The sequence below is a fragment of the Podarcis cretensis genome (genome assembly GCF_951804945.1).
Source record: "Podarcis cretensis genome assembly, chromosome: 6".
Lineage (NCBI taxonomy): Eukaryota > Metazoa > Chordata > Lepidosauria > Squamata > Lacertidae > Podarcis > Podarcis cretensis.
Genome location: NC_137175.1, coordinates 92814966 through 92936861, shown reverse-complemented (window position 1 = coordinate 92936861; position 121896 = coordinate 92814966). Strand labels below are relative to the sequence as shown.

At 45.6% G+C, this 121896-nt stretch overlaps 1 protein-coding gene and 1 long non-coding RNA gene across 5 annotated transcripts; both read right to left on the bottom strand.

The window, feature by feature from the left end:
* Nucleotides 1-21264: 21264 nt before the first annotated feature.
* PRRX1 (paired related homeobox 1) lies at nt 21265-106001 on the bottom strand. 4 transcript variants are annotated; one of them, XM_079981736.1, is made up of 5 exons: nt 105203-105913; nt 51480-51655; nt 35352-35533; nt 27976-28047; nt 22363-22501 (listed from the first exon to the last, which is right to left on the bottom strand). In XM_079981736.1, exons 1-4 carry the CDS (start codon nt 105444-105446, stop codon nt 27993-27995), a joined length of 657 nt encoding a protein of 218 aa, XP_079837862.1. In that variant the 5' UTR covers nt 105447-105913; the 3' UTR covers nt 22363-22501; nt 27976-27992. The 4 variants fall into 4 exon arrangements, with proteins under 4 accessions (XP_079837861.1, XP_079837860.1, XP_079837862.1 ...); XM_079981737.1 differs by having other exon boundaries at nt 22363-22498; XM_079981735.1 differs by lacking the exon at nt 27976-28047 and having other exon boundaries at nt 21265-22501; nt 105203-106001.
* Nucleotides 29490-31881, bottom strand: LOC307219009. Its single transcript, XR_013840251.1, has 2 exons — nt 30415-31881; nt 29490-29901 (listed from the first exon to the last, which is right to left on the bottom strand). It is a non-coding gene; the product is annotated as an uncharacterized lncRNA (long non-coding RNA).
* Nucleotides 106002-121896: the final 15895 nt, after the last annotated feature.

Genomic DNA, 121896 nt, shown 5'->3' with positions numbered 1-121896 from the left:
CCTCCCATTGGGCTGATTGTGTACCTTCAAACATTTCCCAGAATTCTCTGCAGCACACTGTGGTTCTGTGGCAACTGTATAGGGGTTTCTTGACAGATAATTTGACATTGAGTCTTTGGGGGCAGGATGTGGGTGGCACTTTACCGCTCCGGCGGGAAGGTAAACGGTGTTTCCGTCTGCTGCTCTGGTTCGCCAGAAGCGGCTTAGTCATGCTGGCCACATGACCTGGAAGCTCTACGCCGGCTGCCAAAATCCACATCTATAGCCCCACCTTTCATGGCAGCCAGAGCAGAAAGGTTACAGGGGGAGCGGAACAAGGAAAAAATCCCCTTTGCTGCACTAGCTTCCCAACTGGCACAATAGACAATGGCATAAGGGCTGGCTCAGGATCCTTAAGTTCCCTGATCCCAACCCACCTCAAAATGTCCCATTTTGGCAGTTTCTGGTGGCTACTGCTGTTTGTTGAGGCGCATTGAGGCGCTCCTCACCAGTGTTTTCCACCAAAACTGAAGAAATGGCTCTCTCAAAGCAGGTCATGTGGCCTCCTCATAGCACGACCACTTTCGCATCACAAAAAGAAGAGAAGAAAGGATGCTGATTTTTTATAAACCTTTGCATATTCTCAGTTATATGCATAGGTGCAATTAGAAGCCATTGCTATTGTTTAAACAGAAATGCAATAAATCTCATCATAGTGGGGAAGTTAACCTGTGTACTTTTTCAATCTTGTTCAGTCTTTTCTTTTGTCCAGGTGCTAAATATTGATGAGAACTTCAAGGCTACGGCTTTCAGTTTGAAAAAGCAAACTGTGCAATATAGAAAGAAGCACGTTGCCAGCAGGGGGGAATGCAGGAATCTCTGTTCATACACAAATATTGGGGGGGGTGTCAAAGAACTATAACTCTATGTGTAATTAAGGTAAAGGTAAAGGGACCCCTGACTGTTAGGTCCAGTCATGACCAGCTCTGGGGTTGCGGCGCTCATCTCGCTTTATTGGCCGAGGGAGCCTGCGTACAGCTTTCCGGGTCATGTGGCCAGCATGACTAAGCCGCTTCTGGCGAACCAGAGCAGCGCACGGAAACACTGTTTACCTTCCCACCGGAGTGGTACCTATTTATCTACTTGCACTTTGACGTGCTTTTGAACTGCTAGGTTGGCAGAAGCAGGGACCGAGCAACAGGAACTCACCCCGTCACAGGGATTTGAACCACCGACCTTCTGATCGGCAAGCCTTAGGCTCTAAAACAAGGCTTTGTGGGATAAACAGCCTCATATAACTAACATGCTTAAGTCTACTTAATGCATGAAGGGGTTAATGCCATAGAGTAAGCTGTCCTGAGACCGCATGGCTTTTAAAAGCCATTATTGTGTTCCTATACCAGGCTGGCCAGGCTCCCCCCCCACACACACACACATTTGGGGTGCCCAGTGTGTGTGTGTATGACATCGCACACATCGCACGCATGACATCACACAGTGTGGTGCAGCCAGACGTGTCACGCGCATGATGTCTCATGATGCGACGGACCCCGTAAGACCCTCTCATGGTTGCAATGAGCCCCATCAGGCCCCAGTGCATCATGTGAGCTCATACACACGATGTGTTGTGTTGCCTAGCCAGGAACCCTCAATGAAAAATTTGTGGGTGCCTTGGTACCCAGGGCACCCCGTAGATGGCACCTATGTCCTAAACCAATAATTTAGGAACCTTCACCACTGCAACCAAGCCAAGTTTTTCTGCTTGCACAACTTTTTCTGAATGCAGTATGGAAAAGCACATGCATCTGACCTTTGGAGAGTTTGTAAGTCAACCATTTTTAACTTGATCTTTTTCTATGCTAGGGGAAGAGGGTAATTTTCGAACTCACAATGGCATGTTTTAAAGGTCTAGCAGACTGTATTTCCACACTTTACTTTGCGCATGTTTTGTGATTTTAAATCTCTGCTGGGGTTCTCTCATCCAAGTGTACCTGCCCCAAGCTTGGATCTTGGCATCCAAGGAATTTCCTTTTAATACCTACCGTATTTTTCACTTCATAGGATGCACTTTTTCCCTCTTAAAAACTAAGGGGGGAAGTCTGTGCGTTCTATGGAGTGAATGCAGGGGGGAGGCAAGCAGGAAAAGCCCCCAAGAGCTGCACACAAGCTTCGCCCGGCTCTTGAGGGCTTTTCCCCAGGAGGGAGAAGGGACTGATACAGCCAGTCAGTCCCTTCTGCCTCCTTGTAGAAAAGCCCACAGGAGCCGCGCGCTCCTTAAAGTGTGCGTGGCTCCTGTAGGCTTTTGCGGGAGGTGGGTGAATTGCTATAGCCACACGCAGCCTCTCAAGCCGGGGGAGGCTGCACAAGGCTAAAGAAGCCAAGGCAGCGAGCACAATCCATCCCGCTCGCTGCCTTGGCTTCTGTAGCCACGCTTCTGTAGCCACGCTGGAGAGGTTTAGCTCCCGGCTGGAGAGGTTGCGCGGCTATGCCAGAAGGCAAGACAGCCAACGGGATGGATCCTGCTCACTGTCTTGGCTTCTTTGCTCTTTGGGGCTGGGGGGGGGGGAATATTATTATTTTTCTTGATTTCCCCCTCTAAAAACTAAGCTGTCTTGTAGTCCGGTGCGTCCTATAGAGCAAAAAATACGGTATTTATCCCCTTCGCACCAACCGACTTGCCATGAAGCTCTCATTCCGTCGATTCCAGGCGATTGTACTGCGTTTCATCTGTTACATATTTAAGTGTACACTTAAAAACCATAAATATACGCCCCAGAAACATAATGTATAAAGCGATGCTCTTGTGTTCTGAGAACACTGGTCCATTTCCTAACGCTGGTGTTAATGTCTTCATATTGTGATGGGAAGCATGTAGTTGCACTGTGGAGCCAATATAAACCAACATATTTTCACTAATACGAAAGTTCCTATTTTAATAACCTTTTCACATTTGTGGTGTTTGGAGAAGGTCCTTGGGGAAATGGCCTGCCGGTTGAAGCACAGTTACAGCTTCATGTTACACTTTACTTTTGGGCTCATAGAAGGTTAGGGAACTGCGTGTGAGCTGCAGGGCCAGTCCTTGCCATTTTCGCAAGTGTCATCTCCTCAGTTTGTTCTTCCTTGTTTCCACATTAACATGCATTTTTTTTAAAATCCACATGAAATTTTGTATTTAAATGAGGGTCCTCAGCAGTGCCGCCTGCCAAGAACCAACAGCCAGTAGAGAAAACATGCATCCCAGACTACAATTCATCTGGTGTGTTTCATTTTCGTTGGCTCATTAACATTCTGTGTCCTTTTAAATGTGTTGGGAGGGGGGCAGCTACAGTGGTACCTCAGGTTACAGATGCTTCAGGTTACGGACGCTTCAGGTTACAGGCTCTGCTAACCCAGAAATAGTACTTCAGGTTGAGAACTTTGCCCCAGGATGAGAACGGAAATTGTATGCCGGCAGCGCAGCCACAGCGGGAGGCCCCATTAGCTAAAGTGGTACCTCAGGTTAGGAACAGTTTCAGGTTAAGAACAGACCTCCGGAACGAATTAAGTTCTTAACCTGAGGTACCACTGCATTGGCTTGTTTTTGCTTTTGTTCTTGTTTTTAGGGGGGAGGGTGAACCATCCTGTGATCTTCAGATGAAGGGTGGTATACAACATAAATAAATAAATAAATAAATAAATAAATAAATAAATAAATAAATAAATAATCCCATAATGCGCTGAGTGCAGGGGCAACAGACCCTGTATCGCTGCTTGAGGCAAAACAGGGAATGTGTTGCGCTAGATGACTAATAATAATATATCATTTTATATCCCGCTCATCTGGCTGGGTTTCCCTAGCCAGATGGGCGGCTCCCAACCGAATATTAAAAACACGATAAAACATCAAGCATTAAAAACTTCCCTAAACAGGGCTGCCTTCAGAAGTCTTTTCAAAGTCAGATAGTTGTTTATTTCCTTGACATCTGACCGGAGGGCGTTCCACAGGGCGGGCGCTACTACTGAGAAGGCCCTCTGCCTGGTTTCCTGTAACCTCACTTCTTGCAGTGAGGGAACCACCAGAAGGCCCTCGGAGCTGGACCTCAGTGTCTGGGCTGAACGATGGGGGTGGAGATGCTCCTTCAGGTGTACTGGGCCGAGGCCGTTTAAGGCTTTAGGTCCATTAAAACTCGATTCTATGATTCAATGACTATATGAATCTTTCCCCTGATCCAGCAGGGATCTTCTTGTGTTCTTTAAAATGTCGCATCTGGGTAACATCAGTGCTTTCTGTTTTCCAGAATGGGGATCTGCCATTGCTTCTTGGTGCAACCTGATACCTGCAAGGGGCTAATCCAGTCCGCAGTCTCCATCCTCATACTTAGGCCACTTTTAGATTGTTGCTCTTTTGCAGGTAGGGTTCAGTCTCATGCCGGCAAGTTCAGATTGTGCCATCAAAGTGGATTTGATACTGTTCCAACCAAGGTTTTCTATCCCCTGCTCCACTACACTTGAGCATGATACTCTTTTGAACTCCTTTGAGAGACTCTTGGTGCTCTAAAGAGGGATGTCAAGTGTGTGTGTGTGTGTGTGTGTGTGTGTGTGTGTTGGGAATTGGGTAGCAGTGAGATCACAAGAGGAGAAACTAAATACCGTATTTTTTGCTCTATAAGACTCACTTTTTCCCTCCTAAAAAGTAAGGGGAAATGTGTGTGCGTCTTATGGAGCGAATGCAGGCTGCGCAGCTTTCCCAGAAGCCAGAACAGTGAGAGGGATCGCTGCTTTCACTGTGCAGCGATCCCTCTTGCTGTTCTGGCTTCTAGGATTCAGAATATTTTTTTCTTGTTTTCCTCCTTCAAAAACTAGGTGTGTCTTATGGTCTGGTGCATCTTATACAGCGAAAAATATGGTATGTTATATTTCAGAATGTCCTGAAGTCTAGAATATCTTATTATATTTCAAACCTTCTGGTTAGCTGGAATACTAAAAGGGCAGGAGAAAAATCACCACGATTCTCTAATTGTTACTTGGCATCCAGTCTTCATCCCATGTCATTATATGAAGAAAAATACACGGTCCTCTGATTCTGGGTAGGTTTCTGTTTCCCCGCTCCATATTATTTATATGGCTAGTTTTATATAAAATATAAATGCACTTACTGAAACGTGAAGGCTCTTTTTCTCATATTCTGCCTGGGAACTTCTAGCTTTCAGAAGCTTTAGGGTATCATACCAATTCATTGGCTTTGGAAATTTCCCTCTATCACTGCATCAGGGGAATGATGATTAAAATAGAAAGAGACAACCCTGTCGCAAGTCTGCAGTCCATTTAAGTATTCAGAAGGTAATGGAAGAAGCTTCTGGAAACTTAAGATTAGGATTTTGCCTTGGGCAAAGGATCTCAGGTTACATAGAAACATAATGGGACACATAAGCAAACGGAAAATCCCCTTCTGGAAACAAAACAAAACAAAATATCCATTATGTCGCCAAGCCAGCCTCCAGTAATCTTGGCTACCTGCTGGAGTTTGTATTTCCAAAAGAAGATACAGGAGAGGTAGGCAGGACCAAGGTAAAAGATAAAGGTACCTCAGGTTACAAACACTTTGGGTTGCAAACACTTTGAGTTACAGGCTCTGCTAACCCAGAAGTAGTACCTCGGGTTAAGAACTTTACTTCAGGGTGAGAACAGAAAGCACACACCGGCAGAGTGGCAGCAGCAGGAGACCCCATTAGCTAAAGTGGTACCTCAGGTTAAGAAAGGTTTCAGGTTAAGAACAGACCTCTGGAATGAATTAGGTACTTAACCCGAGGTACCACTGTAAAGGTAAAGGACCCCTGGACGGTTAAGTCCAGTCAAAGGCGACTATGGGGTGAGGCGTTCATCTCGCTTTTCAGGCCAAGAAAGCCAACTTAAATGAAAGGGGGTGTGTGTGAAGGTTTTATAGTCATATTTGCAGGGCTGGACTCGATGACCTTTGGAGTCCCTTCCAACTCTACTTTTCTATGATTGTATGGTATTTTGGGAGGAGGGGATACTCCTGATGTATATTTTGCTCTAGGGGTTTGGTCAGAATTGAGCATACACATGGCAGCTGCCATAGTTTTCAGTTGTTGTCATCATGTTGTTGATTCAAAATGCTTTGGAACCCTGCTGCATCCAGTCCTTTTGGAGTGAAGGAAGGAAGAAAGAAAGAAAAAAAGAAAGAAAGAAAAAAAGAAAGAAGCCACCCCAGCCACTTGTGCAAAACATAAGGGGTAAATTTTCAGCCCTCTGCCTCAGATAAATAGCCCCCCATTTTGGAGCCTGCAAAACAGGGATGCAATATACCGTATTTTTCGCCATATAGGACGCACTTTTTCCCCTCCAAAAATGAAGGGGAAATGTATGTGCGTCCTATGGGGCGAATGCAGGCTTTCGGTGAAGCCTGGAGAGCGAGAGGGATCGGTGCACACCGACCCCTCTCACTCTCCAGGCTTCGCGGACCTCTCCGCAAGCAGCAGGAGCGCTCCCGCTGCTTGCGGAGAGTTGCCTGCATGCTGAAGCCTGCGCGCACTGAGCTCAGCGCGTCCAAGCTTCGCGGACCTCTCAGCAAGCAGCAGGAGCCAGCGCTGGGATCCCACGGCTTGCAGAGAGCTGCCTGTTTGGGGGCTGGGGTCAGGGGAAGCTCGGGCGGGCCTCCCCCGCCCCAGCCCCACGCCTGGGGGGAAAATAATTTTTCCCCTTTATTTCCCCCCCAAAAAACTAGGTGCGCCTTATGGGACGGTGCGTCCTATAGGGCGAAAAATACGGTATGTTGGCAATTGTAGCACAACCGTAATATTACAAAGACATTCTGTTCTTGCACCATTGTGATCCCAAGCCAGCAAAACCAGGGGAGGGGCTGAAATTCATATTTATGTTAATTAACCGTCCAGTTTGTTTGCTGCTGGCTTCTCAATTTGGGGTGTGTGTGGTTTTTAGGGTGTGTGTGTTTGTTTGTTTTTGGCATGGGCCATTCCCAACATATGTGATAAAAGTTTCTATAAAACTTTAACATCATGACTGTGCCCAGGATTCTGGAAATTTCTCCCAGGTCAAACTTATCCATGCCTTGTGGCTAGGCACTGGGAGCGAAAGTGTGCAGTACACCGCTGCAGCAGCTGTGTACAAGAAAGGCCCAAATGGTTTTTTCTCTGTTCCAAAGCAGGTTGGAGAGGAAGCACTTTGCACTGGGGAAGGGGTGAGGAAGATGTTAACCCTTCCCTTGTCCACTCGAAGTGTTTTTCACACACACTTACACACCCACCAGTGTCCTGGACTCTCTCACCTCTCCCCCCCCTCGCTCCAATGCAAATCACGCTCTCCCATGGGCTGCATTCCAGGTATGGGATGTAATAATTTTAAAATGCATGGCTTTTCCTTCTTCTGGAATGTTTTCCCTCTTGTATTCCAAACAAAGTACTCTTCCAGTTCATTCCAGCAATAGATTTGATGAAGGATGTAGAGGCTGCAGCCCCGCCTATTCCTTCTTCCTTGTCAAACAATTGCCTTTCACACTCCGCTTTTCTCTCTGGTGAGAAGAAACGGAGCCTTTTGCAAATTCCTTCATGAAAGTGTTAGCTGAAAGCTTCTGCAGTCGCAGCAGCGAAAGGGAAATAGCTCAGGCTTTGATGTAAATGTCTGAAATGTCTGATGACAGAACAGATGGACCAAAAGTATTTCTTTCAACAATAAACTGTAGGAGCTTAGAAGAAACTATACATTTTAGAAGTATACCATCGCAACCTTTGGACACAAGGAACCTGTTGCAGATGTTGCCTGAATAATTCCAAATGACTTCCACTTGGAGCACTAGAAACTAGAAGTCACGTGCCACAAATGCCTATGATTTTCCATTCCCAAACTAAAAATGAGTGCTGTGGACGAGTGTCCCAAACAAACTACAAATCTGTGAATAGTTTGCACAGATCACAGGGCAGGGAAAGGATTGGTGAGAGAGATGCTGAGCAGTGAAGGTAGGCCTGTGGTTTTTAAAATAGGGAATAATGTACAAGCGAGACAACCATGCCTTCGATGTACAACACATATTCATAAGAAATTAGGAAATGACTTCACAATTTAATTCATATGTATTTATTTCATAAAAATTCCACACCACTTGACTGTAAAACAACTCAAAGCAGTTTACAAAAGACAAAACAGTAAAATCAAGGGGGGAAATCACAAGCCTACTTTAAAGCATACAGAAGTTAAAATACTAAAATGGATTAAAATTACCTCAACTATCTAAGCATCTTAGCGGGCTTGTCTGAAAAGGAATGTTTTTGGCAGGTGCTGAAAGAGTACCATGAAGAGGCCCGCTGGATCTCCACAGACAGGGAGTTCCAAAGTGCAGGCGCTGCCACACCAAACCATCGAGTTATGACAATGTGGAACAGGTCTTATGTGGCACCTGTAGCAGTGCCAATTTTGACAATCAAAGCTGTCAAAAGTGTGGGATGTGACCCATCAGAGGCAGTCAAGTACAACATTCCTTGTAATGCTAGAAAAGACATGCGAGGGAATGTTTGGTCCAGCCAGTCAAAAACTTCCTGTTCCTCCTCGCTGGAGCATCTTTCCTTTTGCATGTGGGCGTGACCTAACCTGTTCAGGTAACAAAAGGACGAGTCACGCAGCTCACCTCTGGTGGCCCGCTGGAATGCGGAATTAACCAGGGCTATTGACTGTTTGGCTCCGAAGCGCCCTCTCCGATTGCATGGAGCCCGGAGAGCCCCGTGGTTTTCCACGGATCTGAGGGCAATGAAACAATCGTTGAGACGGCTAGAGCGCCGGTGGCGGATAACCCATTCTGAATCTGACCGGACACAGGTTAGAGCTCAACGTCGAGCCTACCAAGTGGCGATAGCGACGGCGAAGAAGACTTTCTTCACCGCCTCTATTGCATCTGCAGAAAACAGCAGCAGGAGACTCTTTCAGGTGGTTCACAATTTAGCGGAACCACCTGTAACATCGGGGCCCAGTACGGGCCACATGTTCTCCTGCAATGATTTTGCAAAGTTTTTTGCAGATAAAATCGCTCAGATTCGGGAAGAAGTAGACTCCACCGTGGGAGCAGGGCCGGGGCGGGAGAGTGCTAGAGTCCTGTCTGGTCAAGTTGTGTGGGATCAATTCCAAGCTGTTACCTCCGAGGATGTGGACAGGCTGCTCGGACGAGTGAAGTCAACCACCTGTCTCCTGGATCCTTGCCCATCCTGGCTTATAAAAGCTAGCCGGGAAGGACTGGGCGATGGGCTTCGTGGGGTGGTGAATGCTTCCCTCCGTGAGGGAGCCTTCCCAGACCCGCTGAAAGAGGCGGTTATTAAACCGCTTCTTAAAAAACCATCTCTAGATGCGGCCACGATGGCCAATTATCGCCCAGTCTCAAACCTTCCATTCTTGGGCAAGGTGATTGAGCGAGTGGTTGCTGAACAACTCCAGGCATGCCTGGAAGAAGCGGACCATTTGGATCCCTTCCAGTCGGGATTCAGGCCTCATCATGGGACTGAAACTGCCTTGGTCGCACTGGTTGATGACCTCCGGCGGGCTAGGGACAAAGGTGAGAGCTGTTTCCTAGTTCTGCTGGATCTCTCAGCGGCGTTTGATACCATCGACCATGACATCCTTCTGGACCGTCTTGAGGGGCTGGGAGCTGGGGGCACTGTCATACAGTGGTTCCGCTCCTTCCTCCTGGGCCGTGTTCAGAAAGTGGTGGTGGGGGATGAGTGTTCAGACCCCTGGGCTCTCACTTGTGGGGTGCCTCAGGGTTCTGTCCTCTCCCCCATGCTTTTCAACATCTACATGCAGCCGCTGGGAGGGATCATCAGGAGGTTTGGGCTGGGTGTTCATCAGTATGCAGATGATACCCAGCTCTACCTCTCTTTTAAATCAGAACCAGTGAAGGCGGTGAAGGTCCTGTGTGAGTGCCTGGAGGCGGTTGGAGGATGGATGGCGGCTAACAGATTGAGGTTGAATCCTGACAAGACAGAAGTACTGTTTTTGGGGGACAGGAGGCGGGCAGGTGTGGAGGATTCCCTGGTCCTGAATGGGGTAACTGTGCCCCTGAAGGACCAGGTGCGCAGCCTGGGAGTCATTTTGGACTCACAGCTGTCCATGGAGACACAGGTCAAATCTGTATCCAGGGCAGCTGTTTACCAGCTCCATCTGGTACGTAGGCTGAGACCCTATCTGCCTGCAGACTGTCTCGCCAGAGTGGTACATGCTCTGGTTATCTCCCGCTTGGACTACTGCAATGCGCTCTACGTGGGGCTACCTTTGAAGGTGACCCGGAAACTACAACTAATCCAGAATGCGGCAGCTAGACTGGTGACTGGGAGCAGTCGCCGAGACCATATAACACCGGTCTTGAAAGACCTACATTGGCTCCCAGTACGTTTCCGAGCACAATTCAAAGTGTTGGTGCTGACCTTTAAAGCCCTAAATGGCCTCGGTCCAGTATATCTGAAGGAGCGTCTCCTCCCCCATCGGTCTGCCCGGACACTGAGGTCCAGCTCCGAGGGCCTTCTGGCGGTTCCCTCCCTGCGAGAAGCAAAGCTACAGGGAACCAGGCAGAGGGCCTTCTCGGTGGTGGCGCCCGCCCTGTGGAATGCCCTCCCATCGGATGTCAAGGCGATGGACAACTACCTGACATTCAGAAAACATCTGAAGGCAGCCCTGTTCAGGGAAGTTTTTAATATGTGATATTTTAGTGTATTTTTCATCTCTGTTGGAAGCCGCCCAGAGTGGCTGGGGAAACCCAGCCAGATGGGCGGGGTACAAATAATAAATTATTATTATTATTATTATTATTATTTTTGACTTCCTTCTTCGTTTGACCAGCTTTTAGCTAGGAATGCTCTGCTAGCTCTTGGCTAGCAGAAGCACTGGGATTATTTCCTCATATGGGGTAGATCCACATGTACATATTTGTAACTAAGTCTGCCTTCAGGAATTCAATTGTGAACTGATGTGAGTAAACTTCTTTTATTGACTTTGAATAAGATTGTTGGGTCAGATTGAATTGTATAATAGTGAGAGGCTCACACGAGCCTGCAACCAGCTATCTGCTGTGCATATAAAAAGGGGGAATGTCGCTCTGCTACATAAAGGAACTTGCTAGCACAAGTTAGGAAGGATATTAATAAACAGTATATGCTCTCCTGTCTCCCTGAACATTCCCACAAAGAGGGTACAAGTTGGGTGAGACGATCTTGCAGGCAAACTGGACCCAAGTTGTTAATGGCTTTGTACAAATAGTAATACCTTGAGCCTGGTCTGGTAGCAAATCAGTGCAGATCTCTGAACCCAGGGATGGACCTACTGTACCCACATGTTTTTTAACATTAAGGAAGGGTATGGAATGGTTTTCATAACACAGATGGACACATGACGTCCTAAATCTAAAAACATTGGAGCAGTCCCTACACAGGTCAATTTATAATGTTATAAATGCGTTATAAAAATGTGACACCAGATAGCACTGTAGAGCAGCAATCTGAAGTCAATGAAAATTTCTATTGGGAGCTGTATTTTTATAGCGTTTTCTTTCATGGTGTTTTTTTATATCTGTGTAGATCCTTGTGGAAACTGATGTGACAACACTGGAAAACCAAACACCACAGGCAAAAATATAATAAAGGCAGAGAGTTATGGTGGAGCAGTCCATGGACATAAACGGAAGCGTTCCACACATTTCTACCGGAAATGTTCTGTAAAAGACAAGCTAAGATTCTTGAGATGCTTTGTTCCATATCAGGGGGGGAATGCACTTGGTTCACATTAAGCCAGCCAACTGCCCTGAGGATAGAGGATCATCCTCTAAATGTGTTGTAAAATAAAAGCCGATAAAATGCTTTTGTGCAGTAAGAGGACAGGACTCGATATGGCAGTCAAAGTTTCTTTTCATATTATGGCTTAGAGCTCTCCTGATGTGCTCCAGAGAGCAGCACTACTTCAGCCTAGCAGAGAATGTGCTCAGGAACTCAGCCAAGGTGGTAATTGGCAGTTTGGCAACATCTCAACATCTCCAGAACATGCTGAAGCAACGCTAGAGCCACATTTTGTTTCCTAATCTCCATTTGTATAAATGTTCTACACTTTTCCATTGGCCCCAGAGGTGAGGACAGATATACAGGCCCAGAGACCGGGGTTAGTTAAAAAATACACCCACCCCAGAGTCTCAAGTAGATGCCAAACCATGGCGCCTGGAATGGTTTCAGCCTCCTCCTTCCATTTCCCCCCAAAGCTTCTTCTCTTCTTCATTTCAACTGAGAGGCAACAAAGCCAACAGGAGAACAAACAAGTCTCTTTGTCACACTAGGCTGTGCCTATTATGTCCTGTGATTTTGGGTCCTGAACATAATTGATCCCCAACTAAGAGGGGGTTCACACATCTGATCTCTGAGCACCCTCCTCTTCATGCTTTGTAAAGTCACAGTTTGGAGTCATTTTTTAGAGTCAAGATTTTAGAAGGAATGTACATACAGTGGTACCTCGGGTTAAGAACTTAATTCGTTCCGGAGCTCCGTTCTTAACCTGAAACTGTTCTTAACCTGAAGCACCACTTTAGCTAATGGGGCCTCCTGCAGCCGCTGCGCCGCCAGAGCATGATTTCTGTTCTCAACCTGAAGCAAAGTTCTTAACCCGAGATACTATTTCTGGGTTATTTCTGAAGCGTCTGTAACCTGAGGTACTACTGTATATGATTCCCATTAAGTTTATACTCTGCCTATTTGAATGATACTAATCAGATTGCTCTCTCCTGCAGCCCCAGAAGACATTTAGGATACATACTGAACACTAGTTTTATACTGATTCATCACCCTTTGGCTTAGCCCCATATTTTTTTTTTTATTTTAATATAAAAAAGGGAAGGGAAAGAAAGTAGGTGGGGAGATTTTACAACAAGCAAACTCCAAATCTGCACTCAAGATAAATTAAAACAAATAACCATTCAAGGACTGATCGTGTGTCACAAACTATGCCAGAATGAGTGATACTTGATGGTGGAATCTGCTCTCCAGAGAGGGAGCTTTTAATTACTGGGACTTGTAATTTAACAGGCGTGGGAAAGTTATGCTGCAGCCTGGTCTGCCCCAAGGGGGTGGGGTGTCCCATTTTGCCGCTTGAGGTGAAACGGGAAGTTCCACCATACCCCACCACCAGAGATGTGGTGTGGACGCCGGTGCTGATTTCTGGTAAGAAGGCTGGGGTCTTCAGTCCTCGCAACTGCTTCACTGGGGCAAGATCAACTGGGAAGAGGTGCTGGAGCTACAAGGCCTGCACTGGTTTGGTTGTTTTGAATGAAGAGTTAACTTCACTGGCACCATGTTTTTATCGCTGATCTACACTTGACTCCGGCTCCTGACCCTCCAACCAAATGAAAATCCATTTTCAATTTAGGACAGAGGAGAAGTAATCTCCTGGTGTGGAGAAAATGAGGCGTTCGCTGTGTGCTCACTCAGCGTTTATCTCCACTTTCCAAACTTCATATTTCCATGCCAGGGCTTGGATTTTTAGGACAATTTACAGGAGGCTCCTCTCCAACAGCAACAGGAAGGCAAGAAGAATTTGGCATCTTCCCTCGCTTATCTTGGAGGCTGTCTGTGCTCACACAATGCGGTCACCTCGCTCCAGTTCACACATGCAGGGGGTTGAAAATGGGGTTGTGCCCTAGAGTCAGATCCAGCTCAAATCCTGCCTTGGTGCTTCACAAAGCAGGTCAGTTCAGTTTGGACTGCTTTGGAAAACATCCACTTTTAGACTCAGCTCTACAGTAGAACTGTGCTCTGGAAAATCTGAGGCTTTGTACATCTCCTGTTAACGTACATGGGAAAACGGAGAAATGGCTCTATGACTTATAAATTTCCAGAAGGAATTACATGTGTCAGGGGCTCAGGAGCAGAGGCACAGGGAAGAGAGGAGATGGAGAGCGAAGGGGAAGAATCCGAGGGGAGCGTAGGAGAAGAGGACAGTGGACCGAGGGATTCCATGAGCCTCTCCAGTGAATCGGAAGATTCACAGAAGGGGGCGCCAGTGGCCAGGAGTAGGGGGTTCCCAAGGGGAACGCCCCAGGAGCAAGGGGGCAGCAGGGACTCCCAGAGCAGTAGTTGGAAATCAGGACCAGCTTCCCCACCAGAGCAGAGTGGGGGGGGGGGAAGAGTCCCAAGGATCGGGACCAGGGCATTCCCCACCAGGGAGAGAAGATGAGGCAGGGCTGACCACACCTCCATCAGAAAGTCGGACAACGGAGGGGAGGTCAGATCCGGCCAGTATCCCGGAAGAGGGAAGCAGTGACTGAAGTAGTGTAACGGTTAGGAGAAAAGTCACTGGGTTGGCGCGAGAGGCAAGTTCAAATGTACAGGAGCGCGGGACAGCAGAGAATGAGGATTGGGAACCGGGTCCTAAAGCCCGCAGGAGGCAGGGGGAGGAGCTAAGTGACTCAGCGTCGGAAGAGTCCAGAAAGGGCAATGCCCCAGTGGGCAGGAGGACCCAGAAGAGGAGAGAGCAGCGGAAAAGGTGGAGCAGGGCTAGGATCTTAAACTGGTGTCAGAGAGGAGGAGACTCAGACGGGACTTCGCCGATCTAGGGTTTAAGATGTAGGGCTGCGCGCTGCGGCTTTGAAATGGAAATTGAACTTCAATAAAGACTTTTGTACATTACGACAGCCTAGCGTTGGTCCTCTGTGAGCTGGGACCTAGAGGCAGCTCTGACAACATGGAATCTGCAGGCATCATGTGCCCCTGTGGGTGAATGGAGGCTGCCAAATTTCAGAGAGACAGGTGCAAGGAAGGCTGTTAATATTGTTTGTGTGGGAGAAGAGATATTGTTTAATAATATCCTTCCTAACATGCATTAGCAAGTCCCTTTACTTAGCAGAGTGCATTCCCCTTTTAAACACACAGCAGTTAGCTTGTTGCAAGCTCGTTTAAGCTTCTCAATATAGGATTCCTGGTAATCCCCTTTTCTCCCCCTTAAAAAGATTAGACACTGCACCATCTTGTGTAAAGTATTATAAAAGACGTTTACTCACACATTCAGTTCACGGATGGATCCCTGAAGACAGACTTAAGTTACAAAGTATATACACATGGAACTGCCCCATATGGAGGTTAGTCCCAGTGACTGCAGACAGGCAGTCACTGCTGCTCACACGGCGAAAGCAAAATGGAGAAGAGAGAGAGAGTGGTGCCTGCCTTGCCCCTTTTGCCACCTGGGCAGGTAAGGTCACACCCACCTCTAGTCACATGCAGAGGAAGTTTGTCCCAGCTCAGGAGGAAACAGGAAGTTTTCTACTGACTGGAGCAAACATCCCCTTTCATGTCCACTCTAGGAATGTTGTACTTGACTGCTATCTATGTGTCACATCCCACAGTTTGTTTGTTCACTTATTTGCCTCATAAACTTTATGTATCACTTGAGTGTAGCCCTTTGGTCACCTGAACAGTCCAAGTTAGAGCTTAGTAAACAGAACACATTGCTGTGCCTTGAACAGCCATTTGATCTGCAAGAATTACCATATTTTTTGCTCTATAAGACTCACTTTTTCCCTCCTAAAAGGTAAGGGGAAATGTGTGTGCGTCTTATGGAGTGAATGCAGGCTGCGCAGCTATCCCAGAAGCCAGAACAGCAAGAGGGATTGCTGCTTTCACTGCGCAGCGATCCCTCTTGCTGTTCTGGCTTCTGAGATTCAGAATATATTTTTTCTTGTTTTCCTCCTCCAAAAACTAGGTGCGTCTTGTGGTCTGGTGTGTCTTATAGAGCGAAAAATACGGTAACAGCTGATGTGATGTTTGCCTTGATTTTATGGAAAGCTTCGCCGATTGATTTGTGCATCTCATGTGGCTACTAAGAGTGGACCATGCAGGGTTTATTTTCCTGGTCAGCTGGCAATTCTGCTGCCAAGTAATGTTGACCATGGGTTGACAGGTCTCCAGAGGCTCAAACACTGAGAGGGTGGAGACTGGCAAGACAGGAGTGATGCCGAGAGATACTTGATGAGGGCAGAAGATGGTACAGGACCAATCAGAGGAATAGCTTAGCTTTGCCTGCTGCCTTGGAGGCTGAGCCTGATGGTCATAGGCTGGTAGGAAATCAAATAGCAGGAAGCCAAGCAGAAAATACCCTGCGCCCTACATTCTGACCTTGAGCTGTTACTTCTTCCTCTGGAAATCCCAAAAACAATGATGCTGAAACCCTGAACGCCTAGTCATTAGTCACCTTTTGACACCAACTGCAGGCACTTTTTATTCAGGCTTATGGGGAGTAGTAATGGGAGCCATCGCTGTGAAGTTTTTACGCCGTTCATTGCATATAATGTTTTGATTCTGCTCTAGATTTTATTGCTGTAGATTTTAAGAGTCCCTCCACATTGGTGTTTTTTTTATTGTGGGTGTATTCTTCAACATTCCTGAAAGTTGACACAATAACAGGGCATCAATGGTGGATTTATTTTGATTTGATTTGTTCTGCAATGCTTCCCCCAACACAACCCCATCATGACTGCCTAGAGGGGCTATGGCACCACAAAGGCAGGAGAAAACAGGACAAAACAGAACATTAGTGATATAAAAAGTTACAGGATTTCAGGAGATATGAACTGATTAGAAATTTGTGATGGTCCCAAAACCTTTGTAGGCACATGCGTTATTAAAAGTGGGATGGCATCATGAACAAAAATCATCATGTGCATAAAAAAGGAGGGACCTTGTGCTATATTTTATGAAATGCATCTGAGGGATTGGTACTGTAAGCCTCAATGTGGTCTGGTGAAGCATAGCATAGAAATAATACTGATGCCTCTGGCCCAGGTTGACACACATTTCCTGTCCTGCCCCCACCTTTGACTCCCAGGACACGTCACCCAATAACCCATTAAACTTTATGACATACATATTGGACCAGTTCCTCCACCCACCAGTACCAGATAGCTGTCCATGAAAGGTGAGTCTTCTTCACTTGTTGATCCTCATGCTGCTCATTCACCAACCTCTTGGTACACTGGGCCAATCATCTGGGGTTGCTGATTTTTTAATTATTATTATTTATTTTTGATATCCCGCTTTATCACTACCGTAAGGAGTCTCAAAGCGGCTAACAATCTCCTTTCCCTTCCTCCCCCACAACAAACACTCTGTGAGGTGAGTGAGGCTGAGAGACTTCAGAGAAGTGTGACTGGCCCAAGGTCACCCAGCAGCTGCATGTGGAGGAGCGGGGAAGCGAACTCGGTTCACCAGATTACGAGTCCATTGCTCCTAACCACTACACCACACTGGCTCTCCTTTTTGATGGCATAAATATTTCCTTGCCCAGACAGGACACAAATCAGAGCCTGAGGGTCCAAGGCATAGCCATAATAGTACTTGGTGGTCTGTAGGTATCTCAAAACGTGACTCAGCAGTCTCTAGTAATGCAAGGGAACCAATAAAGGGAACCCTATAAATCCTCAGGGATGTGGGTGGTGCTGTGGTCTAAACCATTGAGCCCAGGGCTTGCCGATCAGAAGGTCGGTGGTTCAAATCACCGCGACGAAGTGAGCTCCCGTTGCTGTGTCCCACCTCCTGCCAACCTAGCAGTTCAAAAGCACGTCAAGGTGCAAGTAGATAAATAGGTACTGCTCCGGCGGGAAGATAAATGGTGTTTCCATGTGCTGCTCTGGTTTTGCCAGAAGCAGCTTAGTCATAATGGCCACATGACCCGGAAAACTGTCTGCAGACAAACATCAGCTCCCTCAGCCAGTAAAGCAAGATGAGCGCCGCAACCCCAGAGTTGTTCACGACTGGACTTAACTGTCAGGGGTCCTTTACCTTTACCTTTTTATAAATCCTCAACTTCTGGCCTGTTCTGGGCAATTCAGCTTTATTGACAAGAGCATGTTGCTGGCAGAACATATTTCCCGCTTACCTGTCAGAGATTAATCTACAGTTCTTTGACTACTAAGTGAAACCTTAATGGGTCCTCTAGATACATGATAAATGTGGGGTCAAGGCTGATGATATCTGGCTTGTCATGCCTGAATCCTTGGGGATCTGAGGATGGGCTCAAGAGCAAACAAACAACTTTGCTGAACCAGCTCTCAACTTTTGTGGGTTCTAAACTTGACCCCTATACTACATGTATTTGCTGCACACAACTTACTAAAATAATAGATAGCTCGCAGTCTTGCCATCTGTTTGCTTAATGCATATATTCTATATATACACCCTCATGTTATCTATTCCTGTTGTTTCTGAGCATCAGGTGCTTGTGTGCTAAAAGCTTGGCTGGAAGAGTCTCTTACATAATGCCATGCAGGAATAACCTAATGGCAAAACTGGTCATGGGCTTATCGATACCTCTGTATCGCTAGCATTCTCAAGCTCTGGTAAAATTCTCAAGCTCTGGTAAAATACTACAAATACTACAAGGTACTTAGTATTTTATGAGGTGGGAGAATCAGGTGATTACTGGGGAACTATGGTGTAAGCTTTTTTATCTTCCTAGATTAATAATAATAATAATAATAATTTTATCACTTATACCCCGCCCATCTGGCTGGGTTTCCCCAGCCACTCTGGGCGGCTTACAACACATAAAAAATTGTAAAACATTAGACATAAAAAATTTCCCGATATAGGGTTGCCTTCAGATTTCTTATAAAATTCAGATAATTGTTTATTTCCTTGACATCTGGTGGGAGGGTATTCCACAGGGCGGGTGCCAATACTAAGAAGGCCCTCTGTCTGATTCCGTGTAACCTCACTTTTCACAGTGAGGGAACTGCCAGAAGACTCTCGGAGCTGGCCCTTCAGGTATACTGGGCTGAGGCCGTTTCCCTTGAGTGGTCAAAATGACTGTCTTAGAATTTTAGAATCATAGAATTGTAAAGTTGGAGGGATTTTCTTGCCCAACATGCATTCTAACCCACAACCCGGAAATTAGAGTCTCACGGTCTACTGACTGAGCATCCTTAGTGCTAGACTGGCATGTAGCTTAGTGCAGTGTTTCCCAACCTTGTGCCTCCAGCTGTTTTTGGACTACAATTCCCATCATCCCTTGCCACTGGTCTTGCTAGTCAGGGATGATGGGAGTTGTAGTTCAAAAACAGCTGGAGGCACAAGGTTGGGAAACACTGGCTTAGTGCTCCTGTACGCATGCTCTGCCATAAGGAAATACCATGCTGGGGACATTGTGAACATCACAAACATGGGATGACCTCTACCAGGAAATCAAGTAAAGAGTAAACCAGCAGCCCTATATGTTAATAAATGTGCTAACTGAAAGTGTAAGTGGAAAAGGAAGGCATTTCTTCCCTGGGACTTCTGATGTGACCTTCAATAATAAGGAACGTGCAGTGTGACAGTGAAGATCTCTCAGGCAAGCTCCATTATAGTTGGAGTGAACTGAATGGCCCCAAAGGGGAGAGCATTTGTTTTGTCACCTTACACAGAGGGAAATTTGAGGTCCACAGAGGGACTGCAGGTGAGCAGGTGAGGCCTGGTAGGAAAAGCCAGGAGATGCAGAAAGACAGGCAGAGTTACAGAACTGAGTAAGGTAGGGAGTCAGGGAGCAAAACCTTCTAAGAATGGGAGGGCTGATGAACACAGAGAAATCAGAGAACACAGAGCCAGTGTGGTGTAGTGGTTAAGAGCGGTAGTCTCGTAATCTGGGGAACCGGGTTCGCGTCTCCGCTCCTCCACATGCAGCTGCTGGGTGACCTTGGGCCAGTCACGCTTCTGTGAAGTCTCTCAGCCCCACTCACCTCAGAGAGTGTTTGTTGTGGGGGAGGAAGGGAAAGGAGAATGTTAGCCGCTTTGAGACTCCTTAAAGGGAGTGAAAGGCGGGATATCAAATCCAAACTCTTCTTCTTCATCATCAAAACATAATCTGAGCCACTGGCTCCTTCATCAACATATGAAACTGAGTTAGACCATCTGGTCTGGATTGTGCCGTGTGCTAATATGGGTTGAACTAGTGGCATTGATTTAAAACAAACAAACAAACCAGCTGCAGAGCAACAGAAGGAGTGGGAGAGATTGGGTGCAATGGAAGGCAATGTTCCTTTATATAACTAAAGAAGAACAGCTGATAGCTGCACCTGCCAAAATTCCCCCTTTGGAGAACCAATAGAGGTGAAAGGTGGTTGGCTGCTCTTCTCGCTTGCAGCTCATCACCCTGGAGCAGCAAATTCATTCACACCTCTTCATTCCCAAGAAGCCTGTCTTTCCACCAGCAGAGGTGGAAAGGTAAGGGAGCTCCAGAAAGTTCACTATTTGCTCTGGCCCTGCCCATCCCCAGCACATGGCCCCTAGCAGATCACCCTGGAGGGAATGCAGCCACCCATAGAAAAAGGTTGCCCATAGCAAAGGATGGACTTAACCTGGAAGGTGGGTGGAATAAAAGTGGGTCTCATGTTACAAGGTGGAGTGGAGGTTGGATCTGAGAAGGCTGAAGGCCTTGCACAAATGTGTCTTCCTTCCTGGTCCTTAAGAAGATTCTTCCTTGAAACAGATGCAAAAAAGGGACTCAGCCTGGGGGTTCCTAAAGCATGTTCTCGTCCACTGAACTACAGCCCTTTCACGGTGTGGAGCGATGCACTCTCAGGTAGGTGGTGAGAGCGCAGGTGACCATCTCTCCTTTCTTCTTGAGGAGGGGAATCCCCAACTCTTCAGCAATGTCCTGAAGCCATGTTCAAATATATAATATAATATAATATAATATAATATAATATAATATAATATAATATATATAGAGGAGGGAGAAAGGTTGTTTTCTGCTGCTCCAGAGAAGCGGACACGGAGCAATGGTTCCAAACTACAAGAAAGAAGATTCCACCTAAACATTAGGAAGAACTTCCTGACAGTAAGAGCTGTTCGACAGTGGAATTTGCTGCCAAGGAGTGTGGTGGAGTCTCCTTCTTTGGAGGTCTTTAAGCAGAGGCTTGACAACCATATGTCAGGAGTGCTCTGATGGTGTTTCCTGCTTGGCAGGGGGTTGGACGCGATGGCCCTTGTGGTCTCTTCCAACTCTATGATTCTATGATTCTATGATTCTATGATTCTATGATTCCTCACCTCCATCCAGGGCGAATATTCTTCCAAAACAGGCCTAAAAGGATGGGAGTCCCAATGGTCAGGATCCTTGGGTAGAAGAAAAGTATCTGTTGATAGGAGCATGAGGGGTTCTTGGGGAGAGAGGGGCAGCCTGCAGAACGCCCTGCTATGTTTTACAGTTTGCTGCATGACCACTTACAACCAGAATGCTCTCTCATTTCATTTTATTTTGTTTAATAAAAAAAAAGAAAACTCACAAAGCTTGCATGTATATTTTATATATATAAATATATACAGTATATATAAATCAAATGATTCTGGACAACACTGTTGAATGTGGCAAGAAACAGAAGTAGCAAGAAAGTTACGTCGGGCCACAATCCAACAGAGGTGCACACATTTAAGCCCACTGAAATCCAGGGATGCAAGCATGTGTAACTCTGTGCCAGATTAGGCCTCCAATTTTAAAACAGAAAACTAATTCCCATGGACAGCACCTGCAAATCTGGACTCTGCTCTTCTTTGAGTTTTCCAAGAAGCTGGAAGCATACACAGGCTTTTGAGTGCCTCAAGTGCACACACTTACATTCTCATAAAATGAGTTCTGTGTGACTTGAAAACTTGCATATTCCTACATCTGTAAAAATTGGTTCAAAATAACATACTTTCATATCTGGCGTTTTTAAATCTCCTGCAACCAACATAACAGTATCAAAGAGACTGTGGCAGAACAAACAGTGACTCACACAGAGAGACACAGACACACACTTCTAAATCAAGGTTGGCCTCAAATTACTAACAAGAAGAAGTAAAGAAGAAAAATAATTTCCAGGCAATGGATATAAAGACTTGAACACGAAGGCACCCAGGTGCATGCTGGCAGTCACAACTTTAAATGGTGATCCACTATTGCTTTTGAGTGATGGAAGTAATGATGAAGAGTGGGGTTCCAGAAATCCATATTTGGTTCCAGAAATCCATATTTTTTTTTCCATAAGGCCTATGAACAGAAGGGGTGAGTGGCTGGCACAGAAACTAATGGTCCATGGGGCAGGTGGGGGAGGAAATGGATAAGTTTAAGTGCAGTCATAAGCCTTGCATCCTTCACTGAAGAAGCTCGTGTTATATTGAGCTACAACAGACTTGCTGGTACTTTAAGTGGCAATATTTTCCAGGAGAGAGAAGAGTCACATTTGAAGCTATTTCCTTTGAATTTGGATCCTGCTGTTATTCCCAATACTGAGTCCTAGTTTGGGCTGCCTGGCTTTCTGGGCATGGACGAATTGCCAAGCAAGATGGCGGCCCTTTGACCTGTTGCTTTCCTTTCGGCAACGGAGGCCACACTCCACTGCTGTCTCTAATTCACTGTTGGCACCTGGTTCCTCTGTAAACTGTATTCCTTTGCCTTCAGTCTCAGGTTAGCAATGCTGTTGGCCATATTCATGCCCTGAGCAGGGCTGGCATTGGTACAGGAGGCAGAATAAGAAGCCATGGCACTGCTGGAAGAAGAAAATAAGGGAGAAAAAGAGAAAAAAAAGGACATCAGAATATGGCCTTTGTTAGCCACCAGGTTGTATTAGATGTCTTCAGGTAAAGGAAAATGCACAGCTAGCCTGATTTTGTAACTTTTAACTGCAGTTCGATTTTCAGCAGGCCCGGCTTTGCAATGCAAATAGTCATAGATTAAGCGTATTTTTCGCTCCATAAGACGCACTTTTCCCATCTTAAAATCTAAGGGGAAATGTCTGTGCGTCTTATGGAGCGAATGTGTGGTCCCTGGGGCTTGGGGGGGGGGAACCCGGGCTTCCCCCGCCAGCTCCACAAGCCCTGGGGAGGCTTCGCACGGCTTTTGCGGGAGGTGGGGGAAGGGACAGAGCGAGGCTCTCTCACTTCCCCCACCTCCCGCAAAAGCCCCCAAGAGCCGCGCTCCCTTTAAAGAGCAGCGCGGAGTGTGTGTGTGACTCTTGGGGGCTTTTCCTCCTCGGGGAAAAGCCTGCAAGCGCCGCACACACGCTCCATGCAGCTCATGAACGGGAGCGCTGAGCAGAGCCTGGGATGCATACAGGCTCTGCTCAGCGCTCCCTTTAAATAGTATTTTTTTTCTTGAATCCCCCCCCCCAAAAAAAAGTAGGTGCGCCTTATGGTCAGGTGCGCCTTATGGAGTAAATGTGAAAGGCTAAAGACCAGGGGCAGGTGGAAACGTTTGCAGATACTTGGCGATTGTATCTGCCAATATTTGCAAAGTTCGGAGCGAGCTCATGATTTGAAGCATGGAAAGCAACTGGAAAAAAGTAAATATGGTTTCTGGGACACCTTACACACACACCACTTTTCACCATGTCTGGGTCTCAAGGCAACCTGAGAGCAGGAATAACCAAAGTGGTCCTCTACAGGTGGACTATAGCTTCTATCATCCCTGGACCCTGGACCATTGGCCCTGTTGTCTGGGGCTGAAGGGAGTTGGGGTTCAAAGCATTTGGAGGGTGGGTGCCACATTGACAACCTCTGTTTGAGAAGGTGGGGATTTCAGGAAGCGGGCTTCATATACTGGGCCTCTATCTTTCTGTGTTGGATAGTCAGACCAGTGTGGGTTAGAATGGGACTGGTCACTTACAGGTGTGAGGCTGAGATTTGGGAGCACGGAGGAGTACACTACCTGTGCACACCTGGAATGAAAGCTGTCAAACAGCTTCTGTCTTCACTTGCTGAAGATAAGGGCAGCGAAGCTGATTAATCTCTTTTAAGGGCTCTCTGATGCCATTGCTAGGGCAACAGTAGGAACAGCACAACTCCTGAACAGGTAGGATCTAATTTAAATAACTACTGGGGGGAGGGGGGAGATATCACTGAGCCTAAACAACTGCCACTTCTTAGACTCAGTGACAGCCTTCTTCTCCCACAACACACTTCCATGTGGTAAGGAAATGCATATTGTTATAAGAGTTGAGATGTTCCTACTGCACATTCAGAAGAATAACATGGCGTCATCTCTTTTGGGTCTGCCTGATTTGGGAATACACAATACAGGTGGTAGATTCTTCCTTGAAAGCTTTTAAGCTGAGGTTTGATGGCTATCTGACAGGGATGCTCTAGTTGAGATTCCTGAGTTGCAAGGAGCTAGACTATGTGACTCTTGTGTCGGGATTCACAGAATGCTGTGTGAGATAGTAAGTCTGCAGGCTTGAGTTTGCTAGCTGATGCAACGGGCTGATGCAATCAGCCTGCAATACTTTCTATGGAAGTGCTGGGTCAGAAAGACTCAGCAGTAATGTACTGTCAGTTGATTGGCTGTCATCGGTTTAAAGGGGAAACCTGTCCAGCAGTAAGTGGGTGGTATAGAGGAGTGTAGTCAGAGAGATAGAAAAGTCTTCCTGTTTGCCTTAAGGTGCAGCCAGGTACTCTGTTTGACTGTATGAACTGCTTGTGCCTGTAGATTATTGTATATATTAGTATATATATATATAAAGGTAAAGGTAAAGGTACCCCTGCCCGTACGGGCCAGTCTTGACAGACTCTGGGGTTGTGCGCCCATCTCACTTAAGAGGCCAGGGGCCAGCACTGTCCGGAGACACTTCCGGGTCACGTGGCCAGCGTGACATCGCTGCTCTGGCGAGCCAGAGCCGCACACGGAAACACCGTTTACCTTCCCGCTGGTAAGCGGTCCCTATTTATCTACTTGCACCCGGGGGTGCTTTCGAACTGCTAGGTTGGCAGGCGCTGGGACCGAGCAGCGGGAGCGCACCCCGCCGCGGGGATTCGAACCGCCGACCTTCCGATCGGCAAGCCCTAGGCGCTGAGGCTTTTACCCACAGCGCCACCCGCGTCCCCATATATATATATAGCTCACAACAAATATACTGCACTGCACTGAAGAACCTGGAGCTCTGAGCATTTCTGCTAAAGTGCCGCGGAGAATTCACGACAGGGTTATGGGGTCCCTTTTAACTGTACAGTTCTATGACTCTATGTTCCACTGTTGTGTATTGACATTGAAAATCAAGTTCTAAAGCAAAGATTTGGTAGAGGTAATCTATCAATCAAAGAGAATAAAAGTTGCAAGTAAGTCACTGCAGAGTCCATGGATACTTATGGACTGCATTGTTTAATTCCCCCTCCCTTGCTGATTCTGTTGCTATTATTTACTTTCTTTATTAAATTCAAAGTATGTCATGGAATCTTTCAAAACAACACTTTTAAAAATGAAAGGATCAAGCCACTAACAACAACAACAAAATTAAACCAAGCACTAAGTATCACCTTTAACCATGGGCACCGATTATAGTCATATCCTGGAAGTCGAACGGACTCCATTCCAGAATGTTCAAAATGTTCCAAAATTTTCCAAAACCAAAGTGTTTTCCAAAATGTTCAAAAACCAAAGTGTGGCTTCTGATTGGCTGCAGGAAGGTCCTGCAGCCAATCGGAAGCTGCGGAAGCCCCATTGGACGTTCGGCTTCCAAAAATAGTTCGCAAACTGGAACAGTCACTTCTGGGTTTGCGACTTTCGGAGGCCCAAACATTCGGGAACTAAGCTGTTCAACTTCCAAGGTACGACTGTACTAGGAAAATCGCTTCTTTCAGTTTGTACATGGAGTTTGGCTAAGTATTCTTCAAAATAGCCCTATTATTCAAATTTTATAGATCAGATAAGCTGAGAAATGGTGACTTGCACCTGGCTATTATAAGACAGGAAGACAGATATCACATATTAGTAATATTCAGAGTTTCACTCAAGCACCTGCATGTTAATGCATAGTTCTTTAGAGCACCCCCACCTGCTTGAAAAAAAAGGAAAGAAGGTGGGAATTACATTATTGGCTCTAGATCAGGCATCTCCAACCTGCAGCCCTCCAGATGTTTTGGCCTACAACTCCCATGATCCCTAGCTAACAGGACCGGTGGTCAGAGATGATGGGAATTGTAGTCCAAAACATCTGGAGGGCCAAAGCAGCTTGGAGATGCCTGCTCTAGGTCTTTCCCAATAAATTTATATCTACAGTGCATTTAGCCAGGGTAGCCCAAAGGAACAGGTGAGAGTTGATGAATTTGGGGTGGCATCAAAGACAGTTGATGAGGATATAGAGAGATTGTCCACATGGCAACAATCTGCAGTTTGGATTAATGATGTAATAAAACATTTAGAAATAAATTGGAAGGTATTGGAAAAAGCAGGTGTCTTCCTTTTCTCCTAGAGCAGCCTTCATCAATGTTCTGCAAAGTGTACAGACCCATAATTGCTGTCTTCAAATGTGTGGATTGGTATGTGTTACAAATCAATACTCGCTGCAAAGTTGGAGATGAACTAGGTGTGCACATCAGCTCTGTGCAGGTGTTGGAAGATAATTGTCTTATAACTGGATATCTGGTGGTGTTTCTAGAGTCCTCTATATTTTAGACCAGGAATGAGGAATCTGTGCTCCCCCCCCCCAATGTTTTTGGACTCTGGTTCCCATCATCCCTGACCATTGTCCATGATGACTGGGGCTGATGGGAGCTGGAATCAAACAATTTCAGAAGCAGTGCTTTTTTCTGAGGGGGACGCATGCCTCTAAACATTTTGTGAATCTTTGTACTTTTGTCCACTTACTGTATTTATTTTTCCCAATTTGAACTATAAAATGGTGATTTTCTTGAGTGAAAATGAGAGCACCCCTAAACATTTTTTTTTAAGAAAAAAGCACTGATCAGAAGGGTCTAAGGTTTGCCACCCCTGCTTTGGATGGTAGAAGGTTCCAATGATATCTATGAACCAGAACTCAATCAGAAGTCCCTTCTCCTTGCTCATTGCAAAACTGTTTTTGGAATACACAACCTCTTTGGGTAAGAGTGGCCATTAAGCTGTGATGCTTTCTGAAGCCAATATATATGGAGCTGGGCTACACATTCATCTGGGCTACACATTCATCTGGGCTACACAGCCAATATATATGGAGCTGGGCTACACATTCATCTGGGCTACACAGCCAATATATATGGAGCTGGGCTACACAATCACTCAGTTGCTCTCCTCTGAATTCCACAATGACTGGCAAGTTGAACATGTCAGCTGTCTCCATTTTGAAAAGCACAGAGTCTTGAACTAATATAAAACTTCTATTGCCTGTTTGTTCTGTGATGACTCAAACACATGGAAAAGAATCTTAACTCCACAAGTGACTTAAAATATTCTGGGAAGGCTTCAGTAACTGACTAGCATTTTGCAAGGCTGAATTTAGGCAGCCATCATTGGAGGGAAGGGTTTTGACCAGGGTGTGGATAGAGAACGCTTTGACTGCCACCGCTGCCATAATCTTTTCATATTCCACAAAGCAGGGGAATCAAAGTACGAAGAGGTGAAGGCTGCTTCTACAAAGTTCTCAGAAAACTGAGCTAAGCCTACTGCCATTGGATCTAGATAGGAACTTTGACGCAGTCTAAGGACTCAGCTAGATTGGTTTTATATGCATTGTATATGCATATACACCACCAGATGGTGCTGTGGAGTCCTGTCTTTCCCTACTGGATTTCCCTGTATGAGTTTGCAACGCTTTTAACTGAATCACTTCTTTGACATGTCTAGATCCAGCCTAAGAGACTAGCAATTTGTAAGGTCAACTGGAGTTAATGTCTTCACATACATGCATGAAGGACCTAACTAGTGAGTGAGGAGCTTGCTGGTGGTCTGGGCAGGGCAAGGGGGCAATCGTTCACTAAACCCACCCTCAGGGGTCATTTTATTAGGCTTTTTCCTGCTTTTATCATTATTGTGCGTTCTGCTGCGGTGACTTCATTGGAGGCTAAGGCAAAGAGAAGGTAAGCTTGAGGCTTCTGTTACACATGCCTCTTTTGCATCTCCTCATCCTGTCTAGCACCTGACAGAGTCGAGAGACCCTACAAAATTGGCCTGGGAGTGGAGTTGGCACCCTTCTCCCAGAAGAACTCCAGGCGACTATGGACAGCCCCACAACCATGACACTTCTGCCCAGAAAGTTACCTTTGTAGAGTCTTCGCTTAGAATCCATTAGGGACCCCCTCGTGCAAACAACATCTTAGGAGGGATGAGGAGCTATTTTAGAAAGTGTGAAAGGAGGGAGAAATAATAAGGCAAGTGAGTTCATCAGATACCTTGTACTTGAGGGCTCACCCACCGTGACATTAAGGTGCCCTTGCAAGATGGTGGCACAGTCCAATGGCATTAAAGTATGATGATGTCACCCACCACTTCTCAGTAGGACTTGGGAGCAGCCAACATGGCGCTCTTTAGATGTTGTTTCCCATCATCCTTGACTATTGACCATGCTGGCTGGGGAGGGTGGGAGTTTGGTATCCAGGAACTTCTGGGGGGGGGGGCACCAAGTTGGCTATTCCTGGCCTAGCAAGAGAGTGTTGGAACTATATGTGTTATGTACTGAGTTGAATAGGATCCAAAATGCAGCAGTCTAGAACAATAGGATTCAGAATGCAGCAGTCTGATTGGTCCTAGAACAATAGGATCCAGAATGCAGCAGTCTGATTGGTCCTAGAACAATAGGATTCAGAATGCAGCAATCTGATTGGTCCACAGGAGCCACCCAATCCAGCTCCAGGTGGAAGTGAATCCGCAACCTGGTTGGCCTACAGGAGAATCCCGGAATTAGCCAATCACGTGGGGCCCATTGTATAAATAATGTATATAAAGCAGACATTCTGGGGGAACTTCCATTCCTCCTCACCACTATGAGCTGAATAAAGAGCATGAAATCCACTCTCGACTCCGAGTATATTTCAATATGGGAGGGAGGTACTGAACTGGGGCTCTGCAGAGGGCAGACTTTAAATGAATTGGCTGTGCTTCTCTCTTGGCCCAAAGTAAGGCCAGGGCCGTTTCACACCAGCTTGCTATCAAGGGCTTCAAATATGGCATGTAGCTTGTTGAAAATAAGCAAAAGTGAGCGAAATCAACATAGCACACAGGAGCCTTTTGCTAGCAGAAGCAATGGGGAGAGCTGACAACAATTTAAATGAAATCAGATGAGTCTGTTTGAGCTGAATGACTGTTGAGTCATTCTGTCACTCCGTAATGCTAAGCAGGTCCCCAAGGCTTCTTCACTAGGAGCAAATGAGGCCCTACAGCCCAGGGCCTCCTTTTGTTACTGACCCTGTTCACTTTTTCCTACATCAGCCCAAAGGTGGATGGAGGGCTCCTGTAACTGCCATTGAACATCAACAGAAACTCTACGAAGATCCACTGATCTTTCCAACACACAAGCTAAGCCACTAGCAAGTGGAAGTGAGAAGCTGAGAGGCACAAAGGGAGAGCTTCTCTGAAGTCTCTTGTGGTTCTCACTTAGATGATGGAGGTTATTTCACCATCTTGGCTCATACTGAAGTGAGGGGATGGAGCCAATATTGATGGCTTTTCGGTCATTGCTCAGCTCTAATTATGGCCTCTCTCAGATATGAGTTGCTCACCAGGATGGTGTCTCTTTTGTAAAACGGCTATTCACTATCTTACTATATAATATACAACATTATAAAGATCCTTGTGAAACATCCTGCCTGAATTTAGCTGTGGGGAAAATATTGTTACATCAAATGAGTGTATCTTTTTGCTCTTGGACCAGGAAAATTAGGTTACCTTGTGTCTTTCTCTATTCGTGTTGGCTGCCAGGAAATTAAAGGCCAAATTTGAGGCTCAACTCTGGATGTTTTTTATCTTTGCTATGGCTTACAGCTAAACAAATGAAATAATTACTACTATTGATGGTAACACTTCCTAAACTGCCCAACTCCAGCCACTCTCGCAGACCAGATTCTGATCTATGTGGACCATTGTTTGACTCATTAGAAAATCCTTACATCCTAAGTCAAAAGCTACTATTCATATATTGAAGATATCCCCATCCTCTTTGACCTCAGTACCCTAAATTGTACAACACTCCTGATCACAGCCTAGGACCCTCGTACCTACGGGACCGCCTCTCCCGGTATGCCCCACAGAGGACCTTAAGGTCCATAAATAGCAACACCCTAATGGCCCCGGGCCCTAAAGAAGTTAGATTAGCTTCAACCAGAGCCCAGGGCCTTTTCAACACTGGCTCCAGCCTGGTAGAACGCTCTGTCTCATGAGACCACGGCCCTGCAGGATCTGATTTCTTTCCGCAGGGCCTGTAGGACAGAGTTGTTCCGCCTGGCCTTTGGCTTGGAGCCAATTTGATTCCCTCCCCCTCTTTCTTTTTTCCTTTCTCCTCCTGTGAGGAGGCTGCATTTTAATATTTTAATGTTTGAATATTTTAATGTTGTATTTTAATCTTGTTTTAAGTTGTATTCATTCAATTTGTTTTTATTATTGCTTGTTAGCCGCCCTGAGCCCGGCCTTGGCTGGGGAGGGCGGGGTATAAATAAAAATTATTATTATTATTATTATTATTATTATTATTATTATTAACATCACAGGGCTATTGTAAGGATGACTTGTGTTGGGGTATTGTTTAAGGGTTTTGGTTGTGGGGCAGTTGTTGCTGCTGTTGATGTCAATTTTTTGCAGCTTTGTTTTGGATCTTATTATTTATATGAAAATTGTTTTATTTGGTTGTGTACTTTTTGATGTTTTGTTTATGAATACTTTGGTTATGCTTGTAGTTATGTAATTTTTTTATACATTGCAAGCTGCCTTGGGTTTTACTTTGGAAAGGCAGCAACAACAACAACAACAAAAATTGATTGGTTGGCTTGCAAAGTCCTTTGTATACTAAAAATGTTATAGAAGTGAAAATGTAGTTTTACATCAAGTAGATGGTGGACTAATTGCCTCGTTTTCTAATGGAATTGCAAGAAGCCAGATTGGATAGAGAGCCTCAGTCTGCTTAGTTCCACAGAGCTTTGCTCCTATGCTTGAGACATCTGTAAATGGCTAGGGGGAAAGTTTCATATCTTGCAGCACAACTTGTGTCTCCTTCCCTCTCCCTCTTGCCTATGTTGTGAGGTCCCTAGGAGTCCATCATGTTGGTTTAGATCAGGCATAGGCAAACTCTGGCCCTCCAGATGTTTGGGACTACAATTCCCATCATCCCTGACCGCTGGTCCTGTTAGCTAGGGATGATGGGAATTGTAGTCCCAAGCATCTGGAGGGCCGGAGTGTGCCTATGCCTGGTTTAGATCAAGCTTATACATGTGATGTCTATGCATACGAAATATCTCTGGGAACTGGTGTACTGAACTTGAGTTTCAATGGTTCAGGGTACTTCTTTGAAGAGGAGTAGCCATTAAGTTTACAATGCCCTCAAAATAAACCATGTATTTCAAAGAGGCTGGTACAGGAGAACTGGTTTCTTTTTCTTTTTAAACATTTGGATCCTGTCATTCTCCAGTATAGAATACAAGAATAAATCTATGTGGTCCTTTAGCCAGTCACCCATTCCGGCACTGACAACAGCCCTGCTTCGCTTCTGCAAGACAGTGGAACCCAATGAATTTAGCCCTCTGTTTGATTGGCCCAGCCAGTGCAACTTTGGGAACACATGTCTTGTCTTTCCCCATTCTTGCTGTAAATAATAAAAAAAAGGTAATTACGTACCAAGCAAAAGCTTTTGATTTCCCACACGGTCCACATTTGTTATGTTTCACTCAATTGTACAGGGTTTTGCCAAGAGAGTTTCCCACAAGTTTTGCGCAATTTTCCCATTGACTTTTTTTTGTGTTGTTTTTTTGGAAGAAATCAGAAAAAGTATTTCAAAGGATGACCTACAATGGTGGCTGCCAGTGATGTGGGAGGAAAAAACAACAATGCTTAAGCCTGGGAACAATCTTCCTTTTGGCATGGGTTGCCCATTGCAGTGGACATAGGGAATTTGCTTATAATTTGGCAGTAATTAAAGGAGATTGTCAGATACAAATATGATACTGATGCTGGGACCAAAAGGAAGAAAATATGTTGATGTGAAATGAAAGATTGTGCTCCCCATCTTTGCAATTTGCCAAGGGTTGTTGTAAAAGGACTGAGAAACCGATTCTTAGAGTGTGCTCCAACTGGCTAAACTCTAAAAGGCTTCATTTACCCTCAGCAATGTCGGCACATAGCTAAATATTTTTAAGTGATTTATTGGTTTATCTTTTTTTGTAAACCACTTTGAGGTATTCTACAATCAAGTGGCATATAAATTTTATGAAATCAATAAATCAATCTGATTGGTGGTGTTTGATTCAAGTTTTGAACTTCCATTCCCACTCTCTACAAGCTGCTTTTCCCACACTGAGTTAACCTCTACACGGCCATTATCACCAGTTACCCCTCCTCTGGTTCCCTCATCACATCTACCACCGATTGCTCGCTAGCTCAGTGCAGCCAGATGATCATGAACTACAACTCCCATAAACCCTCACCAGTGGCCATGCTCACTAGGGAGGAAGGGAGTTGTAGTCCAACAACATCTAGGACTCAAAACATTTAGAAAGGCTGAGCTAGAGAGTCAACAGCCAGCCAGACCGTGATGTGATCCCCTGCTTCTGCTTCTCACCACCACTGTCGTCTGGGCCAGAGCAAATGGCAGGTGAACAAGCAAGCAAGCTCCAAAGGTCCAGGAAGCTCCTGCCTGTGGCCCCCAGCAGATACTCAACCATGCCACACTTTGACAGCAGCTCTGCTGATCGTCTACAGGGCAATGTGGTCTAGTCTTGCCCAGGATGAAATTCCTAACTGGCTGGGATGAATTGAGGACGGATAAAATTGTGGGAATGTTCAGGGAGGCAAGAGAGGGTATATTGTTTATTAATATCCTTCCTAACTTGGCACTAGGAAGTTCCTTTACTTAGCCGAGTTTCACATTCCCCTTTTAAACACACAGCGGGTAGCTGGTTGCAGGCTTGTGTAAGCCTCTCACTATTAGGTCCCTGGTAAGTTCCTTTATATCCCTCTTAAAAGAATAAATATGCCACCATCTTGTGTAAAGTATATAAAAGTAGTTTACTCACATTCTCTTCACAGTTGGATCCCTGAAGGCAGACTTAGTTACAAAGTATATACATGTGGAGCTATCCCATATGGGGATAATTCCAGTGTCCTCTATTGGCTGAAACCCAATAGAGAGCATCTCTAGATAAGAGCTGCTTCAACGACAGAGGAAGTCATAAAGAGAGAGGGTGCTGCGTACCTTGTCCCCTTTGTTACCTGGACAGGTAAGGTCACATGCAAAGGAAGTATGTCCCAGCCAGGAGGAAACAGAAAGTTTTCAACTGGCTGCACCAAACATTTTCCCGCATGTCCATGCAAAGGAAGTCTGTCCCAGCCAGGAGGAAACAGAAAGTTTTCAACTGGCTAGACCAATCATTTTCCTGCATGTCCACTCTAGGAAAACAAGGAATGTTGTACTTGACTGCTGCTTACGTATCACATCCCACAAAAACAGGGAAATGGCTGCCAAAGCAGCGATGGGGAAATGAGTGACTATGAACAGCATTCCAAATTCTCTCCCCCCCCCCCAAAAAAAAAGTAGGGCCAGGTGTTTTTCAGAAGATGGCCCCCCATTTCCCCCAAACCACTACTTCTAGAGGGGCCAGAAATAAAATATGGAGAATGTATCTTAGTATATGGCAAAGTGACACTCATAGGAGGTTATATATGTGAATAAATGTTTTTCAGCCCCTGTTATTCATCTCTAGCAGCTTCACCCTCCTCCCCTTGGTGGCTCCAATGTCTGAGGTGAAAGGTGGGATTAGCCACCTTTCCACTCTCTCCTGGATGGTAGACGCTTGACTTTGTCTCAGATGGGATTCACTGAAAACATACCTGTCCATTTTGGCTTCCCTCCATTTCTCATTTTTCCAACATTACATTTCTGCACTGATTTGTGATATACGTTTTTAACAAGTCCTCACAAACCATCGGCATTTTAGCACACATTTCTCCCAATATTCACAATTCGTTCCTAGTATTTCCCAATATAATGTGTTTTTGTTCATTCTTTTCCCAAATACATGCATTTTTAAGCATAAAGGGAAAGGAACCCCTGACCATTAGGTCCAGTTGTGGCCGACTCTGGGGTTGCGGTGCTCATCTCGCTTTATTGGCCGAGGGAGCCGGCGTACAGCTTCCGGGTCATGTGGCCAGCATGACTAAGACGCTTCTGGCAAACCAGAGCAGCACACGGAAACGCCGTTTACCTTCCCGCCGGAGTGGTACCTATTTATCTACTTGCACTGCATGCTTTTGAACTGCTAGGTTGGCAGGAGCTGGGACCGAGCAATGGGAGCCCACCCCGTTGCGGGGATTCGAACCGCCAGCCTTCTGATCGACAAGTCCTAGGCTCTGTGGTTTAACCCACAGCGCCACCTATTTTGTATACTTTTTTCTAGAATTGCATTTCAAAATTCAGATAAGTACAAATTTTGAAGGATAGCTGTGATTTCGGTTCAGATGTTAGTTTGGGAAGTGTGAATTAGATTGCACTGAAGTGTGGACTGAACCTGCATGACCTTGTTCTTTGTTTGTTCTCTCTCTGTTTCTGTGTGAGAGAGACAGAGTGAGTCATGATGAAGTATGATCCCTTCTGAAGAAAAAGTCTCATCATCAGGAATGTGTTTATTTCATCCACAAGTAGTAAGAATGGATTAAAACAAAGTAATTTACTTAAGCAAATGCACATCATGTCAAGTATTCCGCCTGAAGCTCCCGCTCTGCCACCATCTTGTCTCTGCCTTCTTGGTTTTCCAGAAAAGGCTACCAAGACCTGTAAGGACCACATTTCTTCAGGGGTGATTCTTTCACATGCACAGAACAGATTTGGTATCTAGGATACCATCTTTTTCTAGCTGCCCCAGCTGTATTAGGTTACTTTGTTTTGAAGAAGTGCATTTCCTGCTGCTTTAACCACCACCAACCCAGCCCTCTGGAAATAACTAATCTACAAACATATGCTGCGTTGAAGCTAGTTTGTTAGCAATGGCTTTCTCCAAAGAATCCTGGGAATTGTAGTTTGGCGAGGGTGCCGAGAAGTCTGTCAAAGATCCACCTTCCCCCTTCCCCATGCACATACAGAGAACAACGTCCCAGGGCTCCCTGGAGAGAGAAGGAATGGTTTGTACACCAGGTTGACAATGCAGTCCTATTCACACTTCTAGAAGTAAGTCCAACTGCCTTAAATAGGGCTTACTCCTGTGAGCAAGCATGGATAGGATTGCAACTTTGGTGTGTCCCTGTGTCTGCATTGCCTACTTGCTCACAAGAGTAAAGGAGATCAGATCTAAATCGTTCCGAATAGTTTTCTTCTGAATAGATGAGAGGCAGTGGAGAGTCTTGGCTCAGGCCTTTGTTCCATTCCCTTTCCTCCCCAGAGGAAACCGGCCGGACACGGCAAGAGAAAAACTGGCAGTGTAATATGGATGTGTTAGGGTCACCTGTAAGGAGAGGCTGTCCCCCAGGAGAGATAGTCGGTGGGCCTTGGAGCGGGTCGAGGTACAATCGGCTGCTCCACTGCGGTCACATCCCCAGAGTAGGACTTGAGGAGGGATGCGTTCTTGTTGGCCAGCATGGCTCTCTCATTCCTGCGAAACTTTGCCCGTCTGTTTTGAAACCACACCTAAGGCAGGAGGACAAACAGAGCAGTGTCAGCACGGCAGTCAGTGTCAAGCGGCAGAGGGACCCGACCCCCAAGGCAGGTTGCCAGGAACGGAGAAGACAAGGAAAAGTCCTTACTGTTAAGTACTGAAGTTCTCACCCTGGGCCAGCAGGGGGATACTGTAGATAGTTATGCAAATAAGGGATCGAAAGTGACGTTCAGTGATTGGATGGTTTTAGAAAATTGTTACAGTTACGTTGTACTGGAGCTCTATATAAGCAGGCTGACTGAACCCTTCGGTTCAGTTCTGTTCTGGCCTGTGAATAAACAAGAGCTGTTTGAGGAATCGCTGTGTCGTCTGATATGTTCACCCACAACCTAACACTTACCATCTGCTTTTTATTCAATATCTACAGAGCGAGAGGCTTGAGAATGCAGTTGCTTGGATTAATGACGTTGTCCCAAGTAAATCTCCACCCCCCTTTTCTCCCGCTTCCTCATTCATCAGCAGCACCCCCACCCCTACAGTTGCCTCTTATAGTCATCTGTCTCCGAGCTCTTTGCTCTCCTACTTTTATTTTTATATATATATTATTATTATTTTCTTTTTTAAACATAAAATATACGAACATTGCAATAACAATTCATACACTTTTTGCTCCGCCGAGCTTGTGACTTCCCTCCATCCCTTCAACTGGTTTTTTATTTCCACATAGATTATATGCGCACTTTGACTGTAAGTTCCTGACCTTCTTTACACTTGAAGATACTATTTTCACATTTCGTTCCAAGGTTTATTTCAATCCTGCTAGTGTCTTCACGTTTTTACAGTGATCATTCAAATACCAAATAAATCTACTCCAGTCTCTTTGGAATTTCTGGTCACTTTGGTTCCAGATCCTACCAGTCCGCTTGGCCAACTCCACATAGACCATCATCTTCGTCTGCCACTCCTGCTCTCCTACTTTCAAGGCACGCCAGGTTCTGGGAGATGGAGGGTCTGGAAGGCTTTCTAGTGATAATGTGTCAGCCAGCTGCCCTGGTTCTGCCTCCTCCTCCTCTCCCATTATTTCCCAACTTTCCCCCTCATCTTCCCCTGAGCTGTGACCTCCCTCAAACCCCTGTTGTAATTCTGAACTGTCTTCCTCTTCTCTGGAAGGGTCAGGCCGGGGAGGCCGTCTCCACCATTCCTCCTCTGTCCAGTCCCTGACATTCTGGTTCTATGACATGAGAGGGGCTTCTTGAACAGCCAGTTATTTTAATTATTTCACCCATCAGTCACAAGCAAGAGATAACAGACCAAGGCAACAATTAAAAGGCAAATAATGGCAGAACAAGAACGAATTACAGTGGTACCTCGGGTTAAGTACTTAATTCGTTCCGGAGGTCCGTTCTTAACCTGAAAGTGTTCTTAACCTGAAGCACCACTTTAGCTAATGGGGCCTCCCACTGCTGCCGCGCCGCCGGAGCACAATTTCTGTTCTCATCCTGAAGCAAAGTTTTTAACCCGAGGAACTATGTCTGGGTTAGTGGAGTCTGTAACCTGAAGCGTATGTAACCTGAAGCATAGGTAACCCGAGGTACCACTGTATAACAAAAACCCTGCCTAGAGACAGCGGCGTAGCTAGCCACTCAGGTGCCTGGCGTGGGGGCGTGTCCTGCAGCCAGGGGCGGGGCTAGCTGTCTGTGGGGGCGGGGCAAGACTTTCTGGTGCTTCAAGCCTCTCCACCGTCTCCCCCTCAAGCTGCAGGGTGGTGGAGGGAGAGGCAGTAGGCAGACGCAAGTCCCACTTTGCCGTTTCAGGCACCTAAGCTACCGCATCACTCCTAAAAAGTTTTGTGAGCCCAATTTTATAAAAATAAAAATAAAAATCATTTTGTCACCCCCTTCAGTGATGACACCCAGGGCGGTCCGCACCCCCCCCCTTCCTCCGCCACTGCCCAGAGAAGCACATCCTGCAGCTGTAACTCAACCTGAATTCAGTTAGCATCTAGCCACAAATGCCCAGATTGCTCTCTGCTACACACAAATCAAAACGGATCTGTTATCGCTTTGAAAGTCAGCAAGGCAAAGGTAGCTTTGGTTCAAGTGACCTCTTTGTTTTCACTGGCCACAAGAAAATGCTTTATGTCGTACAGTGGTACCTCGCAAGACGAATGCCTCAAAAGATGAAAAACTCGCAAAACGAAAGAGTTTTTCGTTTTTTGAGTTGCTTCGCAAGACAGGTTTCCCTATGGGCTTGCTTCACAAGACGGAAACGTCTTGCAAGTTTGTTTCCTTTGTCTTGCAAGTTTGTTTCCTTTTTCTTAAAACCATTCATTCACTTCGAGGAGCAACTCATAGCACACGGTGTGGTAGCCTTTTTTGAGGTTTTTGAAGACTTTGGTGATTTTTGAAGCTTTTCCAAAGTCCGTGCTTCGCAAGACGAAAAAATTGCAAGACGAAAAAACTCGCGGAACGAATTAATTTCGTCTTGCGAGGCACCACTGTATGTTGTACCTACAAGCATGCAGATTACTCAAAACATGCACTTTTGCCTACATGTGTGGATAAATCAGCATATGTTTTAAAGACAGTCTGAAATCTCTTGACTCATATGCGAGGCACCACTGTATCTGACTGTGATGATCTTTAACGATGAGTAAAGGGATCCTGTACATTCATTGGGCCAAATTAGATGTGCATGTGCTAGTCAATGCGGCTATAAAGCAGAGATGTGGCTGTGCTTCTTCTATTGCACTGAGCACGCAAGGGAAGGGAGCGAAACCCACCTCCTCCCATCCTCTTCAGCAGGTCTACTCTGAATAGGGCTAGAACTGAATACAACCTAGAATCATAGAATCATAGAGTTGGAAGAGACCACAAGGGCCATCGAGTCCAACCCCCTGCCAAGCAGGAAACACAATCAGAGCACTCCTGACATATGGTTGTCAAGCCTCTGCTTAAAGACCTCCAAAGAAGGAGACTCCACCACACTCCTTGGCAGCAAATTCCACTGTCGAACAGCTCTTACTGTCAGGAAGTTCTTCCTAATGTTTAGGTGGAATCTTCTTTCTTGTAGTTTGGAACCATTGCTCCGTGTCCGCTTCTCTGGAGCAGCAGAACCTAACATGGACAAATATACCAGAGGGCATGTCTTGTTTATTATGCAGGTATGCTTCTTGTCAGGGAGTTGAGAATTCGCAACACCACGCTGTTGAATAATAATAATAATAATAATAATAATAATAATAATAATAATTTATTTATACCCCACCCATCTGGCTGCCCCCTTCATGGATCACTGCCTTGCCGTGGCGAAGGGGCTTGAAGAACTCAGAGAAGCTATGAACTATGCCGAGCAGGGCACCCAAGATGAACAGGTCATAGTGGAGAGTTTTGACCAAACGTGATCCACCTGGAGGAGGAACCGGCAAGCCACTCCAGTATCCCTGCCAAGAAAACTCCATGGACAAAGACAACAGGCATATAAAAGTTATGACGCTGGAAGATGAGCCCCTCAGGTCGGAAGGCGTCCAACATGCTACTGGGGAAGAGCGGAGGGCAAGTACAAGTAGATCCAGAGCTGATGAAGCGGCTGGGCCAAAGCCGAAAGGACGCTCAGTTGCGGATATGCCTGGAAGCGAAAGGAAAGTCCAATGCTGTAAAGAAAAATATTGCATAGGAACCTGGAATGTAAGAACCATGAACATGGGTAAGTTGGAGGTGGTCAAAAATGAGATGGCAAGAATAAATATTGACATCCTGGGCATCAGTGAACTAAAATGGACGGGAATGGGTGAATTCAGTTCGGATGACCATCATATCTACTACTGTGGGCAAGAAACCCGTAAAAGAAATGGAGTGGCCCTCATAGTCAACAAAAGAGTGGCAAAAGCTGTACTGGGATGCAATCTCAAAAATGATAGAATGATCTCGATACGAATCCAAGGCAGACCTTTTAACATCACAGTAATCCAAGTTTATGCACCAACTACTGGTGCTGAAGAAACTGAAATTGACCAATTCTATGAAGACTTACAACACCTTATAGAAGTGACACCAAAGAAGGATGTTCTTCTCATTATAGGGGATTGGAATGCTAAAGTAGGGAGTCAAGAGATAAAAGGAACAACTGGCAAGTTTGGCCTTGGAGATCAAAACGAAGCAGGGCAAAGGCTAATAGAGTTCTGTCAAGAGAACAAGCTGGTCATCACAAACACGCTTTTCCAACAACACAAGAGACGACTCTACACATGGACATCACCAGATGGGCAGCATCGAAATCAGATTGATTATATTCTCTGCAGCCAAAGATGGAGAAGCTCTATACAGTCAGCAAAAACAAGACCTGGAGCTGACTGTGGCTCAGATCATCAGCTTCTTATAGCAAAATTCAAGCTTAAACTGAAGAAAGTAGGAAAAACCACTGGGCCGGTAAGATACAATCTAAGTCAAATCCCTTATGAATACACAGTGGAAGTGAGGAACAGGTTTAAGGATTTAGATTTGGTGGACAGAGTGCCTGAAGAACTATGGATGGAGGCTCGTAACATTATACAGGAGGCAGCAACGAAAACCATCCCAATGAAAAGGAAATGCAAGAAAGCAAAGTGGCTGTCCAATGAGGCTTTACAAATAGCGGGGGAGAGAAGGCAAGCAAAATGCGAGGGAGATCGTGAAACATACAGGAAATTGAATGCAGATTTCCAAAGAATAGCAAGGAGAGACAAGAAGACCTTCTTAAACAAGCAATGCAAAGAAATAGAGGAAAGCAATAGAATGGGAAGAACCAGAGATCTGTTCAAGAAAATTGGAGATATGAAAGGAACATTTCGTACAAAGATTTACATGATAAAGGACAAAAGTGGAAAGGACCTAACAGAAGCAGAAGACATCAAGAAGAGGTGGCAAGAATACACAGAGGAATTATACCAGAAAGAAACGGATGTCTCATATACCCCAGGTAGTGTGGTTGCTGACCTTGAGCCAGACATCCTGGAGAGTGAAGTCAAATGGGCCTTAGAAAGCACTGCAAATAACAAGGCCAGTGGAAGTGATGGTATTCCAGCTGAACTATTTAAAATTTTAAAAGATGATGCTGTCAAGGTGCTACACTCAATATGCCAGCAAGTTTGGAAAACTCAGCAGTGGCCAGAAGATTGGAGAAGATCAGTCTACATCCCAATCCCAAAGAAGGGCAGTGCCAAAGAATGCTCCAACTATCGCACAATTGCACTAATTTCTCACGCTAGCAAGGTTATGCTTAAAATTCTACAAGGAAGGCTCAAGCAGTATGTGGACCGAGAACTCCCAGAAGTGCAAGCTGGATTTAGAAGAGGCAGAGGAACCAGAGACCAAATTGCAAACATGCGCTGGATTATGGAGAAAGCTAGAGAGTTCCAGAAAGACATTTACTTCTGCTTCATTGACTATGCAAAAGCCTTTGACTGTGTCGACCATGGCAAACTATGGCAAGTTCTTAAAGAAATGGGAGTGCCTGATCACCTCATCTGTCTCCTGAGAAATCTCTATGTGGGACAAGAAGCTACAGTTAGAACTGGATATGGAACAACTGACTGGTTCAAAATTGGGAAAGGAGTACGACAAGGCTGCATTTTGTCTCCCTGCTTATTTAACTTATATGCAGAATTCATCATGCGAAAGGCTGGGCTGGATGAATCCCTAGCCGGAATTAAGATTGCCGGAAGAAATATCAACAACCTTAGATATGCAGATGACACAACCTTGATGGCAGAAAGTGAGGAGGAATTAAAGAACCTTTTATTGAGGGTGAAAGAGGAGAGTGCAAAATATGGTCTGAAGCTCAACATCAAAAAAACGAAGATCATGGCTACTGGTCCCATCACCTCCTGGCAAATAGAAGGGGAAGAAATGGAGGCAGTGAGAGATTTTACTTTCTTGGGCTCCATGATCACTGCAGATGGTGACAGCAGCCACGAAATTAAAAGACGCCTGCTTCTTGGGAGAAGGGCAATGACAGGCCTAGACAGCATCTTGAGAAGTGGAGACATCACCTTGCCAACAAAGGTCCGTATAGTTAAAGCTATGGTTTTCCCAGTAGTGATGTATGGAAGTGAGAGCTGGACCATAAAGAAGGCTGATCGCCGAAGAATTGATGCTTTTGAATTATGGTGCTGGAGGAGACTCTTGAGAGTCCCATGGACTGCAAGAAGATCAAACCTCTCCATTCTGAAGGAAATCAGCCCTGAGTGCTCACTGGAAGGACAGATTGTGAAGCTGAGGCTCCAGTACTTTGGCCACCTCATGAGAAGAGAAGACTCCCTGGAGAAGACCCTGATGTTGGGAAAGATGGAGGGCACAAGGAGAAGGGGGCGACAGAGGACGAGATGGTTGGATAGTGTTTTCGAGGTTACCAGCATGAGTCTGACCAAGCTGCGGGGGGCAGTGGAGGACAGGAGTGCCTGGCGTTCTCTGGTCCATGGGGTCACGAAGAGTCGGACACGACTAAACGACTAAACAACAACAACAACAACATCTGGCTGGGCCTCCCCAGCCACTCTGGGCAGCTTCCAACAAAATATTAAAATTCAATGTTTGTCCATCAAGCATTAAAAGCTTCCCTAAACAGGGCTGCCTTCAGATGTCTTCTAAAAGTCTGGTAGTTGTTGTGCTCTTTGGCATCTGATGGGAGGACATTCCACAGGGTAGGTGCCACTACTGAGAAGGCCCTCTGCCTGGTTCCCTGTAACTTGGCTTCTGGCAGTGAGGGAAGTGCCAGAAGGCCCTCAGCGCTGGACCTCAGCATCCGGGCAGAACAATGGGGGTAGAGACGTTCCTTCAGATATACTTGAAGTGTGTGCTAAGAGCTTAGCTACACATTGCATACAGCTGGACTCACATACAGCTCCTTATACAAAGGTCTGCCTCGTACAACTACCCCAAAAAGGGGGCTCATCCAGACTTCCTTTTGTGCTGCGTTTCTAGGCACAGGTCCGGATTTTAAAGCTCCGTGCCTAAGCAGCTTCGTTTTTTGTTTTTGTCTGGGAAAACTCACATTTTGCTGCTCAACTGGGGCAAATGGCAATCAAGTTTCCTGCAGATTGCTGTTTGCTCCAATTCAGTAATAAAATGTGGATTTTCCCAGGGAAAGCGCCAGGACAAAAGAAAAAACTTCTCGAGCAGAGAGCTTGTCCATGCTTTTCCGCAGGGCAGGTCTTGTTGGGTTTTCTGCTTCTCTCGTGTTGTCTAGAGACAAGTCCAAGCCTTTGCCCTGGAAACCCTGCTTTGTGGCCGCTAAATCAGAACCAGCAGCAATCTGCAGAAAACCCAATTGCCTTCTTTACCCTGATTCAGCGCTTAGACTGCAAGTTTTCCCTGGGAGAAAGTGTTGGGACAAGAGGAAGTGTAGATGAGCACACAGCTTTAAAGTGTGGACCTGGAAGAGGTAAAGGGACCCCTGACCGTTAGGTCCAGTCGTGATCGACTCTGGGGTTGCGGCACTCATCTCACTTTATTGGCCGAGGGAGCCAGTGTACAGCTTCCAGGTCATGTTGCCAGCATGACTAAGCTGCTTCTGGCGAACCAGAGCAGCGCACGGAAACGCCGTTTTGCTTCCCGCCGGAGTGGTACCTATTTATCTACTTGCACTTTGACATGCTTTCGAACTGCTAGGTTGGCAGCAGCAGGGACTGAGCAATGGGAGCTCACCTCGTTGCAGGGATTCGAACTGCCAACCTTCTGATCGGCAAGTCCTAGACTCTGTGGTTTAACCCACAGCGCCACCCGCATCCCTGGACCTGGAAAGCACGGTGCAAAAAAGAAGTCTGCATGAGCCCAGGCAGGGAAGGCTAGAGTGTCTTGAAGTCTCACTCTTCACGAAGGAGAAATACTCTTGGTTAATCAAAGGAATAATAGCTCATGGCCCAAGGATTAAAGGAACTATGCAATGATATGGTTGCTTGTGTTTGACAGTTAACCACTCCTTCTCTACCAAGTTATGGAAAGCTTGACTCCTTCCCTCAAGCAAGTGCCTATTTCTGCACTCTTGAGTTGCTGGGGCTTTTCCTGGAAAGAGAAGGAGACAGGAAAAGCATCAGGGGTGAGCCATTTCAAGCCTCTCCAGTCTCCCCTGACTGTCAGGTTAGCGGTAGGAAGGGGACTCTTGGATAAACAGTCAACCCTGTCTGCTTTATACATGAGCAACTGCGATGTGTAGCTAACTTTTGGCATACGCTCCATCCACAAGGAGGCACAGCTAATACCTGCTCCCAGGCAACTTGGACTTCCCTGCTCTCCCGTTGTCACGTGAGACTTCAAACATCAGAACAGGGTTGAAGTGTGAAGTAGTCAAAAATACCGATCTATGACGGGTGAGTGGTTCTGTCTCTCTCTTCACCCCCGCCCCCTGCCCAGGGGTAGTTAGGAAAACGCATCTCTTACCCTAGTGCATCAGTTGCTATTTTGACTGCTGTATGGATTGTTCCTTTTGGCCCCTGTCCCAATTTCCTAACAGTTCCAGAATGTTTTCCTGCTCCTCAAAGACAACCGGTATACCATTTCTCCAGCACATTCAAGAGCCTCTGCTACCTACTGCTACTTGCTTTAAATCTCCTAGATGAGAAGCCAGCTGCGATCTGTTCAAGTCCATGTTAACACTGCTTTGACTTGGGAAGCAATCGGGAATTATAAAGCTTTGAATGGTGCAGGGGCACAATATCTCAAGGACCCCTCACTTCAGATGAACCTACCCAGACTCTGAGATCATCCTCAGAGACCCTTCTTCATGTGCCTCCTCCACAAGAGGCTCGGAAGGTGGCAATACAACAGCAGGGCCTTTTCTGTGGTGGCTCCCCGTTTGTGGAATAGCCCTAATATACATACTAAAGGACCCCTGACCATTAGGTCCAGTCGTGGCTGACTTTGGGGTTGTGGCGCTCATCTCTCTTTATTGGCCGAGGGAGCCGGCGTACAGCTTCCGGGTCATGTGGCCAGCATGACTAAGCCACTTCTGGCGAACCAGAGCAGCGCACGGAAATGCCATTTATCTTCCCGCTGGATCGGTACCTATTTATCTACTTGCATTGGCATGCTTTGAAACTGCTAGGTTGGCAGGAGCAGGGACCGAGCAACGGGAGCTCACCCCGTCGCGGGGATTCGAACTGCTGACCTTCTGATCAGCAAGTCCTAGGCTCTGTGGTTTAACCCACAGTGCCACCCGCATCCCTAATATACATACTATACCGTTTTAAATGTGTTTATAGGAGGGGGGTGGGGGTTATTGGATTGTTTTTTAAAAAATATGTATTTTTAGGTTTTGAAGTGCCCTGAGATCTACGGATGAAGGGCAGTGTCTTATTATTATCATGGAATAGGACATCCCTATTTTCATTGGAGAAATGTTGGAGGGCGTGCAGTTATTAAACGATGGCTGCTGGGTCAGGATTCGTGCTGCAGTGGCAATCTACAGGAAATAACTCCTGTAACCCACAGAGATGCTTGCTTGCCTGCCCACACCTGCAGGCAGCCTTCGTCCCCCTTCTTTAAAATATAGTTGGCAGTCTAGGGATGCCCCTGGCTCTCACCTTTGCAAGCATATGTTTCTATGATTAAAAATAGATAAGGCACCTCTATGGGAACTTCAGCAAAGTCCAAGGCCATACAAGATTTGTTTTGGCAGCCCTACTTGGCTTAGAACTTTGACTACGCCATAAATTCAACTCAAAAAAAAGAAGGAGGCATAAATTTTCTATGCACTTTTCCTATTTCCACGGAGTTTCTTCTGATTGTTAAAGCAGAGAAAACCCGCAGCTGCTTCTAGACTTTAATAGCTATTCCCCCCAAATCTGGAATTTCATATGTTAGATTTAAGTCTGCTGCAGAAAGAACACACCTCTCTGAAAAAACATCAGGGTTGTCAGTTCCTGAGAACAAAGACTTGGAGCGCAATTCAGCCCAAACTAAAGCCCTTTCATTTCCAGTGGGACTGATCTAAGCATTGTTTGATTTTACCTCAGTAAAATCACAGGGGACTTGGGTTGGACAGCATCCTCTGCAAGCCTTGCCCATTTAGGCACGAAACCTCCCTCCTAAATGGGTCGCCTGAATTGTTATACAAATTCTTTTTTATTATTGTTAAAACAATTCTTTATTACAAAACAATTTACATATAACATAGACGACGACAACACATAAACAAACATAGACACTAACTAACAACATATCATTAAGTTCCAATTCACCTAATTGTACTTTTTACACCTTATTAATCTATACGCACTTCATTATTATTATTATTATTATTATTTCTATTACTTATCACAAGAATTTTTACTTTTTTGGTTTCCTTATATTTCAAGATTCAGTCTAAATCTGTCAGGAGATTTGCATTAGCATAATACTTTCTAAGGTATCATCCAGTCTTTGTTGACTTTCTCATTTGAGCTTCCTCTTATTGCGTGGACAGGCGGAGTCCCCAGATCCCGAGTGGTCCCCCCCGTCATGTGGAATAACGACTCTAGACAACGTGCTATGGGATTAAATTGGCCACAACTTTATTAAATTTCAAATGTGGGTAGACCTTGGGCTCAGGCATTGGGCGTTCTCCCTCCCTAGTCCCCAGCCGGGGACCTAGGGAGCATCAGGGTTATCCAGTGTGTGTGGGGGGGGATGGGCCGGCTCTGGAGAACATATGTTCAAGCAGAGATAGCCGCCCCCGTTATGCCGCCACAGGGGAGAGCAATGACGACCTTTCGGCGTACGGCCAAAGCCTCCCATCAAAAACCCCTTTAACGGGGAACCCTGGTATCGCCGCCGCAAAGAGGAAGATGGACTAAAGGATTCCACCCAAGGCCTGATACCGCCAAAGTTGTGACGTTTTGCTACGGGAAAGGCGAAACCCGCCAATGCAGGGAAATTCCTTTCTGGCCCTTTAACAGCGACCTTATCGTAGCAGCGCCCGCATACCTGTGGAGACAGGTTAACCTGCAAAACCTATGAAGAAAAGTTAACCTGCAAAAGAAGACATTAACTGAGGGTGGGTAGGGTGGGAGAAGCTCTGGAGCCAAGTGAGGATTACCAATTAAGATCCACCCTCTATTATGTGGGCAGGTAATCCCTCCCCTTACCTGGCCTGGTTTCCCTGGCAACGCTTCCCCCAGGTGGGATTGGGCAACTCACTGGGGTAGGCGGGGACCTCCAGGTATCCCACCTGAGGGAAGGCAAAGCCTATGTTGATGGGGCCACTCCAGATCCAGGGCTGCGCGCGTCCACGCAAAGGGCGCCCCCCGTTTTAAGCGGGGAGCGGTCATTCTCCCAGTCATTTTCACGAGTTCTAAATATTCTATCATCTTTGCTTTCCAGTCAGTTTTTGTGGGGATTAAGTCTCCTTTCCAATTTTTGGTTATCAAATCCTAGTCACCATGGTTGCGTACATAAAAAGGATTCTATGGGGTTTTTGTATTTCAGTGGACATAATACCTAACAGAAAGGCTTTGGGTCTTTTTTAAAATGAGAATTTAAAGAGGTTTTTGAGTTCATTATATATTATATCTAAAAATTCTCTTATCTTAACACAGTCCCACCATATGTGCATAAAGGTACCTACCCCTTTTTTACATTTCCAGCAGGCATCTCAAATTTTATTGTACATCTTAGCCATTTTGGCTAAGATACCATCGATATAGTATTTTTATTACAGTTTTTCCTCACATGCTGTGAGCCTTATGTCTTCCCTCCACAGCCTTTCCCATTCATTCATATATATATATTATGTCCAATGTCTTGGGCCCAACAGACCATAATTATTTTACCTCTTCCTCCTTGACTTCCCAGTCAAGGAGGAGATTATACATCTTAGGTGGATATTTTCCCTAAGTCTGTATTATATTTTCCTCTAGTTTTGATATTTCTCTAGCAAACCCTTTCTTCTTGTCCATACTTTATCTTTCATTCAGTTGGAAGTATTGGAGCCAGGTATACAAAATTGTTATACCAATTCATTGGTTAGGATTGGGCTCGGCTGGTATCGACAAAATGCTATTATTTTTTAAAAGAAATTTATCCCTTCACTTCCAGGTGGCCCATCCCGCTTTGCCACTTGAGGCAAAATTGGACTTTGCCACACCATGCCCTCCCTTCCCCTCCCCCCCCCCACCTCCCCACTTCCATCACCATCGAACTTGCCCAGGGGCCAGGAAGGTGAATAGCAATACTATGCTTCCTTCTCACTGAAACTCACCAAAGTGGGGCATCCCAGCAGCAGCAGAAGCGCTTCTGCCACTGAGGCAACTTGCTTCACCTTGACCCATGGGTGGGCCGGCTGTGCTCACTTCATTTTTATTTTTTTAAGTATAACTTTCTTGATTTAAAATAAATGCATTTATGGGAAAACAGACAAACGAACAAACAAACAAACATACAATCAAACAAACAAACAAATAATGAAGAAGTCAAACAAACAACCACAATATAAGAAACAACAAAATTAGTATAACTAACATCATTTATACTCCCGATACTGAAATCAATTATAAAACTTATAAAGAAAGAAATTAAAAATGACTTCCAATTAATCTCACTGTACTTTATCTATCCTTATACCGCACAGTCTCTTTTTATCTCCCTACTAACTTATATTTATACAATACAAGGATCAGTTTAGTTTTGCCAAGATGTTTCCTTTTATACCATAGTTTTTTAAGTACTCTTTAAAGATTCTCCACTCCTTATAGACTTTCCATTTTGGTTGGCCTCTTATCCTTCCTGTTGCCTTCGCTAGCTGCAGATATTCTACCATTAGGTTTTGCCAGTTTGCCGTATTGGGTATTGTTGTATTTTTTCAATTTCTTGCTACTAATATTCTGGCTGCCGTTATCCCATACATGAACAATGTTCTTTTCAATTTCCGTATTTCTTTTGGCAGGTGCTTAATAAAAATATTTCTGGCCTTTTTTAATGTAAATTTAATTAATTTTTTAAGTTCTCCATATATATTATTCCAAAATACACAAATGACTGTACACTTCCACCACATATGCAAATAAGACCCAATTTCTCTGTTACATCTCCAGCATATCACTTCAATAACTATTCTGTTTGAGAACCCACTTTTTTGGATACCATTTTAATATGGTAGGGTTTGGGGGGGGGTTTTATATAGATTGGACACTGCCAGCTATAAGCTGTCCCTAGAATCCTGTAGGGTTGAAGATGCAAGGCATAAATGTGAAAAACAAGCGAGTAAATAACTACAGTGGAACCTCTGGTTTTCGAACGTAATCCGTTCCGGAAGACCGTTCGAGTTCTGAAATGTTCGAAAACCAAAAACTCAGTGGCAGACAGCTAGGCCTCAGGATCTTGCACCCAGCGGAAGCCGCGTGGCATGTTCAACTTCCAAGGCTAGTTCGAAAACCGAAGCATTTACTTCCAGGTTTACGGCATTTGTAAACTGAAATGTTAGTCAACGGAGACATTCAAAAACCGAGGTACCACTGTAAATGGATGGCTTTCAGTCTCACTCAGCTATACAGCTGCAAACAAACCGTTTTGAATGTGTTGCATAGTGCAATATACAATTGTGACACTCGGTGGTGATGGCGAGCTATGGCAAATTCAATGCATTTTTCAAAACCATTAAAACAAATAAAGCATTTTCATAACGTTTTTTAACGTGCCTGTAGATTCTACCTCAGACCCATTCCTGACTGACAAAGAGTTCCTAAGCCAAGAAGAATGGAGACAAAAACTTATGGAATATGCAGAAATGGTGAAACTTACTGGAAAAATAAGAAATCGAGATAACAAACTTTTTATAAAACAATGGAAATGGTTTATTGAATATTGACAAATAACCTGTAAATAAGGTTATTGTAATAACCTGCAGTTTTGTAAGAGAATGTATTTAAAGTAGATGAATAAATGAACAAATTAAGTTAATTTGGATATGCAGAAAATTAAAAAAAAAAAAAACAAATTTAAGGAACCACAGACAGAGGGGGAAGGAAGCCAAGTTTTTAATTGTTAAAATGATTGTAAAATTATTGAAATGTATAAAATTGAAAATAATAAATAGGAGGAGGAGGAGGAGGAGGAGGAGGAGGAGGAGGAGGAGGAGAATTTTTAAAAAGACAAAGAGTTCCAAAGCTAAGTGTCCTTTTGAAAGAGTGGCTTTTCATCTGTGAAAGAGGGAGGGAGGGAGGGAGAGAGAGAGGGGGGGGGGAGACTGGGGAGAATAAGAACCATCAGATATGTTACTTTCCAGCCTCACAATCCAGTCTTAAAGCAAACCCAGAAAATTACCTTGAGCAGAGAAACTAAAATTATTTTTATCCTTTATTTTCTAAATTGCCATATCTGTAGCTCAGGGCTTGTCCACGCTTCCACTTCCCCTGGGGAAAGCTGCTTTTTACTGCTGAATCAGAGCAAATGTCCATCGGGTTTCCAGTGAACTAGCATTTTCTTCAATTCAGCAGTAACTAGCAGGTTTCCCGGGGGGGGGGGGGACAGAAAACCTCTCGGCAGTGGCGGAGGAACCCTCTCTGGCAACCGGGGCAGGACACCGAGGGCTGGGGCGGGACACCGAGGGCAAACCACCTGGTGATGCACACACAACGTCCATACGGACTGTGCATGTGCGGCATCCCGTACGGTCGCCATGCGAGAGGCAGCCCATACAGATGCCGCGCGAGCAGCGCCCATACTGACTGTGCGTGCCCTCGGCCGCTCTACAGCTGGGGGGAGGCAGGGGCCACCTTGTCACCCCCCCCCCCAGAGTGGCACCCGGGATATACCAACCCTTCTGCCGCCCACTTCATATTCCACTTTCTAGGCTGTGCTTTCTAGGCATGGGACAAGTGTGGATGAGCCCTCATTTGCCAGTAGAAGAGCCCTACTAGAACGGATCAAGGGCACACTCGGTCCAGCATCTTGTTCTTCCAGCCAATCAGATGCCTCTAGGAATCCCAAAAGCAGGACCTGGGTACCACAGCCTTTCTTCCCTCTTCTGATTCTCAGAAACTGGTATTGGGAGACACAGTGCTTCCAAGAGTGGGGGCATTGCAGCCAGTACCAATGGACAGCCTTATCCTCTCCTTAACACATCCACATATATAAAGGTAAAGGGGACCCCTGACCATTAGGTCCAGTCGTGACCAACTCTGGGGTTGCGGTGCTCATCTTGCTTTATTGGCCGAGGGAGCCTGCGTACAGCTTTCCGGGTCATGTGGCGAACATGACTAAGCTGCTTCTGGGGAACCAGAGCAGCGCACAGAAACACTGTTTACCTTCCCACTGGAGCAGTACCTATTTATCTACAGTGGTGCCTCGCAAGACGAAAAGAATCCGTTCCGCGAGTCTCTTCGTCTAGCGGTTTTTTCGTCTTGCGAAGCAAGCCCATTGACGGCTTAGCGGATTAGCACTATTAGCGGTTTAGCGGCTTTTAGTGGCTTTTAGCGGCTTTTAGCGGCTTATCGGCTTATCGGATAAGCGGATAAGCGGCTTAGCAGCTTAGAAAAAGGGGGGGAAAGGGAAAAAAACCCGCAGGAACTCGCAAGACATTTTCGTCTTGCGAAGCAAGCCCATAGGAAATTCGTTTTGCGAAGCACCTCCAAAACGGAAAACTCTTTCGTCTAGCGAGTTTTCCGTCTTGCGAGGCATTCGTCTTGCGGGGCACCACTGTACTTGCACTTTGATGTGCTTCCGAACTGCTAGGTTGGCAGCAGCAGGGACCGAGCAACGGGAGCTCACCCCATCACGAGGATTCGAACCACCGACCTTCTGATCGGCAAGTCCTAGGCTCTGTGGTTTAACCCACAGCGCCACCTGCGTCCCTCCACATATATGAGATTGTTCAAATATGGTACTAAATTAAATGCAAAACATTTCTAGTTATTAACAGCATCCCCCTGAGGGTTCTTTGTCTATGTTACCACAACTGTTCCTATAGCCTATAGCCCTGATAAGCTATCTCTTGGGTCATGTGTGTTGCGATCAAGGCAAGATTCATTACCTGGACCCTGGCTTCAGTGAGGTTGACCCGGCGCGCAAGGTCTTCTCGTACAAAGGCATCCGGATAGTGTGTCCGCTCAAAAACTCTCTCCAAGGCCTGCAGCTGACTGCTGTTGAAGGTAGTTCGGTTCCTTCTCTGCTTTCTCTTCTTCTTCTCTTCAGAATTTAGCTGGTCACCTGGAAAAGCAGAGAGCAGAGAAGATGGTTATCCTGGAGGGGATTTTACAGGTCAAGAGGTCTGTCTTCATTGGGAGCAGATGGTTCATCATCCCTCTTAATTAGTTTTATTTAAATACATTCGCCTGTGGCTTGAATAGAGACAACAGCTCTTTATTTCTCTACAGCTTTCTTTATTTCTGGTATCTGAAGAAGTGTGCATGCACACGAAAGCTCATACCAATAACTAACTTAGTTGGTCTCTAAGGTGCTACTGGAAGGAATTTTTTTATTATTATTTTTTTATTCTATTTTAATTTAGTTCGACTATGGCAGACCAACACGGCTACCTACCTGTAACTTTCTCTACATTTGTTAAGTATCCTAGCATTGGGAAGACAATTGCATGTTGAATGGACACCGCAGCAGTGTTTATGGCATTATTACAGGCTGGACTTGTTGCATTGCCCTCTAACCTCACTGCTTTCGATGTTCTGCCCCCACAACCTTGTATAGCTATTTCTACCAACTTGGGGCAACACGTGTATCTCATGAAGCAGACTGTTCTCCACCCAGCAGTGGGGGGAGACTCTCGGGCACCTGGGGTGGAGCGCCCAGGGGCGGGGCGAACCGCCCACAGGGACAGCCCATCCCTATGGGCACCATGTGCCCCATCCCGTCCACTGTCCGCCCGCTGTGTCCCCCCAAGCTGTAGGGCAGCTGAGGCCCCGCGGTGCACCCCATCCCTATCGGCCCAACGGCGATCTGCCCGGGGGGGGGGATTTTGTCAACCCACCCTCAGGAATGACACCCGAGGTGGACCGCCCCCACCACACACCCCTTTCTCCACCACTGTCTCCACCAAAGCTGGTCTTTAAGGTGCTACTGGAAGGAATTTGTTTTGTTTCCACCAAAGCTGACATTGTTAAAAAATGGTTAGACTTCAAGGTGCTGCAGAGCTTTTTGCTCTTTGTATGTGCATTTTGGTTCTCTGATTTTTTGCATGTTCCCTGACTGCAGCCAAGCTGGTGCCAAACGTATTGCTCTGCTTTCCTTTGGACCACATCAGCCAGGCCAAGAGTCTTGTCATCTGGGCAGCGCAGGATCTCCATACATATTGGCAAAACCTACTGATGTTTTGCAACTTTCTGACTAGTTGCAGGACCTTAGCCAGACCTAGCAGAGTCAACGCAGCATCCACGGAAGCAATTGGCGACTTGGCTGCAGACAGGATAGAGGAAGCAGGAACCAGGAACTTGTACTTAGGTGTTTATTATATACAGTGGACTATTTACAGGTACAGAACACGGATACAGTGGTGCCCCGCAAGACGAACGCCTCGCAAGACGGAAAACCCGCTAGACGAAAGGGTTTTCCGTTTTGGAGGCGTTTCGCAAAACGAATTTCCCTATGGGCTTGCTTCACAAGACGAAAATGTCTTGCGAGTTCCTGCGGGGTTTTTTCCCTTTTCCCCCCCTTTTCCTAAGCCCTAAGCCGCTTATCAGCTGATCCGCTAAAAGCCGCTAAACCGCTAATAGCGCTAATCTGCTAAGCTGTCAATGGTCTTGCTTTGCAAGACGAAAAAACCGCTATACGAAGAGCCTCACGGAACGGATTAATTTCGCCTTGCGAGGCACCACTGTATTTAGCTTACTCTCCTATACACGACTCACAACTCCTACACTGACACAGAACTCTGAACACTGAACTCCAAACACTGAACTAACACATTCCAGTTAGTAGGCCATTAATTATCACTCCCTTGAGAGAACTTGACCAATCAGGGAGCTGTCTCCATGCCTCTGTTATCACCAGGCAGACTAACTCCTTCACATGACCTTCTGGCTGGCTGCCAAACCTTAATTGACTCTGTGTGAGTAGCTGCACATACACAGTTTCCCAACAATACATACTGCCTAGGCTTGTGCCCCAGGGAGGTCACTTCAGTGCTGCTAGCCCAATGGTTTGACTTCACCCTCGGAGGTGCACTCCATTGTCTTTTGAGATAGATGGATGCCAACAACTCAACAGGCCAGTAATGCAGCATATGATTTGGCTGATTTTTCAAGTCATTGTGTCAGCTTGAACCTTCTGTCGGCATGCAGAGGGCTGGGAGGCCAGCTGGCTAGCCCCGGCTGAGCCGTCTCCTTCCAGTGGCCCTCTGCGAAGACCATCACCTCTGCTCCAACATAAATCAGCGACCCGGGCTTACTCAGTCAGGGCACACTATCAGCAGATCAAACTGCGCCCACAGAATAGGCGTGAGGCTTATGGAAGGATACTACAACTAAAGATTTATTAATCATAAATCAGGACAAAGAAACATGTCATCTCTCTCTCATGTCATCTCAGAGAGAACAGCTAAAGCAAAAGCTATACACACAACAGAAGTTCCCAGCATACTGTGCTGGAATGTAAACAGACATGTGACACATAACAATCCCATGTCTGTACCTTAAGGTGGAATGGAATTCTCAACACCTTCCTTTCCACTCTGTTCCTTTTCCCTCTGTCCATTCTCTCTCCCATGGCTAATTTCTCACCCATGACTGCATTGTAGATTTGCCCTTAGAAGTCATGAGGAATGCACTGAAAGCCAGATTTTATACCATGAGTAACATCATTGCTACTTTCTCGGATGCTCATGCTTTGTGTACTGTAGTCTGACATAAGGAACCAGGAACATTTATGACAGGGGAGAATGCCTAGAGAGTGCAAGAATTAAGACACAAAAAGGTAGTGGTAAAAATATATATGTGATGCTTATTTAAGCAAGTGCCTTTGCTTCCCCACCTCCCATAGTTAATGTCTTACTCTGTTGAGATGCAGGTGGCACTGTGGTCTAAAACACTGAGCCTTGGGCTTGCCGATCGGAAGGTCGCGGTTCAAATCCCTGTGATGGTGTGAGCTCCTGTTGCCCTGTCCCAGCTCTTGCCAACCTAGCAGTTCAAAAGCACGTCAAAGTGCAAGTAGATAAATAGGTACCACTCTGGCGGAAGGTAAACGGCGTTTTCGTGCACTGCTCTGCTTTCTCCAGAAGTGGCTTAGTCATGCTGGCCACATGACCCAGACAAACTATCTGCAGACAAACGCCGGCTCCCTCGGCCTATAAAGCGAGATGAGCGCTGCAACCCTAGGGTTGTTTGCGACTGGACCTAACAGTCAGGGGTCCTTTACTTTACCTTTGAAAGAAAAAGAAAAAAAGACTCTCGGATACAGACACCAACTGATCTCAGTGGGAAAGCAGAATCCCATTGTTCATTCATTCTTCTTTTTGCCAGTCAACTGAGAGCAGATACCAAAGCACGTTGTTGTGGGTTATCAGTCTCAAATAGCATTTCCTGGCTCATAGCTATACTGTACATCTTGCTCTAACACCTGGGAATTTTGATGCATGCAACATGTGAAATATAAAGGTAACTGGTTCTTTCTTGTTCAGTACTGTGTACTCAGACTGGTGGTGACTTTCCTTCCCAGTCTTATCATGCAAGATACTTTACCTGGAAAATATGGGTTCAACCCAAGGCTTTTGACTTGGAAAGTTTCCTAACCAATGCAAATACTAGCTTCAGAGGAGGAATTTTCTTCAGGACCAAAGCAGAGGAGGGAAGGGTTAAATTTATTCTCCATGCCTGTTCTCATCCTGCTATTAGCCACCCAGCCCAGATCCTGCCACTGATGAAATTTGCAGTTTTTAAAAACAAAACAAAAAAGAACACCTGCATGTTAAATGCAAAGATGCAGATTTGGTGTCATGTTTAGTTTGGTCTTGAATCATACTCTGTAAGACTCAGGTTGTCTTTTGCTGAATTGAGTTTTCAAATTCTTCCAAAGAGGAAGACAGTAGAGGGATGAAAATAAATTTAAAAAACACAGAGAATGCCTGCCTTGGAAGAGTTGCCAAAATTCTCCAGCTGTTAATAAGCTTTGGGGTTTTTTTTAAAAAATAAATTAAAATCAACTGCAGCTTCTGGGGAAAGTATCATGTTAAAAAGGCACACATCCCTGAACTGATCAAAGCCTTATGCGACTGAAAGAAATTACTAAGAAGCAAAATATAGTCAACTGGCCACACATTTGCTAGCAGAGAGGTGTCTCATCTATTAGGCAAATGGGACATTTGTCCTTGGCATCTGTTTCATACCCGCAAGTCAAATCCAAGTTTCAAACTGCAGAGACATGTTCTGCAAGCTGCTAAATAAAATACGAAAATTATACAGTTCATGCAAGTGTTTGGTCTTTTAATCTAATAAAACTACCACAGTTGATTTTTCCAGACCTTTTTTTTACTTTCATCGTCAACACTGCTGGAGTGAATGGAAGTGTTTGAAAATCGTTTGGGTGGCTTTCCTTTCCTTTCCTGCTAGAATTTTTCACATGGTTACTCTCTCTGGGAGGGGAATAGCTCTAAGGGAGAAAGTTTGACTAGGAAGGCAAGCAACCAGTGGCGTAGCGTGGGGGGTGAAGGGAGGGCCGGCCTCACCGGGCGCAACATCTGGGGGGGGGGCGCTCGCCGCCTCCAGAGTCGCTGAAGAGCCTCAGGTGCAGGCTGTAGCAGAGCCCCATGTCTCGCGGAACCGACGAGCTGTGCGCGCGTCCGGGCTGAATGGATTGGATTTTATTTTATTTTGAAAATTATCATTTAAAGATTTGACTATCAGGTAGGGCAGAGAGTGACTTGCGAGATGCGTGGTGTTATGTACTGAAGTTCTCACCCTGGGCCAGCAGGGGGATACTGTAGATAGTTTTTTACTCAGGTCCACATATGCAAATAAGGGATCAAAAGTGAAGTTCAGGGATTGGATAGTTACAGAAAGTTGTTACAGTTACGTTGTACTGGAGCTCTATATAAGCTCTATATAAGCAGGCTGGCTAAACCCTTCAGTTCAGTTCTGTTCTGGCCTGTGAATAAACAAGAGCTGTTTGAAGAATCGCTGTGTCATCTGATATGTTCACCCACAACTTAACAGGAGGAAAAATACAGAAAATGGTTGAGAATATTGGAACACTTCCAGCTAAGTGTAACAGAACCTTTTGACCTTGCTAAAACTTGCTTGGCACCATAACCAGCAAAGAGGGTAATAAAGATTATCCCAGGAAGAATTAAACAGGTATCCTGAAGGTGGGGAGTGATGTAGCAATTCAAGGACTGATTTATTGATGAGTCTAACTTCCAAATCAAGGGTGGGGAAACTTCATTTCTGAACTACAGGTCCCATCATCTCTGGCCATTGGCCATGCCTGCTGGGGCTGATGGGAGTTGTAGTTCAAGAGCATCGAAAAGGCCAAAGACTCCCCACAAATCTTCACTGGAACAGGCTCTGCTGGAACTTCTGGTTTCCTCTCGTGATGCGATTTGCAGACCCCTCTGTTGATTTGTATATTTTGTCAGAAGCACTGACATTCACTTTTCTTGCTGTCAATTTCGGATATTTTTCACGGATTAGGAACAGTGATCATATGCATATACAGTCATATCTCTTGTTACGTTCGGTTCAGGTTACATCTTTTCAAGTCGAGTCCCGCGGCAACCTGGAAGTAACAGAATGGGTTACTTCCGGGTTTTGCCACTCAAGCATGCATGGACGCTCAGAATGACGCCACGCGCATGCTCAGAAGCGGCGAATCTCAACCCACGCATGCGCAGATGCACAGACGCGGGTTGCTTTCTGCTCATGATGTGAACAGGGCTCAGGAATGGATCCCGTTCGCAACCAGAGGTAGCACTGTAATTTGCTCTGAAAAAAAATCTCAAGTACACTTTTTCACAAGATTAACTTTTTAAAAAGTTCTATCAGAAAAAGGGAGGCAGAGATGGGTGCATCTTTCAAAATGGCATGAATGTTGGGGGAGCAGTGGATGGTTTGCTTTTTGTGGATACAGATGTTGCTCTTTCCCAACTTACGGAATGCAGTGGTACCTCAGGTTACAAACGCTTCGGGTTACAAACACTTCTGGTTACAAACTCCGCTAACCCGGAAGTGGTACCTTGGTTTGAGAACTTTGCCCCAGGATGAGAACGGAAATTGCGTGCCATTAGCAAAAGCACGCCTCAGATTAAGAACAGTTTTGGGTTAAGAACGGACCTCCAGAACAAATTAAGTTTGTAACCCGAGGCACCACTGAATGCAGAAATGGTTAAACTACTGGAAAAAGAAGAAATCAAGATAACAAACTTTTTATAAAAGAATGGCAATGGTTCATGGAGTATTTACAAATAATCTGTAATCAGACAAGAACATTGGCAGAATTATTGTAATAACCTGCGGTTTTATAAAGGTATATATTTAAAGTAAATGAATAAATGAGCAAATTAAGTTAACTTGGATATGCAGAAAACATTAAAAATAAATTTAAGGAACCGCAGAAAGAGGGGGAAGGAAGTCGAGCTTTGAAATGTTAAAATGATTGTAAAATTATTGAAATGTATAAAACTGAAAATCATAAATAAAATATAAAAAGGACATTGCTCTTTCCATGTGAAATCCACCCCCCAGCAGTTGTTACAAAATGAATGTGCTTCCTTTGCCCCAGGAAATGGAAAAAAAGACTCTGTAACTACTAGAAACGGCTGGCTATAAACCTAGCGATGCTTTGTGCATTCCTTGATCATTATAATGCAATTTCCCTGTTTTCCAAAATCTTGCTTGCTTTATTCAGGTTGCAACAAAGTCATTTGTATCATTTAGGCTGATATCGATCTATTCAGTATCTCTGCTTTTTCTAAACTCAACATCAGCTTTTTTGATAGCCATATTGATTTGTCCCTCAGATTTTTTCGCTTCCGAGTAATGGGTTATGTCTTTAGCACTTGGATTTTTTGTTCTCCAGGCATCATAGAAATTAAAATTATCAATTAAGTGGAAAAAGGCGAGTGGTAATCTCTTTATGTTCTGTCCATTTCTATCAATGTCACCCCATTAAAATCTCCCATAATTACTATATTTTCATCCACATTATCCCATAATCTGTCTTCCAATTTTCTAAAAAATTCATCTTTTTTACTATTCAGAGCATATATTCCCACCACTATGATTTTCCCTTCTTTTGTTTGTATTTCTACTCCAAGTACTCTACCTTCATCATCTTGGAATAACATTTGAGATTTCAACACCGTATTTACATAGATGACCACTCCCCTCTTTCTTTCCGGACCAGATGCTATATATTCCTGTCCTAGTCTCATATTTTTTAACACCCTTACATGTGTTTTGGATATATGTGTTTCTTGTATACATATGACATCCATTTTTTTCTTCTTTAATATACATTCTAACTTAGGCTGATTTGGGCAAATGAGGTTTGGTTCACAGGCAGTGATAGACGGACAGATGGAGAGACTAGCGAGTGCATGGAACATGCCACCATGGGCGTCTAAGGGCTGTTCACAAAGCCCCATTGTGGCATCCCATATGTTCACTACAGCTGCCTACTTCTGCTGGCCCTGTAGATCACTCTGCACCAGATGATCCACATGGCTGATCCCACATCACAGGACTGAACACAGTGCCCCTACTTCCAGAAGAATGCCCTTGATTTACTGGCTGTTTTAACGCTAGGGCAAGCTGCAGTGACAGAGATATGATAAAAGCAGCAATATGAGAGCGGAGTGGGGATGAACTGAGAGGAATCTGGCAGTCGGTCATGGTCAAAGTCCAGATGTGCAACGCTGTGCCTGAAAAGATTCACTCACAAACTACAGAAAGATCTGTTAAATTCCTTCACCAAGTGCGTTTCCTCCCATAGCTTCCTCCTTTGTGGCAATTGTTGTTGTGGTCGTCACAATTTTCCAAGGGCAGCATCCCATTCCTATTAAAGCCGTTATAAAACGTGAAGTATAGAGCATATAAAGAATTCTGGCAAATACCGCACACATGATTTTACAATCTGCAAGATACGCGCAAATAAATTATGACATTCTGGGAACATGGTGACCTCATAACCCAGAAGGAAATCTCTGTAGAAAAGCAAGGCTTAAGATGTAGGATGGAAGCAAAGTCGAGGGACACATATTGCTAATCAAGCTTCAGCTGAGGGGTGGGGGTGGGGGGCAACCATGTCAAGTCATAATTTCAAATCATAATGGGTGGAAATGATTAATTGCCAAGTAAAATTCTCCAGCTGAGCTGCCAACTTTTTTCTGGCAGGGCTCCTGTGCTTTTAATAGCTACAAGATTGACAGTAACTTGAACAGGTCCCTATATTCAGGTTTTGATAATATGTACATTTGCCTAGGGCTTGCCGATCGAAAGGTCGGCAGTTCGAATCCCTGCGGCGGGGTGCGCTCCCGCTGCTCGGTCCCAGCGCCTGCCAACCTAGCAGTTCGAAAGCACCTCCGGGTGCAAGTAGATAAATAGGGACCGCTTACCAGCAGGAAGGTAAACGGCGTTTCCGTGTGCGGCTCTGGCTCTGGCTCTGGCTCTGGCCAGAGCAGCGATGTCACGCTAGCCACGTGACCTGGAAGTGTCTCCGGACAGCGCTGGCCCCTGGCCTCTTAAGTGAGATGGGCACACAACCCCAGAGTCTGTCAAGACTGGCCCGTACGGGCAGGGGTACCTTTACCTTTACCTTACATTTATTTAATCAATCAGTTAACTGATTATTTAGTTAAAAGGCTTAAAAATCTTAAGATGAGAGCCCTGTCTTGTATATAGGTTTCCTATCCAGTCATCTTATGACAGGTACTACCAGATTTTGCGGCTAAACCTGACAGGGACATGACTAAATTAATCCATGGAAACCAAAATGCTTGTTTACAAAGCTATTCTACTACCAACCTTACTGTATGCTTGTGAAACATGAACCACTTAGAAATGCCATCTCCAACTCCTCGAAAGATTCCATCAACGGTGTCTCTGAAAAATTTTACACATAACTTGGGAAGACAGGCAAACTAATATCAGTGGACTGGAAGAAGCAAGGATCACCAATGTTGAAGCAATGATTCTTCAACATCAACTTCGTTGGACTGGTCATGTTGTGCGGAAGCCTGATGATCGTCTTCCAAAGCAATTACTCTACCCCAAACTTTAAAATGGAAAGCGTAATGCTGGTGGTCAACAAAAGAGGTTCAAAGACTCTCTCAAGGCAAATCTAAAAAAATGTAGTATAGACACTGACAACTGGGAAACGTTGGCCTGCGAGCGCTCCAATTGGAGAACAGCCTTTACCAAAGGTGTCATGGGCTTTGAAGACACTCACTCAAACTCAGGACGCAAGGGAGAAACATGCTAAGAGGAAGGTATGCTTGGCAAATCCACACCGTGATCAACTCCCACCCGGAAGCCAATGTCCCCACTGTGGAAGGACGTGTGGATCCAGAATTGGCCTCCACAGTCACTTATGGACTCATTGCTAAAACTGTGTTTATAGAAGACAATCTTACTCGGCTACAAGTGATCGCCAAAGAAGAAGAAGAAATGCCTTTGGTCATTTCATCCTAGATCTGCTTTTGGGATGTTCCCTTATTACTTAAACCTGGGTTAACTGTAGCTGGAAATTCATTTTGACTTGTTTTGTAGGAACCACCAGGGACATGCATGTGTCATACAGAAAGCAGTCTTTGGAGTGCCATTGCCAGCTGGATTCGCAGATAAACAAAAACAAAATCTCATTTTAATAAAGATTCCATCTGTATGTCATTCAAATGCTCAGTTCACAAATGCAAGAATGTTTGGCTACAGATCACCTTCCCTGCCAACTCTGCAAATAGCCAGGGAGAGAGCGGCAATGCTGTAATTCACCAGCTCTGATTGGGTGTTACAGGGTAATGAAAGACATAAATACGAGCTGGAGCAAAGGGTCAGGCCACCAAAGGCAACACTCTTATTATATAAAAGAACAGAAATGAATCTTATTTGCTTAAATGAGGCAGGTTCCCAGGATAATACCAAGATCTTGTTGGAACCATAAGCGGATTTTCATTTAGAAAGTGAGCTCTGAACCACTAATATGCTTTATGGGTCCCTTTGGCAAAATCTGTCTTGACTAGGACTCAAGAAATGAAGGCACGAGATCCAATAACAACACAACCTGAGACTGCTTATTGCATTCCAGGCTCCATTAGTCTTTCAATGCAGACAAGCAGCTCAACACATTCCATGGATGAAGAATAAAGACTCTTTCATCTCGTGCTGGTATGGTGGATCTCTTTGGTTTCTTTGAAATTAGAGCGTTCAGGGCAAAATCCTATTTGTTGCTTTCCTGCAGCTTAATGGCCTTGCCATTTTCAGATAAATAGTTCTGAGACTAGATGGAGACCGTTCTGCTTCTTGGCCCTTTGCTGCCAAGGTCTCCTGTTCCCCCCTCCCACATCTGCAATCTGGAGTCAAGGACACTTGGAAATCGTTTGACTAGTCCCAAAATAACTCTCTGAAGTTTGAAGGGTGAATGAGCTATGCAGAGATTATTAGCCTGGTGTCAATGGGTATGACCAGTGCTTTTTTTCTGGGGGGACGCAGGGGTACGCAAACCCCTAAACATTTTGTGAATCTTTGTACAGTTGTACCTTGAATCCCAAACGCCCTGGAACTCGGACGTTTTGGCTCCCAAACGCCGCAAACCAGGAAGTGATTGTTCTGGTTTGCAAACGTTCTTTTGGAACCTGAACGTCCGACGGGGCTTCCGTGGCCTCTGATTCCTGCAGCCAATCAGAAGCCGCAATTTGGTTTCCGAACATTTTGGAAGTCAAATGGACTTCCGGAACAGATTCCGTTTGACTTCGAAGGTACGACTGTACTTTTGTCCATTTGCTATATTTATTTTCCCCGATCTGAACTCTAAAATTGTGGTTTTCTTGAGTAAAAATGTGAGTACCCCTAAACATTTTTTTTAAGGAAAAAAAGCACTGGATATGACTACGCCTAAGGCTGCAATCTTACATACATTTCAGTACACTAACTCAGACATCCCCACAGAACTGGACAGGCTTCCTTCTGAACAAAATCACTCAGCTTTATCAGCTGGCATTTGGAGAGGAGGGAAACTTCTAACATAATTGTGTCATGACCTGGAAGACCAGGGTGCAAATCCCCACTTGACCCTGAAGCTCATTGGGTGACCTTGGGCTAGTCCCTTGCTCTCATCTTAACCTACCTCACAGGGTGGTTGTGGGGATTAAGAGAGGAGGGGGTAGAACCATGTAAACCACCTTGAGCTCCATGGAGAAAATGAGGGAAATAAATGCAATCAATCAATCACATTGAGGAGAGGTGAAAGTCACATGGCAGTTGGTAAAGGGATGATTCAGAGACCTCAATATTGATGGAATACTGCGTGAATGTGGAAAGTGTTGATTCCAGAAAGAAAGAAAAACACAGAGAAATGATATACGTAGATATGAAAATTAATCATGTCAGCTAGTGGCGAAAGCCAAGCCAAACCTGAATATGAAGCCCTCCACAGATATGAAAGTCGTTTTTCAATCTGAGGCAGGAATTAATGACAGTCCAAGGTCAAGACCACAACTAATCCTGGCTTATTTGAGTCAAATGCCACTGCCACCGCCAACACACCAGATAGTGTGGTTGTAGACTGAGCAGATCAAATGGCAAGTGAGGCTATCAGAATACAGTGGTACCTCGTGTTAAGAACTTAATTCATTCTGGAGGTCCGTTCTTAACCTGAAACTGTTCTTAACCTGAAGCACCACTTTAGCTAATGGGGCCTCCCACTGCCACCGCTGCGCCACCGCCGCGCAATTTATGAAGCAAAGTTCTTAATCCGAGGTACTATTTCTGGGTTAGCAGAGTCTGTAACCTGAAGCGTCTGTAGCCCGAGGTACCACTGTATACCACAACCATTGGTTTATTGATGTGTGCGCCAGCAAGTAAGTTCCCCACCCAAAACCATGTGCACACTAATTTTGGGAAAGGCAGGCTGGGGCTGCCATGTGGAGTGCATCAGCTTGGCCCCACAGAGCTGTGGCATTGTTTGGGTTCCCATCAACACATGCGCTCCCACTTACGCACGTGTCAAAAATGGCGCTGAAAAGGGGGTGGGGCAAAATGGGGCAGGGGCAGAACAGGCAAATCCTCACTTGCACATGTCCTTTACTGGAAGTCCAGGGTAAGTGGTTTCCACAGGGGAGCCGCAGAAAGAATGTGGTCGGTTGAGGGAGCTGTGGACTTGGAAAAGTTGAAAACTACTGGGAGAGAGCACAGTAACTGCTGTGTCCAAATAACATGGCACATTATTGTGGCGTGGCAAACATTCATTACTCCAGCATTGCAATCAAAGAAGTTCTGTACAGATGAGTAAGACTGGAGTGAAACTTAACATCTTTTTGAAGTCAATGTAATTCCTTGGGAGTAAGCAAACAGAGGCTTTGCAAAGCACTTTCTCTGGAATGTTACCCCAGAGATGGAAACTTTAACCCATCATGAACAACAAATGGATTTCACATTTAGCTAATACACTCACATCTCACATCTCTTAACCTTTTGGTATGACGAATATTTGGAACGTATTGTTCCTGGGTTCCTGCCAGAAATCTAATGACCATCTTGAGATTCGAAATCTCAAGGATGAGTAATATACGTTTCCAAAGACTGCTGTTTAAAACATAATTCCCTGTAGAAAAATAGATGGAGTAATTATTATTTGTATTAATTTAATTTAATTTATACGTTTCATTTATTTCATAGATTTATATGCTCCCCTTCAATATGACTATTTCCAGAATGGCTCGTAATAATAGTACTGTTAAGAATGGTCTGTGCTTTTTCTATGCAATTCCACAAACAACTGAGGAATAATTTCAGAGTAAAAAGTGGGGGCATCATCCAGGCAAAGCAGAGCCTGGATTCTGAGTCCCATTAATTTCAATAGCACAAATTGGCATGCACACATATTTTCCTCTGGAATTTGTGGCACCTCAAAGTTGGATAGTGCCCTCTTTGATATAACTGCATGTTGCCACCTTGCAGAAGGGCCAAACATCACCACAGATTGTGAGGATTAAGAAACTGGCATTGAATTTATATCTGCTTTTCATCTACCATTTCCACACAAGGGCTTCAAATTCTTGCACTCTACATACAGATCTCCCTCCCTGTTTGAGTGATCCATACCATTAAAAAATAAACAAACCAACCTTAGGTGACCAATTCATTAGTAAAAGCAATCGTCTTCTAATCTGTTCCCAGGATATCTTTCCATTGAATAACATATATACTGCAGAATTGTGTGGGTTTTTATGCCTGTGTACTGCCTTTTCTGTGGAAGAATAAAAGCATTAGCCCTGATAAGAGTGCTGGTAGCTTGAGAACTGAGAAATAAATGAGGGGTGATGAAGAAACTCGTAGCTCCTTATTGCAGCAGTTTCTCCTAGCTTACCATACAATTCAGAGGGAATGAGGGGAGAAACAAGCACGCAAAAAGATTTTTCAGTGTGCTGGAGTCAGGGAGCACACGTTATTCTTAAAGGAAAAATGTATTTTAAAAAAGAAAATGGGGTCTATAAGAATTCTGATGGGAACCACCAATTGCAGGGGTTGGGGTGGAGAGATGTAATATTATTGCAGAAAGGAGACCTGGAAGAATAAGGACAGAATAAAGAGATTACTTTGACACTAACTGCAAGTCCACACTATACATTTAAAACATATTCAATAGATATTTAAAATGCATTACATCCCCCAAAGCATCCTGGGAACTGTAATTTTCCCCTCACAGAACTACCATTTGCAGCAGCCTTAGCAAACTGCAGTTGCCACCACCGTTCGGGCAAAGTTGTGTGCTTTAAATGTGCATCATGAATTGTCTGGGTCTGCTCCTGAGTGGGTCAAGGGACGAGACCAGCCATGCCTGGTGCCTCTGGGGCAAGGCTGGCCCAATACATTTTGGCACCAGGGCAAACCACAAAATGGCGCCCCTCTCTGCCAGGGAAGAAGAGGTGAGTGAAGATCTACATTGGGAATGAGGGGGAAATAAAGATCTACCGTACATCAGCAACAAAGATGTGGAGGAAAGCAGTGACTCCTATTCTTCAGGAGGCCACTGAAGAGGTGGCATTGAGGGGGGAGCTACAGCAGATCCAGTCTCCAAGAAGCGAGCCTCAGCTCTCAGTGGGCAATGCATTCATTGGAGGCCAGATCTGCTGCTCACGTGGATCCTGCCGCCCAAGGCAGTTGCCTCACCTCGCCTCATGGGTGGGCCGGCCCTGCCTCAGGGAGAACATGAGGGACCCTGCAGAGGCAGGAGAGAGAGAGAAGCAAAATATTTCCAGCCCAAGCAGACCATAGCCTGCACCCTCACATTTCCGACTCCTTGTTTACTCCTTTCCCTGGATTACCCGGAGGAGGAGACTGAAAACCCGAAACTTCAATTCACACATCCCAAGGCCTGGCAGCCCCAGCCCCCTACTCTGTGCCAATTGGCATGGAGCCCATCCTTCTGCACCAAAAGATCAGCACTACTGGAAGTAGTGGCAGCAGTAGGGAGAACAGAACTGGATGGTACTTGGGGTGTATCTTGTTGGTATCAGGACAGTTCCCTTCTCTGACGTACAAGCACAACAAAACTATAAATCTGTGATGAAAATTTCTAGCTTCTGCTTTCTTCTCATATTCATGAGTATCTTGGGTGTCCTTGTTTTCTCAACTATCTGGGAACGTCCATCAAACTTATCCCCACACTCTCGTATTCCCCTGGTCAAGAACACAGAGGTTCAGATTCTGGCTGAAACAATAACCGATATTCTCACTTGAAACTTGTAGCAATCCCAATTCTCTCTCTCTCAAGTCTCTTCCTTCTCATGTTGTTTTTAGCTAAGGGTTTCAAATTCAAAACGAAATTACTCTTGTCTACATATTCCTATCTCCTGCCAACCTAGCAGTTCAAAAGCACGTCAAAGTGCAAGCAGATAAATAGGTACCACTCCGGCGGGAAGGTAAACGGCATTTCCGTGCGCTGCTCTGGTTCGCCAGAAGCGGCTTAGTCATGCTGGCCACATGACCCAGAAGCTGTAAGCCTCCCTCGGCCCATAAAGCGAGATGAGCGCCGCAACCCCAGAGTCGTCCACAACTGGACCCACTGGTCAGGGGTCCCTTTACCTTACATATTCCTGTAGCATATTTCTAAACTTAGGGGGGGACATATTTCTAAACTTAGGGGGTGTCGCATTTAACCTAGAACAAGATGACCAAACTTTTTTGCCCTAAGTTCATGTACCACACTGGCCCCAGATCAAGATGATACTGGTCCTAGAAATTAAAGGACAGGGTTTCCAGTTAATTGCCTAAAATTAAAAGTATTGTTTTGAAAGGAAATATATTAGAGGATGAAGAGGAAAAGGACTTCTTGTGTAACAGCTCACTCACACACCGGAAAACTGTACAAATATAGATGCTTTTGCATAATAATTTATGCCCTCCCAATCTAGATCTCCCTACGTTTGCGTGAGGAAAACTCCTTACTGGTGCATCTTGTGTTCTTCCGCCCTTTTCTACTGGGACAGCTCAGAGAGACTATTTGGGCAGGACACCTTAAAGCAAAACAACACACCTTGTGAAATTCTAAGAAAGTTTTTGAAACATGTCTTGGCCTAGTACAGGGGTAGGCAAACGAAGGCCCGGGGGCCGGGTGTGGCCCAATCGCCTTCTCTATCCGGCCTGCGGATGGTCCGGGAATCAGTGTGTTTTTACATGAGTAGAATGTGTCCTTTTATTTAAAATGCATCTCTGGGTTATTTGTGGGGCATAGGAATTCATTCATATTTTTTTTCAAAATATAGTCCGGCCCCCCACAAGGTCTGAGGGACAGTGGACCGGCCCCCTGCTGAAAAAGTTTGCTGACCCCTGGCCTAATGCAACCATCTCTAATGCGATTTTGCCCTTGTTCTCTGCTCTCATACTGTATCTTGTTATTATGGTAGATAAATATTGTTTGATATTAGCTTTTTAAATAAATTAGTTGATAACCTAGCTGGGGTGCCTTGAATAAATGTAGGTCTTTCAAGACTGGTGTTATGTGGTCTCGGCGGCCGCTCCCAGTCACCAGTCTAGCTGCTGCATTCTGGATTAGTTGTAGTTTCCGGGTCACCTTCAAAGGTAGCCCCACATAGAGCGCATTGCAGTAGTGCAAGTCAAGCAGAGCCTCAATGTTCAGAGTCAATATACCACTGAATGCCCGGTGCTGAGTGCAAACAAAAGCTTGGCTTCTTATTCTCCTTACAGACTTCCTGCAAGCATCCAACTGACTAGATCAGGGGTCAGCAAGGTTTACCTCACCTGGGCTGGTTAACTCCAGCAGAGATCTCTCTATGGGCCACATCGTGTGCGCACCTGCAATTTCTGGCATCTGCGCAGACACCCTGGAAATGAGTCCCCGTGCCACGCTGTGCCAGTTTAGCGTAGTGCACTGGGACTCGCCAAGCGGGCAGCTTGGTTCGGGGGTGGCTCATGGGCTGGTTAAACGACTCCTGTGGACCGCTTGTGGCCCATGGGCCTTAGGTTGCTTACCCCTTCGGTCTAACCTGGCCCTGCTGCTCTTACGGTCTGTAATAGCCAGATGTTGCTTACGCTCTCCCTGTGAAAAATGTATCATTTTCAATTGTTTGTGACATAGATCAGGACAGAAAGAGAGATGTTTCAAATGCCTTTGGGCCAGTTTAAGACAGCCCTTCTAATAGGTTTGTAAAACACAGCTCATTAAATGTTTGCTGGGGGAATGAAAACAGGAAAGATTTTTCCACCCTGAAAAGAATGTCGAAGAAAAGGCCCTTTTCAGTGAACTTGGCAGGCAACTTGGAGACATTTATCTTCCCTGCCGAATGCTTTCTGTCACTCAGCCTGTAACTAACAATATGCTGACAACTGCACCACAGACTTACTCTGTATTTTATTTGGCATGGGGGGATTATTCCTTAGCACCAAGTACTTGCAACTGGCATTGGTTAAATGAGGAATTACAGCCTTTCAAAAGCTCTGCGTATTATTGGCAGCAAATTTGCCTTTGACTTCAAAAATGGTATTATGTACCTTCACACACTCATAAGCTATAATGTGTTTGGCATCAGGCAGTTAATTTAGGATGGAAAATTGAATGTCTCATGGTTAGTCTCTCCTCCAGAGAGATTTTAATTTGTTACATGTTATACAACTAGGGTTCTCTTTCATCTTTCAAACCAAAGGAGCTCTTAAGCACTCTAAATGAAACAAATAATGGGATAAGTTCATTAGTTACACATGCTGTACATTTGTCATTCCCACGTTGATTTATGTGAGAATAACATGTACAGCCTGCAAAATGAGTGGCCTTATACTAATACACGCTCAACATTTATACAGCAGTTAAGAGTGCTTCAGATATATTATCTCAGCAGCTCGCAGATCCACAACAACCCTTTGAGGTTGTACGTCATATTGCATATAGTCATATACCGCAGAGGCTAAGGTTGAAAGACGATGGCTCACCTAAAGCCACCTGGTGAATTCATGACTGGGGTGAGTTTATGAGCTGTGAACACCTTGGTACAAAAGCTCAGTCTCTTAGTCACTAGCAACACAGGTATTCGATAACAGGATGGTCGTGTGAGGGTAACGAGTTCAAGAGTTGTTGCAAGTCCACGAACCAATTGCTGAGATGGGTTTCAGTCATCTGGGAAGCTCTGCAATTTAAATTTGAAAGGAACCAGTGGCAAGAGTCTCACAGCAGACCACGACCTTGGTGAAACCTGGCCTCAAAGAAACTGCAACACCATGTCCCGTTTACGAAGGCCAAGTTCAAACAGCAGAATAATTTGTCTCTGTTCATTTCCATGGGAGACTTGGATCTACACAAGTGCCTGTTGGATGTCAGTGTGATATCTTTTGGCTTGCTACCACAAATGGAGGTTGAAGAACTCCCCAAGATTTTTATTAGGGAGGCATAAGGCAGGAAAGGGACACAAGCACAGGAATTAAAAAACAATGACTAAAGCATAGAGAATTGTTGTTGAATTAATCCAAGAGAACAATACAAAATGTACTGTGATATCTCCTGCTTGATCAGCGAATACTTGACTGGGTAACGCAAAAGTCTTACTGGGTAGGTTTCCAGCAACAACAACAACTTTGCAACTCAATAGCTTGCCTTCTCTTACACCAACCTTTCTATTTCCAAAACCTTCCTACGCTCCAACCAGGAACTTGGAATACAATTTTTTTTTTTAATCAGATACTATACATTTTGCTCCATCTATCTTTCTGTCTGCGTAGATTCATCTTTTCCTCCTTCCAATTTGTCTTCTTTTTTGTTGTTATGCTTTCTCTATCTCCTTCAGTCTCCAGAAGATTAACCTAGTATCACCAGCACAACTCAAATTAAGTAAATTGTGGGTCAAAGCCCATCAGTTGCAAGCCAACATCTTACACCTACAAACAAAACATCGCCTGAACCACAACTCAAAAGCATGTATCATTTTTTTAGTGTAATGTGCACATCAATGCAAGATTTCAGTTACATGCCTTTTTTGTTATGATAAAAAACAGTCACTATTTGTACTAAGTGAAGAGTTGTGAGAAGGCAGAAATAGTATAAAATCTGAGCTAAAATAGGGATCCCTCTGGCTTGGTGTGAACTTGACTTTCTCCATGTTAGCAGACCTTGCAGCTTGAGTGAATTAGATCAGAATAATCACTTACAATTTACAGAGTTCAAAGGCTTTATTCATGCAGGAAATATTTACAGGGTGAATAGTAATGAAAGCAACAGCAGACATCTTGTCTCAACAAGTTGGAAGAGAACAATAAACAAAATGGCTCAGCTTCTAGGGGTGGAGTTAACTTAGAGGCTTACAAACAAGTGTTGGCTGGATTGCTACACAAGGATTGCCCTCTGGTGGTTTAAAGTAACACAAGCATTTACTAGAAGCTTCAGAGAAGGAAATATATTTGCTTTTCTCCAACACTCCAAACTTCACAGTTGAAATGTCAGATGTGCATACCAGTGAATCAAATGCTAACTCGGCCAACAAACTTGCATTAGTGAAGACTAATAGCTGAACCTGCATTCTCATTCTTTGTTGTTGATGTTGTGTGTGTTTAAATGTCATATGTATGTGTACAACTTATTTGCTTGTCTTGATGGTGCTGATTATGACAATAACAAATGGAAACTTTCTTTTTTAGGAGGAGATTTTGTGATGGCAACAGGGTTGCCAGCCAATCAGCACCATGCAGAACTCTTTCTTTCTTTCTTTCTTTCTTTCTTTCTTTCTTTCTTTCTTTCTTTCTTTCCTCAACCCTGGAGAGGAAACATTGGAGTAAAAACAACGATAATTCTTCCAAAACACCCTGCTGCTGGGAATTTATTGTGTCTGTTTTCAGCCTAGTTTTCTAATAGACTTTGAAGGCTGGGGTGACTACCTCCAAGCTAAATGAAGTGGTCATGCTCAGAGTATTTGGAGATGATTATGTATCAAAGGGGAGGAGAGAAGAAAAAGTGGAAGGGCTGAGTATTGTGTTTGCTTCAGATCCTAGAAACCTGTGGAGACAGGCAAGAAGAAAAGAGCCAAGTTCCCTCTCTCTTCCAGCACTTTTTACTATAAAAGGTTTTACTGAAGAGTCCAGAAACAGCTCACCATGGAGATCCTGCTTCCTGTATTTCCATGGGGTACCCGTACAACGGTTGAACATCTGTAGATGTACTTGTGACTGGCTTGAGATTGCCATTTCTCACTATCCATGACAGACAAAAATAGCAAAGCTACTTAAGGCCTGGAGGGTGTGAATCTGTTTAATTGGAAAACAAAACCCTGGCATTCCTTGCCAAGAAGGCCAAAAATAGCTTTGAAAAAGCAGCAAGATGGAGTGAAATCAATGGAATGCTTGAAGACTATAAATATGTCCTCTTCTCTGTCTCTCTCTCTCTTTCCTGTGTGTGAGAGAGAGAACTTTATGATTTCCCTCCTCTGCTGGAGTTTGCCCTGAGATGTAGAGAAAGCAGCTCATAGCCAAACTGGAGCAACTAGTTTCATTGGACAGCTCCTTTCTGTTTTACCTCCTTCCTTGGTGGGGTACTGAAATCTCCACAGGGTTCCTTCACTAAGCAGTAATGATCATTGTGTGACATTCCATCCCCAACCCCACACACTTAGGACCTAAGTATATATTACATGATGGCGTGATTTCCAATCACACTGAGGATTTTTTTAAAAACACCAAGTTTTTTAGGAGGGATACATTATCCTAAGCAATGCATCACATGGAACAAGGAGATTCACAGCTTCCCTCCCAAGTTGAAATACTGGTGAAAATCTCCCAGTGTCCCGTCCCCCCATGGCAATTAGCTTGGGGGGGGGAGAGAGAGAGAGAGAGGCAGGCAGGCAGTATTTAAAACCTACGACATGATTTCAAATCATGTTGTTAACTACAGCAGAAAACCCTTTTTCTGGCAGTAGGAAGTGGCTTCATAGAGGGAGTTAGTTCAGGGAAACACTGGCAGAAAACTGAAATTTAGGGCAGCTGCCATGCTCAGTACAATTGTAGTAAGAGGTCCACAGTTTTGTGTAAAGTTCAGTTCTTGTTTCATCATTTTATAAAGTTTGCAACAGCAAACATTTCAACTCTAAACATTCCTGTGATGACCAGAAACGACTTATTTAATTAGATTGAGAGATGGATGGAAGGATTTGTGTGATGGTAAAGGACCCTGGACAGTTAAGTCTAGTCGAATTTGACCCTAACTACCACTGGCTCCATCTACCACTGGCAGGGTCCCCCTGACATGGCACTTCTGAGGGTATGTGGTCCTGGGAAGTGGGATGTTCCAAACCCCTAGTAGAACTTTGTGGGTCGTAAATCTTCTTGACTGCAGCAGGAGCTATTTATGAGTAGACATTTGCAGGATGCTACAGCGTAAATTACTTTCCCTTTATTTATTTATTTTTAAGAGCCAAGAGCACAAGTGCTTCTCGCTCCTTCTGCCGCCAGTCTGGGGTGGCACAAAAGGTTTTGCTGCCTGAGGCGAAAAACAAAATGGCGCCCTCTCATGGGTCCACGTGGAGAAGCTGACCTAGCTAGTAGTCAAATGTGTGACACTGAAAGGACGGCATTCTCCACCCCCAGACAGAAGATGGCTGGTGCACAGAGCTGGTGGCATGGTGCCCCCAGTTCTATCCTCCAATGGAGAGGAATGGCAGGAGGGGGCTGCTACTGCTGGCCCTCAGCGCTGCTGCTTGAGATATCTACCTCACTCTGCTCAGTGATAGAGCCAGCCTTGCTGCACTGGCATTCATTGCCCCAAAACTTGGAAGGTGTAAATGTCCTGTTTCCTGGGAAATCAGGCTGAATGCTGGCTGTATGTTTCCCTGTATGTTCCTGCCTGTAAGGGGACTGAAAACCTTATTTTTAAAAATAAAAGAAATTGGAATATTCAAGGAAGAGGCCTGGCCCAACTTAGGGCAGGTTAGGCCCTGCAGACAATTCCCCTGAATGGCTTATATAGCCCTCTGGCTCCATTCAGCCTCATCCCACCCTCTCCTTTCCTATTGCCTTGAGGATATTTTTCTCCATCCTTGTTAGGTAAGGAAGGAGAGGGGCTGGAGGAAACCAAAGCTAACCATTCCTATAAGAAACTGTTACACAGGAACAGCACATAATTGCTTAGGGAGTTGTTGCAAAGGACCATTCCTGTATAAACTGGAGCTGCTTTGAAAGGTCCGCAAGAACGTGGACAATGTATCCTTTCTCTGGTATGTTCAGTTTAAAAGATCTGTCAAAAACTCAACTTAGGCAAACACTCTGGTTGTTTTGCTAAGCTGCGCCACTTCCGTTTTCCTGCAATGATCCCACTCTCTTCCATAATGCCCATTTAGCGACAACTTCTGATATCCGAGCCCCAGCCCTGTTCTCTTTTCAGAACATATCAGTTGAGAGACAAGCTGCGGACTTTTCCCACTCACCTTTCACTCAAAAACCCTGACATTGTTTTTGCTCAGTCTTTTCCCCAATGTTCATCTTTAAACCAGGCAACGGGCGTCTGGGAAATTTCAGTGTAATTGGTAGATAAATGTTTCAGAAAGGCAAGGAGCTGAAAACACTAGGTATTAAACGGAACCCTTTAGGGTGACGAGTATGTAACAGCTCCTTCTTCCTATTGGGAGGAAATAAATTCTCTATTTAAAGGGGGGAATATTTCAAGAGTGTACTGAGCAAATACTGAGCAATGCAAAAAAGTTAACTATTTCTCCCTTCTACTGTACACCCTTGTGCAAATTAATTGACACAAAGCATGTTTTCTATCTTACTCGTAATCCTGTACTCAAAACAAACACGAGAAGTCAGCTGATCATTATAGTGTCGGAAGTCTGCAGCCAATAGAAGGAATGATGCGCTCGCCACAATATATTGAGGTTCAATGAAAGAGAGTTATTCCAGAGCTGGAAAAGAGGTATCCTGGCAGCACTGGGATATTGCAGCAGGACCTAGCCCCCTGTCACACATCGAAAGTGCTGAAGAAATTCATGACAGAGCAGCAAATACAGGTACTTGAATGGCCAGGGAATTCCCAGGACATAAATCCCATTTATGACCAAACTGCGGGATGCAGTGGAAGACAGGAGGGCCTGGCGTGCTCTGGTCCATGGGGTCACGAAGAGTCGGACACGACTAAATGACTAAACAACAAAAAATCCCATTTATGCCCAGGATAGAAAACACTAGGGCTTTAAATTAGATCAAAACAAGAGGAAAGGGAAAAAATAATTGTGAGCTTGTTTAATACTGTATCACTGTAATATCTGTACTTGTTAATATCTATACTTGTAATAAAAGGCCAAGTTTCTCCATCCAGCACATCGAATTAAAACCTGTATTTTATATGAGCCAGGCGTTGCTTTGGAGTCCAACAATGCTATGATCAAAATCTCTGCAGCTACTTTAAATGGTTTTTCATTATTGCTCTATCTTCTCCCCCCCCCCGCCGCCCCATTGTTTTTAGCTGTTCTTATATTTATTTGTGATCTGCCTTGAGTCCCTGTCAGGGAAAAATGCAAGGAATAAATAAATATGTATAATAATAATTTAAAGTGAAGAGGGGTTGTGGAATCTAGAGAGCCAGTCACTGAACCTTCAGATCATATCTGTTTTAGCCCTACACTGAGTCCAGAAAAGAATTGCTTTAAGGGCCAAATCAGACTCCTAGTCTAGGAGATTTACTGCCCCTTATTTAAAGCATCTGCAGGGACTCTGGTATTGTTTGGAGCTATGATGTTGGCGTATAATGTCTGTTTCAACTCTAGGAGTCAACAAAACAATGTGGCCATTTCCTTTCTCCATCACAGAGAAGCACTCTTTGCAACTACAGTACCAGTCTTTGCTTCTACAAAGTTCTGGGTAATTAGACTTCAAACAAGTGATATTGTCTCCTGCCTTGACTGCGTTTATAGACAGACAAACTGATATGCTGAATTTCACAATTGCTCCCCTAGGAACAATATACAGATTATACAGAGCAGACGTTATTCAGGTCTCATGGCCAGAGTTTTGGTTCTATGGTCCTGTGTCCTGGAAAAGCTCTGTATAGTTGCAAAGAGATATGGTTTCGTTATTCTTGCAATCAATTAGCTTGTTCAGGAAAATACGAACGAGAAAGCTGAGAAACATGCTGAGAAGCATACCCAACAGTGCTGAAAGAAGTCATCTGAGAATGTGGCAAGCACTTTGCAACAGGGCATAGGATGTAAATCAGATCAACCGAAGGCTTGGTTAAAAAGGAACGTTTTTTGCCTGACACCTAAAGGTGTATAATGAAGGCACCAGGCGAACTTCCCTGGGGAAAGTATTCCACAGACAGGGAGCCACTGCAGAGAAGGCCCCATTCTCATGCTGCCACCCTCCGGGCCTCTTGAGGAGGAGACACATGAAGGAGGGACTCAGAAGATGATCTCAGGGTCCAGGTAGGTTCATATGGAAAGAGGAATTGCTGTCCTGAGCCATTTAAGGATTTATAGGTCAAAACCAGCACTTTGAATTAGGCCCGGAAACTAATTGGTAGCCAGTGCAGTTGGACCAGGATAGGTGTAATATGCTCAAACCGTCTTGCTCCGGTGAGAAACCTGGCCACTGAATTCGGTACCAGCTGAAGTATCCGAACTGTCTTCAGAGACAGTCCTATGTATGATCCATTGCAATAATCATAACCTTGACAGATTATGCAGAAGAGACAGGAACAGATGCACTGTGGCAAGACTCTAAACAGAGTGGCATCACCTATTGGCCCACTTCTTTGTGGGGTGATCATATTCCAGGTTTTGAGTTACATAGAATGCTTCATTCTATATATGTGAGCCAGCGTGGTGTAGTGGTTAAGAGCGGTAGACTCGTAATCTGGTGAACCGGGTTCACTTCCCCGCTCCTCCACATGCAGCTGCTGGGTGACCTTGGGCTAGTCACACTTCTTTGAAGTCTCTCAGCCCCACTCACCTCACAGAGTGTTTGTTGTGGGGGAGGAAGGGAAAAGGAGATTGTTAGCCGCTTTGAAACTCTTTAGGGTAGTGATAAAGTGGGATATCAACTAAGGGAGCTGGGCATGTTTAGCCTGGAGAAGAGGAGGTTAAGGGGTGATATGATAGCCATGTTCAAATATATAAAAGGATGTCACATAGAGGAGGGAGAAAGGTTGTTTTCAGCTGCTCCAGAGAAGTGGACACGGAGCAATGGTTCCAAACTACAAGAAAGAAGATTCCACCTAAACATTAGGAAGAACTTCCTGACAGTAAGAGCTGTTCAACAGTGGAATTTGCTGCCGAGGAGTGTGGTGGAGTCTCATTCTTTGGAGGTCTTTAAGCAGAGGCTTGACAACCATATGTCAGGAGTGCTCTGATGGTGTTTCCTGCTTGGCAGGGGGTTGGACTCGATAGCCCTTGTGGTCTCTTCCAACTCTATGATTCTATGATTCTATGAACTCCAAACTTTTCTCTTCTCCATCTGGATTGACAAGTGACTGAGGAGACTCAAGAAAGCCACTTTTTTTCAGCCTCACCCCCCACTTGAAGATAATAATAAAAACGATCTACACGTGAAGGATGCTGTAATGTAAAAGACTGCTAACACAGGATAGCTGGATAGCTCAGTTTGTTAGAGCGTGGCGCTGACAACATCAAGGTTGCAGGTTCAGTCCCCATAAGGGACTGCTGTATATTCTTGCATTGCAAAGGGTTGGGCTAGATGGTCCAACTCTGTGATTCCCTATGAAGTGCACCGGACACTCTGAGCACTGTCTGAATGCTGAACATTACTCCCGCAGCAACAGTAGTGAGCCCAGTGAAAGAAAAAGCTGGACTTGTTTCCTGGGATCCAGCTGAAAATGAGCACAAATGTTTTGCATGCAGACTATTTTGGATCCAGCTGCCGCCGCTCTATTCCTCTTCTCCGCCTCTTCCCCGAATTTTGTCTTCTTCTTCTTCTTCTCTCTCTCCTCCTCCCTCCCCCCTTTCCTTATGCTTCATTGTGTTCCATCATGACATCATGCAACCCTGGAGCCTCCCGGGCGCCTTGCTTCATGCCACATTGCAGCTTCTGCTGTGTCCAAAAGGGAAAGAAAAATATTCCATGCTGGGAAAAGAGCTCTGAGGTTTTGCTGGAGAGAGCACTTGGAGGCAAACAGTTTGTGCAATTTGCTTGCTAAGGAGGAATCCAATCACAGGCCTCAGCGCAAACATGGAAAACCGCAGAGATCAGGGAGCTGCTCTGTCACCACTCCCTGAGATATGGTCTCTCAGCTCTAGCAAATCCCCTTAATAACCCCACCGTCTCTGCCCAGTGCTAAATAAACAGGCTTTGGGCCAGGGCTGGAGGCCAAAAGGGCATGACCCACCATTCCCAGACAGGAAAGAGCTCCCAGGGAGCTCAGGAACTTCAGCAGTGGGTTAGACTATCCCCAGACATGGACTCAGACCCCTTCCATCAAATATTCAGTAGCTGCAGCTCATAATTTTATTTCATTATCCTGTGAACCGCCCAAAGACCTGTGGCTATTGGGAAGTATATTTATTAGTAGCAGTAGTAGTAAAAGGTAAAGGGACCCCTGACCATTAGGTCCAGTCACGGACGGCTCTGGGGTTGCGGCGCTCATCTCACTTTATTGACCAAGGGAACTGGCGTGCAGCTTCCAGGTCATGTGGCCAGCATGACTAAGCCGCTTCTGGCGAACCAGAGCAGAGCACGGAAACACTGTTTACCTTCCTGCCAGAGTGGTACCTATCTACTTGCACTTTGATGTGCTTTCAAACTGCTAGGTTGGTGGGAGCTGGGACTGAGCAACAGGAGCTCACCCCATCGCAGGAATTTGAACCGCTGACCTTCCAATCAGCAAGCCCTAGGCTCTGTGCTTTAGACCATAGCACCACCCGCGTCCCTATTATTATTGATAGCTCTCACTTTTTCCCCATCACAGATAGGTAGCCGTGTTGGTCTGCCATAGTCAAAACAAAATAAAAAAATTCCTTCCAGTAGCACCTTAAAGACCAACTAAGTTAGTTCTAGGTATGAGCTTTCGTGTGCATGCACACTTCTTCAGATACATCTTCAGTGTATCTGAAGAAGTGTGCATGCACACGAAAGCTCATACCTAGAACTAACTTAGTTGGTCTTTAAGGTAGTACTGGAAGGAATTTTTTTATTTTGTTTTTTCCCATCATGTAACATGAATCATTTTGCCCCAGCTTTGCTACTGGACTCCCAGGTGGCCGCTGTGGCTGTGAGCTACTGTGCCCCCCAAAAAACCATATGTCTGCATGTTGGCATTGCTTTTGCTGTGGCACACCTTAGATCAGGCCATGACCAGGTAACAGGTCCTGACCCTACAGCTGGTAAGGTAAAGCTGGTAAGGTAAAGGTAAAGACCCCTGGACGGTGAAGTCCAGTCAAAGGCAACTATGGGGTTGTGGTGCTCACCTCGCTTTCAGGCCAAGGAAGCCGGGTGTTTGTCCACAGACAGCTTTCTGGGTCATGTGGCCAGCAGGACTAAACTGCCTCTGGCGCAACAGGACACCGTGATGGAAGCCAGAGCACACGGAAATGCCATTTACCTTCTTGCCTCAGTGGTACCTATTGATCTAAACTGCTAGGTTGGCAGGAGCTGGGACAGAGCAACGGGAGCTCACATCATCATGCAGATTCAAACCGCCGACCTTCTGATCGGCAAGCCCAAGAGGCTCGGTGGTTTAGACCTCAGTGCCCCCCCGTGCTGCTAGACTTTGCTCCAGAGAATGTCATCTTATTGGTGGTTCCAGCGGAACGGTTTCAAGGATCAGTTCAAAGTTTTAAATCATTTTTTTTAAAGGAAGATTTCATTGTTTTTCATTTTGATGCTAGCCACCTTGAACATATTTGCAGAAATGGAAAGGTAGGATAAAAATACTCTTGCAAATATAAATAAATATTTTCTCGCCCGTTCCTTTGTTAGCATAGTTGCTGGACAATAGTATCCCAGAATGATAAATGAAGGTTTCAGCAGGAGATGTTCTCCTGATCAGTGGAGAATTTATCTCCAGCTTTTGGAATGCAGTGCCCACCCAACTTGAGCAAGGTGATAACCCTCTGGCTGAGGAAAAGGTGCAGAAAGATTTCATAGAGCACCTATGTTCTCTGTATTCATCTGGGTTTGTCAGGATTCAACAGATGATATATTTTCTTTAGAATACAGTATGGATGAAAGCAAGACAGATGGACAGAATGTTCAGCTGGACTTGGCTAGATAAAGGTGGCATCTTTGAGTAGATGACACAAGGTCCCTTCTGAGAATCTGAGGCAGGCAGACATGCCATCTGCTTAGAAAAGTCTTGGCTTGCTACTTCTCTGCTTGCAAATTGCTAAGCAAAGCAAATATTACAAAGGTACACAAGACTCTTCTCCGAAAATCAACTTAGGCTACACTTGCAGGGCTATCCTAACTACCTACTCATAATTAAGAACTATTGAATTCAGATAAGAAGGGTCAGAATTGCTGCCTTGACCAGAAGTAAGCCCCATTAAATGCAATGGAATTTTATGTCTTACGATGTCAGGCGGCAGAGGAACCAACCCCCATGGCAGGTTGCCAGGAACGGAGGAGACATGGAAAAGTCTTTACCATCTGCTTTTTATTCAATATTCACAGAGAAAGGCTTGGGAATTCAGCTTCTTGGAATAATGGCATTTTCCCAAGTGAGTCTCCACCCCCTCCATCTCTCCCAATCCCTCAGGCATCATCACTATGCATGCTGAAAAGTGCCCTCTGCCTTTGAGCTCCTTGCTCTCCTACTTTCAATGCTCACCGGGTTCTGGGAGAGGGGAGGTCTGGAATGCTTTCTAAAAACACTGTGTCCGTCAGCTGTTGCCCTCCTGGTGCTTCTCTTCTTCCTCCTCCTCCTCCTCCTCTCCCATTATTTCCCAGCTTTCCCCATCTGCCTCTGAGCTGTGATCTCCCTCAAACCCCTGTTGTAATTCTGAACTGTCTTCTTCTCTGCCCAGTCCCTGACATATTAACAACAATAATAATAATTTTTATTTACGGTCTTCAAATAAAAACATCTTGGAGATCCTGGGCCACAGGGCGGTTAGGCAGGCCTCAACCAGAGCCAGGGCTTTTTCGGCTGTGGCCCCGAACTGGTGGAATGCTCTGTCACAAGAGACTAGGGCCCTGCGGGACTTGACATCTTTCTGCAGGGCCTGCAAGACAGAGCTGTTCCACCAGGCCTTTGGCCAAGGCACAGTATGATCCCCTCCTTCTGTAAACCTCATAGAACTCTATCCAATGGTTGCCATTAATTTGATTCTGAATTGATTTTAGAATGAATTGATTTTAGAATGTATTTTAATTAATTGACTGTGATTTTATGTAAACTGTGCTATTTTGGCTGGGGAGGGCGGGATATAAATTAAAAATTATTATTATTATTATTATTATTATTATTATTATATGTTATAGTGATTTGTATGAAATTTGGTGAATGTTTACATTGACCTGCGACTCCTTCCAATCCCAGATGAATGTTGATGAAGGTCAATAGGAGGTGTATATTTTCCCACATTTTGGACATGTACATCAGTATTGAAGCAGCTCTAGGTGGCTGTTCAGCAGGCATTGCTGGATCTCAGAGCCTGGGATTGTCATCATTTTGTTTGAAATCTAATTCCGGCATGCACTGCAAGGCATACACTTCAGGTGGAGTTAGTGAAGAGAATAAGAATTCGCACCAAATAATATTCCACCAGAGACACAATAATAAACCAGATGTCTATATCTGACTCCTTCATTACATAAGATAAGCTCACTTCTAAACAAATTTATCTAAAAGCAAATTCCAGGGGATTTTAAACGAATTCACTTCTGGGCAAGTGTATTAAAAACTGTAGTAATAATTCCAAATGCTCCACTCAGAGGTCAACAGCCTGAGGTCAGGGCTGCAATTTCCTCTCCCTTTCGCCCCTCCTAAACCATTTGTATAGTTCTTGCTGCTGTTGAAAGAAAGAAACCATTGGTGTAGGACTCAGTGGTGTCCAAACTTTTTTCAAAGAGGCCCAGATTTGATGAAGTGAAGGGCCGTGAGGGCCGACCAAAGTTATTAACCTTTTTTTAGAATTGAAGTTGTTGAGGTTTTTTAGGGATTTTACCCCAGGAAATAAACTGCCACAGGGGCCAAATTAAACTGACCAGCGGGCTGGAATAGGCCCCCAAAACGGACTTTGGTCATGCCTGGTGTAGGTGGTGTTTGGCAGAGCAACACAAGCAAAGGAAAGAATACCTGAAGAACTTAGGAAATTTAGATTTTGACAGTAAGAAAAGTAGATGGCCATCATATACCCGGATTTGGCTAAATTACAGTTGGGAAAAGAGGACATCCCAGCCAAAAAAATTCACAGAAAATACAAACTCTGAGAAGGGAAGGTGAGTCATAGGGACAGTGGACCCGTGATTTACCTATCCAAACGCTTTCTGCCTCTTAACTAACAAGTTGCTTTGATGTGTTTGCTTCTCTGCAGTCACTATTTGCCTCTGAAACCTGCTATGTATTTCAGAAAAAGGAAAATGCCTGGTTTGTTGACTGAGTAATGGTTACACAACTTAGCTTTTTTAAAAGGACATTCCCATGGGCTCCAATCAGGGTTTCATACCTCATTAAATTACACCATTTGGAATGAAAATTCAGTGCAAATGACAGACTGTTGATGGTCGTGAAAGGCAATCTGTCAAGTCACATCGACCCAAAGTTTTATCTTCCAAAACCTGATGTGTTAACAGACGTTTATTCATTTGCGCTCTTATTTTAAATAGCGATGGTACAGTCTAATTGATGCCACACTAAAGGCAAGCAAAGTGGACTTAAGAATCCTACAGTTTGCAAAACTAAAAAGACCATCAAATTCTCTCTGTGTGTTTCTCTCTGTCTCTCCCCATCATATGTTGAAGCAAAAAGATGGAAATGGGGAAATATCCTTTATTGAAGACAGAATTCACTGGCATTTTAAGACAAGGTATAGCAGTATAAATATTTATAAGTAATATAAACAATCTTTTAGAGCAAAAAAAAGAGGCTTCTCTATCTGACTAAATATAGTGATGAAGGAAAATTTATTCAGGTCAGGAGTGCCAACTTGTCCCCACAACTGGGTGCCCAGAGCCATGGGTACCAAGCAGCATGCATGGCCCTGGCACCAAAATTTGTGGGTGCCCAACCCCTTCATGGGGAATTTTGTGGGTGCTCAGGCACCCAGGGCCCCAGGGAGTTGGCAGGTTATGTTTCAGGTTATGTACCAATAATATTAAATCCCTGCACCTCTCTTTTTTAAAAAGATAGGTTGATGTTCAACTGCCCCTTACTCAGAGTAGACCCATTGAAATCTATAGGTTTAAATTACTGAGGTTGATTGGTTTTAATGGGTCTACTCTGGGTGTAATTGACAATGGATATCTGCCTTTGTTAAGAATATTTCTATTGCTGGAGATGTTTTACATCAGATTTTATACATATCTGGTGGACAAAATAGAAAATGGTGCAATGGTTAGGAACAGAGGTTTCGATTTCCTGCCCATGAGAGAATAGAAAATTCAGTTTGCCAATGATGTACCACTGTAGTTGTCGTTGTTGTGGAGAAAGAGGAGGAGGAGCCAGTGGGTGGATACATGAGAGGTAAATAGCAAGTTCTTCCTGGAAACTAATTGGCAGGCCCCAAAAATATATCAGATTAAATTATGGGGGGGGGGGATAGAAAGCATTCTGGGGAATCCAAGACCCAGACAATTAGATACAGTGGTACCTCGGGTTACAGACGCTTCAGGTTACAGACTCTGCTAACCCAAAAATAGTACCTCGGGTTAAGAACTTTGCTTCAGGATGAGAACACAGCAGCAGCGGTGGGAGGCCCCATTAGCTAAAGTGGTACCTCAGGTTAAGAACAGTTTCAGGTTAAGTACGGACCTCCGGAACAAAATAAGTTCTTAACCTGAGGTACCACTGTAAATGGTGTTACTGGCCTACTGCTGGCACTGGTCTCTCAGATTGGCTATGGCACTTGGAAGACCACATCCAAGTTTGAGTCTGGATCCTCACATATGCTAAATATGTGGTGTGTCTCCGTATTCAGGTCTCACAGTCCTGGTCAATATGCCTGGATGTATTGGCTGGACCCCTAAAACTGAAGGTGCCTTTTTTGTCATTGTGCAAATGAGTCATTTCCATTCTGTCCAACACAACCCCAAGATCTCTTCCTTGGTTGCCCCGGCCATTTCAGACCCTGTCACTTTATCAAGTGAAGTAGGAGAGAACATTAAATTAGAGAGCTACATGGTACCTTTAATGGAGCTCAGCCATACGTAAACATGTGTATTCAAAGATACATGCTTTCAGCAGTGGGGCTGCTTTGGGAATGCACTCACTGGATTTTGTCCGTACGTATAGAATTGGCCTGAGCAGTGAGCTTAAGGAAAACTGGTGTGGGGGTTGGGGTGCGGACGGAGGCCAGCCCCCTCTCTCACTGGCCCTTTTGAAATTTGGTGGTGGGGGTGTTAAATAGGATAAACTTGCAATCAGAGTTCCTTTTTAATTTAAAAGATGGTCAGAGCACAGGGATAGTGGGATATGTGACTCAATAACTGTTTGATCGGCTGATAAAAACACTGAAAATGTGAAGACGCTGGGCCTGCTCAGTGGAAGAAAAGTCATGCTTTGTCTTCTTTTTAAGGCATTTCTTTTAGGGGAAGAGCTGTCGCTCATTGTGAGAGCACCTATTTTGCATGCAGATGCTTTAAGGCAGGGATGCAGGTGGGGCTGTGGTCTAAACCACAGAGCCTAGGGCTTGCCGATCAGAAGGTCGGCGGTTCGAATCCCCGTGACGGGGTGGGCTCCCATTGTTTGGTCCCAGCCAACCTATCAGTTCGAAAGCACGTCAAAGTGCAAGAGGATAAATAGGAAACACTGCGGCGGGAAGATAAACGGCGTTTCCGTGCGCTGCTCTGGTTCGCCAGAAGCGGCTTAGTCATGCTGGCCACATGACCTGGAAGCTGTATGCCAGCTCCCTCGGCCAATAAAGTGAGATGAGCGCCGCAACCCCAGAGTCAGCCACGACTGGACCTAATGGTCAGGGTTCCCTTTACCTAGGCAACCTAAGGCCCGGGGGCTGGATGCAGCTCAATCGCCTTCTCAATCCAGCCCGTGGACGGTCTAGGAATCTGTGTGTTTTTACATGAGCAGAATGTGTTCTTTTATTTTAAATGCATCTCTGGGTTATTTGTGGGGCATAGGAATCCGTGCATTTCCCCCCCAAAAAATATAGTCTGGCCCACCACAAGGTCTGAGGGACAGTGGACCAGCCCACGGCTGAAAAAGGTTGCTGACCCCTGCTTTAAGTTTCACTCCCTGACATCTGCAGGAAAGGATGAGGTCAGGAATAGGCAAACTCAGCCCTCCAGATGTTTTGGGACTACAACTCCCATCATCCCTAGCTAACAGGACCAGGGGTCAGGGATGATGGGAGTTGTAGTCTCAAAACATCTGGAGGGCAGAGTTTGCCTATGGCTGGATGGGAATGTCCCCTAACTGGACCAAAGTCAACTTCCTGTGTTCTTCCTGTGTATCCATGCAAATAGTAACATTACAGGTGAGAGCTTGCTGAACAACCCCTTCCAGGAAGCCTGCTCAAAGCCCAGTGTAAGAGGAAGATGCAAATTGGACCAATGTTTTAAAAAGAAAGGGAACCTGCTGTACAACCCATGCACCTCTGTTTCATAAAGCTGGCCAATAAACATTTGTCCTTTCTACACCGTTCCAATTTAGAAGCACAGTTTTACCTTTAAAACGTATTTCATTATAAGGGATCTCACCATCAACACCCAATAAAATTTTACTACAATCTGAAGTAACAGATTTCAATTACCGTATTTTACAAAGAGACTCCGGGAAAACAAATCAGGCACTAACAGCCTTGATACCTGCAATCATTTGCCAAAGTCTTCACTGCTCTTAAGACAATGCCTTTAAAAGCCCAGCCATGGATTTTTACAATACGTTCGCTGATAAATGAGCTTCCTCGAGCCGTTACCAATGAATCTGGATTTTATGAGGTTGTTTACAAGATGCATAAAGCATTTTCTGATTAAGTTCCTGTAACAGCAGCTTTCCTTCAACTGCTTTTGGGCACAGTTCCCACTTCTTATCAAGTTCATCAATCCAATTCAATAATTTCATAAAGGATGTTTCCTGTTGGTAAGTCCTGCATCTAAGTCTACTATCTGTACTTTGTCAAAGCGATTAAATTTGGCTTCTAAATGTCTAGCTTGCTGTCAACATTTTCTCCTCCCGTCTCCTGCTTTCTTGTCCAAAATGTCAATTTTTTTATCTATGATGCGCAACCCTTTTTCATTTTGGAAATAAATGTTATATTATGCAGGAGTTTAATAATGCTGATCTTAATCCGCCAGTGTTTTCATAAGCTAAAAGAGGAATGGAATTTTGGGAGTAATCTTTTTTATGATTCTGAGCTATGTCAAATAGTAGCTAAGACTGAAATCTTTTGGGTGCAAACTTGAGAATTCAGACTTGTGTGATCAGTAAGATTTACTTCTGAGTAAACATGCATAAGAACAGGCTGAACACCGTGAACTAGGAGGTTCCTGGTTCAAATTTCAGCCTTAACTCACTTAGAGACCTTAGGCACAGCGCTATATTGCAGACTCAGCTCCCATTCCTATCTGCATTATATAAATACTCTGGTCTGAACCTAATTGGACACTACACATTTCATTTATATATTTAGAAATGTATATGGCACTTTTCACCCAAAGGCCACAGGGCAGTTTACAGCATGCATGCATAGACAGATAGACAGACAGATATAGATAGATGATAGATGATAGATAGATAGATAGATGAGATAGATGATAGACAGATAGATAGATAGATGATAGATGATAGATAGATAGATAGATAGATAGATAGATAGATAGATAGATAGAGATAGAGATAGAGATAGAGATAGAGAGATGATAGATAGATAGATTTTATATACCGCCCCATACCCGAAGGTCTCAGGGCAGTTTACACAACAAAATCAAAACATAAAACCACAAAATACATAATCAAAAATAGCCAGACACTGGAGAGACCCGTCAGGAGTAAGCATGGACCAATGGTATCAAATAGTATGGGAAACAGCCTTATTAGAAAACTATCCAATAAACTGAAACTGACACGGGGACAAATAGAAGAAGACTCCTTCACCCCGGTATGGCTCCTCTTTATCACATACACAGCCCAACACAACAACAAGACAGCATACGAATCAATCTGGCTAACCTGAATCAAAAATACATCCACACATATCCCACACACAAAACAAATCTCACTACAGCCAACCAAAGACAGCCAGGCACATTCTAGGTCACCTCCCAACCTCCCTCACCACCAAAGGAACACAAGCGAATAGCGAAGAGAACCCGCACAAGCGACACTGACACAAAACTGCACACATACACTAAGTAGAATAGAAGGATTGCCACCCGACCCCACCCCACTCACCATTCCCCCTCTACCTCTTTCCCCCTTTTCTTGCGAATGTAGCACTAATGTCTCAACACATGAAACTGATCTGTAGAACATGTAACTTGAAAAAAGAGACATTGCACATACTTTTGTAAACCAAGAAACATTTAATAAAAATATGTTAAACAAATAAAAATAAAAACAGCAACCCAAAAACGCCCTCCCCAAAAAACACACATAAGAAATATAAACCAACATAAGAAATATTCCTAATATAATACGCATGCCGTAAAAAAAAGAAAACCATTTATTTCAGTGCAATTAATAATAAGCAACAGAGTCTAATTATTCGTAAATTATTTCTGACCCTGAAAACCTGGCAGAAGAGGCAGAGGTAGATATTAAGAGCTTAGTGTGCTATTCAAATGCTAAGTTTGTGTGCGCACATGTGTTTATGCATATGTGTGCATCAGAAAAAGAAATATTTTGGAGGCTTGGGGTGGTTTTAGAGAGAGCCAGAACATCATAGAGAAGCATCAATGGCTAGAGTGTAGCAGAAATGTCCAATGTGATCTATTATCATCAACATGCCCACCCTTCTATCGGATGTCACCAACAGATAAACAACTAGATTCAGGTAGGTAGCCGTGTTGGTCTGCCGTAGTTGAAACAAAATTTAAAAAACATTCCTTCCAGTAGCACCTTAGAGACCAACTAAGTTTGTTATTGGTATGAGCTTTTGTGTGCATGCACACTTCTTCAGATAGATTCAGGTAGGTAGCTGTGTTGGTCTGACGCAGTCGAAATAAATTAAAAAATTAAAAAATTGTCCAGGAGCACCTTAGAGACCAACTAAGTTTGTTCTGGATATAAGCTTTCTGGTATACCCAGAACAAACTTAGTTGGTCTCTAAGGTGCTACTGGACAATTTTTTTAATTTTTTTGTTTATTTTGTTTATTTAGATATGACTTTTAGAAGACATCTGAAGACAGTCCCGTAGAGGGAAGTGTTTAATGATGCTGTTTTTATATTTTGCTGGAAGCCTCGCAGAGGGCCAGAAGCAACCCAGTTAGATGGGGGGCATACAAATAATAAAAGTATTATTATTATTATTATTATTATTATTATTATTATTATTACTATTATTAATCATTCTCCAACTGCAGGATTCCATACTCAAATGCACTATGAGGAATGTAAGGATTCACCCAACCAAACCAGTGAAAACAGTTAGAAGATGCGGGGTATTGAATGCTGGCCAAATATTGTGGATATAATTCAGGCAATGTTAGACACTTTGGAGTCCCATTGATTTCAATGGCAGAATTAAGCATGTGCGGTACTTAAAATCTCTACCAATGAACAAAGGGAATCTAAACTTTTGCTGGATGGGGTGGGTGGGTGTACTCCACTGTCATTACCAAGATGAACCCCTAATGATAATCAGATGCAAATACACAGTTTGCTCCCCAGCTATGGCTCTTAGCAGGTGTAGATGGTAACAGAACTGAATGGGCATTCTGGCTCAGAATCCTCTGGAAGTTCTCCCACTCCCACTCAAGCAGCCTGTGGCCACATCTCTGGTCAGAGAGGAAAGAGCTGGATGGAAAAGTTATCTCCTAGGCACAGAATTCTGCTTTGGCCAAGGAGGGCTAGTTCAGGCAAATGAATGGGTGCTCACCTTCATGTAAGCATGTATAGTATGCTGAATACCTAAGATGCAGTCACCAAGTCATACTCGGAACCAATGGATTTTGAAATGGGCTTCAGTTGGCTATGAATAACCAGGTCCATTGATTCTGACTTAGCTGAATACCATCAAGAATGACAAATTACTATATACACATCTGAATTCTAATCATATTTGCTGGAAGTAAACCCCTCTGGCAACTGCCAGATGTTAAATACTAAGTAACAGGTCCACTGTCATGCCGGCTCAAATAGAGTAAAACGTAAAATACAATATAAAATTAATTTGGATATCAAACTTTATATCCCACCTAGCAAATACTATCGAAAATTGCATTTCCAAAGAGAAAAACTGTTAAATTAAATTGAAGCATTCAGCGCATACTTAAATGTGTCCCTTTTGAATCGATATAACTTTTAAAGTGTTTAATTTTTGGCTGTATCGTACACAAAAATGTTGAATCAAACATCAAAGTAGCATTTTACTCATCAAATTAAATAAAAAGTAAATATCCAGAAAATATCCAGTGGGTATTCAGCCGCCATGTTCACACAGGAGACTTTTACAAAGCAAATTCATTTTAGCTGTAAAATATTGTAGTTTGGCTTTCGTTGTGGAAAGCTATTTGGGCTCTAATACGGACGATAATTATGATGATATACTGCATGCAACACTAATGTCTCACCCCAAATGAAACTGATCTGTCAAAAACACAATATGACGATGTTCATTATTTATGTAGCATCATCAGTGTGCATGTTTACATTAACTTTTTAAGAGTTTAAACCTATGGCATATTTGGGATGCAAGAATGGAATAATTAAAGACTTTTTCCCCAGTGTATGGAAGAAATGGAATGTGCCTTAAGTGGGTGATTTTCAACTGAGAGATAAAGGCCTCTTTCAAGAGACACATTAATTTTTATACAGCAAAATGCATCATAATTAATTCTTCATGAATATATGATTCTTAAATATTCTGTCTTAACTGACCTGACCTTTTCTGGGAATTAAATCTTTCTGTGCTTGCAGGCATGCTACAGACAGGCACACACATTTGCCTAGATTATTCCTGAGAGTTGCTTTCTAGCTAGGAAACCCCACAGATCTAAGGATACAGGAGATTTCACACTTACTGCCTCGGTTTAGGAAGCAAAGCCCAAGTCATTATTCGAACAAAACCTCTCATTTTGTCGCGGCAGAAGGACAGGAAATTATTTCCAAAACTCCACACATTTGCAAATACTGCCTGCCAGAACTCTGGAGGGAAACAAACTGCAGTTCTGTGAAGGCTCCTCTGCAAACCCTGAGCAATGAGTAGATTAAAGGCAAGCAGTGGTCCTTTTCAACATGATATCGACGCCGTATGTAGCATCTTTGTGGATCTTTCCGGATGTTTACCAAATATTGTAAAGCAGTACATTCTTATTTATTTATTTTTTTGAGGAAAAAGTCTCCAAATTGAGGCGACCTGCTCTCCAGATTAAGAGTCGGACCACAAACGAAGGCATGAGCGTAGGGTAGTAAATAAATCAAGGACATAAATAAAAATAGTTAACTAACTGACCAACTGCGTCGCGGATACCTTTGTTCTGCCCCCCCCCCCCACACACACAAAATCCTGGCTACGCCCATGGTCGAGGGGTTGACGTCGTCAGGCTACCGGGGAGCCTTGCTGCCACTGGCTTTCAACGAATGGGGCTCTCGCACGGCTCTCCTTCGGGTCCGCGAGGGCTTCTCGCCTGCCCTACATTTACGCATATACTGATTGCATCAGTGGCACTGCCTCCTAAACAGCGATTGTCGATTGTCGGATTGCAAAGATGCAGGATTGTCTCACTCCCTAATCCTTTCCGGCACACCTCCACGCCCGTGGGGATTTCCCAGCATAGGTCGTGCTATGATTTAGCGTTTATAACCGGTTTAAGGAAGCAATCCTATTAAGCCGCCCGCTCCTATGCGTGCTTGCACACGGAGCTCAACGAGGTTTACTTTCAAGTAAATGTGCACAGAATTTCAGCCTTACTTGGAAGTAAATTGGTTCTACTGAAATCATACTTATTTCTCAGCAGTGTCGCGAATGCTGTGGTGCCAAACAAAGTTTACTTGTAAGTAAACTTATTAGGGAACAGAGCTGTACCAGGAAGCAGATTTCATTGACTGATTTCCAGGAAACGTGATTCTAAAAATGATGAACCTGACTTGGTCGGACTATTATTATTTTTTTTAATTTTAAAAAACGTGCAAACATTCCAAAGTAAATAAATTCCCCTACTCTCTTCTTTAGAATTACCCAGCCCATTTTAAAGTCTCTTTAAGACCGGTTGCCTTTATCGGAGAAGAGGTGCGCGCTGACTCTCCCACTGAAACAGCTGAGACTTTCATGTCCTTTGTGGTTGGTCCTGTGTGGTTCAGATAATCATAGGTGCCCACTCCCTGGGTGCCCGAGCACCCACAAAATTCCCCATGAAGGGAGTCGGGCACCCACAAATTTTGGTGCCAAGGCCATACACACTGCATGACACCCACAGCCTCGGGCCGGGCAGCCACGGTCGCGGGGCCAATGTGCCACTCGTGCAGAAAATTCACATTGGCTGTCCAACTGATATGATCTTTATGACCATGGAACCCGATGAAGTCAATTCTGGAAGCGCCTAAGGGCATTTATCTGGTGGGACTTACTCCCTGGTAAGTGTACTTAGGATTCAGCCTTGTATCTCTAGGATTTTGCTGCCAGACACTTCAAACTCCTGCAATATATCGGCAAATTGGCAAGAGACACGGAGGGAACCTGGAAAAGCCCAGATAACGACCTCGCTTTTTAAGCCACCCTAGGAAACTTAAGTTTTTGAATTATGGTGCTGGAGGAGACTCTTGAGAGTCCCATGGACTGCAAGAAGATCAGACCTATCCATTCTTAAGGAAATCAGCCCTGAGTGCTCCCTGGAAGGACAGATCCTGAAGCTGAGACTCCAATACTTTGGCCACCTCATGAGAAGAGAAGACTCCCTGGAAAAGACCCTGATGTTGGGAAAGATGGAGGTCACTAGGAGAAGGGGACGACAGAGGACGAGATGGTTGGACAGTGTTCTCGAAGCTCCCAGCATGAGTTTGACCAAACTGTGGGAGGCAGTGGAAGACAGGAGTGCCTGGCGTGTTCTGGTCCATGCGGTCACGAAGAGTCGGACACGACTAAACGACTAAACAACAACAACAACAACAACAGGAAACTAAGTGGAGATGGGGGTTGGTGGTCCCGGAAAAGAGGCTTCCGATCTGATCCAGCTGAGGACCTTGATGCGCCACAAGAAGCCAAAAGGATGCGAATTTGGGGGACGCCACCACCCACGTGAAACGAATGGGATTTCCAAATGGAATGGGGTGAGGAAATGGTTTGCGCTTTGAACGAAGCACAGACTCACAGACCGTCGGGTTCATTTTGCGTTCATTTCCATTAACAGGCTTGTGGCGAGGCCACGGTGTGAAAATCGAATTGCAAATAAATTATCTCTCTTTAAAGCAGCAACAGCGCTCGAGTCCTTCCTTACGCAGGAATCTCTTGCTGTCATCTTCTGACTGACATGGCATCGGTTTATATCACCATTACATTATAGTGGCTTCATTGGATTTCACTGGATTTTTTAAAACAACCATTTCTAGGACGACCTGTTCGCGTTTCTTTTTAAAAAAATTAAAAGAGCACTGGCGAAACACCGCCTTTCGAAATTCTCCTTGGAAAACCGACTTGTAAAATTTATCCAGATTTTATTTTATATTTTAAGAACGGCTGGAGCCGCTGCGTTTTAACCGGCTTCCCTTGCTTGGGCTGAGAAGCCAACACAGTCAGCTTTCAGGAGATGGCCTGTTGAGGAAGTTCCAGTGGAGAGGAACTGCTGTTTCTACTGCAGGCATAGGCAAACTCCGGCCCTCCAGATGTTTGGGACTACAATTCCCATCATCCCTGACCACTGGTCCTGTTAGCTAGGGATGATGGGAATTGTAGTCCCAAACATCTGGAGGGCCGGAGTTTGCCTATGCCTGTTCTACTGGGTCTTGCAAGTCCTCCTATGGACACTTTCCCTGGGAGTGAGGGAGGTCCGGTCCACTGAGCCCCGTGGCACTTCCTGCCAGGCGAGCGTGCCCGAGATCAGGCGGCCCGTCCTCGAGGTACCGAACAAGGACTCGGTATAATTTGCGCGCGTCTTGACAGTGCGCAGCACGATCTCGAGCTTCTTCTCCATTTCTGGAGAGCAGCGGAGGGGCAGGATATGATTCTCTTAACTGAGAGCTTCCCATGGCTGCTAGCTTTCCCTTAAGCACGCTTCACAGGTTTTTTCCTTAAGCACACGCTTCACAGAGGTGGAAAGAATTCAAATCCTAACCTCGTCTCTTCAGAAGTACAGTGGTACCTCGGGTTAAGAACTTAATTCGTTCCGGGGGTCCGTTCTTAACCTGAAACTGTTCTTAACCTGAGGTACCACTTTAACTAAGGGGGCCTCCCGCTGCCGCCGCGCGATTTCTGTTCTCATCCTGAAGCAAAGTTCTTAACCCGAGGTACTATTTCTGGGTTAGCGGAGTCTGTAACCTGAAGCGTCTGTAACCTGAAGTACCACTGTAAGTGCTTTTGAATTCCACGGGACTTACAGGTAAGCGGGGTTTTAGGACTGCAGCCTAACTTTGATGGATTATAGTCCTGCAAGCAGAAAACTGACGCAGAGGCTTTGAAGCAGAGGATGGATGGCTATCTATCATAGATTGCGATTTCTTCAGGGGGTTGGACTAGAGAACCCTGTGATTCCACCGGCCTCACATTTATTCCAACCTATTTAGCAATCTCTGAGGTGACAACAACCCCCCCCCAACACACACACACACACAGAGAGAGAGAGAGAGAGAGAGAGAGAGAGAGAGCAGATGAAGTCCCTTTATTGCCAAGATTCTGGGTGCGTAGCCTATGGCCGTCATGGAGCTGGGACTAAAACCGCTTGGAATCCCTCGGCTGAGAGATCCTTCTTGGCCACCCACTCTCAGAAGCTTCTCCCACTCGTTTTCAGCGGGTTGTCCCCACATCAGAATTATTACGGCGAGTGGTGGGTGGGTGTGCTCTTTAATTGTTGACCTCGATTTACCTGTCCAGCTTCGCCAACGTTGCTCTTTGACGCCATCCACACCCCAAGCCCCCTCACAGTGGGCTGGAGAGCGCGTTTCCTTTGCGCGCAGCGCTTCGCGCGGCCAAGTCTCTTTTGGCCAGCAAACGACAAGTTGGAAAGCGGGAGAAGGGATTCACCGGCAAAAACACTCTTCTCCCAGGCTTCTGGCTAATTAAACCGTCTACAAGCTTTTTAATTGTAGGGTGTTTTTATTGCTTTTGTTATGTTATTTTTTTGTGCTTCTGTATTGTGAACCTCCAGTAGTGATGTATGGAAGTGAGAGCTGGACCATAAAGAAGGCTGATCGCCGAAGAATTGATGCTTTTGAATTATGGTGCTGGAGGAGACTCTTGAGAGTCCCATGGACTGCAAGAAGATCAAACCTCTCCATTCTGAAGGAAATCAGCCCTGAGTGCTCACTGGAAGGACAGATCCTGAAGCTGAGGCTCCAGTACTTTGGCCACCTCATGAGAAGAGAAGACTCCCTGGAGAAGACCCTGATGTTGGGAAAGATGGAGGGCAACAAGGAGAAGGGGGCGACAGAGGACGAGATGGTTGGATAGTGTTTTCGAGGTTACCAGCATGAGTCTGACCAAGCTGCGGGGGGCAGTGGAGGACAGGAGTGCCTGGCGTTCTCTGGTCCATGGGGTCACGAAGAGTCGGACACGACTAAACGACTAAACAACAACAACAACAATTGTGAACCTACAGAATGGGCTGTTCTCCCGCGCAAAACGCCGTTGCGCGGAAGGGAGATGCGCAAGAGCAGGATCAGGCCTCGGCGAGCCGGGCTGGTTCGAGGATCTACCTCTCCTAAAGGAGCGAAAGATCCGCAGAGTCACAGAGCCGTGGAGTTGGCAGTGGATCGAGGGAAGGAGCGCGCCTGAATGCCCAGAGACCATTCTGACCCTGCGATTATTCCGAACATGTTGACAATAATAATGTTGGAACATCGAGTTGGCCCGTTGCGTTTTCAAAGGAATAATGCTTAGGGCTCATAAGACGTCGGCGATCTTGCGTCAGACCACATTTGGTACCCATCGAGGCCCTGGAAAATCCCAGATACAACGTCACATTAGCTCATACCTCTTCCCACCCACTCCTGCCCAGGCTGTAGCGCGAGAAGAATAATACTGGTGTTTTATGGATTGCTGAGGTCTTTGAGCCCGGAAGTACATGTTCTGTGTCGCTGTTTTTCTTTAAAAAGGCGCTTTAATCCTTCCTTCCCAAAGTTCCCAACGCGCTGTGCGCACAAGCCCTCCTAGTCCGCATTCAGTGAGCTTCCCTCGCTGGTTTGGGAAACGGATAGGCACGAAGCTAACCACGATCGTTGTCTATCTTGTCCTTTCTGAGGACATCCTGCGTTCCCATGCGTTCTCCCCAAAGCCGGTTTACATCCGAATTTGGGGGGGGGGGGGAGGCCGGCCTAGCTGCATTTTTAAGCCGGGAATGGGAACGCGCCCTAAGACTGCCGCCCGAAATAAGCTTACTAAACTAGAGAGAATTCCCATTGAACACAATAGAATTTACTGCTAGGTATAATACGTGCGCTACATGATAAGATAATACGATTCAACTCAGGATTCCAAAGGAATTTCGATTTTAAAACATCTCCACGGTCACCATGTTTGGGATTCAGTACTATGCCACCGGGACTGCTAAACAGGGGGTTTAGGAAAGGGGTGGAGGGTTTAGGAAAGGGGTGGAAAACCCTTCTGGGGCCTCCAGCTCCCACCTGTCCCAGGGTCCATACAAGGCATGCACACACACACACACACACACACACACACACACATACACACCTTTTTTTTTTTTTACCGCGCCATCGCGACAATCTTTGCTGGGCAGGCTATCTGTAAAGTTCTACAACTCCTGCTTTCAATTCTGCTTCCGCCTGCAAACGTTTCCAATCAGAGAATATCCTTTTCCAAGACCACAAATGGGATTTTTTTTTGGGGGGGGGGCGTTGTGTGCGTCCCACTTTTGTTGCGCTGCAGCCTCTCCGCACAGCTGAAACATGGTAGTACAGTGGTACCTCGGGTTAAGTACTTAATTCGTTCCGGAGATCCGTACTTAACCTGAAACTGTTCTTAACCTGAAGCACCACTTTAGCTAATGGGGCCTCCCGCTGCTGCCGCGCCGCCGGAGCCCGATTTCTGTTCTCATCCAGAAGCAAAGTTCTTAACCTGAAGCACTATTTCTGGGTTAGCGGAGTCTTTACCCTGAAGCGTATGTAACCTGAAGCGTATGTAACCTGAGGCACCACTGTATTGGGGAAGCATCGCAGAACAACTAATAAAGCGGAATAAATCCACCAGCAGCCGCGGGTGCTGCTTCCAGACGACCTATTTATGGCGCTTTTGCCCTGATTTGTCTGGGAGGAGAATGTGAGATGGTGCTGGGTTAAAGCAAGTGTTTTCCCACACTCTTCACACCGTTTTCCTGCTCCTTTCCCTATCATAAAAAGTCTGGTTGGGGGGGGGGAGCGGTTTGCTGTGCAACAGCCCCAAACCAGCTTGTGAATTGGATCCCACCCGAAAATAACATCAGTCTGGAATGGCAATACAATACCGGCCATCATAGCCAAAGATTAGGAATGAGGTGAACTGGAAGCTACTGGTGGAAGCTACTGGTCAGCAAAGTCCAGGGCCCCACAGCCAAAAACTCACCCCAAGTCACCACCTAGAGGGACCCCGCTTCAGCATTGGGGGCCGCCAGGATGGACGCTGGGGCACCGCCTCACTCTTCCTACTTGCTTGCTAGCTTTTATATTTAAAAACCATTTTTAAAGCAAGGGCCCACAAGCCAGCGTGTAGGAGGTTAGAGATGCCCATATTGTTATTATTTTTATTATTACTCTGGTTTTACTTTAAAACGTGTGATCCTTTTAAAAAACAAAACACTGTTTTTATTCCCCCCAAAAAATATTTCGCAGCAGAGCAGCAGAAGCAAACCCCGGTTTATTTCTGTAGTCGCGGTAGTGTCATAATTAAAGTAATTTAAATTATGTGATCTGAGTAATTTTAAATAATTATCTACCCTGCTTAAAATATCCCATTCACTCTCTTCCCCCCTCCTTCCTCCCGCCCCACCCCGAGTTATCGGGATTCTAGAAGCAGAGAAAAAAAACGTGTTAATTAGCGTGTTAATTGTGTGCTTCACAACGGAAACCATACCTCTTCCATCCGAAGGCGGGGACACATCGTATGAGGAAGACAATGGACTAGCCACATAGGAGCCAACTGCTAGGGACCGAGGGGTCTGTACCCCCCGTGTCCCCCCCCCGAAATATTTAAGGGAGCAAGGCCCTTCTAAAGTTGATGGGCATTGCCATTCAAACAGTGTGCGCGCCGCATCATGTGATCGATTATGCGGGGCAGGGCTTACCTCTCCCCCCCCAAAAAAAATATTTTATTCAAGATCGCAGCCCTGCCGCAAATGCTCTTACTGACAGCCCAATCCAATGCACGGATCATCCTCAAAAGGAAATCTCCCTTGAGGCAACAAGGAGCAGTCCAAAGGGCGCGCAGTTAGATCCTGCCCATGTCCGCTTGCCCACAAACGAGGCAAGCAGGCAGAAACCCACAGGTTTCCGCGCAGGCGTGCGCGCCTTCAGCGGCAACCCTTTGTTAAGGGTTAACTCGAGAGGATTAGATCCCTCGCAACTCTTTTGAGCAATAATTCACAAGATCGGGCTGGATCTCTCTTATACAGTGGTACCTCGGGTTACAGACGCTTCAGGTTACAGACTCCGCTAACCCAGAAATAGTACCCCGGGTTAAGAACTTTGCTTCAGGATGAGAACAGAAATCGTGCTCTAGCGGTGTGGCGGCAGTGGGAGGCGCCATTAGCTAAAGTTGTACCTCAGGTTAAGAACAGCTTCAGGTTAAGAACGGACCTCCAGAACGAATTAAGTTCTTAACCTGTATTTAAATAAAGCGGAGCTGAGTAGGGTCTATTATTCTCTGCAACAGCTTCTCCTGCTGACGCACGTGAATCCTCATTCGTACATTTCAAGAAGGAAAGCCTTTGAGAGCACACAGCTGGAGAGGCTGACATGACCGCCACCATCACGGGACAAGACCCCAAGCAGGGAGTTTCTCCTCTCCCCTTTTGGACACCGAACCCGTGCCAATTCACTTTTTCGGATCCCAGCACCCATGCTAACTGCATTGTGAATCGGACTCTAGAGGCGCGCCCCCATTAAAAAGCTAAAAAAAGAAGCCAGAGTCACAATTGCTTTTCGGACATTTAAAAAAAAACAAAAAACGAGAGGGTAAGACTGCGTCCCTGATTTGGAAAGATTATGCGGCGCCGGGACCCTTACACGCCTGAAAGCGCACGTTGTTCGCAATCCTAGGCTGTCGGAATCAAAGGAGGCGAGTCCCCATTGATCCGCCTTTGGAAAAGGAACAACGTGCGTAGACGTGGAGCGCTTGCCTTTCCTGTGCTTGAGTGAGAAATGCGCGGCTGCGGAGCGCACACGTGCCGTGGGCGAGAGTGGGCTCTGCGGCGTCTCCCGCTGTCCCTTCGCTCCCAGAGGCGCAACAGAGACGCCCCGGCCTTGGAAGGGCCTCTGAAAGGAGAAGGCGCCTCTTGGACCACTGGAAACCTCCCGAGGAAGGGACCGCCGCAATGCCAAGCGAAACGAAGCCATTCATAAATTTTCAGGTGGGAGCAATTGGCTTTGTAGACAGCCCCACGGATGAATGAATGGCACTGGCTTTCAAGGAACTACTGTAGTTTTAACGCGAAGGAAGCCCGGTTCAAATGGATGGCGTTGTCAAACAAATTTAGGTAGTCAAGTTTTATTCGAAGCCTAACTGAGCGACCCAAGCCAGGCTTAAGCACTTTTAAGGCGCGCTCGTTTTAAAAGAACTGCTTAAGGCAAAAATCTTATCCGTTTTTCCTTTGGGAGAAGCCCCATTGGAACTCCTTTATTTACCTTGCTTGGCAAGGAAGCAGGCATCGGCTGCAACTGTCCCCTGTTGGAATACGTGGAATTTCGAGGTGCTTAATTCAGGCTGCGTTTATGTTTCAATCTAGGTGCTGATGCGTTAGGGGTTAGTTATGTCAGCTGCACAGGCATTCAGAAAAGAGAAGAAAAGGCAGGAAATCCTCTCTAAATTTAACCAGACAGCAAAGAAACTTTCGAAACATCCGTAACGGCCAGCTGGTAACCAAACATTCGTGGGCCACGAGGAGACATTTTGGAATCAAATGATTTCGCTTCGTGCCCTAACTGCTTGCGGGGACCCTACCCCCCCCCCTCCAAAAAATAAAAATAAAAAAAATCACAGGACATGCTGCATTTCCAGTTCCCCTTTACTAAGCTCACTTCAGAACAAAATTCACAGTAGAATAACTTCCTGAATAGGACCAACCTATGCTCACAAGGCGAGGCGCAAACTTCCGAGTTACACAGAACTCTTCTTCAAACCGGATGCTCAATAACGTTTCGATTTCTGAGGGAGGAAAGGAGACTAGCGTTTGGACAAAACAGAGTGAGAAACCTCGCTGATCGTTGTCTGCAGACTGTTAGACCCTTAAGATGATAAAAGAAGAAGCCCTTGCGAATTGCAGTATCCTCCTGGCCCCTTTCCTATTGTGGATAGATTTATGGAGATCGCCCTTGAGTTGCCTTTTATATTTCGAGGGTTCCCTCTAAATGTGTTCTCTTCCTTTGGATTTGTACCCAAGGTGTAGCCTCATCTCATTGTAGTCTCACAATTATGCTAGTACAGGCAAGCTTTCGAACTAGACAGAATTTTTCATCAGGCACCACTGAAAAAGCAAGTTCTTTCCTTCACTTCTGTATGTCCTGCCCAAAGCCCCCCAGCGAGCGCTGAGACGCAGGGGGGCTTACTTGCCCCCCTCTCCCAGCACTCCACCCCCAACTGAATCGCAGCGTAGTTGCACCAGGGTTCTCTACCCCAGCCACCCGAGGGACATAAAATAAGCTCGGATAAATTGATTATCTGTCAGTCCCGAAACTTATATGCCTGGTCGTTCTCTTTTATCCGACCAAGGGTGAGAGAGCAGGCAAGCTTTGGGGCAAGACAGAATTCTTCGTCAGACAAAATGGGAAGGGAAGGTCCTTCCTCAAGCAGAGCTATTATTGAGCACTGAACGGACGGTTGACACAAAACCAGGCAGTTTCTTTAAGAGGAAGGCGTCGTTTGTCAACAACTTCTTTATCACCACAGTTGGGAATTCGCTAATTTTCCAACTCAGCCTCGTGACGAAATCTGCGCAAGTGGAAAACTTGCAGCCCAAAGTGGTTAATGAAACCGAACAGCTTGGGGGGGGGGTCCCCGCATCTTATGTTTGGGGACAACCAGTTGTGCATTTTCCAGGTCATTAAACTCTGTGGGGATTGAAGTTTACATCTCTTTGGTGAGTAAGTCTTCCGGAAAGGTCTCCCGGACTTCTACATGAAAGTAAGTCATGTAGACTTACTCTCTCATTAACTTACCTCTCATTAACTTCGCTGTCTCTCCCTTCCCCGCCCTCTCCACAACTTTTCAGGGTGGAGGGAGCTACGAAGCTCAGCCCGACACCCGTTCATATTCTCTTTATGCTCTTGGCCAAGGCGGACAGAGTCAGCTTTCGCTAGCGGGCTAACCCACCTACAGAGGGACCTGGAGCAAAGGCACATTTCAGAAAGAACCAAACGCTTTAAAGACATACGCACGCAGCACCGTCTCCTCCCTGCCCCCGGCAGCTCTTGGAGGAGCTCTGTGGGTTAGTTCCGAGCCCGGCGCCCCCTTCTGCATTGCCGGGGGAGGGGGGGCGGTCATTGTGATGAAGGGAGAGAATCGCCTGCCCGGGACTTGGACGGGCGCAAGAAGTGCGCGCGTGTTAACGGCTCCCCTGTGCAAAGCAGAATCCGTTTTAGACAAACTGCCCGAACGAGGGAAGCGCGCGAGGGTTTCCTGTTCACCGCGCGCTTGAACGCAAGGGAAAGACGCGGAGGGTAAACCCACACCCACCCACTGAATTCAGCAGAGCTTAGTAGACGTGGCCAGGACGGCCTGTAAACACGATCCCTCCATTTCTTTCTGCCAGGGAGCTCCCAGCTCCGCTCGACAACTGCTCACTTTAAATTTCTCGCCTCCCCAAAGCGGCCTGGTTCACAGTTGCAATTGCAAAGTCATTTGATTTTTCTTGGGGGGGGGGAGTAAAAGTGTGGCCAAGGTGGCTGTTGTTGTTTTAAAAACAAGAACAACCACGCCCTGGTTTCCCTGCAAAAAACACACCCATGTGGTTATTTTTTGTAGGTGGACGACACAGCTATAGGGGAACACGGAATGCGTAAATATTGCGCGCCTTGTCTCCCGCGTCGGAGCCACTTCTCCGCTCCAGCAGCACCAGCGAACACCCAAGAGACGCCTGCATCGCAGAGGGTTGGGCTACATGGCCCTCTTGGTCCCGTCCAACTCTACAAGAGCCCTCGTGAAGCTCCGAAGAGGGTTCAGGGCCCCGGGAAAAGACTCCCGGAGGCCCTGACTCTCCCGCCCGCACTCTTTCTTCCTCGGCGGGTACAGGAAGGAGTCGGGTCCCGAGGAGAAGGCTCCTCTCCGCCTTCAAGGGACCCCCTTCTCCACCTTCAAGCCACCCCCTTGAAAATGCACCCCGGGACAGCTCTGCTCCCTGTCGCAAAGAGGAAAGCTCTAAGCTGGAAGCTGTGTTTCCCCACCCATTCGGGCCCGATTTCCACCCCAAAACGGATGGCTCCCTTGTGGAAGGGAGCAGCGAACCAAAGCGGAGGAGTTGAGGAACTCGAACCTGCATTCCTCCTGTTAGCTAGGGATGATGGGAGTTGCAGTCCAGCAACGGCTGGGGAGTCAGGGTTGAGAAACATTGGAACCCGTTGGTACCCAGCCTGGTGAAATCCCGCAAGGCTGACCTTCCCAAGGGCAATCCGGGCCTGGCTCGTTTTACGGAAGACCCTCGGGGAAGGATGACTTGCTGTTTCGCCCCTTTTAGCCGCGACGCTGTGCTTATAAGGCTACCAGGCTGAGCGCGCTTCCTCGGAAGTCAGTCCCACAAGCGCATTTACTTCCTAGGGGTTAGACCCCAAAAGAGGACGAGAGGGAAAAATCTGAATTTAAGCTCGCTTGCAGCCAGACCCCGAGGCAGGCCTTTGGCTGGGCAGCTCCACGCCATGAGCAGGGAACTCGGGGCCAACGCCATTGCCCATTGGAGAGCGCGCCCCAAATGCTCGCCAAGGTCTGCGCCCTTTCCGCGACAGAAGCATTATTTGCCCGGGTAAGATGCTCAGCATGCAGCTCAAGGTCCCTCAGCGCATTTCTCTTTCTCAGGAGTCCTGTACACGCACTCGCGGGATTTCTTTAGCTCTTCCGGCAACTTCTGGCGTGAAAGGAGCGGGGCAAGCGAGGGAGGTTTGGCTACGGATGGAGCCAAGAAGGGACCCCGCAGCTTCAATGGCTTGCTGGTGCGACGGCCGATTTCACACGTGCAGATGAAAGGCAGGCCGACTCGGAAGTCCGTCCCGCTGTCTCCAAATAGGTTTTGTTTTCAAGGAAGCGGATACATGACTCCTCGGGCCTAAAATGCAAAGGAATAGATCCGGGCTTCCTCGGAAGGTGCTTAGAACCTGGGCGAAATGCTTTAGAAACCGGTTAGAGCTAGCAAGTCGGACGGCCTTTACTTCTGGGCTGAGCGTGGGCTCCAATAGCCCGAGATAAAGTGGTTTGGAGAAGTCAACGAGCAACTCCAGTCCGATGCAGAAAACCCTTAACGCATCCATGGGCGTAGCCAGGATTGGGGGGCAGGCTTTTGTTAGGGGGGGCAGAACCTCAGATTTGTATTGATTTTTATTGATTAAGGTTCCCCCCCACCCTTTGCTACGCCCATGAACGCATCTTTCTTCCTCGACAAGCTGCATTTGAAAAAGGGGAGACTTAACCTCTGAGTTCGTGTTTCAAGACTGCGCTCCCAAAGCAGTCTTAATCGGATGATGTCCTTTGGCTTGAGTGATTGAGGGCTCTCTTCGGTCGTGTTTCCGATCCACGACGTATTTACTCACCAGTATACCCAACCGACTTGCTCCTAGCCCTAAACCGCTGTAAATTAGACTGGCTATAAATTGGTGGTCCCGAGAAATTTCGGGACGATTTTGATACGTGAGCAATTCTGATCAAATATGAGCCAGTGTGTCTTGGATCGGAATCGAAGAGAGCGAGGCGATCCTAAATCCAGTGAATAACATCGGAATGCGTCTGCATTGTGAAGGCAGCTTGTTGCGGCCCTGTTTTTCTTGTATTATACTGGAATAGCTCGTTTGATTTACTAGGCAGAGTGAGAGTCTGGGTCCGAAGGAAAGGGGATCTTTTTCGCCCTGCGCGAATTCTGCATAGGCCGGCGGAGACCGGGGGTGGGAAGTGGGGCGGGTTCTACAGCGTCGATCCTCGCTCGGCTCCTACAGTTCGCAATCCGGAGCGAATTATTTCAAGTGAAGCCGGACTCCTAAATAATCAGGCTTGGATAGCAGCTCGAAGCAAAGTCCAAAAGCTTTTAGTAAAAAAAGAGCTTCGGGGAAATTGCATGAGATGCAACAAACCAACCAAACAACGGACACACTCCAGTCCAAGCCGAGCAATTGTGAGACCCATTGCCTCCATTGCAATGAATGAGACGGGAAGCCTTTGAACGCCGGCTGGATCTCGCAGACCAAGTCACCCACATCCCTAGGAACCGGCTGCAACCTCCAGCCTATGGGGAGTCAGGCCCCGTCGGAAGGATGGGGAGAAAAGGCGCACCTGAGAATCTGTACCTGATGCAAAGGTTTAAAGCAAAGGGGGTCCCGCTAAGTTCTACGGGACTTGCTTCGGAGTAAGCCTGCCTAGCACGCCACCCTACAGAGCCCCTGGGTGTGGCTGGCCCAACACTTGTTCCCAGACTGGCCCAGCAATCTTTCCCCAAGACTCATTCCTGGAGACAGACTTAAGCAGTTGCTGTGGTTATTTATCGATCCCAATATTAGAAAACTCTGCAAGGCCCTCTTTCTTTCGGAAAGATGCACAACCTGCTACCTCCCCCTCCCCGCGCGCCCCCCACAACAGATGAGGAGGGGAGCCTGGGTCTCGGCTGTACCACTTCAAATTTGCAGGAGGGGCCCCACGTGACTGACTGTTCCTCTTTTATAAAATAACTTACCATTCCTAGAGAACTAGGAGAATTCCCTGCGGAAGGAGTATTCAATCCGGTGGCATGCTGAAGGCCAACACAGTTTAGCTATTGTTTGTGAGAATTAGGCCTTGGGTTTTGTGGTGTTTAAACGTGTTTGACCAGTGAGGGACCGAAGGATAAAAGGAGCTTAATGCAGAAGGATTCCCAAATGACGCTACTTTCAGTTATCTTTAAAACGAGTGCCTGTATTTAGCTTAAAATAAACCAGACTGCTAAGTATCTTCTTGGCTCAGACACGGGCATCGCCGGCTGGTTCTTCTGCAGTTATGGAAGGATCCCTAAGTCCCAGAGCTAACTCTTCCAACCAGTGGGTGGGGGAACTGAAAAGCATTTATACTATTATATTGTGCGTTTTATACAGACGTCCTTAAGACGCACACACACAACAGAAATCTGTGCTCTTTCTGAACTGAAAATAATCAGAGCAGTGACGCTGGTAAGATTGGAACACCCTGGACTGCGGAAAATTAAAATCCAAATCGCAGAAACCTCTCCGGGAGGCAAGACGCCGGATGGGGATTGTGGAGCTCCCAGTTTTGCTTGCGTGCGCGTCCCTGGGTTGGAAAGTCGCTTAGAGAATTAGACGCGAGGGCGCGAGGCTTTGATCGACGGACGGCTCAACAACCCACGCCTGCTTTCTCAGAAGCCGATGCTGACATCAACAGGACCTTCTTCTCAAAAAAGTGTCCGCAGGATTTCAGCTCTGGAGCAGGTCTAGGGAGTTTTCCTGCGTAAGCAAGCCCCGGGGAAACCGCGCGTATCTGCCCTGCTGTTCGTTTCAACGAGACTCGCGCAGCGGAACTTTTTGGTGGATCCTGCGCGGAGCAGCGACGTTTTTTCCCCTGCTACCCTATGATGGCAGCAGAGATGCTCGCAGAGATACACCACCTAGATACAGCTCAACCGGAGGCCTCGCCAGCTCCCGGGACCCGCTTCCCGGTCTCTGGCAGTGGTCGCTCCCTTTGCCGTCTGCCTCTTTGCCCGACGCATCTCGTTAACCCGGGCATCCGAAGAGGACCCGCCTCAACCGCACGTGTTCACCTTCCCTGCTCTTTACACAAAATGTAGTAAGAGGAGGCGGTGGGGGTTCTGATTTGCACCGACAATTCGTCTACGGGAGGCTGATAATATGAATTACACTGATCTGGATTAGTGGGTCCGGAACAAAGCGGAGTAGGACCGGTTTGATAAATGTTAAGCTTGGTTCTGGGTGTGATGCGACCATGCTTTGACTAATGGCACAGATCTTCCCCTGTATTAACATACATTATTCCTCCGCCGTGTATTTTACTTTACTTATTATTTTACCCATGTTTATCTTTGCACATAACTTTCAGAAACCGAGGGCCCAGGGAGGAGTTGTTGTTTTTTTTTTAAAAAAAAGCGCTGGGTGTGTTTAGAAGGCGCCTAAGTCTATTTAGAGGGCTATTTCACACCCGTCCTAGTTCCCCACTCCGGCTTACTCTCCGGGAAGGCGAGGGCTGACCCTTCAGAAAAGACCAATCCAAGTCTCGGCGACTCGCAAGTCGAGAGCCTGGGCAGGAGGAAGCCGCTGCTTCGCGGCGCGCCACTTACCGTCCTGCTGCTGCGTGTCGCTGCCGCTGGTCAGGCCCGGCGATTCCAGGAGGCTGCGGCCGCTTTCCCCGACGCCCTCGTCGGTCTGCGCTGCCACCAAGTCTCCGGCTTCCTCCAGATCCAACAGGTGGCTGACAGAGAAGTTCTTTTTCGCCTGGAGGCTGTCGAGGTTCCCGGGGCTCTCCAGACGCGTGGGCAGGACGGCCGGTTGCCTCTCCAGAACGTGCACGTAGCTGGAAGTCATGGCTTTGGGCCCCCAGGCCAAAGACGGGGTGGGGTGGGATGGGGAGAGAAAGGAGAAAGGGAGCCAAGGAAGAAGAGCAGAGCCTGAAGGGGCTCCCCGGCTACGCACGTTCCCCCAAACCCCGCAGCAGCTGCCGCCTGTTCTCCGAAGCGCCGTCGAGTAAAACTCCAGAGGGGAAAATCCACACGGAGCGCGCAAAGCGGCCCAAACCCGGGAGGCGGCAGGACCTGGCCGGCGATCCAAAGGGTGCCTTCTCTTGCTGAATCGCAGGGCGCCTCCAATGGGACTCCCGGTGGCTCTCGCGACCCTCTCGCGTCTCCCTGACTGGGCGCGCTCCTTCGACGGCGCGCTTAGAAGTGAAGGCGGGCCGTCGGGAGGGGCTGAGGTCTTGCAGATGGAGTGCTCCGACCGGCTGACAGACGGACGCAGGAGCGCCACTCCAGATCCTCTCTCTCTCTGCTGCCTGCCTGGTGAAGGAAGAGGAGGAGGAGGAGGAGGCTGATTGGGGAGCTCGAGCGAGTTTCTTTTTCGCTTGCTGCGCACCCGCCCCTCCCTCTCCCGATCGAGCGGCTCTCTGGCACTTCAAAAGGCTCAGCCTGGCATGTGGGTGGGTGGGGCTGGGGGAGCTGGAGGGACCCTGGGGAGGGCAGATCCAGACTTAATAGGAGCCTCTAATTACGTGGCAAGGGCTTTGTGCTGTTTCTGACGTTTTACAGACCTCCTTCCTCCACCCACCCCGGGCAGGCTCTCTGTCTCCCCACCCCCACCCCCACCCCCACCCCACTTTCCCCTACCAATCCAGACTCACCAAACCCACACTCGGATTTAGAGACCCACTTCCCCACCCGCTCGCAAGCATCTGATCCCAGAGAGCGCACGCGAGAGGCTTTTTCTTCAATAAAGATTGAAGCTTTGCGCGCGCCCCCCCCCCCCCCTCTCTCCAAACGTCGGGTCGAAAGTTGGGAAGCCCAAGCGGACGCAGGCGGTGACTCCCAACACGGTCTGCTTATTTGTTTTTCCAATTAACTGCTGCGGATTAGTTTAAGGTCCTGCTGGAGAATCTCATTTGCATGGGGGGGGGGGGAGGTTGCAGAAGCACTTTAGGAAACGGGGCACGTCCAGCCTCATCAGCTCAGCTTCTGCTGAACGTTACCCAAAAAAAAAAAAAGTTTCCTGCAGTTGCAACAGTTTTGGTTCAGACGCGCACATCCTATGCATTATTCCTATTGCTGTGCATCAATTTGAATAAAACACGTTTGATTAAGCTCTCTGTCCATCACTTGGTCACTCAGCAATTGATGAATAAACCAGCTCCAAGGGACGGTTTTGTGCTCCTTAGGAAAGCTTTATAGTAGTATTGTTGCACCCGCAATGGTTCATTGACATATGCAAGCCTCACTAGATGATGATGAACCTACATCCACGAGCCAGGTCTTGTGTTTGTTTGCTTTGCATATTTTCTTCTTGCTGCTTCCATATTTCAGTATGCACATATTTCAATAGTTACATAAGGTAGACAATAAAATTCAGTATTTTTATTTATGCTGGGTTTATAATTTAGGTGGGGGGGGGGCGGTGTCAGAGAGAGAAGGGAAGCCACACTACAGCTCCTGTGCTTTCCCAGAGGGTTGGCCAAGACTGAATGCAGTCTTTGGGATGAGAAAGAAGTAGCCGCCTCCAAATTAAAGAGAATCAGCATGAGCATTTTAAAGCCCTGTAAATATCAGTGGGAGGGTTAAGTGTGCTTTGAATCTCCCATGGAAACCAATTAGACATCACCATTCTTAACCGTTGCTGGATCAACCATAAAAACCCCCACTATTTTTCTGTCCACCTAGAAAGCTAAGAGGCAATGGACAACCTATTTAAGGCTCGTTGTTTCCAGTATGAGAAAGTGAAGGAAATGGTTAACTCGGGCTTCCTCAATCTCGGCCCTCCAGGTGTTTTTGGCCTACAACACCCATGATCACTAGCTAGCAGGACCAGCGTTCAGGGATGATGGGAACTGTAGTCTCAAAACATCTGGAGGGCCGAGGTTGAGGAAGCCTGGTTTAACTCTTCCATTAGAATCAACGGAAGTAAAAATCTCCCAACTTTGGCTGGATCATAAGCTGATGCGAGATACCATTTTCAGGCACTGTGATTTCCTAGCAGTTTGACATCACCTCCAGAGGCGCACTCCATTGTCTCCAAAGACAGACATCCATGTGTGGTGTGTGTGAATTTTCTCTCACTGCTTTGAACATGTACAATATATACCGGTAAATGCAAAAATACATTGTGCAAGCACCTTACACAATACAACATTAGATGATGGCTTGCTTAGTCCTTCTTCCTTCTCAGGAGACCTTCAGAGTAAAAACTTGGGAAGGTTTGCTCAGGAGTGAGGAGCAGATGTTGTTGTATTCATCAGCCCCACTCAGTGTTGCCAAAGGCCAGGGGCGGCAGGGATGTAGTTAACCACTCCTGATCTAGACCATGGGTAGGCAAACTAAGGCCCAGGGGTCGGACCCGGCCCAATTGCCTTCTAAATCCAGCCCACGGACAGTCCAGGAATCAGTGTGTTTTTTCATGAGTAGAATGTGTCCTTTTATTTAAAATGCATCTCTGGGTTATTTGTGGGGCCTGCCTGGTGTTTTGACATGAGTAGAATGTGTGCTTTTCTTTAAAATGCATATCTGGGTTATTTGTGGGGCATAGGAATTCGTTCATTTTTCATTCAAAATATAGTCCGGCCCCCCACAAGGTCTGAGGGACAGTGGACCGGCCTCCTGCTGAAAAAGTTTGCTGACCCCTGATAGACATTTGCCCAAAGCCATTCAAAGAGAGTTGGGCTCAGCCTCAGTAATACAAGCTAAAAGAAGTCACTGAAACAAAACAAAGAGATTTGCACAGTTTGAGGAAACTGTTTATCAAAGAAAACTTCATAAATGAGACGTTTTTCTGCTGTGGAAATCCAAAAGTTGGGAACGTCACAGTCCTTTGGATCCCATTCCATCACAGAGATGTCTGTTCTCCCATGGTGTCTGACTGGGCCATCATAAATGTAACACCACAGGCAGGGAGAACTTGACATTTCAGCTTCCAACTGAACTCCTCTTGCATGTTGAGCTGCCAGATATCATCTGAATGGCAAAGGTGCGTGTTTCCATTGGGTTACATTTTGAATTTTAAGGTTTAAACACTTTTTAATGCAGATGGAAAAGTTTGTGTGAATTGTCCTATAGGAGGGGAAGCAGGCAAAACATGAAGCCCTTGTTCACAAGACCTGTGTGCCTCTCTGAGCGGGGGAAATAACAGGACTGAAGCGGGGGTGGGGGTGGGGCTGAGTGTGGTGCAGGGGTCAGCCGACAGCAGGGAAGGAGAAGGGCCCCTGGGGTTCAGTGACAGGAGCCAGCCTGGGCTCCAAGCTGCCACAGACAGGCCAGAATTTCCACACACCCTCCGTTAGGGAAAAGAACATCTGATGCCATCAAAGGGCCCGTGCAGATTGAAACCAGATGTGCTTCTCCCGGTTCTTGCCATGCATTTAATTAAGGAGCTGGGACTTGGGAGGAGGCCGTTTTATCCTGACTTCTCCTTCTCTCACACACAAGCAGCTGTGCGGGATGGTGCCAGGGTATTTTACCATGCTGGAGACAAAAGTTCTGGAGACCAAGCAAAAGCCAGAGCCTCGCAACTCTCTTGTCTGCCAGAGTGTTCGGCTGAAGAATGTTCTTGCAGACAGGCCCGCCCATTGAGCCCTGCACCCTCTGAACATGCCCCTTCTTTGAAAACACCAACCCAACCCAGAAAAGTAGGAGATAAACATACTTCTGGGTATGCATGGAGTGTCTTGTCCTCGCACCTCCACACATAGGAGTCAAACAAGAGCTTCTTTCCAGAGCAGATACAGAGCTTTCCACACAACCGGTTAAGGGTGAGTGTAGAATTTCAGAGCATGCCTGCTTGATTCCATCCAGCAAGGATCATCCTAGTTCATGCTCCTTAATTTGTAAAGGTAAAGAGACCCCTGACCATTAGGTCCAGTCGCAGACGACTCTGGAGTTGCAGCACTCATCTCGCTTTACTGGCCAAGGGAGCCGGCATACAACTTCTGGGTCATGTGGCCAGCACGACTAAACTGCTTCTGGCAAACCAGAGCAGCACACGGAAATGCTGTTTACCTTCCTGCCTGAGTGGTACCTATTTATCTACTTGCGCTTTGACGTGCTTTCAAACTGCTAGGTTGGAGCTGGGACCAAGCAACGGGAGCTCACCCCGTCGTGGGGATTCGAACCGCTGACCTTCTGATCGGCAAGTCCTAGGCTCTGTGGTTTAACCCACAGCGCCACCCGCGTCCCCCTAAATTTGTATCTTCTCCTTATTGCTGGATTAGGTGGGACTTGGTATGGTCCCACATGGCCCTTATTGTGTTCTTAAACATCCAAGTATCATCAAGATCACTTAACACGGGTTCAGTCTGATGAGAAGAGTGACTGTTCATCTGTCCAACCATTCAGGAAGTTTCTGGACTGATTCCTGTTTCTTGTCCTAAATCCAAACCTTACCCTTCTGTCTGCAACATGGGGGTGATAATCACATTGACCTACCTGAGAGGGTTTTTGTAAGGAGTACAGCAAAATAATGCATGCTGGCGATTCAAAATTGTTATATAAAATGCTAAGCGTTTATAATCTGCCATAAGAGCCATCAGTGGCTTGGGGCCAGTTTACTTTTCCACAGGCACCCCTCTTGGAATATTTTGATCTGTGGATCTATTGCTTTTATAAGTGCCACATCCTGTTGACTCTAGGTTTGCAAGGAGTTGATCTTTTAGTGTGGTAGGATATGTCCTTTGGAAGGTGCTCTCGTTACGTTTTAGATGACTGCTGAAAACTTGTTTTATTCCAGCAAGCTTACCCAGGCATTTAGTTTGCTGTATTTTTTTGAAATGTTTTGCTGTTTCCATATGTGGTTTAAAGATAATTATTTGATGTATATTCGTTTTTTAAAGAGTTTTGTGGATTTCAGCTTGTGTTTTATCTACAATTTTTTAATGTGCATTGTGTGGAGAACTCTTTGACTGGCTTCTAAATCTTCTAAATCTAAATCTTCTACATCTAAATAGAGAGAGCAATCCCAGGCATTTGCTATTGCTTTGTACATTTCCAACCACACAGCCCTTCACTTTGGCAACTTTCTTTTAAAGAAATTAACTACAACTTATGCTTCCCGTGACCCGCATTCTGAGAACTGCCAGAGTGTTAAAAGAGGCTAGTATCTCGCACCAGCACTCTGACTGCTCTTGTTTGTTGTCATCCCTGGGTGCCAAAGACACAGCAGACTCCTGGCACTCTATGCCAACCCTTACCTTTTTAAAGGTATTAGCAGGGCACCGGCACACAGTTCCATAAGCCCTTCAAAAGGATGTGTGCACATATAAACAGACACAGGTAAACGTACAGAGAGAGGCCCGGTCTCATAAACACAGACATGACGGATGTGTCTTTGCACATTACATTCAAGATAAGGATAGCCATAGCTAGATCAAGGGAAACCCGGTGGTTTCTGCCACAATTGGGGGTGACTCACACATTACTGATAGCCATGCGAGAGCTTTTTCCTGCAGCGTGCCAATTCTATTTGGAATATACCATTTTAGACTGTAGGTGAGGTTTGTGCGATTGAACTCTTGCCCACAAACATCTAGGCTCCTGAAACCAGTGCATTCAGAAGAAGGTTAAGCTAGCACCCCTCTTCCTGGTACCCTGGATTTTCAAAGCATGGAGTATTTGATGTGCCATAGCATTTAATAATTTGATTCTTCCCAAAGCTGGTTTAAGGGATGCAGGTGGCACTCTGGTCTAAACCACAGAGCCTAGGGCTTGCCGATCGGAAGGTCGGCGGTTCGAATCCCCGCGATGGAGTGAGCTCCTGTTGCTCAGTCCCAGCTCCTGCCAACCTAGCAGTTCAAAAGTATGTCAAAGTGCAAGTAGATACTAGCAGTAGTAGGTACTGCTTCAGCGGGAAGGTAAACGGCATTTCAATGCACTGCTTTTGCAAAAGCGGCTTAGCCATGCTGGCCACATGACCCAGAAAAACTGACTGTGGACAAACACCAGCTCTGTTGGCCAGTAAAGTGAGATGAGCGCCGCAACCCCAGAGTGGTCCACAACTGGACTTAATGGTCAGGGGTCCTTTACCTTTACAGATGATTTAACCACAAGGTGGCCACTTAGGGCAGCTCAATTCTAGGGGTGGCAAAATTAGAAGGGCAGAATAATTCAAAAGGCACCCCCAAAATGTGACCTTCTAAAAGGCCTCTCCCCACTCATCACTCATGTGCAATGTATTCTGCATTTGTCACAAGTGCCTTCCTCATTTTGTCAGCTTCAAAGAGCTACAAAAAGCGGCAAAAAATGTTTGTATACGGAGGCCAGGAATCAATGCCCTCACTCTAAATCAACTTCATGATTTCATCATGCAACCAAGGCATCATGGCTATGACTTGAGTTGTGATTGGTTGGGATTGCTCACTGGGGGAAAGGAAGTCTGAAAGACTCCTGCAGCCAATCAGAATCCGCGGAAGCCTTGTTGGATGTTCGGGTCCCCAAAGAACGTTCGCAAACCAGAACAATCACTTCCGGATTTGCAGCGTTCAGGAGCCAAAACATCTGAATTCCAGGACATTTGACTTCCAAGGTACAACTGTATTTGGTACAGCTCCATAAAATTCTATATTTCCCACAGTTGATAGAACTGCTTACTCTAATTGTTTCACATTATTATTATTATTATTATTATTATTATTATTCCTCCAGAGCAGACCCTATGAACATGATCACATGTGAACAATCTACTGCATTTACATTTTAAACATGTAGAGTCAAGCATGTGTTTACACGGAAATAAGGCAAGGCTCCCATCAAGGCTAATGCGGACTTCTTCCATCTTGCCCTTATTTGAAGGTTCTTTGGGGCTTAGGTAGCCTACATTAACTTTCCACTGTAAATTCAACTTTAAAAAAACACACTAAAAATCCAAACATCTTGATATCATCTAGAAATGCCACAAGCAGTTTAGAATTAGGCTTTAGAGCTCCGAATACCTCAGGCAGCTTTAGGGTGAGCAGAGCATCAGAGTCCAATCAAGTCTGCAACAGGGCAGCAACTTGAAACCAAAGTTTATTCTCTCTCTCCAAAACATTAAAAACTCATGTTTGAGTTCATGTCTCATGCAGTCATGTCAGTTTTAGCATTCAGCACTCACTGCATCTTATTACAAGACTGATTGAGAACATGAGAGTAAGTCGGCAATGTTAATTAAAATATTGCTTTTGGAAGAGGTATTCAAAGATTGGAGGGTTGTTCCAGACAAAGAGGTTATGTATTCTGGACCCAGGCTAATAAGGGTGGTTCTGCACTAGACGTTTCTCTATCTTACTTATTGCTCAGAATCTACAGGACCCAATTCCCAACCTGTTGCCTTCTCATGGTTACCCCCTCTTTATTTTGTGTCTTTTTTGATCTGATTTATGTCAGTAGTTATCTCTGGTGCAATCGTGGCATGAGCTTTGTCAGGTTTGGGGGAAGGATTGTAGCTCAGAGGTGGTATGTCTGCTCTGTGTGGAGCAGGTTTTGTCCCTGGTTTCTCCACATAGGGCTGGGAAAGAGTCTGGCCTGAAACTCTGGAGACCTATTACCAGTTACAAGTTGAGAATAGTGTTGTTTCAGGTTACGGACGCACCGAAACCCGGAAGTACCAGAACAGGTTCCTTCCAGGTTTCGGGGGTCATACATGCGCAGAAGCACTAAATCGTGCTTTGCGCATGCGCAGACGCAGCACTGTGGGTTGCGAACGGTGCGGGTTGCGAATGTGCATCCCGCATGGATACGTTCACAACCCGAGCGTCCACTGTATGTATATATATATATATATATATATATATATATATATATATATATATATATAGTCAGAGCTGCCTCCAGGTCCCAGCTCACAGAGGACCAACGCTAGGCTGTAGTTATGTACAAAAGTCTTTATTGAGATCCAGTTTCCATTTTAAAGCTGCAGCGTGCAGCTCTACGTCCCGACCTTAGACCGGCGAAGTCCCGTCTGAGTCTCCTCCCCTTCCACACCAGTTTAAGACTCTCGCTTTGCTCCACCTCTTTCTAAGTTCCTTTCTCCTCTGGGCCCTCCTGCCCGCTAGGGTCTCATCCTTCCTGGACTCCTCTGACGCTGACCCTGACGATTCTTGCCCCTCCTTCCGGCGGGCTTTAGGACCTGGTTCCCTATCCGGGCTACCTTCTGTGCCGCTCGCCTGTACCTTTGAACTTGGCGCGCGCGCCCAGCCTGCAACTTTCCTCTTGACCGTTAACTCGCTCTCCGATGGAGGCGTGGTCAACCCTGACTCATCTTCTCTCGCTGGTGGTGCATATGTGGGCTCTGACACCTGGAACTCCTCCCCCCCACTGCGCTCTGGTGGGGAAGCTGGTCCTGATTTCCAACTGCTGCTCTGGGAATCCCCGCTGACCCCTTGCTTCTGGGGTGTCCCCCTTGGGTCCCCCCTTGCCCTGCCCATCGGCGCCCCCTTCTGTGAATCTTCCGATTCGCTGGAGAGGCTCATGGAATCTCTCGGGCTGCTGTCATATTCTCCTACGCTGCCCTCGGATTGCTCCCCCTCGCTCTCCATCTCTTCTCCTCCCTGCACTCCCACTGAGTCCCTGACATATATATATATATATATATATATATATATATATATATATATCATTCATTATAAAAGCTGCTTCCTATGTCACTGTTTTGGCAACTTCACACTATTGTTACTTGCCAGGTGTGATTCTGTCATTCAGCCACTGGCCTCAAGAAACCACAGAAAGCCCTCTTCCTCCCCTCCCATTAACCAAAACCTGAAATAGTGCTGTTCCATGGATTAGGCAGCCTTTGTGATATTTGGCATCAGCCATACGGACAGTCAGGGATCATTCCAGCATGGACACTGTGTGACTTGTGATTACAGGATCTGAACATGGCTAGATTATAATGGAACAACTGGAGCATTGATACCAGGGCCCATGCTGGCAAGGGGTCCCAGACTCTATCGTTTTAAAAAGTAAGTTTATTCGCCTCCTTTAAAGAAAGTTAGGAAGCAAAATGTGCAGGCAGGTAAGCTCAGAGGTTTGTGTGTTGTTGTTTTTGTAGCCCACAAAAGTTCATGCCATAATGAAAGTGTTGGTCTTTAAGATGCCATAAGACTTATTTTGTGGTTCTTTGTTTCATTTGTTTCTTCTGGGAGGAAGGAGGCTCTATTTTGGGAACTGCACCAGGGCCCACAATCACCTTAACCAGACCTTGGATATGATGAATTCATTACCTGGCAAACACGCAGATGCTTCTCCACTCCTTTCCACAAGCGTTTAGACAGTGAGATGCTATTCTGTGGGCTAAGAGGAAGAACCATATTCCAAGTAGCATTTCCTCTTTCCAGCTCATCTGCTCTTTAACATAGTCCTCCCTGCCTGGGAACTGAACAGTCTCAGACTCTGCACAGCAAAAGCCCAGAGTTTGGCTGAAGCAGTAGTTAAAACAACTTTTATAACCAGCCAGCGCAAGGAAAGCTCTTTGGGGTCATCTTGAAACTTTAATCAGTGCCAGGGGTCATTGGATAGCACTTCTAGACAGGAGACAGGGGCAGTCAGGAGGGAGAATAAGTAAATAAATAAATACACATTAACCCCCTCCTTTTTTAAAAGTATCAATATTTTTTCATCCCTAAAAGGGGGGAATCAGTGTTTTGAATCCGAAATACTAAAACAGACATAATTGCCCATCGGAAATAACAAATCTCCTGCTAAGTTTGCAACAAATATTTTTTTTTGAAAAAACAAACAAACCCATTGACCATTCTCCCCACACCCACCCACCCTTCTCTGCAGTCTGAGACAAAACTTTGTCCTTCTGGCTGCACTTAGAATGGATATCAGATATCTCTAGCCCTGAAGGGAGAAACCTTCCCCCCACAGCCTCTCTCCTTTTCAAAAAAAAAAAGCATCCAATAATCAGAACAGGGGCAGACAAATTGGCACCACTGATCTCCCCCTTCACCCCTGCAAAAGGGGGGCGGGGAGAGACTTCAATGTTTAGTCACAACTTACAAATATTTGGGCTATTATATTGCAGCAGGAAAAAGCACCGTAAGGTAACTCTTAAAAGCTCAGGCTCCACCTCATGGAAACCAAGTTTATGTGTTTCCATAAATCTCCCAAGTAAGTACCCATTAAAGTACCATTTAATTTAATTAAAATCTCATTGACTTCTAAACTCGTCTTTAATCTTTAAAAAAGAATTCTGTCATTTGCATACCCTTCACTCATTTAAGCATCTTTTTAAGTGCATGTTGTGTTGTTTTTTTGGGGGGGAAACTGTAATAAATGAGAATGTTTGGAATGGCTGTTATAGAATTTGCAGTTTGGACATTGGCTGTGCAAAACGTTGCATTTGTGAATAAAGTTATATGAATCCCACCCCCCGCCAAAAAAAAAAAGGTCAGCAGAAAAATCAGCATCAAGTCCAGAATTTATCTGGGCTAAAATATTTTTATTTTTTAAAAACACTTTCCCTGGACTACTGTTAAATGTTTCCATTAAAAAGAAAACATGAATCTACATGAGTTTTCAGAAAGCAATGACCGCTCCCCGCTTAAAACGGGGGCACTCTTTGCGTGGACGCGCGCAGCCCTAGATCTGGAGCAGCCCCATCAGCATAGGCTTGGCTTTGCCTTCCCTCAGGTGGGATACCTGGAGGTCTCCGCCTACCTCAGTCAGTTGTTCAATCCCACCTGGGGGAAGCGTTGCCAAGGAGACCAGGCCAGGTAGGGGAGGGATTACCTGCCCACACAATAGAGGGAGGATCTTACCTGGGAATCCTCACTTGGCTCCAGAGCTTCTCCCACCCTACCCACCCTCAGTTAATGTCTTCTTTTGCAGGTTAACTTTTCTTCACAGGTATGCGGGCGCTGCTACATTAAGGTCTCTGTTAAAGGGCCGGAAAGGAATTTCCCTGCATTGGCAGGTTTCGCCTTTCCCGTAGCAAAATGTCACAACTTTGGCGGTATCAGGCCTTGGGCGGAATCCTTTAGTCCATCTTCCTCTTTGCTGCGGTGATACCAGGGTTCCCCGTTAAAGGGGTTTCTGAAGGGAGGCTTTGACCGTACGCCGAAAGGTCATCATTGCTCTCCCCTGCGACGGCGGCGTAACGGGGGCGGCTATCTCTGCTTGAACATATGTTCTCCAGAGCCGGACCATCCCCCCTCCCCACACTGGATAACCCTGAAGCTCCCTAGGTCCCCGGCTGGGGACGGAGAACGCCCAATGCCTGAGCCAAGGTCTACCCACATTTGAAAATTAATAAAGTTGTGGCCAATTTAATCCCATAGCATGTTGTCTTGAATCGTTATTCCACATGATGGGGGGGACCGCGCGGGATCTGGAGACTCCGCCTGTCCACGCAATGGTTATGTCTCTTGTTACAGTGTATATGTATCCTTCTTCTTCTTTGGCGACCACTCATAGCTGAGTAAGATTGTCTCCTGTGAACATGGTCTCAGCAGAGTGTCTGTAAGTGACTGTGAAGGCTAATTCTGGATCCACACGTCTTTCCACAGTGGGGACATAGGTTTCTGGGCAGGAGTTGATCACGGTGAGGATTTGCCAAACGTGCCTTCCTCTTAGCACATTTCTCCCTTTCGTCCTGAGTTTGAGCATCTTCAAAGCCCATGACACATTTGGTAAAGGCTGTTCTCCAACTGGAGCACTTGCAGGCCAGTGTTTCTCAGTTGTCAGTGTTTATACTACATTTTTAAAAAATTTTCCTTGAGAACGTCTTTCAACCTCCTGTATTTTGCTTTCCATTTTTAAGTTGGGAATAGGGTAGTTGCTTTGGGAGACGATGATCAGCCATCTGCACAACATGACCAGTCCAACAAAGTCGGTGTTGAAGAATCATTGCTTCGACATTGGTGATCTTTGCTTCTTCCAGTACACTGGCATTAGTTCGCCAGTTTTCCCAAGTGATGTGTAAAAAATTTCAGAGACACTGTTGATGGAATATTTTGAGGAATTGGAGATGGCATTTGTAAGTGGTCCACATTTCAGAGGCATACAGTAAGGTTGGTAGTAGACTAGCTTTGTAAACAAGCATTTTGGTTTCCCTGTGAGTGTCCTGGTCCTCAAACACTCTGTACTTCAATCGGGAGACAGCTGCACTCGCAGAGCTCAGGTGATGCTGAATTTCAGCATCAATGTCTGCCCTTGTGGAAAGATAACTGCCCAGGTAGGAGAAGTGACCAACATTTTCCAGCATTGAGTTGGATTTGTGGCACTGCAGAGGATTTGTTTTGTGCTTGTTGGTGCAGCATTTTGGTTTTTTGGATGCTGAGTGATACACTAAGCTTTCCATAAGCTTCTGTAAAGATATTTAGGATGGTTTGGAAGTTGTCCTCCGAGTGTGCACACACTATGTTGTCATCAACATACTGAAGCTCCATGACGGAAATTATGGTAACCTTACTCCTTGTTTTCAGACTACTCAGATTAAAGAGCTTTTCATCTGTTTGATATATGATTTCTACCCCAGTGGGGAGTTTCCCTTCAACAATCTGTAGGATCATGGCAATGAAGATAAAAACTAGAGTTGGGGCAATAACACATCCCTATTTAATGCTTGATTCCACTGTGAATGGTTCACTTTGAGAGACCTTGTTATCTGCGATTGTTGCCATCGTATTATCATGGAGGAGCCAAAAGATGTTCACAAATTTATCTGGGCAGCTGATTTTCAGCAGGGCAGTGCAATTTACAGTGTTGAAGGCCTTAGTCAGGTCAATAAACACCACATATAGGGGTTGGTTTAGCTCCCTGCATTTTTCTTGAAGATGCTGAGCGGTGAAAATCATGTCCACTGTCCCCCTAAAAGGTCAAAAACCATTTTGGGATTCAGGAAGGGTATCCTAGGATATAGTTAGGAGATGGTTTGCTAAGATCTTTGCAAGAATTTTGCCAGCCGCTGTTAATAGAGAGATGCCTCGATAGTTTCCACAACCTGTTCTATTGCCCTTTTAAAAAAGATGGATAATTGTGGCATCCCTAAAGTCTGCTGGGAGGAGGAGAAGGGAGGCATATATGTATATTTATTTGTGAAATAAGTAAACCCCACTGAATTCATTCAGACCAGTAAGATATACAGAACTGGGCTGTACAACTGATAAAATAATGTAACCAACTGCATTGCTGGTGATTCTAGGCATCAGAGTAAAACAGGACTGCATTCTTGTAAGGATTAATGAGATGATAGAGGTGAAACAATTGTATGAATATGGAGTATGGCAATTGTGCATGGCCCAGGGGCCGTCTGTCAAAGAGGCTTCCCCTTAGCACGAGTAGATTTTTGAACAGAAGTCACAGACATGTCTTTCTTTGGTTTCAAAGTGCTAGAAAGTGTAAGCTGTTTTGAAACGTTTAGAAGAATGACAGGGCAGACTTTGGGTGCAGAATAAGCTTGATGTCTAAACCACTGAGCGAATCCCCGCGACGGGACAGCGAATTCCTATGCCCAACAAATAACCCAAAGATGCATTTTAAATAAAAGCACACATTCTACTCATGTCAAAACACCAGGCAGGCCCTGCAAATAACCCAGAGATTTTAAATAAAAGGATGGACACATTCTACTTATGTAAAAACACGCTGATTCCTGGACTGTCCGCAGGCCACATTTAGAAGGCGATTGGGCCGGATCTGGCCCCCAGGCCTTAGTTTGCCTACCCATGGGGTAGAGCTTCCGAGATCAAAAGTTGAAACAAATTTCAGAAGGATAGCTGTGATAGTTTGCTGTGGTGAAACCAGCAAAGCACTGTGTAGACTTTTAAAGAAATGAACAGATTTCTTGTGGCATCTGTGGCAGTAGGTTCTAGACCTCCATAAATGTTTATGTCACAATAAAGATGTCACTCTTGAAGGTGCTGCATGATTCCTTGCGATTTGTTTCAAAAGTGGTTGACAATTAGGTCAACCAAACATTCCCTTCCAGGATGTGCTTACACATTCATTTGGTTTGGAATACTTATTCTCCCATGTGCTGATGTCAGCTTCAACTTTGCTTCCATAGTGACCACAAGTACTGTTCAAGAGCAGTTCACCGATTCTTGTTTCCCCCTGAACTGGCTGAGTGTGTCTGCTGTGCTTTGTAGCAGCCAACTAGCACTGTTTTCCTATGGAGCATCAAGCTTAAAAAAGGTAAAGGAACCCTGACAGTTAAGTCCAGTCGCAGACGACTCTGCAGCGCTCATCTCGCTTTACTGATCGAGGGAGCCGACATTTGTCCGCAGACAGTTTTTCCGGGTCATGTGGCCAGCATGACTAAGCCGCTTCTGGCAAAACCAGAGCAGCACACAGAAACACCATTTACCTTCCCGCCGTTTATCTACTTGCACTTTTGACGTGCTTTCGAACTGCTAGGTGGGCAGGAGCAGGGACCGAGCAACGGGAACTCACCCTGTCATGGTGATTCGAACCACCAACCTTCTGATCGGCAAGTCCTAGGCTCTGTGGTTTAACCCACAGCGCCACCCGTGTCTCCTTTATGCTAATACCATTCTTTATTTCTGAGATAAACTATGTTATCGCAAAGTTTAAGGCAACAGGTCCTAACAGTGGTATAAGTTGTATGTTTCAGAGTACTGCTTCTTCCAGCTGAGCTAGTGAAGACTTGCTTGCAGTACAGTGGTACCTCGGATTACAGATGCTTCAGGTTACAGATGCTTCAGGTTACAGACTCCGCTAACCCAGAAATAGCACCTCGGGTTAAGAACTTTACTTCAGGATGAGAACAGAAATCACGCGGTGGTGGCAGCAGACGGAGGCCCTATTAGCTAATGTGGTACCTCAGGTTAAGAACAGTTTCAGGTTAAGAATGGACCTCCAGAACGAATTAAGTTCTTAACCCGAGGTACCACCGTCCAGCCAAGCCCAGGTTATTTGTGAGCAGTTTGTTTGTTTTTAAAGAAGAGAGCTTTTATTGCATTTCCCCTGCTAGAAATATTCCCAGGGACCCATAGTTCACAAACAGGTTCTTGGAAATAAGCTAAGCCACTTACCAAAGAAAAAAGGGGTTTCTTCTCAAATTAGCAAGCACAACACACCTTTAATTATGCTACAAGCATCTTTGCAGGAGAACATCTAACCATGCGTGTCAGAAACAGATAGAGACCTTCAAGATGGGAACCATGCCCTGAGAGGACACAAGTCAGTTTGCTGAGGTGATCAAAGCTGTGCTGACTGAGAAGATCCAGATGCTTGCAGATAACATTCCCATCCAACTTCAGCAGCAGTTCAAAGAAGAGATGGCAGTTATCTGATTTGTAGGCAATCACTTGGAATCAGCCATCCATCCCTGTTGATACATCTCCCATGGAGCCAGCACTTCTTCTTCCCCCCTCCCTAGAGCAAGATGGATTCCGTATGGGTTGCGAGGGCCAGAGGTGGAGGGACATGATCATATCATCAAAGTTGGCCATCTTCATAGAACTCTAGCCCAATGGTGGCCATTCATTTGACTCCACATTGATTTTAGAATGAATTGATTTTAGAATGTATTACAATTAATTGATTGTGATTTTATGTAAACTGTGTTATTTTTACTGTTGTTAGCCTCAACCAGAGCCAGGGCCTTTTCAACTCTGGCTCTGGCCTGGTGGAACGCTCTGCCTCATGAGACCAGGACCCTGCGGGATCTGATTTCTTTCCGCAGGGCCTGTAACACAGAGTTGTTCCGCCTGGCCTTTGGCTTGGAGCCAGTTTGATTCCCTCCCTCTCTTTCTTTTTTCTTTTCCTTTCTCCTCCTGCGATGAGGCTACATTTTAATATTTTAATGTTTCAATATTTTAAATGTTGTATTTTAATTTTGTTTTTAAGTTGTAATCATTCGACTTGTTTTTATTATTGCTTGTTAGCCGCCCTGAGCCTGGCCTTGGCTGAGGAGGGCAGGGTATAAATTATTATTATTATTATTATTATTATTATTATTATTATTAGCCGCTCTGAGCCTGGCTTCAGCTGGGGAGGGTGGGATATAAATAAATTATTATTATTACTATTATTACTATTATTACTATTATTACTATTATTATTATTATTATCACCATGGGCATTATCACCCATGATACTTCGAGCCCTTTACTAATCTCTCAGGTCTGCTGTTGAAGCAGGAGTGCACATTATACATTAGGCAGAATGTACATTGCTTCAGAACTGCTTTAGCAAAGGTTTCAATCTGGATTTCCAACCAGAGACATATTTGCTCATTTGTAAGACTTTGCATTTTAATTTTTTATTTATTTTTAATGCATCCTCTCGGGGACAGTGGTTAATGCTTAATGTGTCATGCTTAATAACAGGCCACTCCCATGGCA

Excerpts from the sequence above, each read along its gene's own strand:
- PRRX1 (XM_079981735.1), bottom strand. The coding sequence starts at position 105,446 with ATGACTTCCAGCTACGTGCACGTTCTGGAGAGGCAACCGGCCGTCCTG. Across the intron at positions 51,656-105,202 it reads CGACACGCAGCAGCAGGACG|GTGACCAGCTAAATTCTGAA; the intron begins GTAAGTGGCGCG and ends CTGCTTTTCCAG. Across the intron at positions 22,502-35,351 it reads GGGACAGCCTCTCCTTACAG|CAGTGCCATGGCTTCTTATT; the intron begins GTGACCCTAACA and ends TTCTTCTTCCAG.